Source organism: Aricia agestis, chromosome 3 (genome assembly GCF_905147365.1).
Source record: "Aricia agestis chromosome 3, ilAriAges1.1, whole genome shotgun sequence".
In the NCBI taxonomy this organism is placed as follows: Eukaryota; Metazoa; Arthropoda; class Insecta; order Lepidoptera; family Lycaenidae; genus Aricia; species Aricia agestis.
The window spans coordinates 4924422-5044735 of record NC_056408.1 but is presented as its reverse complement, the minus strand read 5'-3'; the positions used below and the strand labels follow the sequence as shown (position 1 = coordinate 5044735).

The window sequence follows — 120314 nt, the reverse complement described above, 5'->3', positions numbered from 1 at the left end:
CATAGCAATGATAATTTCGATCAACCAACTCAAACTACTTAAAAATTATAAGGCTTCTCTATCCTAAAATAATAATATAAAGCCTGAATAAACTAAAGATAACATGAAGTTAATTTACAACTTTTAGGTACACCCGCAGAAACTAATGTGACGTCCTCGAATTATACATGACGAGCTTTTGCCCGCGGCTTCGCTCGCGTTGAGTATTATTATATACAAACTTTCATCCCCTATACCCCTTGGAGGCAGAATTGATCAAAATCCTTTCTTAACGGATGCCTGCGTCATAATATCTACCTGCATGCCAAATTGAAAATGAGTTTTATGCATGAAATTTAAACAACTTTTAACTTAATATTTTCAACATAAGTTTAAAGTAGGTAGTAGAAAATAATAAAACATAATTATTTTATCAATTTTTTCTCCAAATAACAATATCGTTTCTTCTCTCTTTTAATTTTTATATTTTAATGTTCTTTTAATGTTCTTAGCCGGCTCATCAAAAGTTATTTTATAAAAAAACGCTATTTGCGATACGAAAAAACTATAGTTTTTTTCGTATTATTTTCTGATTCTCAGACCTAACTAACAAGCATAAAAAATGAACCAAAATCCGTCGAGCCGTTTCGGAGCAATGTACGCCGCGACACAATAATTTCATATATTGAAAATATTTTTTAAATAAACTTTATTTATAATTATATTAAAATTCTAACCACACTTTACTTCTCACCTGAAATCACGCTGTCACGTTACATCTTCCCGTCACGTCAGTCAGTCTCGCGTGACGGTGCTACGCGGACGCCTACGCCGTAGCGCCTACGCCGTAGCTCGTAGCCGCGTAGCTTCGTAGCATTCATTTTACGTGTTTTTATGATCTGAATACTAATTGGGTGAGTTATTAATTCTAAGGTGTTCATGATTATTAATTTTAATAAGGATCTATTGTAAGACGGTGAATGAATTGAATTAAGGATGTAATTAGTAGGTAATGAAAACTTTTTGGCTGAAATAAAGTGAAAAATTTAGGAAATACTTTTAGCAAAATAATTTTAACATTCAAGTGAATATTTTAAATAAAGTTTTTATATTTTAACGAATTATGTTAAGACCTACTATAAAAATACAAAATTAAAATATTTTTAAATAAATAAATATTATACACTTTAAGTTAAAAAATTAAATTAATTCATTTCTTGTAACGAGTAATATTTAATAAACATTGTTAAATATTGTTTATAATTTATATTTATTAGTTTCGCTAGAATATAAATTGTTCAAAATTATAATTGGTGATGCAAAATGAAAAAATATTTTTCAAACGTTTACTGAGTTGAAACTAACAAAGTGTTTTATTTTTTTTAAATCCTTTATGAATGTTTTTTTATTACTTTCATTAATCATAAGATTTTTTAAAGATTTGAATGTAATTTATTAGGGAATATATTGTATCTACTTTGAGTTGTTAATAATATTATTTTTAAGTAAAATTTCCTTCGGCCTGTTGAGAGTATTTCGAGGTTACGTCATGAAAGCGAGGTTCTAAATAATAATAATATTTCGTCACGTCGCCGTCACGTTTTTGGACAGAAATTTCACTTCTGACACGTGTATTCTGTACACACTTTTTTATAAATAATCAGTAAGGGGATGAGTGTCTATATAGACTTATAAAAGAAATGGTGATAATACTTTAGGGTGTGTACGTGTTCCTTGTAGAGAGTTCACTGTGAAAGTAGTAGCGCTGAAAGACCAAAACCAAAAGAGGAAACTCGTGACGCTCGGGCCTTGCCCATACAAAAGTGAAAAAAAAATTCGTCTTTCAGAGCTGCTACTTTCACAGTGAACTCTCTACAAGGAACACGTACAGACCCTTAAGTATTATCACTTATTTTTGTTACACACTATATACAGACACCTCTTTTAAAACGCCTATTTTCTGAGGGAATATTATTGCTATTTCAGTGAAACCGTAGGATGGTGATAGACAGCAGAATACTAATCCTTTTAGTGCTTCTAGTGCTATATGACACATGTTTTTCTCATTTTACGTCATTATTAATACTTTAGACCAGTGGTAGTCAACAGGCGGACCACGAAAGGTCGAATCGATTAATACATAGATAAGGTACCTATGCGTATACCTTTATTAATTAAAATAATATTTTAAGGCTACATAGGACAAGTGTGTTTTTTCTGGACCTCGTTAAAATTTGATTTTAGCGCATCCGGACCTCACCGAAAATTAGTTGCCGACCCCTGATTTAGACTATAAAGGACCAATTGGAACGTGCTATTCAGCATCGAAACAGGCAGCCCAACACTGCGAGTGGAAAGTTTGGCAATTCAATGTGTAACTTCATATGTAGTAAATAAAGTTCAATTTTAAATGGCTCAGTGAGTACTGCTTGCGTCACCTTCTAATATGAAATCTACTATATAGATTATAGAGCAGGGGTCATTAATTAGTTTCGCTCGGGGTCCGTTTTAAGAAATGAAATGAACTTCGCGGTCCACATGTTGTATATAAAAAAAATTAAATATAAAAAATTACGGAAATTACAAAGGTATATTTAGATATCAATGAGAAAAGTAACCATTTTTTGTAGCTAATTATCTCTCTGAAGTTTGGAGTGAAATATTGGTGCAAGCTATAGATATTGACATTAAATCCTGGAGATGTTGAAGTCCTAAGATGATCGAAGATCATCTTCGAATAGGCTTGGTCCGCACACAATGGGTCGGCGGTCCGGATGCGGACGGCGGTCCGCCATTTGGTGACCCCTGTTATAGAGTATTTTAAGTTTCACACACATTTGCTAACGCACCCGTATACGTGTCATTTTCTATATCTACACAAAAGCGAAGTAACCCAACGTGCTTGCAAATATTCGGTACCTCAAAAACGCCTATATCCATACTAATATTAAAAATGCGAAAGTATCTCTGTTTGTCTGTCTGTCTCGCTTTACCGCGAACATTACTAAACCGATTGTAATAAAATTTTGTACACACATAGTCTAGAGTCTGAGAATGAGAATAAAGGTTTTAGTAAGCTTTGAAACTTGACACAGATTTTGTTTATTAGATGGATTTAGAGGAAACTTTGCAATTATGTAGGCTACATTTAATCCGGCATTCCCACGGAAACGGGGACCACCGCGCTGTAAACTGTAGTCCATGCGGACGGATTCGCGGGCAACAGCTAGTGAAATATAAAATGCAATTTCCCAGCTCTGGCTATTTCTGTGAAACCGTATGATGGTGGCAGACAACGGGCGGCTAATCCTTTTAGTGCTTCTTGTGCTCATTACGACATAAATGAAATATATTTCTTGTAAGAAATATTTTGTGTGGCCTGGAAAATTATTTAAAACACTTAAGCTAAAACTATTTCCTTATTATTATTTAAGTTTGTACCTAATCGAGAGACCGTGGACAATCATACAAGCATATGCACCTACAGAACAAGCACCGGAAAGTGAAAGCGACGCCTTTTACTGCACCCTGTCAGATATTATAAAACAATACCACAATAACTTTATCATTGTTATGGGTGATTTTAATGCACAGGTAGGCTGCAGATAACCTGGCGAAGAACTGATATTGGACAAATATGGATATGGAAAGAGAAGTACCAATGGACACAGACTAATTGAACTTCTACTACAAAACAACTTAACATTACTCAATACAGTCTTCAAAAAAGATCTCAAAACCAAGTGGACCTGGCTATCACCCGATGGCAAATACAAAAACGAAATCGATTTTGTAATAACTAACAAACCAAAGTTTTTTAATGATACACACATTATTCAAAATTTAAATTTTAGCACAAACCACCGAATGGTACGCTGCCGTTTAAAGAAATACCCAACCAAAAGAAGCAGAGATAAAATTAAAAATAAAATGACAGTGGAACAATACAGAGAAAAATTGATTTGTCTCTAATAAATAACCTAAAAGAAATACTAAACTCAAATAGAAGTGCCATAGAAAAATACGACCTCATGATTAAGCAACTGTCAAGAATGAGGAAAGGGAACATTACTAAAGAAGTGAAATTTAGTGAGAAAACAATGGAGCTCCTAAAGGAAAGAAACACACTAATAAAAGACAAATTAAAACCGCAAGAAAATCGAAATAAAATAGCTGAACTGAGTAAAGTAATTCGAGAAACGATAAGAAGGGAAAGGAAATTAAAAAGAACGAAAAAACTAGAAGAAGAGATCCAAAGAACAGGGGGAACAAGAAAGGCTTTCAAGGAATTAAGAGAATGTGGTAAGGAATGGATACCAAAACTAAAAAGCAACAGATCTAAACAAGTAACAACTCGTAAAAGAATCCAATGTGTTGCCACAGACTACTACCGAACACTTTACTCAAACAACGACACCGAACAAGAAAAGAACGCCTATGAAAACTCTTACATAAGTTGTACAAAAGTCCCACCAATACTCTTGCAGGAAGTACATAAAGCTATAATGTCACAAAAACTAGAAAAAACCCCAGGACCTGATAACATAACAAACGAGCTAATCAGAGGCACCGAAGAAGAAATAACCCCAATCCTAACCAAGCTGTTTAACGAGATTATAACAACAGGTAAAATACCGAAACAATGGAAAGAATCACATATCATACTCCTTCATAAGAAAGGGGATAAAGATGACATAGGTAATTATAGACCAATTAGCATGATATCAAACGTTTATAAAGTCTTCGCAAAGGTAATTTTGGAACGAATAACAAGAGTCCTAGACGAAAACCAGCCGATTGAACAGGCAGGTTTCAGAAAAAAATATAGTACTATAGACCACATCCATACAAGCAAACAAGTTTTTGAAAAGTATAATGAATACCAGAAGACACTGTATATATGCTTTATAGACTATGCCAAAGCATTCGATAGCATAAAACATAAATTTATCTGGTGGAGTCTAAAAGAGCAAGGAGTGGAGGAGGTCTATATAGAACTAATTAAAGCCATCTACAAAGAAAATAAAAGCCGCATCAAACTAGAATCTATTGGAGACCCCTTCCCAATTGATAGAGGCGCAAGACAAGGAGACCCATTATCCCCTAAACTGTTCAACTCTGTGCTAGAACACACATTTAGGCGATTGGACTGGGATAACTATGGGATTCTAATCAATGGTGCTCGCCTTAACCACTTAAGATTTGCCGATGACATTGTTTTATGACATTGGTTTAGGCGATTGGACTGGGATAACTATGGGATTCTAATCAATGGTGCTCGCCTTAACCACTTAAGATTTGCCGATGACATTGTTTTACTAGAAGAAGATCCTAAGATATTAGAACACATGATAAAAGACATAGCAGAAAGAAGCAGAGAAGTAGGTCTAGAAATAAACACAGACAAAACCAAGCTAATGACCAACTCGACAGAAGTCCACATAGAGGCATATGGAACTAAACTTGATTATGTATACTTAGGACAAATTATATCCCCAGAAGACCCTATGTCCAAGGAAATAAACAAAAGAATAGCCTGCGGTTGGAAGAAATACTGGTCGTTGAAAGAAATTATGAAGAACCAAGACCTAGGTATGCACATCAAGAGAAAAACTTTCAACACGTGTATTCTCCCCTGTATGACATACGGGTGTGAGACATGGGCACTTACGAACAAACACAGAGAGCTACTAGCCAAAACTGAAAGAGCAATGGAAAGAAGCATGTTAGGAATCAGGCTTAGCGATAGAATCCAAAGTTCAGAAATAAGAAAAAAGACAAAAGTAACAGACATAATATCACGCATAGATCATTTAAAATGGAGTTGGACCGGGCACATGTTGCGTTGCAAATTATTTAAGTGGAGTAAGCGAGTAACCTTATGGTATCCAAGAGGAGACACCAGAAGACAGGGACGTCCGAAGACAAGATGGAGTGACGATATCCGCTTAACTCTAGGACCATACTGGACCAGAGCAGCAGATGACCGAGCTCATTGGAGAGAGCTGGAGGAGGCCTATGCCAAGAGGCACACCGAAATGCGAGACATAATCTAACTTAAGAAAGTTACTAATCTAACCAAAATGTAAAACATATATTTCGGAATAAAAAGGGCTTATATACCTAATCGAGATAGTTATTTTTAGTTTTTACATTAACACTAACTGACACGGCAAACTTTGTGATGTCATAATATACGTTTCGAGCATGAAAATCGATATAGGTCGATTTTTAGACTTAGTCGAAACGCAACGGCAAAATTTTAGCCATAATATGACTCAGAATATCCAAAGACTAGATCAACTGAACATAAACACAAACAAAGAAATGACCGCAAAACCGTTTTTTTTGTTAGGGGAATGCTTTTACGGGGCCTGGGGAGGAACACCGAGGTATGTGGGACTCCCCGGGGCGGACGGAAGACGCACCCGGGACTACCCACTAAAACTCCAACGGTGTTCCTGCTCCTGAATGTGGGACTACGGGAAACGCGTGATACACGACCGCAGCCCCACCACCTTTGCCTCTTCAGGCTCAACTCGTGGATACACCATTCCACATTACTCCGCGACGACGCACTGGAACACCTAGTGCATTGTGGCCTACCCGCGACTCGATGTCATGGGTGACGGCAGCCCCATACCGACGCTCTGAGCTCCCCTGCTAAGGCAGGATGTCGTGACTATGTCTGGCCCTTGGTCTCCGCCTCGATCTTCTCCGAGGATCGAGCGCCTCCGCCTCTCATCTGCGCTCCGCCTCCTGTTTCGACGAAATTACCGCTTCGGCGAATGTCTCGACCTCCAAGAGTGTTTGCTGTCTAGCATCGCACAAACGATGGCTGGCAGCGTGATGTCGGATCGAATAGTGGCCTGTAGGGCCGCCCTTTGTCTGCTCCAAGCGGGACATACGAGCAACGCGTGCTGCGCCGGTCCCGGTCGTCACTGCAGTGATGGCAAGCAATGTTTTGCTCGCGTCTGGCCATGTCGCACAGGTACTGACCGAAGCAGCCATGCCCGGTCAGCAACTGTGTGAGACGGTACGAAAACGCACCGCTGTCTCTTTCCACCCAATGACCGCAGCACCTGCCGAAATTTTAAAAATATTACACGTGTTTGACATTTAAATATAATTTAAGGGAAATCTTTCCTCATAGTCCCTCAACATTTTAACATAATAAAAAGTCATCCACCCAAATTACCTTTGAAATGAACAATTTATTATTAAACACGAAAATTAATTCACATTAAATTGACTAGCTCGCCTTTCAATTATGAGCCCAAAATGTATGCTCTTGTACCATGTTACACGGCAGTCAGGCATGCATCACGAAAATGTTGCTATGTTGATACATTACTTAGGGTGTGTTGCACCAGAGGCGTGGTTATAGTTACAGTTATGGTCAAAGTTATGGTTATAGTTAAGGCTAATTTAACTGTAACCTTAACTTTGACCACGGAATTTGACAGATGTATGTTGCGTTTATTTTTTTGCTACAGTCAGTATAAAAAAATGGATTATCCGTAAAAATCGTCAGAAAAAATATTTGTTATAACAACACTGTGATTCATTTTAAATATTCAGGCCAAAAATCGATTTAAGTTTGAGCGGTTATGGTTAAGATTTGACATTTTTCACTACTGTAGTTATAGTTAAAGTAAGTTGGTGCAAACCACCCTTAGTGTTATATATATGAGAGTTTATTCAAATGCTTAAGGAAATAACATAAGTTGACATTATACAAGGTGTAACCAAACTAAGTGATAATACTTTAGGGTGTATATAAGTCCTCTGTATTGAGTTCATTGTGAAAGTAGCTGCGCTGAAAGAGCAACTTTTTTTTAAACTTTTGTATAGGAAAATTCCTGACGTACGGGCGCTTGCCCATACACTATATACAGCTATACTCCTTCAGTGCTGCTACTTTCACAGTGAACTTTATATAAAGGACCCATATACTTATTTTCACTTTGTTTTGTTACACCCTATATACTAACACAGGTCTTTATCTAATCCGGGAAAACAATTCGAAAAAAATCTTCAAGATTCGAACGAATTTAAATCAAGACTTTGCAATCGAACGAAAATTAGACCCACGAGAATTGGGACACAGGTTGATATCATGAAGATGGAATGAATGAAATCCTTAGGGCCTATTTCACCACTTCCTAATATAAGATAAGAGACTGATAGGCTATCCACGATTTATCTGACAGATTCTCCATACTCTATCTGTCAAGTTAAAATGTGGATAGTCTCTCCGGCACTTATCAGGAAGTGGTGAAACAGGACCTTAATATATATACTTTTTTAAATAAACTTACAAAGCACTACAGGCCTCAATGATGGCACAATTATTTTTTTTATATTTTTTATCGCAAAAATATTTTATTTTTTATACCATACTGTATTTACAGCGTATCGTTTTATTATGATATTCCAATACGGAATTTCATAAAATCAACTTTTACGGAAAAATATAAACACATGGAATGTAATAATGAATATAAATATTAAATAGTTCACAATATATAATAAATTAGATAGAGTATAATAAACTAACTAAACCTGCGACTGGCGACATAATATAGGAAGAGCTTTGTACGTCGTACCTTTGTAGAGGTAAGCTCTAAAAGCTTTTTAGGAGTCATAGACGAAGGCATATTTAGACTAGCCATAAACTTATATCGTGCTCATCTAAACCGCAGAAATGGTATTGTATTTTCTACGAAATATGGTACGGACTAGTTATAGAGGATGGTTTTATCTCATATATAAAAATAAGACGGGTTTTCCTTCCTGACGCTATAATTACAGAACTCACGAACCGATTTCCACGGTTTTGCATTCGTCTTGGGCTTCGTGAGGTCTACAGCAAAAAAAAAATCAGAAAAAACTTCAGGAAAAAGCAGGAAAACAGGGAAAAACATTTTGCCAAAACAACGTTTGCCGGGACAGCTTGTTGATTATTTAGTATGACGTGGGGTCAATTCAGTCCGCAACGTGACACGTAGATGCATTTCTATTGACAGACTTCAATACACTGACGTCTTGCAAATCTGTCAAATCCATACAAATTTAGAAATGCATGTACGCGTCGCGTCTGAATTGAACTTTAGGCGTTTAAAAATTATAAACTGTTAATATTTGTAATAAAATTCGATTTTTTTTAATCAAATGCATTGTTTCTTATCAGAGACATTAATAAATGCTATTATGTAATCAGTACACTATAATTTCCAACTGCGATGGTGTTGCAGCCAAAAGTAATTTCAAAATTAAATTACGTAGGTACAACTACTTTTTTTGGTTCCGTAGTCAACAAGGAAACCTTATAGTTTCGGTCTATCCATCCATCTGTCTGTCCGTCTATCTGTCTGTCCGTCTATATTCTGTCCGTCTATCTGTCTGTCCGTCTATATTCTGTCCATCCATCGATGGGGATTCTGGTCCATTGGCCGGTTGTAATACAACAAAATATTATATTTTTTATACAAAACTTTATCAAATTTCATTTAGCCCGAAGCGTAACAGACAAATATAATATTCAGTTAGAACCGACTTTGATATCAGATTTCCAATTAAAATTTATTTTAATTATTCCCATAAGTTTCCAATTAGTCTTAAATTTACTTGCATTTGCGGTTTGTGTACCTAAAACATTGCCTAGAACTCAGCCAAAGATGGCTTATATTTTAATTAATGAACTGATTGCCTACAATTTAATTTGGTTCATTTAGTTATTAGCTGCGGAATTTGACCAAAATTGAATAATAACAACCTTTCGGGAGGTCAATTTGAAACTTCTAACTTGAAGTCAATTAACTCTGCACTGTAGTTCGTGACAGTACTTACGGAAGTACAGTCGGGGACAATCAACTTACTTGCTAAGGGTCAGTTCACATTGCAATCGAGGTGACGCATTTTACAATGAAGCATTCAAAACTGAACTTCATTTTTAACTGACTTCCAAAAAGGAGGAGGTTATATTTTACACAAAATATTGGGTTCCGCCCGAGGTGTTGGGCGGCCTATTTTCATTGAATCTCTCATTTAGAAGGGTTCGGCACTAAAACATTTGTATTGTGTGAGCAATAAGCATAGTATCAATTATATCCATACATATCCATACTAATAATATTATAAATGCGAAAGTGTGTCTGTCTTCACGCCCAAACCGCTGAACCGATTTTGCTGAAATTTGGTATGGAGATACTTTGAGTCCCGAGAAAGGACATAGGACACTTTTTTTCCCGAAAAAAAGTACGACTCCCGCGCGACAAACTTAAAAAAAAAATACTATACCGTGTCGAACGTAGATTATTATCTGTTTCTATACCATAAGAAGAGCACTAACTCACTAGAATTATTATATTAGGCACGTAAAACTTTTCTTTGTATTAATCGAATATCGTAGAAAGGGACTGATAGACATATAAAATCTCAGTAATATGGAGTATTTCGCATTGCCCTAAGAAATCTTAAAGCAGATTTCTAACTGTAAAAATACGAGTATTTTCTAAAATTAAAGTTCTTAGTACGTGCTGATGATAACGAAGGATAGCAGCTGTTTTCTTACGGAATTGAAAAATCCAAGAGCGATTGTAAGACCGTGTACTGTTACGTTATCTAGACCAGTGTTTTTCAACCTTTTATATGTCGCGATTTGCTTTGTTATCTTAATTACCTGCACGTAAGTATATTATGTATCTAATATCGTATTGTTAAATTGTATATTAATTATTAATGTTTATTGTTTTTTTACTGAAATAGCTCACTCAACCTCTGGCGACCCTCCTATCGCAATCTACAGGTTGAAAAACACTGATCACAATCGTGAAATCACTAGACGTGCCAACTTACGCCAGTCGATTGTAGAACGCCGTTGGAATCAACTATTCAATTTTAAGTACGTGTTAGTAAGCGTAAGTAACGCCTCCGTGGTCCAGTGGTTTAGAGCGTGGCTCTTGACTCGGAGGTCGTGGGTTAGATTCCCACATTGGAAACATGTTATTTCCAAGTTAAGTAAGGACAATGCAGGCTGGCAGGCTGAGTGTGACAAGTAAGATGATCCATGCATCGGATGGGGATGTAGAAATTCGGTCCTGCGCCTGATCTCTCGCCAGTCGTGTCAGACTTCCGTCCCACTGCGTTATGAGAGTAAAAGGAATAGAGAGTACTCTTGTGTACTGCGCACACACTTTTTTTATGAAATAAGGGGGCAAACGAGCAAAAGGGGCACCTGATGGAAAGCAACTTCCGTCGCCCATGGACACTCGCAGCATCAGAAGAGCTGCAAGTGCGTTGCCGGCCTTTTAAAAAGGTAATAGGGGAGGGTAGGGAAGGGAAGGGAATAGGGGAGGGTAGGGAAGGGAATAGGGTAGGGGATTGGGCCTCCGGTAAACTCACTCACTCGGCGAAACACAGCGCAAGCGCTGTTTCACGCCGGTTTTCTGTAAGAACGTGGTATTTCTCCGGTCAAGCCGGCCCATTCGTGCCGAAGCATGGCTCTCCCACGTATGAACTACTTGATATACACTTGGGCACTATATAACTACTGCTGCATAACTGGCCTGGGTTTCAATGAAACCGGCCACCGTCACCGATAACCGGCATGGGAGTTATTATGAGTGACCGTAAGTACGTGTTAGCGAGTGAAATCACGTGTGTCTTGTGAGTAAAAGCCTGATTACTAAAAAATTACTTGTTAGTATAAGTACGTTTTAGTAAGTGTAAGTACATGTTGAGTGTAAGTACGTGCTAGTAAGCGTGTCAGGCTTATTGGAGCTTTACAGTGCATACTGAAGTTTAAAATTTTGTTGGGAATTATCTAAAGTTTCAGTTGAGAGAATAGTGAATGAAGTGTTGACGATATTTTAAATAATGCTATATTATAATTAATATTTTAAATCCAAAATAGAGACCTAAGAAATGAATCTTAGCTGTCTTCACATTCACCTCGTGTCATGAGAGTAAAGCACCGTGTGTATGGCGCACATACTTGGGCACTATAAAATAATTTTGGTTTGGTTTTTTCTTCCAGACCAGCTTCGGATTGAAATCAAAGTAGTAGCGAATATACTCAATCATGAGTAAACAACAAAATATTGAATCATCTGTATTATTAAACCATTTTCATGGCCATCCATCAACATAAACAGTAGCCCGAGTTTTAATGTCGGCCTTAAACGTAATTAAAATAATTAAATTACAATCCGCAAGATTAGTGGCGAATTTGAACGGGTCAGTTGTTTTTAAGATTAGCGATTTAAGCCTCTAAGCCCGCCGTGGTTAATCTTTGTTTAGTCGCACAGAAATGATTTGATTAATTATCAACAACAGGCAATTTGGACAGGCTGATCCGAAAGTACAAAAAGAATACAGTATATTAGAAAAATAAGAAGACCATAGACATACAGTTTAAACTGCGTACAGTTTAAAAGTGGGTAACTAACAAGAGGAGCATGTTTTTATGCTTTAGGGCCGGGAAAATTATTTGAAATAAAAAAATGTGGATTTTATGTATAGCCTACTAACCAAATGATGTAGTAGGTATAAGTTACAAGGTTTGTTCAAATTATTATAAGAGAAAAATGTGTAATTGACGTTATGTTATAAAATGTTTTGTTACTTACCTACGTCTTGAATTATGAGAAAAATTAGGCAACACGTACGAATTTATTGAACTAACTAGCTGACCCGGCAAGTGTTGTTTCGCCATATAAATTATTTCTAGTATCAATATAAAAAGTAGATAAAAACCTATTCTCAGGTCTAACGAATTTACTTACAATGTTGATGTACTTACTTATCACTAATAAATTGTTTTTGTTACAGATCATGATGTTCTATACCGGATTGAGAATGAAAGTAAGTTAATTTTAAATCTCTTTTTAAATCTGCACCCTGAAAGCACAGCAATATGCACAATAAAATGATATAAAATACTAAAGAGATTTTTTTATCTGTCACTTTGTCTACTCTTCCGTAGAAAGAAATTCTCTCTCAACAGGCTTAGCATAGCAACATTGGAAACGGGAATGAATGAAACTGACAGATTTTGGTGACAAAATGGCGGATTTTCTTTGTCTAACTCATTTTGTCTATTTTTCCGTAGAAAGAACCGCTTCTATGGTGACCATGCTTAGCCTGCAGGTTTTGCTACGCGAAAAAGCAGAACGCAGGGACTATTTGAAATTTAGTTTATACTCTAGAAGACTTGTAAATTTACCGTGTAATATGTAATATCCGTTAAAATACATTTAATTTTAACGAGCTGAGATGCGTTTTCGGTGCAGAGTTATCTGATGGAACCTTAATACTTTGGTCATAAGGATCGTTTTGCAACAAACTCTGAGGTAAAATATCTCGGAGTGTAGTGAAGTCTATCTGTATGTAAAGTAAGTAATTACAAAGCCATTCGGTGCTGTTAGATTGAAAATGTCCCTTTGTTAGAGGAGTTTTATACTGTTACATGAACGTTACGGGTAATAGGGTGTTAAGTGTTGAAATAATGTGTTTTACTTTAGTTTTAATCTCAATGAAACTTGAGTAGCGTAGACATTTGAATCTCTAAAATATAATATTCATTCTTATAGTGAAGAATGAACGTATTTTTTTTTATAATTATATTCTTTTAATAATAAAAACGTTATCTTTAAGAAACTTACCACACCACATATTTTTTTATTTCCATTAAAGACGCGTCTATGGGCTTTTCTGATTTCGCTGAACCTTTTTTTGTCTCATTTTTTATATTAATTTTTTTTCGTTTTTTATATGGACGCTTCACCATCCTCTCATAAGCATTTTCCATGAGCGTGTCAAGCAGTTGTAACAGCTATAATAATATGAGTTAGATTTTAATTATCAGTTTTTTACTCTTCCCCCTAAGATGACACTACCAACCATCAAGTCATTTTAATGTAACCTTAATCATTACCAATTATACGTGGGAGAGCCATGCTTCGGCACGAATGGGCCGGCTCGACCGGATAAATACCACGTTCTCACAGAAAACCGGCGTGAAACAGCGCTTGCGCTGTGTTTCACTGAGTGAGTGAGTTTACCGGAGGCCCAATCCCCTACCCTATTCCCTTTCCTACCCTCCCCTATTCCCTTTCCTTCCCTACCCTCCCCTATTACCCTATTCCCTCTTAAAAGGCCGGCAACGCACATGCAGCTCTTCTGATGCTGCGAGTGTCCATGGGCGACGGAAGTTGCTTTCCATCAGGTGACCCGTATGCTCGTTTGCCCCCTTATTTCATAAAAAAAAAAAAAAAAAAAAAAAAAACCTTAATCATACATAATTTACCAATATTATTAAACTTCACAATTAAGTTGTGAATTTTAATAACAAGGCCGCAACAATTAAATGGTTTCCAAGACTAATATACAAAGGAGTTGGCACGGTTTGGTGGTTCCTCTAACTTCATTAATATGGCTTTTACCCTTGTCATAAGTTAATTTGTAATGATATTGACTAATATTAAGGTACGGAAATTCTTCATTTAAGGTGCCAGGGTTTTCATAAATGTTTGTAATTGATTGTACCGGTGGTTCTTGGTGGAAATGCATATTAAACACTAATAAAACAATATTTGCGTGCACTTTTTCCACTATATTAAGAAATTATTAACGAATTACACGACCGGTTTCGAAATTAAATCACACCTGAAGATGATTAATTTCGAAACCGGTCGTGTAATTTGTTAATAATTTCTTAATATAGTGGAAAAAGTGCACGCAAATATTGTTTTATTAGTGTTCATAAATGTTACCTATGTAACAAGTTAATAATAAAGAGAACAAAATAGGAAAATAGAGTCTTAGATAATATTAACATACTCCAATTATTTTGACATTCTTTACTTGTTTCTTAAAATGCCTTCATTATATTAGCCTATAGTAGATTGTATTTGCAGCTACACCTGAATAGCGAATGTTTAAATTATTGAAATCTTCTAAACGTTTTGAAGATGCATAACTTACAAAATATTTTTTTAGGAAAAAAATATTTAAACAGCAATTTTTAAATTTTTTTTTATGAAATAAGGGGGCGAACGAGCAAACGGGTCACCTGATGGAAAGCAACTTCCGTCGCCCATGGACTATATACACTCGCAGTATCAGAAGAGCTGCAAGTGCGTTGCCGGCCTTTTAAGAGGGATCAGAGTAATAGGGGAGGGTAAGGAAGGGAAGGGAATAGAGGAGGATAGAGAAGGGTAGGGGATTGGGCCTCCGGTAAACTCACTCACTCGGCGAAACACAGCGCGAGCACCGTTACATGCCGGTTTTCTGTGAAAACGTGGTATTTCTCCGGTCGAGCCGGCCCATTCGTGCCGAAGCATGGCTTTCCCACGTGTAATTAAATTATTTTTATGGAATTTGGATAAGAATACCTTCTGCCTTCATACTACATAAATATTAACCTCATTAGTTAAATTACATAATGCACAAGTTACATACTTATAAAATGTCTCGTAGAAACACATTCTGTTTTGAATTTTCAGTGTAATTTGTAGAAGCAAGCAACAAGCCAGTTAACTAATTGCGGTTGCAGAATTTGCTGCGGCGTAGGATTTGCTACAATTACTTTTCTTACAACGCTTCTTACGATTTCAAAGAGCGCATATGAAACATGGTTGGTGATTATTCTAATTCAAGAGTACGTTTTCGTACATATAAATTACGATATTATGCTTTGTATAAGAATATGTCGGTTCCTATCTTAGATCCTACCTTCTGTAATATTACAGAAGTCATAATATTACAGTAGCATATTATACTTAAGTACTAAGTATAGTTATACCACAGAATAGATAATAGTACAAGTAATACACCCTGCATTAAGTACATACTTAGGACTACACTAGAGTCTAGAGCAGGGGTCACCAATTAGTTTCGCTCGGGGTCAGTTTTAAGAAATAAAATGACCTTCGCGGTCCACACAATATTTAAAAAAATATTTATTAAACAAATGTCATTACGGAAATTACAAAGGTGTTTATTTGTATCAATGAGAAAAGTGTCAATTCTTGTTGCTACAAGTTCATCAGTATGTCGAGACTGAAATTAATTTTTAAAGAAGAACATGCTTGGTCCGCACACAATGGGTCGGCGGTCCGGATGCGGACCGCGGTCCGCCATTTGGTGACCCCTGGTCTAGAGCCTCAGTAGTCTAGTGTTCTAGAATCTAGATGGTTAAGAGCTCTCGACTTTTTTGATTTGATTCCTGCTTCGGAGCCCCCAAAAAATCAAGTTACCTTTGCCTTATTTCATTGCAACAGTGGTATTGTAAAGTAATGTTAAAAGTTTGTCAAAATCCGTTGTTATAAAGGCCGAATAATGTTTTTTATTCCCCCACTACTTTTTATTACCACGCCCATCTGAAATGATAAACGGGGTATAATTTTGTCAATGGCGAAGTTTTGTAATAAATAAGGGATGTTTTCACTAAGAAGTTCCTTTGTTGAGGTCAGTCTAGGCACAAAGCCAGGCTTAATGTTAGCTAAAGGACGCCCGACGAATAGTTCACAATAAGTTAGTTCTAAATATATATACAAAGTTTTGTCTGTTTGTGACTTCGGAATTAAGTAGGATCTAAAACAGGACTAGTTGCTTGTAATGGATAATAGGATGGGTTTGTTGGGACAGATTTGTTTAGTTACTTATAATTAAACTTTTTTGGGTTGGTTTCTTTGATAATCTCATCCCACATCCTGACATTTAGCTGAAAGCCCTTATTGTTAACTTCTTTCACGGATGCTTTTAATAATTTTAAGTAAATATAATTTGACAACCTCTGTGGCTCAATTATTGGTTTAGTGTGGGGCAGCTCAAGCCGGGGGTCGCGGGTTCGAACCCCGCTGACGGAACAAAAAGTTTTCAATGTTCCCGGGTCTGGATGTGTATTAAATATGTCGTCTGGTACCTGTAACACAAGTCCTTCTTTCAAGGTACTTAGCACGGGGCCAGATTGACGTGGTGTGAAGAGTACATAGATATTATTATATTAATATAATAATAATAATAATTTAGTGAACTGTAATAAAATATTATATTATTTACTTTTACAAAAATATAGTTAAATGCGAAAATATAATAATTTATTTATCCTATCTTTAGGCTTAGACCGCGAAACGATTCAATTTAAAATTGGTAGTTATAGTTTTTATCTCGGAAAAGTGTACGGTTCTCAAGGGATACCTACTCCATTTTGGTGCAATAGAGATGAAGGTCATCCTGTAAAGTATATTTCATGATTATAGAAGCTTATTCAAAATATTATATTCTTCTATTCATGCCGATTTCTAGGAGAGCTTTCGTTCTTTAGGAGTTCATACTCGTAAGTATTTGCCAAGTGTTTGGCAATAAAAGCAATCTCAATCCCAGGGATTGGCAATTTTAGGAACAATACGCTAACGGATTTAATCAAGGATACAACTAGATATTTCATTCCGAGCGTAAGGTAGGTAAGTTGGGAAGAACTACATACATTGTAAAAGTTGCTAATCCCTACTGATCTTATGTATGTGTGACTTTAACTTCTTCATTTTCAACAGATTAAAATAAAATCAGCCAAGTGCGAGTCGGACTCGCGGACGAAGGGTTCCGTACTGATACGGAACAAAAATAGGCTAAGAATTAAATTTTTATTTTATTTTAATGTTATTGTTAAATATTAAAGTACATCTTATCTTATATATATAGCAATATTATCTTATCTTATCTTATATATATTGTATATATATATATATATATATATATATATATATATATATATATATATATATATATATATATATATATATATATATATATATATATATATATACAAGAATTGCTCGGGTTTCGGGGGCGATAAATCGATCTAGCTAGGAATCATTTTTAGAAAATGTCTTTTTATTCGTGTTTTGTCAATATTGAGCAAAGCTCGGTGAAATAGCTAGTAATAGTATAACAGAAGAATGTGTGAAAAATTTAATTGCCTACCTCTTGCCACTATTAATATACTTAGAGCAAAAAAGGCCGAAAAAATCACATTTGTTGTATGGGAACCCCCCTTAAATATTAATTTTATTTGTTTTCAGAATTTGTTGTCGGCATCAGATATACACAATTTGTGAAAATTTCAGAAGTCTAGCTATAGCGGTTCTTGAGATACAGCCTGGAGACAGACAGGCGGACAGGCAACGAAGTCTTACTAATAGGGTCCCGTTTTTACCCTTTGGGTACGGAACCCTAAAAAGGAGGCTATTAATTCGACCCGTGTATATTAATATGTAATATTTCCCGAACTGCCAAGTTTTCCTACACCTAATATGTTAGTCTATATCAGCGTCGGAACAAATGTGCCAAATTTCAGAAGTGTGTGTATGTATGTGTGGTATGTATTTATATAATCTTTTTTATTGTAGATACTAGGTTTTGTACAACTTAGGGAACACATGTTCAATAGGTTTCATCAAAATCGGTTCAGTAGTTTTTGAGATACGGAATATGGAATTCGGTTGTTTTATTTAAAATATTATTACAACATTACTTTTTGGTCTGAAGAGGTCCTGGAGGAATTTCGAATTCCGCACCCTCCCATTCAATATACGACCGGCTCTTGACCTCTTTAAATTAATATTTACATCCCTAACAATACAATATTTAACAAACATTGTATTTCACCGGCGCCCGTATAATTCGGTAATTTATATGTGAGGCCTAAAAAGCGAAACAATTGGCTGGCCGCCAGCACTGGTGTTGACAACTGAACCACTCTAAACAGCAAACATTATTGTAGCTCATATTTCCACCTAAATAAACTTAGCTGACATTCAATACGGTGAAAACGGTTGCCGATTGTATTTAAAGTGCAAATATTTCGTTTCGAGTGTCTAGCCCAGTTGTGGGTAGTTCTTGTTTTGATTTCAAGAGAATTGATATACTAAGTAGACATCAGGATTAGGCAAACGTAGCATACTTTAGGGCTGGTATAAATAGTCAGTGCTTAAGATGCGACCCGGTCTCAAGAGGCGGTTCGGCTCTGTGATTGGTTGGCTGTCAAAATTTGGACCAATCACTGAACTGAACTGAACCGTGTCTTGAGACCGAGATGCATCTTGAGTACTGACTATTTATACCGGCCTAGGACAGTGTTTTGCAAGCTTTTTGTGTTCAAGGTAAATCTGGGTTCCGTTTTATGGTTCAGTAGTCAGCCAAGTTTTGTTGATTACAGAACCCTATAACAGAACCCTAACGAGCTGATTTTTTGTATATTGATAGATTAGTAGTCATATAATTTAAGAGTAACATTGTCCTACAAATAAAACAGTCCTGGATATTTTAGGACCATCAATTCAAAGTATGAAATCCTTTCTACCTCTGTTAACTACCACTTTCGAGACTTTTCGCAAAAAAATGTTGTTCGTCTTATCAAAATGAAGCTACTCACAAAAAAATTACTTGATAGTAAAAAAAAATATTCGTTCTATGGCTCTCGTACCTAAACTATACCCTACCTTTTCTAGAAAAGTTAAAATTTTTGGAGGTACACCCAGAAATTAATCAGCGTGTACAGGTATGCTCTGTACCCAATTCATATTCCTTTCGTCGATTCTCCTGAGATGTTGCTTTTTTGTTTCTTATAAACTAGGAAATCTAGGAATATATAGGTTACAAAATTACATTTTTCGTGTCACACCAATTACTGGCTCCGGTACACCAATATTCGTATTGAGATGCAGGGTGTCCTACGTAGGACTCCCTGCATCTCAATGGACTGACGATTTGAAGAAGAAGAAGGTGGCGGGCAGTAGATCGGATGGATGAGGACTCCTCGAGATTGTGATGGTTGGCGCTCATTGTAATGGGCCTACTTTCAGAAGTAGTCGGTGATAAGCTGATGATAACGATGAACCGATTTAATGTCCACTGCGTAGGATAATCGTAAAGATACCGTGTCCATCCGCGTATAATATTGGAGAGTAATTTTTGTTACAAAATGGACGAAGAAAAAATTGTCCTTAAAGGTGATCGCACATTTATCAGCACGCACGCGCCGAACGCACCGCATTTTAGAATTAGTTTTTTTTTTATGAAATAAGGGGGCAAACGAGCAAACGGGTCACCTGATGGAAAGCAACTTCCGTCGCCCATGGACACTCGCAGCATCAGAAGAGCTGCAGGTGCGTTGCCGGCCTTTTAAGAGGGAATAGGGTAATAGCAGAGGGTAGAAATGGGAAGGGAATAGGGGAGGGTAGGGAAGGGAATGGGGTAGGGGATTGGGCCTCCGGTAAACTCACTCACTCGGCGAAACACAGCGTAAGCGCTGTTTCACGCCGCTTTTCTGTGAGAACGTGGTATTTCTCCGGTCGAGTCGGCCCATTCGTGCCGCAGCATGGCTCTCCCACGTAAAATATTGTTTGAAATGATGTGAAACCTTGGTCCTCGCACATTCACCCGCACCGTACGCGCGGCATTTCGTGTACTATGCAGTGCACGTTCGACGCGTACGGCGCGTACGGTGCTGCCAAATGTGCGATCAGCTTTACAAAATAAGATACAAAATGTGACGTCTACGTGACGGGAAAGAGCAGTGCCTGTTATGTGACGATGGGGAATGTTATGTTATCGTGTCAACTTCATTTCAAATGATCTGATGCTGCATAAAATTTTAGGGGTTCGTCTCATGGGGTGATTTTGAGGAATGATCGCACTAAATATTTATCGTAATACTTGGTTTATGAATTGGTATCGAAAGATTTTTTAGTTGGTCTTTATAGTTGGGGAGGGGAAGAGGGGATTTCAGGAGTAGCTCGAGCGTGTCAAATTAAGCTTGCATAGGCTTTCGACATTTTGTGTCTAGTTATTATGGTATAGAAATCAGATTTCTCAGGTGGTGGGTAAAAAAAATTTTTTTTTTGAATATTGAAATGTCGTTAGATCTGTCAGATTAAGATATATGATATGTTTAGTATACCCCAAAGAAGCTTCTATAAAAAGCACTGACGATTCAAAGGTTAGGTAACCCTTTTTAAAATGTCCCTACATTTTAAAAATTTAAAATATAAAAAAATAAAGCTTCATATTTTCTTAACTAAGCTTCGCAGATATTTTATTTTCCTCTAAACTAAATGATTTAGTCCTCGTTGTCTAAAATATATTTATAATTTACCTAAATAAGCAATTTTCTGAATATATTTTCTTTTTAAAAACCTAAAATGGCTGCAGTTTCTGAACCCACCGCTAAAATAAAAAAACGCTCTTATTATTTTTTTATCAGCTTTACCTAATGTACAAAACCTACTAGGTCTCCATAACGCTCGAGTAACTACAAAAATAGCACCCTCCCCTCCTCTACTATTATCAAGGGGACCGATATATGCATTATCATGACAACTAAATTTCAAGGCTCTTTTAATTAATAATTGTTGTTAAAGTTGCGGCAAAAGGCACCACGATTATTGTCAATACGAGACAACATACACTTCTGTACACGTTCGTGTTATTTGTCCATCATGGGAATATGTAGGACAGCGTGAAAATATTTTTTTCCAAAGAATTTTAGCTGCAGAAGATAAAACTCTAACATTTATTAAAATTATATTATGGTAGCATTGCCCTGAAAATATTGAAATAACACAGCTATCAAAACGTATTGTTGCAGACATAATAAAAATAAAATCATGTATCCGAATATATCCAAATTGTCTACTTACAAGGCGGCGTTGTAACAAAGCTTATGGCCCTTAAATATTATGTGCATATTAAAGCGACAAAGATGCGTATCTAAATCATACATAGAATAAGTCATATCAATCGAAATAAAAAATTTGTGCGTCCTAAATTCGACTTTACGACGGTACCCCTAGGGTCGAATTTCGTTGAATTATTGATCACGTAGACGTAAAAAGGCTCGACAGTCGACATCCCGTATTACGGTAAGAGGATTACGGTATGGTGTCGGGTTGGTCGAACGACTTGATTCTTGCCTCTTTTATGTTCGATAAATCATATTGACGCGATTGTAAATCTTCAGATTGGAATGTACAATCTTTTGTTCACTGACGCAATGTTGGATGCAAATTTGTCAACAATTTTCCGGGATTGAATAACGGGATGGAGAGAAAAAGAAAGATTTGGATTTGAACGGATCTGTTGATGTAGCAAATTCTTTTTGACAGTGATTTATCTATATATATATATATATATATATATATATATATATATATATATATATATATATATATATATTTTTAAGAGTATATATATATATATATATATATATATATATATATATATATATATATCATTTATCTAATATAGGTATTAAGGTGACGTCGCGTTAAAGTAAAAATCGTTTTGGATATGTTTTAGAACGGCTTGTTTGAAAAAATGGTTTTTGTCGCGTAATTTAAAAAACATAAATATATATCATATTTTAAGCTATGGGAAAACTATAGTGTATGCTTTTTATACAAATTATGGAAGCTTAAATAACTCTCCTATGTTGGCAAAATAAGAATCCCTGTTTTTATAGAGGTTTTATAGAGGTTTATCCATTTTAATTTAACAATCCTTCAGGATATATTAACCATCTTTTAAGCATTTCTTTGTAACTGGATAACTCCCGCAACTCCGTTGCGCCAAAATTCGTTTATCGCGCGAAACCCGTGAATTTTTTTCTGCATAAAAATATCCTGTGTCCTTTCCCGAGACTTTAAGTATCTTTATTCCGAATTTCAGTAAAATATATATACCAAGCGGTTTGGGAATGAAAAGGTTATAGACAGACGACAGTTTCGCATTTGTAAACTAATAGGTATGTATTATCTAATAAATCTTCTTTAATATATAAAACTCAAAGGTGACTGATTGACATGGTGATCTATCAACGCACAGACGGACAAACCACTAGACGGATCGGGCTGAAATTTGGCATGTAGGTAGATATTATGGCGTAGGCTAAGAAACGATTTTTATTAATTCCACCTCCAAGGTGTTAAAATAGGGGATGAAAGTTTGTATTTTTTTTTTAATGAAATAAGGGGGCAAACGAGCAAACGGGTCACCTGATGGAAAGCAACTTCCGTCGCCCACGGACACTCGCAGCATCATAAGAGCTGCAAGTGCGTTGCCGGCCTTTTAAGAGTGAATAGGGTAATAGGGGAGGATAGGGAAGGGAAGGGAAGGGAATAGTTGAGGGTAGGGAAGGGAATAGAGTAGGGGTTAGGGGATTGGGCCTCCAGTTAACTCACTCACTCGGCGAAACACAGCGCAAGCGCTGTTTCACGCCGGTTTTCTGTGAGAACATGGTATTTTTCCGGTCGAGCCGGCCCATTCGTGCCGAAGCATGGCTCTCCCACGTATGTATTTATATTTATATCCCACGTATGTTTTATTGTGTTGTATATAATAATACTTCTTAACGCGAGCGAAGCCGCGGGCAAAAGCTCGTCAAAGATAAAATAGAAAAGTATTGGTTAGTTTGAACGAACCACAGAAAAAAATGCCCTTGAATTTTTCAATAGTTTAACTCATTGGACTAAAGAATTATATGCGGATTAACCACAGGTCGACTTCAATGCCACGGGTTGATACCGCGTGCAATAAACAGGTGCCTTACTCCCGAAACTGATATCGATTTCGATTTTCGATTTCAACGGTTTTTTGACACTTTAGACATCTAAAATATGTCTAAAAAATGTCAAAAAACCGTTGAAATCGAAAATCGGAACCGATATCAGTTTCGGGAGTAAGGCACCTGAGAAAACTTGAATTTTGACAATTTCGAGAGCGAAACTAGAAACAAGAAAAAAATTAATTGCAGTAATATTTGGTTTCTAACTTCAATGATGTTGAAACTACCGATTATTTGACTATAATATAGGTATAATAATAATAGCTCCCACACCGGTTTCGGTGACGGTGGCCGGTTTCATTGAAACCAGGCCAGCTACGCAGGAGTAATTTATAGTGCCCAAGTGTGTGCGCAGTACACAAGAGCACTCTCTATTCCTTTACTCTCATAACCCAGTGGGACGGACGACCGACACGACTGGCGAGAGATCAGGCGCAGGACCGACTTTTTAGATGCCCATCCGACGCATGGATCATCTTACTTGTCAGACAATCAGGTGATCAGCCTGCATTGTCCTAACCAAACTTGGAAATAACATGTTTCCAACGCGGGAATCGAACCCACGACCTCCGAGTCAAGAGCCGCGCTCTATACCACTAGACCACGGAGGCGCTAATATAGGTATTAAGGTGACGTTGCGTTAAAGTAAAAAATCGTTTTGGATATGTTTTAGAACGGCTTGTTTGAAAAAATGGTTTTTGTCGCGTAATTTAAAAACCATAAATATATATCATATTTTAAGCTATGGGAAAACTATAGTGTATGCTTTTTATACAAATTATGGAAGCTTAAATAACTCTCCTATGTTGGCAAAATAAGAATCCCTGTTTTTATAGAGGTCTTTCTGATTAATTATTCTGTGTTGACCAATCGTGTTATGCTATGGGTAATTCAAAAATAAAGACATGATGAATACTGACAATGAACTGTAATTTCTTAGCTTTAATCATTGCTGAGAAAAATCGAAATCGCTGCAGCCAAATTATCAAGGCGTCACCTTAAAGCCTCCGAATCTAAATTCGTATTGAATTCTATTAGAAATATTTCTTAAAAAATCTATACATTTATTTTCTCTTACGTAGGTAGGTCTAGCTGTTTGTAGTTTTTGATTTTCCAACTTCGGTACACCGCACACCTGAGCAGCTGACCTGGTTCGGTCCTGATTTAAAATAAAACCATCTCCGGTCTCGCGAGGAATTCTGTAATAAATAAAAAATACGATCCATTAAGCCGGCACTATCTTAAGCGTAGAATTATTCTGTTACTGGCGTCTTATCTTTCTTTTATTTATACTTTATGAGCTGGCATTTTTTTAAATAACCCATCATCATAAACGTACAATGTACTATTAGAGAAGTTGATTCATAGGCAGATTGCGGACCTACCATAAAGTTGATATACCTAGCGGAATAGAGAAACAAAGGCCTGAGTAAGAGAGATGTCACCATCAGTAACACTGCATGGTAAAAAGAGACGTGTGATACATGACAGCAGCACTCTTTATTTGACGTCCAGTCGGCACGTGCCGCACGTTGACAATTTAATCTCCTAGAAATCATGTTCAACCATGCTTGTGTAAGTGTATAGGTACGAACACATATTTTTCGCACAGATGAAAACCAATTTTGGTTTCATTTGACAGCTCGAGATTGTTGCTCTATTCCGCTAGGTATATTAACTTTAAAAAAAAAAAAAAAAAAAAGGTATATTAACTTTATGGTTTCATCTGTGTGTAAAAATATGTGTACGTATACACTTACACAAGCATGATTGAACATGATTTCTATGAGATTAAATTGTCAACATGCGGTACGTGCCGACTGGACGTCAAAAAAAAAGAGTGCTGCTGTCATGTATCAGACGTCTCTTTTTACCACGCAGTGTTACTGATAGTGACATATCTCTTGCTCAGGCTTTTGTTTCTCTATTCCGCTAGGTATATTAACTTTATGTGTCAAACTCAGCCAAAAGATAATAAGTACCTACTTACCTACCTCCGACCATAATATGACGCAGGTCCGTCAACTGCCAATAAATCAATTTCTTTGATGATACCAGGCGAATTGTACACGTAGTTTTCGTTACCAAAGGTTGCCAATGATTGAGGTTCACGTATCTTGGGTTTCAATAAATATGATGCAAAGACGTCAAAAGGGTATTTTAAACCAATAACACCTGCAAATGTATTTTTTCAAACGTAAATATCATCGAATGAACTTTACACGGCATGTCAAATGAAACGTAAATATATTTTGGGAATGATTGAAATTAAAGGTCTAAAATTAGAGGTTGTATGATAAAAGCTTTAGTATATTTTTTTTCTACCGTGATACGTCTCTCATATAATAAAAATACATTTTGTGTCACGTTTTTCAAATTTTGTTAATTGGAATCTCGGAATTGGCTCCAACGATTTTCATGAAATATAGTATGGGGGTTTCGGGGGCGATAAATCGATCTAGCTAGGAATTATTTTTAGAAAATGTCATTTGATACGTGTTCCATCGAATACCGAGCAAAGCTCGGTTAAATAGCTAGTTTTAAATTAAATGACAAACATTTTTATGATGAGATTTATTTTAAAACCCTGTTTTTAACTACGTACTTCTTTTTCTGGTTAAAAAATTTTTCGCGAATGTGGGGTTTTTCAAATTATTATTCATTATACCTATGTCACTTTGACGTTTTATTTACCCATAGGACCACATCCGATCCCTGCCCCCCGGCTGCCCACTGGTTCCATGTTTGAGTCGAATGTTTAAGAAAATAAGTGTGCATTAGGTTATTGGTTATTTTACGAAAAATCTTTAACTTCTAATTTTCAAAATTTTGCAGGCATGAAATATAATTTTGACAAAATAATATAGTTAAGGAGTTTATGTGAAAATGATTATTTAAATTCTAGAATTCTAGAATTTCGTACCAAAATTCAATTCCTACACTAAAACATCACTAAAGCAACATTCTTCAAGCTCGTTTCAGACTACGCCATAATAATATAATAGCATAATATAATATAGAGCTCATAGCACAAGAATATCGCACACCATACATAACGTAAAGCAAGCCAATAATAATATAATATAGTACAGTACAGTACAGTGTGAACGTGTCCATAACAATCTATGGTGCGCGATATTCTCGTGCTATGAGCTATATACTAAATGCTATTATATTATAGCGTAGTCTGAAACCAGCTGAGTTACATTACGAAAACAATCGCTATACTGGCAAAGTTGCAGCAAATTGTTAAGCTCACGTCGCCACTACCTGCGAAGTTTAAAGAGATAAAAACTGCAGACATACGTCCGACTTACAAACTACTACTTACAAACTGCTACTTACAAACTTACACGAACTCCGTGCTAGTACTTAACAAAGGTATTCGAGGCAACTTCAAGCGGAGCAGACGCGTTAAATGATGTAGAAATTAACGGATAATTTAATTCCTTAGTGTGTTCCAAAAAGTGGAAATTTTCCAATATTATGTTAATTGTTTATAAAATTCGGTAAACAGGAGGTAATATTTCTATTATAAATCTATTCTAATGTGATTTATAACATAAATACCTCCTATACGTTTCGATGACGGTGGCTAGTTTCATTTAAAGCAGGCTAGTTACGCAGGAATACTTTTATCTTACTTTGTTTACTCTCATAACCCAGTAGGACGGACGATCGACAAGACCGGCGAGAGATCAGGCGTCTTTTTACACGCCCATCCGACGCATGGATTAAATTATACGTGGGAGAGCCATGCTTCGGCACGAATGGGCCGGCTCGACCGGAGAAATACCACGTTCTCACAGAACCGGCGTGAAACAGCGCTTGCGCTGTGTTTCGCCGAGTGAGTGAGTTTACCGGAGGCCCAATCCTATTCCCTTTCCTACCCTCCCCTATTCCCTTCCCTTCCCATAGTTACCCTCTCCTATTACCCTGTTCCCTCTTAAAAGGCCGGCAACGCACTTGCAGCTATTCTGATGCTGCGAGTGTCCATGGGCGACGGAAGTTGCTTTACATCAGGTGACCCGTTTGCTCGTTTGCCCCCTTATTTTATAAAAAAAAAATCTTACATAAAAGCCAGCTTAATAATTAGCTCTACCAAAGAATAACAAAAAATGTTATGCATTGGCAGGCAAGTTTAGCGCTGTTACGACTTGTACTTTAATACAGCGCTCTACAATTTGCGAAGTTGAAAAAGATCCAGGGCCTGTAGACAAGTGGCAAAGCGCTAACGCTAACGCTAGTGATAGCGCTACAAAATGTATGCGATTTGACATAAGTCATCGTTTCGCTAGCGAATACTAATGTCAAATCCATACATTTTGTAGCGCTAGCGTTATCGTTAGCGTTAGCGTTTTGCCACTTGTCTACGGGGGCTGGAAACAATGTAATGTGATAGTTTTCCAGGTAAATCGCAATTAGTATGTATATAAAGGGAATAATGCAGTGACCGCCGAACGTGGAGCGAATTCAAATTTTCCAGGAAGTTTTCATTTGGTTCTGGGAAAATGGAAAACTTCTTTTTGATTACGAACTACTAGTTATTGCGAATTCGCGTGAATTTCTTTTTAAGTTCGAAAGTTGGCTTTTCTAAAAGATATTATCACTTAGAAAGTTTTTCTGTATAACTTTGGCTTTAGGTGTACCAGAAGGTTGTGTAATTTTATTATTACTTTGCCAAAAGCTATATGCCTTTTGTCTAATATTAAGAACAGCGATTCTCAAAATGTCATCAGCCAATTAATTCAAACACAAAATATTATTTTTTTAAAGTCCTTATAAATTTCGATAGTAATTAAAAGGGTTCAGCACGTAAAAAGTTTGAATACCGCTGATCTAGACCTTATAAACTTACTTAAATCTCGAAGTGAAAAAGAAATACCGTCACGCATTAGTATAGTTTGAAAATTGGAATTAAGAACGCTTACCTTTGAACTTTAATTCATCGAAACAGTAGTGACGTCATTAATGTTTTGATCACGTTCCGTTCTACGTTTCTGATTAATACAAAATATATAACACAACAAGACAAATTATATATTTTAATGTGGGAGAGCCATGCTTCGGCACGAATGGGCCGGCTCGACTGGAGAAATACCATGTTCTCACAGAAAACCGGCGTGGAACGGCGCTTGCGCTGTGTTTCGCCGAGTGAGTGAGTTTACCGGAGGCCCAATACCCTACCCTATTCCCTTCCCTATTCACTTCCCTTCCATTCCCTCCCCTATACCCTTCCCTTCCCTACCCTCCCATATTACCCTATTCCCTCTTAAAAGGCTGGCAACGCACCTGCAGCTCTTCTGATGCTGCAAGTGTCCATGGGCGACGGAAGTTGCTTTCCATCAGGTGACCCGTTAGCTCGTTTGCCTCCTTATTTCATAAAAAAAAATACGGAACCCTAAAAAATGAGGAATCGACATTCGACATGCACCTTTTTTATATTCTCTTATTTTGTAGTCACAATAACGACAAATATTACACTTGCATTGAAAAATGGTTTACCACACAATTACTCGAGCCGACTGTAGTTTATTGGCATCGTTAGGTCTCGAACACACTCCAGCTTATCGCATTGAAATGTGAGGATACATCTTCAAGTGTTCTCAGATCGAATCACATTCTCACTACAGTTACGTTGGAGTTACAGTTAGGTATTCATTGCAACATCAGTGACATTACTCGTCTAATGACATGGACATAATATTATGGTGTTTCAAAAAATTTTAGTTCTAACTCTAGTGAAAAAAAATTGGATACCTACGTCCTGCGGGGCTAAAATGGCCACATTTAGCAATTCCTCTCAATCAATTCAGCAAAAGAATTGTCAAAAGTGTCAAACTGACGGTATCAAATTAGTACGAATTACTAGACATGAATTGCAAGCAGAGTGACAATTTCGCCATTATATATATATATATCTATGGACGCTTCACACCACATCAGTCTGGCCCCGTGCTAAGTACCTAAAGGACTTGTGTTACAGGTACCAGACAACGGAAATATATTTAATACTTTTATACTATACATATATTTATTATTTTTATTATATGATACACATATTTAATACACATCCAGACCCGGGAACATTGAAAACTTTTTGTTCCGTCGGCGGGATTCGAACCCGCGACCCCCGGCTTGAGCTACCGACGCGCTCACCACTGAGCCACAGAGGTCGTCATTTAATATAATGAATCATATTATGATAAATGATATGATTCATTATATTATTATGATTCTCCAAAGCGACCATTTTAGCCCCGCAGCATGTTTGACAAGGCAAAAATATTTTACATACTAATTATTTAAATGGTAGCTCAGTCCTCACATAGTCAATATTACTGGCGCTTAATGGAGGTATTAAAAGTATCTAAACAGACAGATATTGTAAATTTTTTGCCTGCAACATCAATGTGCAGGATACAAAATTGCCCTGCAGATCTGTCTTTGACTATACAAAGTCGAGTGGCGGGCGAGACAGTGCCCTCCGAGTACTCGAGAGCACTGTGTCGCCACTCTACTCGGCAGGTGTAATGAAGCCTTAACAAGAAGTACGAAAGAAAATTCAGTAACTCCGTAAAATATTCAACACTATAAATACGAAAGTCGGGTGCGGAAGCCGGTTCTGAAATAAACTAAGCTATAAAATAGTTTTTGGTATATTTTACAGGCTCCTAAGAATATTGCTCGATCGGCGATTTCCTCTTTATACCCTTGACGTAACAAGCTTAATGGCCTCTCGCCTAGGGCTGGTAACACTAAATAGGTTTAAAAAACATACCAGCGTTGAAATAGTTTTTTTTTTTTTCACCTTTGTATGCGAAAATTTATGACGCTCGGGCGCTTGCTCATACAAATCACAAAAAAATTGCTCTTTTAGCACTGCTACTTTCGTGAACTCTATACAACATGATTGGTGAGACATGTTCAATATTGGGGAGGTGATATTTGGCTATTATATTACTTACATGAAAAAAATATATATCAATTGGTCACTGAGTAAATTCCCAACGCATGGATACCGCGCGCGGGAAGCAGTGGCGTGCTGTTTCTTTCCGCCACCCGCCGCGCCGGCCGCATAGTATGCCTTCTTGCCTAGCTGCGTAATTTACTTAGTGTCCATGATTCATTTATTTAAATGGAAATTTGGGCAAAAATGAAGTACACAATTTTATTACATAATTATAATGAGAATCGTGTACCGAGTGCTCTCCTTAAGTATTTTTTTTAATGAAATAAAGGCGGCAAACGAGCAAACGGGTCACCTGATGAAAAGCAACTTCCGTCGCCCATGGACACTCGCAGCATCAGAAGAGCTGCAAGTGCGTTACCGGCCTTTTAAGAGGGAACAGGGTAATAGGGGAGGGTAAGGAAGGAAAGGGAAGGGAATAGGGGAGAGTAGAGAAGGGAAGGGAAGGGAATAGGGGAGGGTAGGGGATTGGGCCTCAGGTAAACTCACTCACTCGGCGAAACACAGCGCAAGCGCTGTTTCACGCCGGTTTTCTGTGAGAACGTGGTATTTCTCCGGTCGAGCCAGCCCATTCGTGCCGAAGCATGGCTCTCCCACGTATAAAATATTGAACATGTCTCACCAGTCATGCTGTATAAGAGACACATAAAAAGTAAGAACCCTAAAGTATTATTAATTAGTTTTGTAATACAAGGCATTCAACGAACATCTGCACCTGCTGTTTCGTTTTCACGATGGCACTCCTGCTACCAGTTTTTTTTTCACCGTTAATTACACATTTTTTTCTACAATGGCAACCCTATTGTTCAGTCGTTAGGCGGAATCCCGTCACAGTTGCCGGTAAAAAGATTAGCTTTAAACTGGTGTAAAGTACATAACCCAATTACACATATTGGATTACCACAGAACATGTTATATACGACTTATTACGAGATTATAATGCGAATAAGGTCGGGTCAATCAAACATGTAAGGTTAACCATGTTGCATGTGACTTCGTTTGCGAAGAATAAAAAGGTACTTACATTTTACTGGGACAAAAACTACAACATTTTTTTTATGAAATAAGGGGGCAAACGAGCAATCGGGTCACCTGATGGAAAGCAACTTCCGTCGCCCATGGACACTCGCAGCATCAGAAGACCTGCAGGTGCGTTGCCGGCCTTTTAAGATGGAATAGAGTACTAGGGGAGGGAAGGGATGGGAAGGGAAGGGAATAGGGGAGGGTCGAGCCGGCCCATTCGTGCCGAAGCATGGCATGGCTCCCTCGTATAAAGCATATCCTTTAGTAGACCTTAAATTATTATATACAGGGTGCAATTTAAGCTTCGTGTCAATTTTTTTCCAGGTCTTAGGTATCATTAGGAGAGTCCATTAAACTAACAAAAATTGGCTGTTATTTTTTTATGACATAATATTTTATCCCATTTAAAATCGTTGCAGAACGGTCACTAGCGGCGCGGGGGAATGAGCGGGGGTGACGCGGGGAGAGGCGCGCGTGCGGGGGCAGGCCGCGACGCGTCGTATCCATTAATTGTATATATAACTTTCGATAACTTTACTTTACGATAACTTTCGGAAGCTTTTTCTCAACATTTTAGTACTGAGTGACTAAGAAAAATAATACTTGTATGTTAATTTTTAACAAGGATCAATACTTATATAAAAATTTGGCAGGAAGGTTTAATTGCACCCTGTATTTATCATTATTCATCAAAATCGATTTGGCGGCTTTAGCGTGAATATGGTACAGTACAGCATACACATTTGCATTAACAATACTTTTAAGTATGGACGCGACTCCATACTAGCTAAAAAGATAAAAAAAACTCTATGTAGCCATGGTTCTCAGTCCAATATTTCACAAAAAAGCCTCTCAAAACTCGTTGGAGTGTTTTTAGTGCTAAATCAATATCTAGAACACAATACGTGGGAAAGCCATGCTTCGGCATGAATGGGCCGGCTCGACCGGATAAATACCACGTTCTCACAGAAAACCGGCGTGAAACAGCGCTTGCGCTGTGTTTCGCCGAGTGAGTGAGTTTACCGGAGGCCCAAGCCCCTAACCCCTACCCTATTCCCTTCCCTACCCTCAACTATTCCCTTCCCTTCCCTTCCCTACCCTCCCCTATTACCCTATTCCCTCTTAAAAGGCCGGCAACGCACTTGCAGTTCTTCTGATGCTGCGAGTGTCCATGGGCGACGGAAGTTGCTTTCCATCAGGTGACCCGTTTGCTCGTTTGCCCCCTTATTTCATAAAAAAAAAAAAATGTTCAGTGTTCACTCCTTTTTTTCGCCGAGAAATGCCGTTCTGTATTGATATTTGCGCAGGCGATTGGGGACTTCCTCCGAGGAATATGCCTGTAATAGGACTCGCTGCACCCGAAAGGATGGTAAGTGGGCGCAGCTCTACCTACTAAAACTTACACTGAACGGTTCTTCAACAGCATTTCCATCGAACGTTAACTTCATAATAAGTATTATTAAGTATATTATCGAAGGCAAAAATATTCTATAGGTACGTTTTGATCGGCGATTCTATAAATAATAAGGAAAACGTCTTCGCTAAAGGGTCTGGAACTGGTGGAGGGTCTGAAAAAGGTATGGACGTCTACAGAAAATATGAATTTTAAAAGTAAGAACTGAATTTATGAATAAAAGTTATTTTAATACCAGTTTACGACATTACCATTCAATAAGCTTTAGTGCCATAATATCTCAAACGGTAGATTTAACTTCTCATTTTCTCGCGTTAAAGGGCGTCCACAAATAACGTGAGGTGTTTTTTTTTTACCCCCCCCCCCCCCCCCATTTTTTTTATCTCCCTGGTGAGATTTTGTGAGCTTTTATTCCCCCCTTCCCCACACCCCAATCTCACATGAGATTTTTCAAAATGTGATTATTAAAATTGTTTGAGAGTCAGTAGATATTAACGTCAAAGTATGAATGAAATTATTTTCTTTCGAACGAATTAGTGAATGATCTTCATCGTGTTACGATTACGATTAAATCTTAAGCATACATACAATCTAGATGAAACGGACCAACATAGTAAGTAAGTATATTTTTTTGTAACAGTAAGAAAAAAAATAACGTGATATTTGCCCCTCTTCCCAACGTAAGATTAGATGAGATTTGTCTCGACCACCCCCTTAAACACCTCACGTTATTTGTGGACGCCCCCTTATTCCAAATTCTAGCAATATAAAAGAGATTGAAAACCCAGAAATATCTAGACTGGTCAGGTTATATTAAAACTTTTATTTTTACCACTCAAAGGGTATTAAAAATAATGATTTGGTGCTCGTTATGGTAGTGCGATGTCGGTGATAATGACTTCTAGGAACTCTTCTGTGATTTAGATTTTCGGTCGGTCATCATTATTTCTTTGCACTTTTTAGGGTTCCGTACCCAAAGGGTAAATATGGGACTCTATTACTGAGACTTCGATGTCTGTCCGTCTGTCTGACTGCCTCCAGGCTGTAACTCAAGAACAGAATAGCTAGAGAGTTGAAATTTTCATAGATTATGTATTTTTGTTGCCGCTATAACAAACGATACTAAAAAAAAAAATGATTAAATATTTTCTATATAAAAACATGATTTTGCAATCTCTTTTGCTCGGTATTAATGATAACAAAAAAATCAGCTAGTTAGAGTTCCTTTTTAGGGTTTGTAACCTAACCAGCTGATTTTTGTATATTGGTAGGTTAATAGTTATATAATTTAGGAGTAACATTGTCCTACAAATAGAACAATTCATATTTTAGGACCATCAAATCAAAGTATGAAATCCTTTCTCTGTTAGCTACCACTTTCAAGATTTTTCGCAGAAAAAAAAGTTATTTGTCTTATCAAAATGAAGTTACTCACAAAAAATTAACTTGTTAGTAATAAAAAAATGTTCTAGGGCTAAATGACTACTTATAACGTTTAAATATGATTAAATTTTTTTTTCTTCCTTTTAATTACAGCGGAAAATTTAGGTCCACAAATCGAGGTAATAAATACAATCTGACCTTTATATTCGCTTACTCCTACATTTATCTACCGTTAAATATGATACGTGGGATTAAAATTAAATATTTGTGAGTACGTGATCACAATACTACGAGGGGCGGGCAATTAAAACAAAATATCGAGGTAAATATTGAATTATTTTAATCATTTTCTGTTGTTATCGTTCGGATTATTATAGAGATAAAAAATAATTAATATTTACTATTATTTTTATTGATACTCGTTATGACTTATGTTCTTTGTCTAGTAAATTATATTGTTTCTAGAAATTAGTTATTCATTGTAAAGTCACATAGTACTAGCTATTTATCATTGTAGATGTCTGTCTGTCTATTGCATAACTAAATTGCAATGATATTGTCAATACTGCTACTGTGCTTGTGACTATAGGATATGTGACACACCAAAAAAAAAAGCGATTTGAAACTACTCAGCCCTAGTAGACAAGTGGCAAGCGATTATCGTAAACGCTAACAAAATGTATGCGATTTGACATGAGTCATCGTCCCGCTAGCGAATACTATACATTTTGTGGCGTTGGCGTTGGCGTTTACGATAATCGCTTGCTGCTGGCCATCAGGGCTTTTAAACTTTTAAAACCTATGTTTTTGCTTTGCTTAACCCTCTAAACCCAATTTTCAACATAAAGTACTATTGATACAGTCACCGAATATCTATTGATTAAATTACAAAATGAGTTGAAGTCTTGGCTGAATGTGATCTGAAAAGTTTTTACGATAGAAGCATTTTTTAAAATAGAATAAGGGGGCAAACGAGCAAACGGAACTGATAGAAAGCAAGTACCGTCGCCCATGGACACTTGCAACATTAGAAGAGCTGCAGTTGCGTTGCCGGCCTTTTAAGAGGGAATACGCTTGCATTTTGTATTGGTCCGGAAATTAATTTTTTTCAATTCTATTTCAAGATTATTTATTGGTAAGATAAACAACCGATATGTTTGTTCGCAGACATCAACGGCGCTGGTGCTCCTACACTTATCTCTCCACACGGTTGACGAGGGACTCGCAATAAACCCCAGTAAGTGCCCTAAAGTCTTATGTTTCTTGTGGTTACAGCGATTGTTTTGTTGTATGGAGGTCTGGATAATATACTTAATATACGTCTTGTTCCTTATATTAGGTAAAATTTTGGTAAGCAATACCTTGTTATTATTATTTTTTAATGAAATAAACGAGCAAACGGGTCACCTGATGGAAAGCAACTTCCGTCGCCCATGGACACTCGCAGCATCAGAAGAGCTGCAAGTGCGTTGCCGGCCTTTTAAGAGGGAAAAGGGGAGGGTAGGGAAGGGAATAGTTGAGGGTAGGGAAGGGAATAGGGTAGGGGTTAGGGGATTGGGCCTCCGGTAAACTCACTCACTCGGCGAAACACAGCGCCGATCACACAGTTTCACGCCGGTTTTCTGTGAGAACGTGGTATTTATCCGGTCGAGCCGGCCCATTCGTGCCGAAGCATGGCTCTCCCACGTATAAATATAGTGTGTTATATTGATAGTAGGCTTGATGTATTGGGTGATGATAATATTATACCGTACGTCTTGTTTATTATAGATATACTAAGGTGTCGGTAAACATTGCCAAAATTATTTTAATAACAAAGGTGTGCTAATCTAAAAGCAAAGGTTTTAGGTATATGCCCAATAATTTTAATGCTTTATTGGCCTTGCCTCTAAATTATTCTCTTAAAAATTAACTAGTAGGTATACCTTCTGCTTCTCAAAAATATTTTCATTTGTATCAGATTTTTGTAATTGATTTTTGTTATTTATAATCATTATCTAGGTTGAAAATAATGCATTAACTTTAACTTAGTATAAGTGGTTTATCCTTTAGGCTAAATATTTAGGGCTCCATAACTCATAACTCATAAGTACCTAATAGAGTAAACGTTAAAAATAAAACCTTTCCGTCCTTCTATAAAAAGCCTATCCCGACCATATCTATGAAGTATGAGGCACAAATGCGATTTGACGTTTAGTCCCACGCAATTGGCGTTTGGTCCCAATAGGCCAAGGACGCGGAAGCATTGTGCCCCAAATATTTTCGTTTCTAATAAATTGAATCCCTTCAAATGGATCACAATAATATGTCTGTCGAAGGATTGTCAAGTCAGTAAAGGCAAGTTGTACTTAAGTAAATCGATTTCGGTATGCCTATTTAAATAAGTATTGCCTTGTGGATTATATATTGTGGATTGTGGATATTAGCGTGGAACTAGCTTCACGTAGATGTTTGTTAACCCAGAAACTTTTAATTTTTTAGAACGCAGTCTACGTCCTTTCTCCTGTGTCCTTTCTCGGGACTTCGAATATCTCTTTGGCTAATTTCATATAAACTTATTTAGAGGTAAGACAAAAGACAAATATGCAATGAAGTAGGTCTATATTTCTTATCTATCTGTTGTAATTTGTAACTGTTATAACAAACCACTTATATAATGCTAAGTACTCACATACGGTTTTGTCCACACATTTAGCATAACTTGATAGTTTTACTCCAAATCAAAGGAAATTAGACATATTTCATTCCATCGAACCGGCTCGATACGAGCCTTCGAGCTGTGAGTTTTGTGGTCCACACGGTGGTTTCTGCTAGATTTGTAGTATAACCGTATGTGAGTACTTAGCATAAGGCATAACCAATATTCCTTTCCAATTTCATCTTATTATCGGAATTATTAACGGATACTTCGAAAATAGATTCTCTTGAATCCAGACTAATCCTCTCATATTGTACCTATTCTAGTGCATATAAAAATATACACTGATCCAAGCATAAAGCCGAGATTTTCGACATCGGAGACGACAGAAGATATCCACTTGAGCTAGCGAGTGTACCGCTCGTAAACATTTTATAGACCACTGTCCAGTGAATCTGTACCGTCGCGTACACAATGGTACCATTTGAGCCTTAATACCATAGTCGTAAGGACGGGTACCGTCATAAGGACTGGTGTGTGGACAAGTGTATCATTAAATTACTGAATGGTTTGGACTATAATCTTTTATTGCGTACCTGCTCATGTCTAATCCGCGGGTTTATTATCTTTATACGATGATGGACAGAGATCAAGTCGTATCTTCTATTGTTATTTTATTATTAATTATTTTCCCGCCATTACCTTAGTACAGTACATGCCTTCTTTTGAAAAGATGTTTGTTTTTGTTCATACATACACTAATTTCAACGTTTCTCCGTTTCAACTCCGTTGCCCGGAAAGGACATAGGATACTTTTTGTCCAGGAAAAATGTACCCGCTCCCGCGCGATAAACGAGTTTTGGCGCAACGGGGTTGCGGGCGTCATCTAGTTTATAATATTGTGATTAAAATATAATATTCATGAAGAATTACCAGTACTTCTGATTTCTTAGAAGAATCGTACAAATATGGTGAATATTAGTAAGACTTAGAAAGAATCCCATTTTACTTTGATGACGAAATCCATTAGACATCTAAATTAAGGCTACATTTGCCATTTGAAAAACAGCACTTACTGTAGTGGCAAACTACATGTAATGATACTTTCTGTGCTTTTACGTCTTAACGAGTCTTAAAATCTACTGAAAAGTAGAACATAAAGGAAGATTCAAAGGAATGTTCCATTTTACAATTTTCTGGTACAGTTTTAAAATGCTTGTTTGCCTGCAAACTGTATTTTTTCATACATAAAAATAAATTGTGTCATGTCCTTTACAAGTATTGTAACGAAAATATTTTAACAAAATAAAGAAATACCTTAAAGAAATAAAGGCTATATCATAGACTCTGAGGTGAGGAGATTGAACGGTGTTTACTAGATAAATATAATATGATCTGATCAAAAACGAGCCCATCCCATCATGCGGATGACCCACGAGCCAGACTCACGCGCCACTATATAGACGAGCTTCCCGATATCGACATGGGTGAGCTCTCAGTCAGCTTCATAATAACAAAGCACCGGGAGATGACAGAATAACCACTGCAGAACTACTCAGAGCAGGAGGGGTCCTTTCTTAATGGAGCTTGTCAAGCTTTTTAATTCCTTCATCCACACATTTACAACTCCCGAAGCATGGAGCAGGAGTGTGGTGATTTTATTTTTCAAAAAAGGCGATAACACGCGACTTGAAAACTATCGCCCCATATGACTCCTGAGTCATGTGTATAAGCTGTTCTCGACGGTTATCTCGAATTGTCTTACCCAGAAGTTCGACAACTTCCACCCACCAGAGCAGGCCGGGTTTCGTAAAGGTTACAGCACTGTGGAACAACACTAAGGCAAATTATTGAGCAGACCGAGGAGTATAATCAGCCTCTTTGCGAAGCGTACGTGGACTATTAGAAATCCTTTGATAGCGTTGAGACCTGGGCTGTACTGGAATCCATGCAGAGATGCCTAGTATACTACCGCTATGTTGAGTTATTAATATGTCTATACAAGGTCGCAACAATGACCGTCCAAGTGCAAGAAAAGAGCACACGTCCTATCCAATTATGCCGAGGAGTAAGACAGGGAGATGTTATTTCTCCGAAACTGTTTAATAAGGTGTTGGAGGACGTTTTGAAGAAGCTTGATTGGCACGGACGGGGTCTAAACATTAACTGCCAGCACATCTCACATTTGCGATTTGCGGACGACATAGTCATTATGTCAGAATGTCTGTAAGACCTGGAAGAGATGCTGAATGATTTTTCCGGACGGGTGGGACTCGAGATGAACCTAAACAAAACCAAAGTCGTGTTTAATAAACATATTCTCCCGAAACCTGTCGTCGTTAATGGCGCTAGTCTCGAAGTTGTACAAGAATACGTTTATCTTGACCAAACAATTCAACTAGGGCGGCACAACTTTGAGAAGGAGGCGAATATAAGAATACGCTTGGGTTGGGCTGCATTTCGGAAGCTCCGAAATATCTTTGTCGCCGATCCCACTATCGCTTAAGTCTAGGGTTTTTAATCAACGGAGCTGAAACGTGGACACTCACGGTAGGACTAGTTAACAAGTTTAAGGTTGCGCAGCGTGCTATGGAAAGAGCTCTGTTGGGAGTATCTCTGGTGGACAAAATTCTTAATATAATCGATATTTGCACTCGAACGAGACTGTTTGTCCAGACAAGCACTCTCGTTCGAGCGCAAATATCGACTGAATAGCGACGCACCGTACGCGGCACCGTGACACGGTGCGGCGCCGTACCGTACCACGGTGGCGGCGTCGTGCCGTAACACGGTGCCGGCGCCGCGCCGTGTCTGATGGGGACGCAGCCTTAGAGTGAAGACCACGCTTAGGCAAACGTAGTGTAGGGCGTTCCGCAGAACGGTGGACCGACGATTTGAAGAAAGTGGCAGGCAGCTGGGGGAGGCCCACGTTCAGCAGTGGACGGAAATAGGCTGATGATGATGATGAACTGATATAACGTGACCGCTTTATGTCTGATAGATCCCTTATAATCATGTATCTTTTAAGACAAGGACGACAAAATAAAAAAAAAAAAAGGTTTATACATAATTGGTATAGGTCCCTAAACGGCCACAGGGGACAACAAAACGGGACTGAAAGTTGGTCACAACGAACATTTGTATAGACTAAACTACAATTTTCATTCTCTTCCAGGTTGTACATGCATTCGCTACACGTCCACCTACAATAAGGACAGAGGGACCTTCAGCAGCCCCGACTACCCTCGCCCCTACCCCCGCAATACCTGCCTCCTCTACACCTTCGAGGCCGGGCAGCATCAGATTGTGGAGCTCCAGTTCACAGACTTCGACGTGTATAAGGAGCATTTGGAGTGAGTTGTATGACTTAGTGTAGTTTATAACTGTTTTTAGGGTTCCGTACCCAAAGAGTAAAAACGGGACCCTATTACTAAGACTTCGTTGTTTGTCCGTCTGTCTATCGGTCTCCCAAGAATCTAATTAATTAAAAATATATACTGGGCCCTACGAATAATAAAAACTATGGAAAAGTAACTCCGTCAAAAAACATGTTCTACAATACTTGTCAAAAATGTGTACACATTTTTAATACATTTGCAATTATTTAGGTGGCCTTCAGCGGTTATGTCTACTCTGTCAGCGGTAGTTGACGTTACATGACAGTTCGAAAGGAACCTAAGGGTCAATTCAGACCGCAACGTGACGAGGCGAGGCGCGACGCGACGCGACCTAAATTTGTCTGGATTTGACAGATGTCGTCAGCGTGGGACGTCTTGCGAATCTGTCAAATCCATACTTATTTAGAAATGCATCTACGCGTCACGTTGCGGTCTGAATTGACCCTAAAACGTTAGTAGTATGGGAGTTACGTTTCCTTAGTTTTTATTATTCGTAGACGGGGTACGTATTTTCATAGTATTTTAACATAACTGATTCTGAACTGATTAATTAGGCCTAATTTCATTTTATTGGAAGTAAAACATATTACCTAAAAGACAATGTACCCAGGTCGGAATCAATAAAGCGTATATATTATAACGTTACAGTTTCATAGCAGCGGAGGCGTAAACGAAGACAGGTTATTGTTAGTAATAAACTTCATTTGCCTATAAAGCAGCGCAACGGGCCATAACTTATTTGCGATTTGATGCCGGATTTAAACCTGAAGGATATATTTTAAAGGAAAATCTTGTTAGACTACTAGTAGTAGAGGATAACGACTTTTGAGAAATAATATTGCGTTGAATGAATCGTTGGTTGCACTGTTCCAAAGGTGTGGTTCCGAAATTAAAAGGGTTTATCCTTATCTTTGAAATCATAGTTTACTGTAATATTATAATATCATTTCTTATAAAATTGATAACTTAAGTAAGAATATAACCTCTACATTTCGTAGATTTCGTATTGAAATTGAAAAATTAACGTCTTTTCTTGGATCTTTATCCCATTAAACTTGTAAGAAACATGAAGTCTCTTCATTAAAATAAAAAACGTGTTTTTATTCAACAGTTGATAAATGATAAATTCATTATTGGACAAAAACCCGGCAATTCTTTTTAGGGACGAGGCAATTTTACCGCTGTAAGTAATAACAAAGTTGATTGAAAAACCAAAGCTACGCGGGTCGAATTTTAATAGGCGGTCGCCTATCAAAATGATCTCCAAGATTTATGCTTTTGTGATCTCGAGTACGTTGTACTGAAACACATGCCAGTTACTTGAATGAGTGACTAGCATGTGCTAGTGAATAAACATAATATATCTAAATATTGTCACAGATTACCAAATATATTAATTCAGGGGTCACCAATTAGTTTCGCGAGTGAAATATTGGTGCAAGCCATAGATATAATAATAAATAATGGAGATGTTGAAGTCCTAAGATGATCGAAGATCATCTTCGAACATGCTTGGTCCACACACAATAGGTCGGTTTGGTGACCCCTTTATTAAGTTATCTGTGACGATATCATATTAAGGGCCTGTTTCACCCTTTCTGATAAAGTGCCTAATAGGCTATTCACAACTTTTTTGACAGATTCTCCATACTTGATCTGTCAAGTTAATTGGTGGATAGCCTTATCAGGATGTGGTGAAACAGCCTAAAGCTTTGATGTCGTTGATAAAATATAACATACTGCTACAGTAGAATCTGTTCACCTCTATTACTATTTATTTGGACATTTATCTATGAATTATGATATAAGTTTGATTAAAATAGTGGCAGGTTTGTAATTACCAAATTGTACGAGTTTTTGAGAGCAATTATAGCATAGTAAAATTTCATATAAACATTTTTGTATTTTATAAATAAATAAATAAATAAACGTTTATTCAGTAATCTGGACATTACACAAAGTTCTGTATTATACATTTAAATTTAAAAACACCACACAATACAAGTAGCTTGATAGTAATCAGAAACACAAAAAAAAAAAAAACAACAACAACAATGCAAGAGAAAAAAAAAAAAAAATAACCATAAAACAAAACATAATAATGCATTAAGCAAGGCGCCAGATACGAATTGGTTGGTGGTGTAATGCCCAAACTATTGAAGTGGAATCCACTCAGGTTCATGACTGTGGGCTCCACAGTCCCTGATATTCTGTGGACCCATTTTGTCGGCGTTGGACAGACTACGTCTTGACTCTTGAGGCACACAATAAATAATTATAATATTATGTGTAGTAAATGTATGGTTTGTGTGTAAGATAGTTAATAAATATTATAAATAAAATAGATAGCATTGACTGTAAATAATAATATAAGCATTATAATATATACATAAAAATATAATTTGTGTGTCTAATTAAAGTAGAACAATATATATATATATATATATATATATATATATATATATATATATATATATATATATATATATATATATATATATATATATATATATATATATATATATATATATATATTTTAGCTTAAACATAATAAGTATTAGAAAATTACGAAAGGAAATTGACTAGTCGAGCTACTGGCATGAAAGGACAACATTCCAGTAACAGAGTAACGTTTCAATTATCTGGATTTACATAAATCAGACGATTTTTTATGTTTGGTTTATATTAAAAATGTTATTTATGACGAGTCACAAATATTGAATATTCTGAAAATTACGACTTAAACAATTTTATAAGTTCTTAAACATTTATTTTTATTTATTTATTACTAGATGACCAGTAGTGCTAGCACGGCGAAAAGTAGAAATGCGAAAGTATAGACAAACTGTGGACATAAACTTAAGGTGCCGTTCCGATCTTTACCGCGGCTAATCGCGACCGACAAAAATTCAATTAAAATGCCACTTTATGACAGACTATAGTATATGTCATAAAGTAAGATGTTATTTGAATTTTTAGGACTAGATTCTGTCATAAAGTGGCATTTGAATTGAATTTTTCGGAACAAAAAAAGATCGGAATGGCACCTTAAGTTTATCTCTATAGTATGTGACTATAGTCTGTCATAAAGTGGCATTTTAATTGAATTTTTCGTAACGAAAAAAGTTTGGAACGACACCTTAAGTTTATCTCCACCACATCTCCACAGTTTGTCTATACTTTCGCATTTCCACTGGTTACCGTGCTAGAGCTACTGGTGAACTTCGTATCACTTTCCGGCTGTTATTAAACTACTTATTTACTATAAAATTGATTTTCATTTAAATAGATTATTTCTAAAAAATAAATAAGCTTAGAACTTTTAAATAAACTAGCTGTCCCGGCAAACGTTTCTTTGGTATATAAAGTATTTCACCCGTATTATTTTATTGAAGTGACTAAATAAGCCTATTCAACAATCTCATCATCACCCTAAGGTTGGCTGGTAGAGATTGCCACTAGGCATTAAGCCCGCCTATGTAAATATTTACATGAAGTGTTTAAATAAATAAATGAATAAATAAGTGTGTCACCATGGCAACGTCCATCGCTATCCCGTCGCACAAACAATAGTCGTCGTCAGTCTCGAGTTGTAATAATTTACTATTATTTATTAAACAAATGCACTTATAAATATAATAAGTACCCAGTAGCCGATTCTCAGACCCACTGAATATGCATTAAAAATATGCAATAAAATTTGGTTAAAATCAGTAAAGCCGTTTCGGAGGAGTACGCGGCCTAACATTGTGACACGAGAATTTTATAATATATACGAGTAAGATACTCTACAATATAAGCAATCTTACAACAAAACGTTCTATGTAACAAACCAACAAATCACAACTAACAAAACTTTCGAAGGAATCTCCAACTAATTCTTCGTATTCCGAAATTTGATTACGTTTCTATTTCCACAAAAGAATTGTGGAAACATTAATTTCCCCGTAATTGGCTTAGGAACTGACGTGAATGCCGTTATCGGATGAGATTTTCCCACATTTCTATTCGGTAATTGTATTGCCATCTGAATAAATCATACGTGTTTATTTGTACTTACAAATTGCACGACGAGGGGGCTATTACGTATCGATTTATGTGTTTAAATTGTGTGTGTCTAATTAACTTTAAATTGCTCCCTCACCGGGAGCATTCGCTTGTAACGTAACGTTACAAAGTCGAGCATTACATCAGTGAGGGAAGGGCATTACAATTCGCACCTTGTAATGATACAGTGTAATATCTTGATACAATTTGTAACATCAACTACGAGTAGCTATGGAATGCTCAAAGTCGAATGTTACATTACACGCTAATGCTCTTCAGTCAGGGAAGTAGTAATGGTAATATAATGCTTAATGTCAAATATTTCATGTTACATTACACGTAAATGCTCGTCGGTCAGGGAGGTATTTTTGTAATGTAATGCTAAAAAATGAATCTTTAATGTTACATTACAATTAAATGCTCGCGGTGATGGAGCACCTTGAGATATAAAACATGACAATATCCTTCACAGGATAATAACTATCTGTTGTGCGCGACTTCATGCGCGTCATAATAACAAAAAAAGAAATTGCGCGTTTTTTCTACTATTTTCCACTGATTCTGTGCGTCAATTGGTCGCAGCGTGATGTTATAAAGTTTAAGTTTTCCTCGATGAATGGACTATCCAAAAAAAAAGAATAATAATTCGAAACAGTAGTCCTAGTCAGGGAGCCCTGGAACATTTTTTTCTATTACTATCAAGCTAATTTTTTGTGAGTTGCTTTATTTTGATAATACAAACAACATTTTTATTTGCGAAAAATCTCGAATGTGGTAGCTAACAGAGATAGAAAGGATTTCATACTTTGAATTAATGGTCCTAAAATATAACTATAATATAAATAATAATAATCCATATTTTAGGACCATCAATTCAAAGTATGAAATCCTTTCTATCTCTGTTAGCTACCACTTTCAAGATTTTTCGCAAATAAAAATGTAGTTCGTCTTATCAAAATGAAGCTACGCACAAAAAATTTACTTGATAGTAATAAAAAAAAATTCTAGGGCTCCCGTACTATTCCTGAAATTAGCGCGTTAAGAAAAACAAAAGAACAAGATACTGACGTTTTGAAAAGTGATTTTTTATATTTTTAAAATATCTATACCTATTAATAATTTACTTATGAAAACAGTAAGCGTAAAGTTTTTTTTGCTTGCGTATCTACCTTACATGCCTCGGAATAGTTAGCAATCAAGCTATTAACATTAGCATTAGCTAACTTACATTTTTAAAAGTCCATTGCAAAATACACCAAATTCTTACATATTAAAGTTTAAATGCTATAAAACATTTTATTTACGTAACAACTCCGTCGCGTCGTAGGGATATATTTTACCCGTTTTTACACCCCAACAAACTTGGCTTACGGTATCGTACATCCGAAGTGCGTGATCTTTTTTAAACAATTTGGCGAAGATACGACAGCATAAACTGTTGCTAATGCTATTACGATGTACATGATTAAAAATATATGTGCTTTGAATCATGAATAATACAATGAGCGCTTTGAATCAAAATGCGCTTATCGCAAAATGCGCATATCGCAAAATGCAATACACAATAATATGTAATTTTGCGTTTGTTTGAATATAGCGTATGATGGACTTTATACATGCGTACTGCGTAGGCAAGAACGTGGATGGACTTTATACGTGGGAGAGCCATGCTTCGGCACGAATGGGCCGGCTCGACCGGAGAAATACCACGTTCTCACATAAAACCGGCGTGAAACAGCGCTTGCGCTGTGTTTCGCCGAGTGAGTAAGTTTACCGGAGGCCCAATCCCCTACCCTATTACCTTCCCTACCCTCCCCTATTCCCTTCCCTTCCCATCCCTACCCTCCCCTATTACCCTATTCCCTCTTAAAAGGCCGGCAACGTACCTGCAGCTCTTCTGATGCTGCGAGTGTCCATGGGCGACGGAAGTTGCTTTCCATCAGGTTACCCGTTTGCTCGTTTGCCCCCTTATTTCATAAAAAAAAGAACATTGGATCATCTTTCTTAGCAGACAATTAGGTACCTAATCAGTATACATTTTCAAACTGGAAAACAACATTTTTGTTACTCCAGTCAGGCCTGTCCCACTCGCGAGAATAGGTATCGAACTGTAAGTACCACCCGCGGGTGGCCAATCAGTAGGGACTAGGGACTCACAAGCGAGCGGTGACGCACGCGCAAGATTTTTCGTCGCGTATCTACTGTTTACTGATCATAGAGGAATTTTATTCATGATACTGATTTAACCGCTGTGACAAAATCGTTATAAATCTTATAAAAATGAACAATTAAGAAAGGCCAATGAAATATGTATTTAAATAAGGTATTTAAATACAAAAGTAGATAAAAACTATACAAACATAGCAAATAAACCAATTTCATACAAAGAAACGCACAAACTACACGGAAATAAACACAAGTTACTATGTTTAAATTGTAAAAGTTTCCTGCACTATAATCGAATATATAAAACTACTATAAAATATAGGTTCGGTTACTAAAATTTTATATTACTATAAAAAGGTTTGCTATTCATACCAATAGTAATTAAAAAAGAATATTTTGTTTTCTAAAAGGCGAAAACCTTGATTTCGTCAGAAAAGGTACGAGTTATGCGATAGACAGAGAGCGGACATGTAGGTAAATATAATTGTAGGCACCTAGCACTGCGCGGTCGGAATTTGAACTTAATAGTATCGTAACATGAGTCGTTATTTCTTTAAACGGGTTTCGCAACTGAGACTTCTGTTGGTACTACTTATACAGGGTGTAACAAAAATAAGTGATAATACTTTAGGATGTGTACGTGTTCCTTGTAGAGAGTTCACTGTGAAAGTAGCAGCGCTGAAAGACCAAAAAAATTTTTCACTTTTGTATGGGGAAACTCGTGACGCTCGGGCCCTTGCCCATACAAAAGTGAAATTTTTTTTTCGTCTTTCAGAGCTGCTACTTTCACAGTTAACTCTCTACAAGGAACACGTACACACCCTAAAGTATTATCAATTATTTTTGTTACATTCTGTATATATTTTGTGCTCCAGTGCGGAAATCAAACTAAATATTTTAAGAGCCAAGCTTTAAAAACCACTGGTCGCGGCGGCATCGGTTAGTAATATACAGAATAATCACGTCATAACTACATACTTATATTTATTATACATTAGGCAATAACTAATATGTCTTCAAGCCTACATAATAAGCTATCTCGCTGCCACAGCGAAGCTTAAAGCTGTCATAGTTAAGTAAGGCATCAGAGCCACTTAAACCTGCTAGTTACCAACCAACGTAAACTGACTGGAGTGCGACAATAGTATTGTGAAACCGTTATTAATAAAATGTGTTAATATACACACATGGTATTTGATAAAAAAAAAAATTGAGTTTATATTTCAAGTATGGGGAGTGAGGGGACATATTCACATATTTAATACGGTTCACCGAATATATATTTATACCTACTGTAGTTACAACCGTATAGGTCTGATAGTTTAGGAGTTGCTGTGACATACAGACAGACTGGGCAAACAGACAGAAAGATGTGACGAATCTATAAGGGTTCCGTTTTTTTGCTATTTGACTACGGAACCCGAATAAGATTTTTTTATTTAGTATCTTTCTTGCAAATTGATAGATTGAATAATGAGAAATAAAAATAAAAGAATATCAGAAATTGATTAAGCTCTTAACTTATGAAATAAAAAAAAATATTATACAGTTTACCCGAGTGATTATTTTGCTCTAATGAAATTAGTATTTATCTTTGAATTTTTGTTTATTCGAGATAATGCAAAGATTGTAAGATCACCCGTTAGATCTAACAAAATTATTATTGAAGTATTTTCAGTGACTGATAGTACTGTACTTGAATACATTGTAAATCATATTCTCAGCATTTATCAGGCGTCGAAGATATTTTAAAATCACCATGCTCTTACTGAGATGCGACTGGAAGTTCATCTTTGTGCATCGTTTGTCACTGTCTTCGCACTATTGTACACATAAATTGTTGGGAGATCACACTTCCATTAGCTTGTACTCTCTCATATCGCAAAATACATACCACTTGAGTGAGATGTCAACATTGTTGAAAGATCGAGGAGAGATATTATAGGTATAATATTATAATCTACATAAATAAAAAGGAGTTTCGAATTTCGTAAGGGCCGGTTTCACCACTTCCTGATAAAGTGCCGGATAGCCTATCCGCAACTTTGTTGACAGATTCTCTATACTTTATCTGTGAAGTTAAGTGGTGGATAGCCTATCCGGCACTTATCAGGAAGTGGTGAAACAGGCCCTCAGTCTCGCTAAAATTTGAGAATAGCTGAACCGATTTGGCTAATTTTAGTCTTGAAATATTCGGGCAAATCCAGGAAAGATTTACATTAGCAAGAATGTGATACGAATACATAAGAATAGATAGCGTAATGTTACTTTACATATTGGTTACATACATCCAATAGATGTCAAAGAGTGTATGTCTGGCAGATATAATATTTAAGCGCTGTAACCATAGAAAGTTTCCGTACCGTACAAATCGTACCATTAAACGATTTTGATGAATTTTCATATTATGGAGATACTTCGAATCCCTGGATACTTTCCAGGGATTCGAAGTATCTCCAAGGTTGCAACAAAATGTTGCCCGCAACTTTATTTTTGCAGAAGAAGTTTTGTGGAATAAGTTTTGTGGAATGTTTCACCAGTTCCTGATAAGTGCCGGATAGGCTATCCACCAATTAACTGCACAGATAAAGTATAGAGAATCTGTCAACAAAGTTGCGGATAGGCTATCCGGCACTTTATCAGTGGTGAAACCGGCCCTTACGAAATTCAAAACTCCTTTTTATTTATGTAGATTATAATATTCGCGGAATATTGCTAAAAATAATAACAAACTAAATTTAAACTATGGATTTCCGCAAAGTAACGCCTGATTCCATTAACTTTGGAGAATCTGTCAAAAAAGTTGTGAATAGCTTATTCGGCACTTTATCAGAAAGTGGTGAAACAGGCCCTAAGTATCCTTAATCCCCAAAACTTACAGATACAAAACACTTTTACATTAACTATAATATTAAGAACAAGTAGGAAAGCATAGATAATAGTCGTAGATAATAGTTCACTTTAAGTAAGGATATTATGTATACTTAACAGTAAATAATTCAATCAACTTGTGTTAAGGTAAATTAGCGTGGAGTAGGTAACATTGTATAATATATTTGACATATCCTAAGTAAACCTTATTCAATATGCCAGCTCCTGGGATTACCAACTTTCTCATGAATATTATAACAGGATTACATTCGAATGTTATACTGAGATTACATCGGTTCGAACTGTATACATATTGCCTGTAACTTCGTGCAAATCGATTTATATGTATATCTATCTATCTATATATTAATACGTGAGCCAAAAACTTTGTATCCCTTTTGACGAAAAATGGAGAAACGTAGGTGAATGAAATTTTGCAAAGTTATAGTTAATATGCTGAAGGAGTGCATCGAGCTAATATTATTTTGAAATTATGCTTTTATCATACATTTTTTTTAACAAAATATAAAACATTACACACACTACAACACATACACTAGGAAAAATGACAGATTTTTGAGTGAAAAGCCTATACATACGAAATATACTCTTTTATTTATGGTTGAAGTCTGTTGACAACAAGGTGACAAATTGAAAATGGATTATAGTTTTTTTTTTTATTGAATCTTAGATACTATTAGACAATGCTCTCACGGCCAGTCTGAGATCAGCTGAGTCCCAGAGATAAGAGTTAAAAATTTGATAAAGTCAATATATATTTTTTTTTCAAAATATAGGTAGTAGTCCTAATGTCGTTGAGACTAAGGTCGAATTTCGACCATTGGACGATCTCTAGTAATATATTTTCCAATACGTGCACGGTGCAAAGCTATTGACTTTACTCAGACACATTCACTAATTGCTTAGCTTTAATATTATAAACAGTTTGTCAGAAAATTATGGATGGAATGATCTCGGTAGTCGGTACCGTGGTGTCACAGAAAACTGGCAATATACAAACGTTCTAAGCTTTTTTGGCGGAAGAGAGTAGGCAAGCCTTTTTAAGTGTGTGATGAGGGAGGTGTATTCATCTCCCTCACCTAAGGCAAACCAGTGCACATGGTGAGGGCCAAATATTTATTCACTTTTTTTTCTTAATTTTTTCACGTACCGACTTTGCAAATCCACGCAAACCGAGGGTTTCGAGTTCCTATAGTCTAAACTATCTATTTAGTTCTAAAGTCTAAACTATCTATTTTCATCAAAATCCATGATCATCAAAATCAATCATCATCAGAATACAACTCCATGCACGCTATGAGGGCACTTTTGAGATTGACAGCTCCCGGACCATATAACAATTTTCTGACACGTTTTGTTAATATTCTGACATGACTTGGGCAATATGTTGGATTTTGGTCGGATTATTTACTGTATGTGCTAGTAACGTCTTCTGATCCCACCTTTGCGTAGTATCTCCTATTACTCTTAGTGCTATAAAAATATGATTAATGATTATTGAATACCTGGCTTCTCGCCAGGTATTCAATAATCATTAATCATATTTTATAATCATCAAAGAGTGTTTTAACATTTAAACGTAAAAAACACGCATCTGCTAAATCTTTCACGTATGAAATACATGTGTCTGAAAATTACAGCCGAGATATTACTGGAATTTTCTTGGAAATTTTATTTCTTACCGTCTAAAAGTCCGTAGCATTTGCTGAAGATAACCCAAATTTTTAAAACTATAGGATTATTAGTCTATCTGGACGTGTGTCAATTCTAACTCCGCGTTTTTGGAGTAGACTATAATTGCTGCAAGCAAATAACTGATGATTAAACTTCAATGACGAGTTAGTCAGATATTATAATTTTATTTAAAATCATAATTTAACAGTAAATAATATTCGTCTCTGAATGTGGCAGTTAAAGATTTAATCATGACTAAACATAATATTAAATTATGAGTATAGTTGATATATTAAAATTTAAAATCCATCCATCTTCAAACGTCTCTATTAAAGCATGATAATAATCTGCCCTCTGCGTATCTCTTATTCCCCGTTATAATCTAGTGAAAGAGAAAAATATTATCAACTAGATGATGAATGAATCATCGCGGGAACCGTATATTTTCTCGGGATAAAAAGTATCCTATGTCCTTTTCCGGAACTCAAAGTATCTCCATGCCAAATTTCAGCAAAATCGGTTCAGCGGTTTGGGCGTGAAGAGGTAACAGACAGACAGACAGACACACTTTCGCATTTATAATATTAGTATGGAAGTATGGATTGCTTTCATTATTCTAATTTAGTACGGTTAATGAATCCACAGAACGAGTCACAATGTCTATATTAAATACCAAAACGTGTATGAAAATTTGAGACCATCAATGGCATTGGTTTTAGGTAAAATTTTGTAGCCAACACTTTTTTATTATCACTTCGTTATAGAATCGCCGATAAAAATGTATGGAATTGACATAAGCGTTCGTTAATATGACGTTGACGTTCGACTCGTCTTATGTCAACTCCATGCATTTTGATTAGCGATTCTGTAAAGAAGCGATAAAGAAAGTACTTGACTCACCCCCCCCCCCCCCCCCCCCCCCCCCCCCCTCCTCCTCCCGGTTACATGTGGTATTACTAAGATTTTATTATTTGGAAATCTAAAATAATCACAACGTGCCAAAGGAGACTAGTGGAAACAAACAAATCGTAATACTAAATGACGCCCGCAACTCCGTTGTGCCAAAATTCATTTATCGCGTGGGAACCGTACATTTTACTGGGATTAAAAGTACCCTATGTCCTTTCCCGGGACATAAAGTATACCTCCATATCAAATTTCATGCAAATCGTTTCAGCGGCTTAGACACACATACATACTTTTGCGTTTAAAGTTTGAATTGATATTTTCGTACAAAAAAAAAAAAGATTTTATCTAAACAATTTAAGATTTATCAGATTAAGATGACTTGAGAAGTGAATAAAAATTTCTTTAGATTCGATTATGAAAAGAACGAAATTAAGAGGGTGCTTAATGCAAAAACTGTGTTCGGATTGACCCAGAACTTTATTGATTGATAAGGGAATGCCTGGTAACTTGGTAAGTTAATACGGAGTAACAAATGGGCATCGCTTACCTTCCTACAAATGGTTTTACCACGGGAAAAACAACACAAAAGTCAGGTTGGCCATAAGTGTATTATGTAGCTTCGCGACTTACCCTGTAGATTTTTCTGAATAACGTCTTATTTCTGATGTGAAAATTCAATATACTTTCATACTATTATTATAAATGTGAAAGAGTCTGTCTGCATGTTACCTAACCGAACCGATTACGCTGAAATTTAATATAGGGATACTTTGAGTCTTGGGAAAGGACATAGGATACTTTTTATCCAGAAAAAAAATTACTACTATATTACTAATTATATACTAATTATTACTAAATTTCCCGGGCGAATACATAAATATGTCGCAGTCATCTGGTTTAATCTGCGATTCTATTGAATGACTAGCGCATTCATTGAATGACACCATTCAATTGAATGACTATAAAAGACAACTCGTCATGACGTTTAACGTCTTGACTAAAAGTCATAATATAGTGAAGTCGTTAAATATATTATTTTAAGTAGCCGTTAAGTAGCCGGTAGTAATAGGTAAATCCACGCTGTCAGTTACTTAGTTTTTAACTAATTTATAGCACTTTAAAGTACTGTAAATTGAATGGACAAAATATCAACACAGTGCTATCAGCTGTGCGAGCTGTTTGACGCCATATTTGTTTTAGTGACTACTAGCGCCGCAGTGGAAAAAAATTAAAAACGTTCAATTACCTGACTCATTTCATGTCCGCTATCTTCAAAGAGCTATTTTACAAATCGCTAACTAGTTGGACGTTGAGTGACGATCGTTCAATCGACATTCGACCGAGTCATTCAATTGAATGGTGTCATTCAATGAATACGCTAGTCATTCAATCGAATCGCAGATTGAACCAGATGACTCCGACATATACACAAGATATAATAGACACTAAGCAAAAAAAAAAAACTATTGAAAATAATAGCATCCCGTAGGCAAATAATACATTAAAGAGACGAAATTCAATCTTTTTCGTTGAAACGGGAGACACAAAAGTTGTTCCAAAATTAGAAATTCTCTTAAGTTCATTGAAGATTTATTTCAATTAAATAGAGTTCTGATTCTGACAACTTTAGCCAAGTTAGCAACGAGTAAATTTAACTTTTAAGTGACTAATTTTATAACTAAAAAGGGTATTGATCTTTATAGTTGGCTGTTCAAACATAAAACTAATAATTATAAACTAACTAAAACATCGGTCAAGTGCGAGTTGGACTCGCGCACGAAGTGTACCGTACTGATACAGAGCAAAATAGGCTAAAATTTCTGTTTTCTGTAAATATTTATTTTATTTTAATATTATTATTAAATATTAAACACATATTATAACAAAAGAATGTTTGAAAATTTCAAGTACCTACCTCTTGCCATTATTGATATAGAGCGAAAAAGGCCGAAAAAAATCACGTTTGTTCTCTGGGAGCCCACATATTTTTTTATTTTGTTTTCAGTATTTGTTGTAATAGCGGCAACAGATATACGCAATCTGTGCAGAAGTCTAGCTATAGCGGTTCTTGAGATACAGCCTGGAGACAGACAGATAGACAGACGGACAGACAATGAAGTCTTAGTAACTAAAATATAAAAATTCGTAAAGCTGAAAAAGATTATACCGCCTGCACGGTGCGGTGTAGGGAAAGTTACGTTCCTCCCTTCTTTCTTTCTTATTTCAACTATATATTTGGCCTAAGAAGAAATAAAGGGCATATGTCTGCTTCTACTATTTCATTTCTGTCGGCTCTGGAACGCTATGTGGAAATGCCAGCAATGAAATGTTTTTTAATGATTTATATCTTAAACTAAATATTATAGAAGTCATGTTAAAATAAGTGTTTATTTTTTGTGTGCACAAAGCTTAGTAATAATAATAGCAATCGAGGGAAAATTATCCCTAAGATAATTTCGGGACGTATGTAAATACACGGATAAAATTCATATTCCAGTTGGCTCGAGTTCCGAACACGAATCCGAAAACAATCTTATCTTTTAATAAATCTACCAACATTGTCATACTGTGATAAAGGACACTAATTTTTCTCCCATACAATCTTAATAGTATCCACGACTATAAACAAGTAAACATGCTCAATACTCATACAAGGCGTAACTGAGGAAAAGTTTTCTGAATTACTTTGCTGTTCTGGCTACAATCAATAAGATACCTCGAATTCTTTTTGGGAGTCTTTCCTGAGCCTAAACTAATCGTCCTAATATTACGTAGGCCAAAGTTTGTGAGTGCGTACGTTTGTTACTTCTTCACATCTAAACTGCTGGAGCAATTTATAGATTTGGAGTTAGCTGACATCCTGGACTAACGCATAGGCCACATTTTACTGCAAACCCCAGTAAAATGTAGCCTATGTGTATAGAGTTGAGTTTACAGTTTAGCGGGTAGAGCGTAAAGAGGTGACAGACAGACAAACAGATATATACATGTATGAAAGGATTTTTCCCTATAACTACGTCCACACTGTGCCTTTTTTTATCATCAAGGGCATGCGTTATAGTGCAGTCAACAGCGCACATGCGCTCTGACCGTATCCAAAATTTCAAAAATGACAATATTGGCGTTGCGTTCCTTGACGCATTCAATAATTGAATGCACCAATATGAAAGTTGATGACGAAAATTGAAGATGAAAGTGCACAGTGTGGACAATGGACATAGCTTATAATCAGTTTAGTGCGAACAAAGTTATAGCACAATCCCGTAGCGCCGCTGCAGTGTCATATTGTCTTTATGTTACAGATATTAAAAATTTCACAATTTTATCAAGCTGGCTCCTAATTAAACTTCCGTATTGGACTGTGATATAACCTTTAGATATTTTATTAAAAAATATAATGAAGTCATGTTTTTGTCAACACTGTAACAAAATATGTTAGAACTAAAAGGATTTTATGTTCAAGGGTGGAATACGGATTTGTTTTGATTTTTACTATGTGCCTTAGAGGTCTCACAAGATCGTGGTTATTTACATGTATTATTATTATTTATTGGTTAGTTACATGTATTAAAAGTAACTCATTCAATACTTTGAATGTCGGAAAAGGATACAAGATGAGACAGCGGGGCTAAAATGGTCACATTTACCAATTCCTCTCATTCAATTCAGCAAATGAATTGTCAAAACTGTCAAACTGACAAATGTCAAATAATTACGAATTACTAAATATGAATTGCATTCAGACTTGCATTTTGCGATTTTAAAAGAATGAATCATAACATGATTCATAATATGATTCTTCAAAGCGACCATTTTAGCCTCGCTGGTCAGTTTATACTACGTAAAAGTGTACGGTTACCGTGTGATAAATATTATGTTCAAACGAAGTTACGGCCACCATATTCTAGTATATAAAAATAACATTGTCCTCATATTTTAAATAACTCGGTTTACCTCGGACAGTGTTTGAAGAGCTCTTCCATGTACCTTATTCCCAAGATAAACCATGTTTTAAACATCTCTCGCGGGGCCGTAAGTCAGTACTCACGTCTGACCCGTCACTCTTCCACTTCCCACTTACCTCCCCTTCCTTCTTTCCCCACTTTCCACCATTCCCAGGGATTTGGTAAAGTCACGCTAAGCCACATTATGCAACGTTGGGAATATTTTCCGGTAGTTTGGACTTTATTGAAGGCATTATTAAATCTCAGATTAAATAAAATGCGGTAAAGATTCAAAAATTTGACTGGATTTTAGCTTTGATGTATGTACCATCAAAGAAATTTATTCATAGGCAGTTGACAGACCCACGCCATTTGGTCGGATTATGCCAATTCAATGTTAGGTAATTGTGTTCTGTCGGCTGGATTTGACATAACGCGACTAAATGATATAAGTCCGTGCCCGTCCGCCATCAGCCTCGTCATAATTCACTTTATGAACGAAGGTGTAGTTTTGCTACGTATGTGTGCGTTACACTGTGCAAGGCATTGACGTATGTACACTGTGCAAGGCATAGTTTGACCACATTGAAGACACAGGCTCTACATAATATTATTATAAGTTTGGGAAATGTTTCTAGGAATGTTTACTATTTATTGTTAGGATATTTCTAATAAAATTTTTCTTTCACAGTTAATGTCTGAAGAATTCTAAAGATAATTACTTTGGTACCAGGTACTAAGCTAGGCAAAATTTGTAACATTTTATGCTAATTATTGTTTGAAATCAAATAAAGCAAAATAGTTGATAAATATTTTATCAAACTGAAAGCGCAGATTATAATTTAAATCATTGTAGTAAAAGTATTTTTGCATAATCCTTGGTAAAAACCAAGGATTATGCAAAAATACTTTAAAATGTACAGTCGCTGACAAATCCATTACCATATTTCGACCTTTATTACTATGGGATTAAAGGTGAACGCAGCTGCACACAAGTTTTGGACAGCTAAATTATTTGATAATAGAATATTAATCAATAATTGATAGGCTAACATAATTAAACACCTCCAATCTCCATAATTATGCTCTAGAGTCTAGTGGTTTACTAGCTTAGCTCAGCTCTCCACTCAGTTCTAGGTTTGATTCCGGCGTTGAGACAGCAAAAATATAAAATGTTGTTTCTAAGATTGGTATAGAGCAGTGGTTCTTAGCCGGTGGTCCGCGGACCACTGGTGGTCCCTGAAAGCATTCCAAGTGGTCCGCGAAGCCATCCGAATAATACGAGTATGTGAGAATTCAGAAGCTCGTAAAGACTGTCTGACTGACTGTCCCTCGGGCTCCCTGAGATCATATCAAAGGGTTTTCGTGGTTGGATACCGCTGTTGATCCTGGCGACACAGGAGATACAGTGGTGGGAATGTGTGGTGGGCCAAAGCCCGTTAAAAAAAAGCTCGTAAAGAGTATGCAGTCACAAAAACCACATTAAATTAAAATCTGTAACTTTTAGATTTTTGGCAAATGAAAAAATGACTACTAATTATAAATTTGTGGTTGTTTTCTTTATCAAACATCCCTTAATCCTTAATTTAGGTAAACCCACTGGGTGGTCCCCGGCAAGACAAACATTTGGTATAATGGTCCCCCATGACTAAAAGGTTAAGAACCAAGTTAGAGTATAGAGTATAGACTATAGACAATGCAGGCCAATCAACTGAATGTCTCACAAGAAAGATGATGTATGCGTCGGATGGGCTTGTAAAAAAATCCGTCCCTTACTACCGTAACCCAATAGGGCTAGGAGGGAAAAGCAAGAGAGGGGGAGAATGTCTTTTTATGTAGTGGTGCACACTCAGGCACTATGAAATTTCTCCAGCTGGCCTTCCATGAAAACCGTCACCAAAACTAGTGTGGAAATATACATACCAAAAATTATAAATGCGAAAGTGTGTCCGTCTGTCACCTCTTCACGCCCAAACCGTTGAACCGATTTTCCTGAAATTTAGTATTGAGATACTTTGCGTTCCGGGGAGTATTGTAGGATAGTTTTCATCTCGGAAAAAAATGTACAGTTCCCAGTAAACGAATTTTGGCGTAACGTAGTTGTGGACCTCATCTGGTAGTATTATAATAAATAATTAATCTCATATTTACTCCCACAAATAAGTAATTAGTAAAATCATAATAAGCCTCTGTTAATTAAATAAAACAAATACCATTAAATAATTGGTCTATCTGATTCAGCTAACACTCCGATGAGCGTTGTAATGAGGTTTTTTGTTCGTTGTTAATTAGCGGTGAAAAAGAATGGAACCCATTCTTTGTTCGAAAGTCATTGAATTATTATAAATAATTATTATAAAAATAATGAAGACTCGTGCAAACTTTAATTTATTTGAATACCTACTATAAATGTAATAAACAAAAATAAATCTATATTAATTCTCTTGGTCATGGATTCATGGCATCACCTACGAGTGACTATACCTATTTTGATGAAATCTGGCGCAGATATGTAGACTAGATGATCAATCATGGTGGCATGGTTAATATGTAAAGAGCATTTCAACTAAAAATAACATACATGTATTCTGTTCTCCAAGATTATTATAAAATACCTAAAAATCGACAAAGTGTGAGTTGGACTTGTACACTAAGGGTTCCGTACCATTACAGAGCAAATATAGTAAAAATATGTGCTTTTTGTATGGGAGCCCCCCTTAATTATTTATTTTATTTAAATTTTATAATTAATTATTAAGGTATACTTAGTTATAGCTGAGTATTTTACAAGCGTGTACATTTCAAGCGCCTACCTGTTGTCATCATTGATACCGAGCAAAAAAATCACGTTTCTTGTATGGAGCTCCCATACAAAAATCCGTGATTTTTATAGCGGCAACAGAAATACATAATCTGTAAAAATTTCAACGCTCTAGCTATTACCGTTTATGAGTTACAGCCTGGAGACAGACGGACAGACGGATACACGTACAGACGGACAGACGGACAGCATCGAATTCTCAGTAATACTAGGGTTCCGTTCTTACCCTTTGTGTACGGAACCCTAAAAACGAAGTCCATAATTATTATTGTTTGCATAATTTGTGACCAATGTTCTTGAAATGTTCAGTAACACACCTTTTAAAATACTTTAAACAATTTTCTAAAGTCAATGTTGGTTTTATTATTTAAAGTGACCTAGAAAACCTAGGATACATCTTTGAGCTAGACCGTGTTTGTTTTATAATTGCACGCTGAATATTTTAACCTACAGCTTCATATTTACGCACGAAAAGATTAATGTTGAAATTTATGTAAAATAGTTGTTCGTCCGGAGCGACGGAATATAATAAAGGACCCCAAATGTTCCACATGGGGTTACCCGACATAATAAAATAAAAATACCTAAATTAGTCTGCGAGTTCATACATTATGTGTGCTCTCGTTACCTGATGCTGTACTTCAGTAAGATACTAGCGACCCGCCTCGGTGTCGCACGGGTATAATATAATATATAGCCACTGGAAAAAATGATTTAAATCGATTCAGCAGATTCATTCAAAGCTTCGTGGCTATGCTGCTAATGAATGTGATTGGGATTGGTGGTACAAAGTACAAACTTCTTGGAGTATAGTGCCTCAGCCTGATTCTGCTCTGTTGTAGAGCACAGTCAATAGGATGATGTACCCCCAACACTCTACACCTCTTAATGTGACGCCGCGTAAAAGTAAGAAACCATGTTGGATACGTTTTAGATCGCTTGTTTTCTATGAGAGGCTGGGCGCAATGGAACAGCAAAAAATGGAAAGGGCGTAAGCGACAAAATGGTTTTTGTCGCGTAATTTTAAAACCATAAATATATTTCATATAAGCTATGGACAAATTAAATTGTATGCTTGAACCAATCTATGGACAAATTTTGGAAGCTTAAATCACTCTCCTCTGTTGGCAAAATAGGAATCCCTTTTTTACAGAGGTCTTTTTGATTGAATCTGTGTTATGAAAGTTGACCAATCGTGTTATGCTATGGGTAATTCAAAGACAAATACAATATGATAAATACTGACAATGATCTTTAATTTCTTAGCTTTAGTTATTGCTGAGAAAAATCGATATCGCCAAATTATCAAGGCGTTGCCTTATTAACGTCGTCTTTTCAGATGCACGCGCGGCGACTACCTCAAGGTGTACTCGGAAGACGGCACTCACGGGCCTGGTCCTCCCGGCATCAACGAGTATTCCTCCTGGTCGAGGGTGGTCTGCGGCAACCGCCTGGATGCTCCCCCCGCGCTGTACTCCCATGGACCCCTGCTAGTGCTGGAACTGCATAGCGGGGATAAAGCGAGCAACGCGTCCGGCTTCATTGGGACCTATAAATTTATAGATAGACGTAAGTGTAATGTTTGTGAAAATATGCATGGTAGCCGCAATGGAAGATCTTCCGAGCCGCTCGGTCAGTCCGAGGTGGTGCGTCCGGTCAGGCCGAAACCCACTAGATTTCAACTCATATCTGGTCATTCTTAGGCATTTGTGTATTAACCCACAAAATTTCTTTAGCTGATTTAGCATGATCTAAGGAACATGATTCATAACTCAGCACGTATCTTTTTGTGGAATGATACACTGATAATACTTTGATAGCGCGATGTAGGATTGTGGTGCTAGTTGTATCGCCACAGATTCAATTCACATTATAACGTCACGAGGGAATGATGTGCCTTTATAAATGAGCCATTCAAAACTGGAACTCTATTTAGGTAGCCCAATACCGCAGGCGGCAAGTCTGTCAATTCTATGTGTAACGACTTCTTCAGAATCAGAAGTCAATAAAGGTCAGTTTTGAATGGTTTTTAACATATTTAAGTCCGCTTTACTATAGGTATATTGCTAAACAACATTTTCCGGGTCAGCTATACAAACGTTGCTTTGCCATATATAGTATTTCGCCTATATTATTTTATTGAAGTGACTAAATAAGTATGGCACCATGGCAACCTCCATCGCTGTCCCGTGGCACAAACAATGGTCGCCGTCAGTCTCGAGTTGTAATAATTTACTATTATTTATTCAACAAATGCACTCAACATAAACAATAAATATAAAAAGTACCCAGTAGCCGATTCTCAGACCTACTGAATATGCATAATATAAAATTTGGTAAAAATTAGTAAAGCCGTTTCGGAGGAGTACGGTAACTAACATCGTGACACGAGAATTTTATATTTAAGAAGATATTATAATAGAAGACAAAATTAGAAAGTGTAGTCCACGCAAAGGTTTTTGACAAGAACACGTCGATGATTATATTTTGAACACAATATACTCTTATTAAATATTTCAATTTTACTAGAAGTGAAAGGATTAGGAAAAAATATCTAATTTTTTATTAAACTGGAAAATTGGATTTCAAAAGTTAGGCGCTGCGAATTCACTAGGAATTAATAAATAACATTTTGTGATAAAATTGTCCCCGAAAAACTTTGTCACGATTTTATTAGAATCTCATTAAAAAGACGATTCGTCAAACTAAAGTTACATTTTTCTCAGGGAACATTCATAAGGCCAACCGAGCGGATTTGAGCGAAGATTTTTTTGTATTTCGAAATAAACTGAACAGGGGTTTTTTTATGAAATAAGGGAGCAAACGAGCAACTTCCGTCGTCTATGGACACACGCAACATCAGAAGAGCTGCAGGTGCGTTGCTGGCCTTTTAAGAGGGAATAGGATTACAGGGTAGGGGAGGTAAGGAAGGGAATAGAGAAGGGAAGGGTAGGGAATTGGGCCTCCGGTAAACTCACTCACTCGGCGAAACCCAGCGCAAGCGCTGTTTCACGCCGGTTTTCTGTGAGCCCGTGGTATTTCTCCGGTCGCGCCGGCCCATTCGTGCCTAAGCATGGCTCTACCACGTTAAGCTACCACGGTTTGTTTATGGTACAGATTAATAGCTTTAAAATAGTATGACTACTAAATAAAATATTTTCGGTGTTGCATCCATACTACATAATAAATTATATATATACTAGATGTCCCGCGCAGCTTCGCCCGCGTAAATTAGGAATTTTATAGAAACCGTACATTTTTCAATAAAAAATATTTCCCCCGTTTTTCCCACATTTTCCTGAGTTTCTTCGGTCGTATTAGTCTTAGCGTGATACTGTAATATAGCCTATACTATACTTACTCGATAAATGATCTATCTAACACTGAGATAAGTTTTTAAATCGGACCTGTAGTTCCTGAGATTGACGCGTTCAAGCAAATATACTCTTCAGGTTTATAATATTAGGAAGGTATAGATTTTTTAAATTATCGCTTAACAAACTCGAGTCTCGATCTAAAAGACTATGAAATGGTATAATATGGTAGTGATGATGATGATGATGAATGTAATTTGCATAGTAGCATATGCTTTCTGTTCTTAAAACAACGCCGAAACTCCCAAACTTGTATCTATAAAGAATCAGGAGTTCTCTCAGCACCTTCCAAACCACGGTATACCAGGTATATCTGGGTGCAAAATCTTACTTGTTGGTAGCATATGCTTAGAATACTTCTCACGAAACCGAAGTCACCACATGTTTCCCTATAAGTTTTGAGGAGTTCCCTCAATTACTTATGGATCCTTCATCAGATCACCACTTTTGTGAATATAATACCAAATTGGGATGATACCCTATATACCAAAAGAAAATTTTTGAAAATCGGTTAACAAACGGCGGAGTAATCGTTGAATATAAGAAAACGAACATAACCCCTCCCCCATTTTGAAAGTCTGTTAAAATTGTAGCCTATGTGTTATTCTGATGTATAAGCTATATTATTGTAAAGTTTCATTAAAATCCGTTCAGTAGTTTTTGCGTGAAAGAATAACAAACATCCATACATCCACACATCCAAACATCCAAACAAACTTTCGCCTTTACAATATTAGTAGGATTAGTAGAAAGTAGGACTATATACTATCATATTATAAATGCGAAAGTGTCTGTCTGTCTGTCTATTAGCTCTTCACGCCCAAACCGCTGAACCAATTTTGCTAAAATTTGAAGTAGAGATACTTTGAGTCACGGAAAAATGTACGGTTTCCACGCGATAAACTAATTTTGGCGCAACGGAGTCGCGGGCGTTTCTAGTATAAAATATTTTCAGGGTTGTTTTTAAATTTCTTGGTAAAGTGGTAACTGTTAACATAAAAATTAATATGGAACTACCATGAACACAAGTTTTTCTGGAAACACTCTATTTTTTCCACCAATTTCAATTTTAATAAAAAAATCTTTTTCGTCAACTAGTATTAAAAATAAATTCGGATTTATTTTTTAATACTAGATGACGTGCTCAACTCCGTTGCGTAAAAATTCGGTTATAGCTGAGGAACCGTAAATATTTTTTCAGGGATAAAAAGTACCCTATGTCCTTTCCCATAAAGCAGCCTTTCCCAAAGTGGGCGATAACGCCCCCTTGTGGGCGCTGAAGGTCTGAAGGGGGGCAGTGTGGGAGCCAGAAAAAAATGGGGGCGCTGTGTAGAGGCTTGGCAGGTGTTTATTTCATCAGGATGCATTTTAAATTGAAACAATGGGGGCGCTAAAATATAATTTGTTCTTAAAGTGGGCGGTAGACAAAAAAAAATTTGGGAACCTCTGCCATAAAGTATCTCCATACCCATAGAAAAAGTTCAGCGGTTTGTGCGTGAAGAGGTAACACACAGACATACAGACTCACTTTCACATTTATAATATTAGTATGTATACACTAGGTGGGTACTAGTTACCACGAGTATGTACATTGATTGAAATAATTTGGCTATATTAAGCCTTGTAATTTTAAGTCGAACTCCATTTTCCCCGTGAAATTGTTCAGGCACATAAGTGCACTATAGAGTTCAGGGAATCTAATAGCGGCTAATTTAACAGCTAGTACACGTAAAATTACAGACGCCACTTACCCTACTAGTTTCTGATTAGGGTTGACAAAATCTTTACACGATTTTAAAATGTTACGTTAAACAAGTATTACTAAAAAAAAAAAGCCTATATCACTTGCAGCATCATCTTATCTATTGACACCTCATTTGTAAAAATCGTATCAATAGTTTAGCCGCTACCAGGGCACATAACAATATTATATTATTTATTATTAGGTACATAATATTATTATACACGACATCCAAACAAATTGTTTGGATGTCGTGTATAGGATAAATTTGTTGATCAGTCTCATAGTTGTAAGTATTGTAATACTGTGTTATTGGCCGTCACTCGGGTGATACATAGTTTTTTTTTATTTATGCTAAGTTTAGGGAGATTTTCTTTAACTTTGACAGACATGTTACGGCTACGACCAAAAGTGCAGTTATGTCTAGTTTTAGCCGGATTTTTGTCGGTGAAAACTAGTTCTAAGCGGTTTCATACCGGTTCATACTAGGTCCAAGCAAACTGCAGTGGCTGATACTAGTTTCGTTATACCTGTCATTAAAATATATTTACATCTGTCAAAAAAAAAAACTGAAAGATGAACCTTTTCAAAAAAATAAGTTTCGTTTGTGTTTGCTCATCCCGTTTAATCCCCTCGTTGAAAACTAAAAATAAACTCGGAACTCGAAAAACTGAACCCACGCGTTTCTTTGAAACTGTTCAAAGTTCTTAACTTACTTTTAGCAACTCCCAAACTGGAGGTAACCTACGTGTTGGGTCATTTCACACCGCATAGCCTAGACTCAAAGAAGTATTTTTAAAAGCTTGGCGAGCCTTCAAACTTTAAACTTGTGGTCTGATCGTTCCTAGAACCACTTTTATGCTTCTGCCTTAGCAAAAATAAAATAGACGTAGTGCACTGGTGATCTGGACGTTGTCTATATCCTGGAAAAAACATGGCAATTCTTGTGATCCCGGTTGGATTTCCAGGCGGTTTTCTTGTAATAAATGATTCATTTTTTACATTTAACTTTTACTCTGGCCACTCACACAACACTCTGTTCAGCTTAGAGCTCTTAGTATTTTATCAGGACCACTTTTACACCGTCCACGTTTAAACAACGTCAGCACTCATCCCATCAATATTTCTTACAGGTAATTTCGAAACTGACGGTGTAAGGATAGCGGACACTCGCTGTGACTACACGTTCAGTTCCCACAACAGACCAGCTCATGGACGACTCTACAGCCCAGGGTACCCTTCCAGTTACCCCAGCAATGTGCGGTGCAACTACCACTTCAATGCCAGGTGAGGCTTACTACCATCCATACCAATATTATAAATGCGAAAGTGTGTCTGTCTGTCTGTCCGTCTGTCTGTCTGTCTGTTGGTCTGTCTGTCTGTCTGTCTGTCTGTCTGTCTGTCTGTCTGTCTGTCTGTCTGTCTGTCTCTCTGTTACCTCTTCACGCCCAAACTGCTGAACCAATTTTGCTGAAATTTGGTATGGAGATACTTTGAGTCTCGGGAAAGGACATAGGATACTTTTTGTCCCGGAAAAATGTACGGTTCCCGCGCGATAAACGAGTTATGGCGCAACGGAGTTGCGGGCGTCATCTAGTAGAAAATATTTCCAAAGAGAATTTTATTTTCAAGGGATGAGTCATTGGGGACAATCGGTGCTATTTTTTTACGAATTCAAACAAAGTTGAGGGCAACAAAAAGCTTTTTGATAAAGCTGTATCCATACTAATAGTATAAATGCGAAATCCATACTAATAGTATAAATGCCAAAGTGTGTCTGTCTGTCTGTTACCTCTTTACGCTCAAACCGCTGAACCGATTTTGCTGAAAATTGGAATGGAGACACTTTAAGTCCCGTGAAAGGACATAGGATAGTTTTTTCCCGAAAAAATGTACGGTTCCCCGCGATAAACGAATTTAGGCGCAACGGAGTTGCGGGCCTCATCTAGTTATGAATAAATAAGAACTATTATATTATGTCCTTTCCTAGGACTTAAAATAAATAGAAAGTAAATAATATTAGCGGATAAATTTTCGTTTTATAATAATTTCAATCCGAGTATTACTCGCGTATTCTTCCAGACTTCTCTCTAGGTAATGTTGTGAAGGCTAATAAAAACGCATGAATATTGAATACAGTACGGTACCTATATTATTATCTAACGGTATAGGCTTCTTATCCTCAAAACTCATTCCCAGAGGAAATTAGATTCTCTGTATGTTGTTTTAGTTATTCGTACGGTACAGATAACATCAAATATATGCAAATGGACACTAAAAAATTATGGGTGTATTTACTTAAATAATAATCAGGTATTCAGGTTTGAATTTTGAGAATTGTGAAATATCCATAATGACAAACATAGACCTGTATAAATTACGTTATTTTGGGTATATAATATTATGTAGTTTCTCAGACCTACCAGATAAGCACACATAATTTCATTAAAATAGGTCCAGCAGCTTTGAAGGACTTTAACAGCAACACCATGGTACAATAATTTTATAATATACCTAAAGGTGCTCCCTCTCTGGGAGCATTCGCGTGTAATGTAATATTATAGATTCGACTTTGAGCATTACATAGCAAGTTGACTTCACTTGATTGTACCATTGATGTTACAAGTTGGATAATTACAAGATGCGCATTGTAATACTTGGTTCTCCTCCCTCACTGATGTAATGCTTGACTTTGTAACGTTACATTACAAGCGAATGCTCCCGGTGCATCTTAATATAATTTCGTCGCTGTAATACTTTAAAATGTATAATTTTTATTCTTATTTAAACTAAATTATGTTCATTTAAACTAAATTACAACAAGAAGCTGACCATTAGAGATATTATGCAAAAAGACAACGTTAAAAATATGCAAAAAATTATGAAAATATGTAAACAAAACGTCCAAAGTTCAAAACCGGCAAATTATCAAAGTCATTCGTAGTGCCAAACTTTATTCCCCCAGTATCTTGGCAACATCGTTTATCTTCAATCAATTGCTCATTTTTCTTTTTTTTTTTTCTTCTTCGGATAAATAAAAAACTCATGATTTACGGCCTTCAATCTATTCCGTAGGCAATTCTGTTTGGGCAAAGGAATAATAAGGGTTTAGGAAAATGTGATCTTTTTTAGCCTTTGTGCTCTTTGATTAAATGTTTTATAGAGTCGGCTCTATTTCGATTGTAGAGATCATACGAATAGGGGCTCTTTATTTTAATGTAATTTTTACGCGAGTAAAAAGTTTTGTTTCAGAATGGATCTGTTGCCGGAAAGTATGTGATGAATATTGCCCGCAACTTCGTTGCATTGAAATTAGTATATATCGCATGGCAATTGTAATTTTTTCCAGGATTAGGCTGCGTTTCCACCAGAGATGAGATTGCCAGGCCAGGAATGTGTTTTTGAGAACCAATAGCATCGCCGCGCTTGGATGTTTGTCATCCCCTATTTTATTTTAACCCCTTGGAGGTGGAATTGATCAAAATCCTTTCTTAGCGGATGCCTACGTCATAATATCTACCTGCATGCCAAATCTCAGCCCGATCGGTCCAGTAGTTTGGGCTGTGCGTTGATAGATCACCATGTCTGTCAGTCACCTTTGAGTTTTATATATTTAGATTGCTTTTTGTAAATTCAAAGTTCATAATCAGACTAATTACAATTTACAACACGTGCTAGTCAGCTTGACCTTCAGTACAAAATTCGTTTTAATTTTAATTCTCCCTTCTGACTTCGTGAACTTTTGAAATTAGTATTGTTTCACCGCAAATAACATTATGTAATATTATACAAAATGTTTGTGCGCGAACTCCTCCAACACGGCTCAACCGATTTTAATGTTCTTCATATTATGAAATTCGTTAGGCCCGAGAATAGGTTTTTATCTTCTTTTTATATTGATATTAGAAATAATTTATATGGCAAAACAGTCGTCATTGTTATTACTGGGCCAGCTAGTTAGGGGGCGTCCACAAATTACGTCGTGAGGTGTTTTTTTAGATTTTCTCTCCCTAATTCTCTCCTTAATTTTTGAGCATATTATTAAAAACTAAAATAAATTAACATAATATTATTATACTGTTTTTACTTATCGAATAATTTTAGTTGCTTTTATAATAATATAATAATAGTACGGGAGTCCTAGAACAATTTTTTTTATTACCATCAAGCAAATTTTTTGTGAGCTTCATTTTGATAAGACGAACAACATTTTTATCTGCAAAAAATCTTGAAAGTGGTAGCTAACAGAAATAGAAAGGATTTCATACTTTGACTTTATGGTCCTAAAATATGGATTGTTCTATTGTAGGAAAATGTTACTCTTAAATTATTTAACTACTAACCTCCCTAACCTACTAACTACTAATAAAAAAAATTGTTCTAGGGCTCCCGTACTATAACTAAATAATAATTATGTTCACTGTTGTTACCTTAGAAAAATAATTGCATTGAAACATATAAAATTAATTTGTTCCAGAAAACATGAAACCATAAAATTGCTTTTCGAGGAGTCGTTTCTACAAAAAGGAGATGAGAGGTATGTACATTATGTTACATTCTGCATGAGTCTTGACTCAAGAGTCGTTAGAGGAATTCCGGTTGAGAGTGTTCTCATAATATAATTCTAGTCTTCAATTTCTGAATAGAAGTTACATGCCACCGCATCTAGTGTGAAGCACCATTAGAGCGAGGGAACGTTGCGTTGTATCGTCGCAATGACACTTGGTAAAAAAACAAATTGATAATAATTTAGGGTGTAGGTTGTATGTCCCTTGTAAAGAGTTCACTGTGAAAGTAGCGCTGAAAGACTTATTTGTAAGTATTATATTGGGACATTTTTCATGGAAATATAGAAATCTGCAGTAACTTCTTCAGCGCTGCCACTTTCACAGCGATAAAATACATACTCAGAAGTCTAAAGCATTATCACTTTGTTTTGTTATATCCTGCACATAACGGATCTTTGTTGCGGTTTCGGACTTGTTTTTTGACTGGATGGAATTAGATGAAGCAGGAGTGCGAATGACGTGTTACTCAGTCACCGTCAGTGCCTTATCACACTGGCGATTAGCGAGTGATTTGAAACGCGACGTGCACGCCGCGACAGCGCAGCGTCGCGGCGTGGCGTGGACGCCATTTTGTACACTCGTCTACACAGATTATTATTACATATAGTAGACTCGTCTAGGGAGTGACGCGTGACGTCAGAATTCATTTCTCATGCTGCTGGGTGTACAAAACGCCGAAGGCAAGCTGCGTGCACGCCGCGCAATCGCGGTGTCATCGCGGCGTGTGCGCTGTGCAGTTGCATCGCTTTGAAATCGCTCGCTAATCGCCAGTGTGATAAGGCCCTAAGATTTATGTTAATGTGAATCAACTCAACTTGTCCGTTGTGACGACGCATATATAAGGGTTGATTCAGACCGCAACGCGACGCGTAGATGCCTAATATCTAAATTTGTATGGATTTGACAGATTCGCAAGACGTTTCACGCAATTGAAATCTGTCAAATCCATACAAATTAATTCCGCGCCGCGCCTCACCTCGCCTCGTCGCGTTGCGGTCTGAGTCAACCCTAATAATTAATCCCAAAACCGTCTAAGTGATGTTGCCTACCTCTAACATAAAATTGCATAAAACATTTGTACACAATACTTGAGCAGAATTTTTAAGACTTGTACTGCGACTTATTACCAAAGTCTTAGTTGTAGCTTGTGAAGCAATATTTACCTTATATTTTTTAGAAATACACACTAACAATAAAGTACATAATATACTATGCTCTATCTCGTGTCTACTCTATAATATACCTCTAGTAGAGGCTCTCTACTTAACTAAATGACTTTATCAACTACCCAACGGTTCGGTTAATGTAGGTTGTGGGTGAGGTACGAGTAGTTATTAATTAATAATTATTATATATAGAGCCTCTTGAGACAACACTTCACTTCTGCACTTTCAATATTTCATTATCATCGAGGTCTACCTCCATTTAAGTATCCAATTAATTAACAGATACTCATAATTTACCAAAACAACTTGATTTTTTACTTTGTTTTATACCTAGAAAGATTATCTTAATGGAATATTCATAAACATGTTATATTTATGATAATACTAATTTATACCAACAATTATGTCTGTGTGTACTAATTTGATATGATGTTACCTATAATGTATTCTAGTCGTTCAATCCCTGAATAGTCCATTTTGGTGTAGAATATTATTTTAATCAGACTAAGCCCCAATTTCACCAACGTCTGTTAGTGTTAACAGCTTGTTAAAATATCATGACTTCTCTTTCATTCATAAGAAAAACGAAAGAGGTAACGAGATACTAATTCAAGCGTTAACTTTAACAGTCGGTTGGGCACAGAATAGATAATAGTACAAGTGTCAAATTGGGGTTTATTCTCTATCTTTAACGTTGCTTTGATTACTGTTTATTGTACGATTCAGGACGATTAACATCTCAAGATTTTTGGACCTAATAGGAGTCTAATTTACTAGTAATTATTTATTAATCTGCGTAAGGGTAAATCTTAAAGATAAAACGAATATACTTGACCACTTCCACCCATTTTTACGAACAGTTGTCTACAAAATTTTGTGTTAATAAAATGATAATCTCTCTGTTTTAGTTGTCTCAACCGGGCCGACATTATTAAAGTTTTTGATGGTAAAACTTCCAACGCGCCCGTAATAGCGCTGCTCTGCAACGAAATTTTAGGTAAATATGTAATATTTTCCACCCTACTATGCTTAGAAGTCATTAAGCTAACGAGGGTGAGCCTCAGTTGATGGTAAGTGATCATTTTGTAAGGTAAAGAGTAAGAAATACGCTGTATATATGCTCTGATTTAAAAATGAAAATTAAAAAAGGTTTTTTGATTGGTGCATTAAAAATATTCGTAGAGAGATACTTTGATTGCATCAAAAATATTCGGAAACTGCTATGTAGTAATAGTTTGTACAATTTGGTATAAATATTTGGTACATGGCGGAGGACATTTATCTTTTTTTCAATGACGACAAAAGTTTCGCTTTTGCGCGAATTTACAATGTCTACTATAATTTATTTTCTGTTAATCATAATATTTTTATACTATTCATATGATCGTTCATCACCTGCGTGCTGCGAATCATTCATTTTTATTCATCCAGAATGTTTCCAGGTTACGAAGTCCTGTCCACGGGTCCAGAACTCCTGGTGCAGTTCACAGCCAACTCCAACACCCCGGGACAAGGGTTCAAGGCGAAATACCAGTTCCTCGCAGACAACTATACCACAGGTTTAGTAAGCATATGCTTTGTGTGGTTTTATATGATAAACCAGGCTAAATTGGGCATTTGGTCAAGAAGTCATCGATATTTTTCCCAGCAAAGTTAGAAAGAACAGGTATAGGATTGGACGTTACGCATCGCTATGGTACGGATGTAACATGGCGCGGGCGTTTGCGAGACGTTATGTAAAATCTCATTACATTTTTAATAAAATCGAAATCATCGAATGCAACATGACTAAAGGCCCTGTTCGATATAGGCTCTCAATTATTAGTGACGATTTTTATGGTACCGGAAGTTTTGTAGCTGCTTGGTATACATACATATACATATAAAATATACATCCGTGCCAAATATACATTCGAGTAAGGCTCGGTTTCTAAGATTTCTTAAAATATTAATTTTATCTATTCTCTATCACTTTTATTTGGCTAACGTCAAAATATTAACCAATTAACAAAGTTGTTAAATAGATAAGCTCACATCTAAAAAACTTAGAAACCAGACATAACCAGATATACGTGGGAGAGCCATGCTTCGGCACGAATGGGCCGGCTCGACCGGATAAATACCACGTTCTCACAGAAAACCGGCGTGAAACAGCGCTTGCGCTGTGTTTCGCCGAGTGAGTGAGTTTACCGGAGGCCCAATCCCCTAACCCCTACCCTATTCCCTTCCCTACCCTCAACTATTCCCTTCCCTTCCCTTCCCTACCCTCCCCTATTACCCTATTCCCTCTTAAAAGGCCGGCAACGCACTTGCAGCTCTTCTGATGCTGCGAGTGTCCATGAGCGACGGAAGTTGCTTTCCATCAGGTGGCCCGTTTGCTCTTTTGCCCCCTTATTTCATAAAAAAAAACATAAGCCATTATGGTTAACATTAAGGCGGTCGTGCGACAGGCCTTAAGGCACTCCCCCTACGGAGTTGCCATATTATTAACACATAATTTGAAAGCTACAAAAAGCAGCAATAATCTTCAGCACATGAACATTCCTTTCTCCGTTATTAATTTCCTATTTTTGTTTATTATACTCATGATATCAGCTTCCAGGTAATACCAATTTATTTAAATTCAAGCATACTTACATTTAGTATCTCCCTAGTAATTTACAAATTACGTTTATTTGAAACACACGCCAATGGATCGACTATTTCATTAACTAAATAATATTTGCTGTTTGATTTTTTAGGTCAATTTTAAATTAAGATAAGTAAAAAAATAGCTTTTTGGTGCGATCTCGGCAACGCGTCAAATGTATAGTCAAGGTCGTTTGCTCGGGGGATGGCCTTAACTCTCATTATAAATAGCTTCGGAATTAAGAACATAAAGCTAACGTGCTTATACGACCTACATGCATAATCGTACATACTTGTACGGCAATCTAGAGGTATACAATATCCAAAAGTGTCAGAAACTATAACTGCTACAAGCTAGAAATTTGATACTTTCCTTATATTGTGTAAACATCCGCTCAGAACTAATTTTACGGAACTCTACCTCCAAAGGGGTAAAACGGGGTTTGAAAGCTTTCAAATTGTATTTACGCGGCCGGACCCACACGCAACAGCCTACAGTAGGGCCTCGTTATTCCGGAGAGGGAAAAACAAGACCCTTTGCGAATTATCGAGGTGTCCGTATTATAGTATGCAATATTTAATGTTAATAAACCACAATATGTTTAAACTTTATTTCTTTAATCAATTTTCAAATTATAACATAAAGACAAAATGTACATGTTCATATTAATTACAACCATGTAAATTTCCTACATGGTTGTAATAAAGAAAGTTAAAATAAAACCAAATTTATTCTAATAAATTAATTCTTCTTGAAAAAGTCTGTAATACTTAACTTCTGTTTGTGATTTTCGCACTTAATTACGAAAGCCCGGTCTCTAAATGACGGAGAAACATAACTTCGTCGCTATCAAATTCGTTTTCTTCACCCCTGGATTTTAAAGCAGCGTAAGCTCGGCCGGCCGGATTACAGCGATCACCGAACAAGCGGGAGTCTGGATTACCGAGGCCCTACTGTATTATTTTTTTTTAGTTGAAAAGCTTATTTTTTACTGCCCCTCTAAAGGTAAGAATTAATTTTTGCAAAACAAAAACGGCTATAATTGTCGATTTTTTTATTTTTTTTTATGAAATAAGGGGGCAAACGAGCAAATGGGTCACCTGATGGAAAGCAACTTCCGTCGCCCATGGACATTCGCAGCATCAGAAGAGCTGCATGTGCGTTGCCGGCCTTTTAAGAGGGAAAAGGGTAATACGGGAGGGTAGGAAAGGAAATATGGTAGGGGATTGGGCCTCCGGTAAACTCACTCACTCGGCGAAACACAGCGCATGCGCTGTTTCACGCCGGTTTTCTGTGAGAACGTGGTATTTATCCGGTCGAGCCGGCCCATTCGTGCCGAAGCATGGCTTTCCCGCGTAAAAAATTGCGATTATTATTTCAAACTCTACCTTAATAGACGTAGTTGTGAATTATTTATGTTTGTTTCAGATGGAGAAAATCATAAAAAAACTGAAGTAACCTCTCCCCTGGGACCAGCCGTGAGCGCTGCGAGTAAGTTTTTATAAATATTATTCACAAACGTCGTAACACTCAAACTTCAAACGGCTCGCATTTAAATAAAAGTTAATAGGTTGTTGGGATTGTAAGATAGTTTTGAGAAGAAACTTGGTCTTGGATTTGTTTTGCATGTGCTGAAAAAGATTGGAATCCTTTAATGTTTTTTAGCATACCAACATGGATAACAAAATTTTGGTTACCATTTTCATAGAAAATACAGTACTTTATAGGGCTCCGTACCCAAAGGGCAAAAACGGGACCCTATTACTGAGACTTCAATGTCTGTCCGTCTGTCTCCAGGCTGTAACTCAAGAACCGCTATAGCTAGAGTTCTGAAATTTTCGCAGATTATGTATATCTGTTGCCGCTATAACAACAAATACTAAAAACAAAATTAATATTAAAGGGGGCTCCCATAAAATAAACGTGATTTTTTATTAATAATAATAATAATAATAATAATATCTATGGACGCTTCACACCACGTCAGTCTGGCCCCGTGCTAAGTACCTAAAGGACTTGTGTTACAGGTACCAGGCAACGGAAATATATTTAATATTTTTATACTATACATATATTTAAGATTTTTATTATATCATACACATATTTAATACACATCCAGACCCAGGAACATTGAAAACTTTTTGTTCCGTCGGCGGGATTCGAACCCGCGACCCCCGGCTTGAGCTACCAACGCGCTCACCACTGAGCCACAGAGGTCGTCATGTTCTTATTAAATATTAATATTATTATTATTAATATTTAATAAGAACATTTAAAATAAAAAATAAGGGCCTAATTTTGCTCTATAATGGTACGGAACCCCATTGGCCAATTATTAAAAAATGACATCATATTCAGTAGACAATCTATGTAAGTGTTACTAACTTATATAGTGTGTAACAAAAACTAGTGATAATACTTTAGGGTGTGTACATGTTCCTTGTAGAGAGTTCACTGTGAAAGTAGCAGCTCTGAAAGACGAACATTTTTTTCACTTTTATATGGGCAAGGGCCCGAGCGTCACGAGTTTCCCCATACAAAAGTGAAAAAAATTTTAGGTCTTTCAGCGCTGCTACTTTCACAGTTAACTCTCTACAAGGAACACGTACACACCCTAAAGTATTATCACTTGTTTTTGTTACAAAACTTTGTATGTCGCTTAAGATTTTCATTCTAGTTCCATAAAACTTGGAAAACATAAAACATAAAACATTGAGCTTTTTTTTTTTTTGCGGAATTTTTTTATGGCTCAAAGTCGCTGGTCTAAACATGAGCGGAAAAATATTTATTGTCTCCGTCTTCTACTATTTATATTGGTTGGTATCTTACCAGTGAACTTGTTCCAGCTTCCTCCTGCCACCAGATCATTAGATCAGAGAGCTCTAGGAGCGGCAAGCTGATCTCTCCTCTGTACCCGTCTCCGTACCCGCCCAAGACGCACTGCCAGTACGACCTGCGTGGCAGGGGGCGGGAACGCATCAGGATCGTGTTCGAAGACTTCAGCCTGCAGAGATTCACTGGGAATGTTATGGAGTAAGTTGTATAGTTAGTTAGATAATATTTTAGGTTGTGTATGAGTCCCGTGTATAGAGTTCTCTGTAAAAGTGGCAGCGCTAGAAGAGCATTTTTTTTTTTTGCTTTTGTACCTCTTTGTGGAAATCGTGACGCTGTGGCGCTTGCCCATACAAATAAAAAAAGATCTTTCAGCGCTGCTACTTTCACAGTGAAGTCTTATTCTATTTCTTGTACTATGTTGTTCAAAGATTTTTACTGGGTAGGTTTAGTTATGATAGAAGGTACCAATTATGTAGAAGTATGTACCATCGAGGAAATTTATTCCTAGGCAGTTGACGGATCTACAAGGACAAATACACACCCTAAGGTATTATCACTTAGTTTTGTTACAGCCTGTACATAGTTTCATCTGTGTATTTATAACGCCTTCAGTGTCTAGGGCATGGGTTGCCAAGTAATTTTAGGTGGGGTCCGGATACTGTGCGAAAATTTTAACGAGGTGCAGAAAAAACACACTTAATGTCCTATGTACCTTAAAATATTATTTTAATTAGTAAAGGTAAGTTTACTTATACCTTGTCTATGTATTAATTATTGATAAGTACTTGCTATAAAATACATTACAATATTTCGTGGTCCGAGATTCGTCCATTCGCGGTCCGCAAACGGACCGCGATCGGCCCGTTGCCTATCGCTGGTCTATGGTTTAGACTTCAGAGCCCATATGACCCTAACTTGACTACATACTTTAACCTAGATCTCAAAATCTGTAAGGTCTAGAAAACTGATTTTTTGACACAAGTAACTTCAGTTCATAAAGATTAAATGCTCAAGACGAAAACACGATTACTTAAAAAATGCTCGATAGTTTCTTTTTTACAAAAAACCTTGTTTTAGACACATTTTTGCTTGGATCTTCGAAGTTTGCTGTCTTTTCTTTAATATTTTTTAAAATCTAAAAAGGTATTGATAAAACCTAAATTTGCTCAAAACACTTTTTTCATAATCATTATAGTTCGTCTTTTATTCAAGTAAAACTAACTCGGCGATGATTCCGCGCCGTCCTTTTTCACCTGGCATATGAAAGACGGGCGTGAGTGTGAAGAGAGAAGGACGATGTTTGATTTTTAGAGTCAGGTGAGCTCTTCAGAGCGTGGCTCTTGAATCGGAGCACTTAGGTTCGATTCCCACGTTGGAAATGTGTTATTTCCAAGTTTGGCTAGGAAAATACAGGCTGATCACCTGATTGTCTGACAAGAAGATGATCCATGCGTCGGGTGGGAATCTAAAAATCAGTCCTGCACCTGATCTCTCGCCAGTCGTGTCGGTCTTCCGTCCCACTGGGTTATAATAGTAAAAGGAATAGATAGTGCTCTTGTATATTGCGCACACACTTGGGCACTATACTTCTCCGTAACTGGCCTGGTTTCATTTAAACCGGCCACCGTCACTGAAATCGGCGCGGAAATTATTATTTACTACTATGTGTTCAAATACCGAAAGTAGAAGTTAACAGGTTTCATGAAATTCATTTTGATAAACTTTTACCAATATTGGTAAAAATAATACAAAAGTTCAGTAGGGTTATTATGTAGACAGTGGTAACTATTGATTATTTTTATTAAAGTGAAGCATAATCTTATATCTTTAAACGAGCAATTCTTGTGTATTTATATATATATATATATATATATATATATATATATATATATATATATATATATATATATATATATATATATATATATATATATATATATATATATATATTATAGTGTTGAACGTTGTAGTCAACAAGTCGGCTAAACGACGTATAGCCGTGTGATTGAATGGCGTTGTTCAGTCAAAGGGCTAGCTGTTTGATTGAACGGCTATTTAAACCAGTCGGCAGCGACATATATACGACAGCTGAAATATATCACGTGGGCTCCGTCCTGACCGAGCGTAACACCTCGCACGGTCAGAAGATCTTCCTTTGGCCGCCACGCATTATCCTACATTGGTGAACCTCGAAAGAACACGCCTCCTTCATCAATGTCACTCCATCATCGCCTCATCGGGTACATCGTCCACTAGCCGCAATGTACCGCGGCCTGGGCGACTCCGCATCGGCATCATTGGGCTTTCTCACTACACCGACCGGTCAGCAAGCAGAGCAGCAGAGCACATCTCTCCTGGTCAGCACGTAGCATCGGCCCCGCACGGCAGCTATCCAACTCACTGGATCCCGTGCACCAGCTTACAGTTCCGACTCACTGGGACTCACTGCAACAGTTCCGACTCACTGGAACTCACTGGCACTGGCGACTCAAGCGACAAGACTTCAAGATTCGACCTCCGGTCTTCGGGGGGGAGTGATGTGGACCCACAATTCGCCTAACATTCCTGCATCGCAATATCGAACTTAATAAGCGCGTCGGTATATATACGACAGCTGAAATGTGTCACGTGGGCTCCGGCCTGACCAAGCATAACACCTCGCTCGGTCGGAAGATCTTCCTTTGGAAGCCACGCATTATCCCACAATAATATAGCCAGATGGCGGACTTTGGTCAAGTTATATCAAGCTCATCTACAAATCACAGTTCTCTATGGATCACAGCCATTAACATTGAATTGACATAATCCGAGGAATTTATGTAGGTCCGTCAACTGCCTATGAATAAATTTCTTCGGTGATACCTATACTAAATTCTCCGGTGTTTAATACTTGATCACTTGCCTTTCATATACAAACATAGATACCCTAATTCTAACTAGACCCTAGAGTCACTCTTATAATTCCCAAACACTCAGAAATAGCCAATCGCTATCCTCACGTAATAATCCTCCAGTTTTTGCGAACAATTATCGGCAGCTGTTGGCGGTCGCGGGAGATTTATTGCCCAAACATCTGACTGACCATCAGTCAAGGTTAAACATGGACATGTTGCTGATTGGTTGGCGCGGTCAGCTTACTACATTCTAGTATACAGGGTGTAACAAAATAAAGTGAAAATACTTTAGGGTGTGTATGGGTGTCCTATATAGAGTTCACTGTGAAAGTAGCAGCGCTGAAAGATCAAATTTTTTGGGTATGGGCAAGCGCTTCAGTGTCATGAGTTTTCCCAAAAAAGTAAAAAAGTTACTCTTTCAGCACTGCTACTTTCACAGGGACTCATACGCATCCTAAAGTTTTATTATTTACTTTAGTTTTGTTACACCCTGTATATTAGTACCTACTATTATACCGTAACGTACACAGTGTAAAAGTATTTGAATAACATAGCACAAGAAAGAGATGCGATAACGTAACAATCTAACAAAGAACCTTTTGGTATACATCAGAGGTTTCCAAATACTTTTGTTTCATAAACCTTTTTTCAAAATTCCGGTAGACCCCCTTACTCTCGACGAGAAAATCTGATAATTACTTTTATTGTTCTTCTTTTCCTCCTCCAGTTTAAATGCGACAAGCCGTTAACCTTAATGGCTTGTCGCAACTGAACTAAAGATTTTATATTTTGTGTCCCTTATATACTTAAATCCAAAACTAAAATCTATCATCTTTTGCATTCAAAACAAATAAAACAACAGCAAATGTGCTGAAGCTATATTATGCCACTTTTACTCCGTGTTAACTGAAACTACCCATCATATTTTATAATAATAATTATGATCCCTCTCCTTAGTCCTAAATACAGTATATTTTGTGCGTGGGAATAGCAACAACCATTAAAAGTTTACAGCAATATCTATTAAGGAAATGATCCCTTTGAACAAACAGCAATTTAATACGGAGCTTAAACTTTCGTTATGGCTGTTTAACTCTATTAATATTATCATAAACATTATTTATAGTAAAAATAATATTACTAAAGCACGTCAAATAATTATAACACCTAGAATTTTATGCAGTAATCACCATAAAATACTAAACAATATAGATATTTCAGTTTAGAAAAGTTAAACGTTTTCTGTGTCTCTTGTTTTGGAGAATAAAACTATCACCAAACAAACAAAATTCCATAACAAAACATAGAAATGAAAATTACATTGTATGATATAAAATCGATGACAATAAAATATATCCACAATGATCAGACTAGTCGTAAAATCGTTTTTATGCGTTCTCTTTCTTAGCAATAACAAGTTTTACTTATAATTTTATATGGGATATTGTACCTATAATAGATTATAGAGTCAACGCAATATCAAATTAGTAGTGAAGATAGAAATTGCTCAGTCATGTAATTTTAGGGTTCTGAACTACAAAAGGAATTAGTTGAACCCTTTTATAAAGATAGGTAATGTTTTTACGGAATGCTCCATAGTAACATTGTCTTTGTAAAAGAAGGGTTCAACTTATTCCTTTTGTATCTTTAGGAAATTAGTTGCTATATCACTGTTGATTGTTTTTTATTATGTACCTACCTAGATTAAAAAGTCTACCTTTAGTAAGCCTGGAAGCCTGGGTTAATTCAGACTGCAACGCGATGACTAAATTTGTATGGATTTGACAGATTTGCAAGACGTCTCACGCAATTGAAATCTGTCAATTCAGTACTTTAGAAATACATCTAGGCGTCGCGTTGCGGTCTGAATTGACCCTAAAGGTGGCTTTCGGATCTTTGCCGCGAGCGACCGCGACCGGTGAAAATTCAAATAAAATGCTACTTTATGATATAGAATATAAGGGTCATTTTCTACTGACATTTTGGTGGCGACCCACGCTGCCGCCGGCGGCGGCGTAAAAGCTAGTAGGTAGAGTAAAATGAAACCTATCGCCCATGTCATAAAGTGGCATTTCGTTTGAATTTTCGTCGGTCGCGGTCGCTCGCGGCAAAGATCCGAAAGCCACCTTAAGAAGACATTTTACAAGCTTTCAAAACAGGTCTCATAATAATATCATGGATCTACTTGTAAGATTAATAATCGGCCAAGTGCGAGTTGGACTCGCGCTCGAAGGGTTCCGTACCACTATAGAGCAAAAATTTATACGTGGGAGAGCCATGCTTCGGCACGAATGGGCCGGCTCGACCGGAGAAATACCACGTTCTCACAGAAAACCGGCGTGAAACAGTGCTTGCGCTGTGTTTCGCCGAGTGAGTGAGTTTACCGGAGGCCCAATCCTCTACCCTAGTTCCTTCCCTACCCTCCCCTATTCCCTTCCCTTCCCATCCCTACCCTCCCCTATTACCCTATTCCCTCTTAAAGGCCGGCAACGCACCTGCAGCATTTCTGACGCTGCGAGTGTCCATGGGCGACGGAAGTGGCTTTCCATCAGGTGACCCGTTTGCTCGTTTGCCCCCTTATTTCATAAAAAAAGGAGAAAAATATGAGTGTTTGGGAGCCCTTAATTATTAATTTTATTAAAATTTTATTAGGAATTATTAAAGTACAAATAAAACTGAGTAATTTGTGAACATTTCAGGTGGCTGCCTGTTGTCATCATTAATAACGAGCACAAAACGTTAAGAAAATCACGTTTGTTGTATGGGAATTGGGAGCCCCGCTTAAATATTAAATTTATTTTGGTTTTAGTATAGCGGCAACAGAAATACATAATCTGTAAAAATTTCAACTCTCTAGCTATTACCATTCTTGAGTTAGAGCCTGGAGACATACAGACAGACGGACAGACATCGAAGTCTAAGTAAAAGGGTCCCATTTTACCCTTTGGGTATGGAACCCTAAAAATGAAGTCACTTATTTTTTCTTTTCCTCAGTTGCGAGAGTATGGATTCCCTGGAGATATTTTTGTACGTGGACGGTAGACTCGAGAAGATGGCGTCTTACTGCGGGAACGAGGTGCCCAAGCCGATAATGTCGAACGGACCAAAGCTGTCTATCGAGTTCCGAGGCATCTACTCATCTAGACACAGTAGAGGCTTCAAAATATCATACTACTTCGTCGAGGGTAAGTTTTTGTTAGTGATTCGTGAATCCTCATTATCATTACTATTTATTAATCCTAATTGAAAAGAAAATATAGCCCTGGGTAGCTGATGTACTATCAGAGACAGAGTAGACAGAATGATAGAGTATGTCGACTTAGAACTGATGTTGAAATTTTTAAATTTGACGTATTATGACGAAAATCGTCGCTAGGGTTGTTAACTTGTTACCTACGAATTTAAAACTATGACATATTCGATGGACGTGTTCCTCTTTTGGTCGTATTGTTGTTTGTGTTTTGGCACATGCGATTAAAATTGTCAGAATCCAATTTTGAAAACTTTATTTTAAATATTTAAAAATAAATTATATCAGCCAGCGCGAGGCACATTCCGTTCATAATCCTAGTGAAACCCGACGAATTTGACAGATATTGAAACCTGTCCGTCTCTTTGCAGTCGAACTACTGGTCGTTATGTCTATTGTGTCAGAGAAGTTCCTATGCAAATCGGGGACCTAAGTAGTTTGGTCGCGTTGCGTCAAACCCAGCTGACAGATCACAATTAACATTGAATTGACATATTCGACCAAATAACGTTGGTCTGTCAATTGCATAGGAATCAGCTTCCTCGATGGTACCTGTGTATTATACACAATACAGCATGACTGGTGAGACATGTCAATACACGAGGACGTGATATTTGGCTATTATATTAAGTAGTCGAAAAAAATAAAATAAATAAATAATATCAATTGATCACTGTGTAAATGTAGCTTAAAGATAAATAATTATTTACCCAACGCATAGACACCGAGTGCGGGAGAGGTACAGCGCGCGGCGCGGGGCGACGCCGCCGCGCCGGCCGCGTAGTAATTTACTAAAATATGTCCATGATTAATTTATTTATAGGAAAATTTGGTCAAAAATTAAGTATTTAATTTTATTACATAATTATAATGAGAATCCAGTACCGAGTATTCTCCTTAAGTATTGGTCATGCTTTATTTATGATTTAAAAATTAAATTAGTGAATACAGTATTTATTATTACAGTTATTATTAACATACAGTTATTATTATTATTACAATAGTCATCTCATAAATGTTAATAGTAACTTGAAACTTTCATGCAATGTATCCTTAGTCCTTACTAACATAATATTTGCAATACCGTGCGAAAGTGAAATTGAAAGAAAGAAAAAAAGAAACTTTATTTGATAAAACAATAAAAATATAATATGGACAATAAAAATTATCAAAAACATAATATTACCAAGCATCAAACAAACATAGTTCGCAACGTTGGTTTTAGTAAGCATCATGAGAAACATGAGCAAATTGAGTTTGTTTGTCTGTCTATCTGTATTTCTGTTACATGTTACACCTCATCTGCTCACATGGAAAAACTTTGATAGAATTACCAAAAAATGGGTTTACGCTCGATACATACATTTTTAATACTAACTTCAGATTGTCCAGTTTAAGCAGGACCCTCGTAGCATACTTTTAGTATACTACGTAAGCGGCGCTTAAACTGGTCTTACCATAAAATATGCAAGTAACTAACTTGCAACTTTTTTTTAGATTTCGGCATAGTAACCGGTAAACAGTTACCAGAATTCCCGTGTGCCTTCGTCTACAACAGTACGGTGCGTCGGAAGGGCGCGGTAACCTCCCCCAACTACCCTGGCCTATACCCCAGGGACACCGAGTGTAACTACTTCTTCTACGGCACCGAGACAGAGAGGGTGCATCTACACTTCACACACTTCGATATCGAAGGTGTATTGCCGTGAGTAGCTTGATTTTTTATGCTATATGTAGCTAACCAATGATATTCTATGTTACTAACGTAACTAGATTGGAAGTTTACGGTAGCAACGCGTTGCCACTTCGAAGATGCCTGCAGGCATATCTCACATACATAATGACATAACGAATATATGACTTGACATTGTCTTTTGAACAAAAAAGTGGTTACGCATTTCTGAGAATCTTTTGTAAGACATTGCTACTCTAGTATTTTAGAAACTCATTGTAGCTAACAATATGTAATATATTTATATTTTTTATGTCATTATATTCTTAATTTTACTATTGGCTGTCTGGAAGAAACTGCTTAAAGCAGTGAGACCGCCTTTTTGCACAAATTTGAAGTGTTTATACTTTTTTTGTTGTTCTTTCTTTCGTTTTTTGTCTCTTTTATGTGCTTTTATGTCTTTTCTTTTTTGTATGGGCGAATAAAGAATTTATTATTATTGTTATTATTGTGTGCACTCCAAGCAACATTACAGTTATGAGAATAGGCCCCCAGATTTCATGCAGTAGAGAGATCATCAGATTCTTTCATCAGAAAGAATTGAGGACGAGGCTTTGCTTCGCAAGCAGATTGCATAAAAGTGTTTAATCGGTCCTATATCTCTTCAAACATTAATATGGAGATGATTTAAGTCCCGAAAAGGACATAGAATAATTTTTATCCTATAAAAATGTACGGTTCCCGAATCTAGCGCGATAAACGAATTTCAACACAACCATGTTGCTGCTGCTTTTTCATTTTTTTTTTATGAAATAAGGGGGCAAACGAGCAAACGGGTCACCTGATGGAAAGCAACTTCCGTCGCCCATGGACACTCGCAGCATCAGAAAAGCTGCAGGTGCGTTGCCGGCCTTTTAAGGGGTAATAGGGGAGGGTAGGGAAGGGAATAGGGGAGGGTACGGAAGGGAATAGGGGAGGGTACGGAAGGAAATAGGGGAGGGTAGGGAAAGGAAAAGGGTAGGGGATTGGGCCTCCGGTAAACTCACTCACTCGGCGAAACACAGCGGAAGCGCTGTTTCACGCTGGTTTTCTGTGAGGACGTGATATTTCTCCAGTCGAGCCGGCCCATTGGTGCCGAAGCATGGCTCTCCCACGTCTTGAATATATACTAGTCATATTTACTAGTTCAATTTGTATTTTAATGCTAAAACAATATCGACGATGTCTTTAATGTAACAACCGCATCTAAATAAAACAAAGAAGTCTACGAAATATAAACCAATAAGTAGCTTTATTTTAAATGTTTTCATTCGAGTATAAATACGTAAAGAGATTCTTCGAATTTCCTTTCTTCTGATAATAGAATTCCTACCTTATTTTCTTTAGTTTAGTGTACAGTTTACATTAGCCGCAATTTAGATACTGTGTAGTTGAATTTAAAAGAGCTCCTTAATCTCCTACAAAATGTTCCATTGTTTACTTTTGTTGAATTTAATATTGTTTATTTGCGGTACAGTTTAAACTATTTGTCATAAGTAAATCGGGATTCACTTTGCTTGAAAACTTTATAAGGAATTTAGCTCTGCGGTTTTTGATTTTGCATACACTGCCCTAGTAAGTGTTCATACTTACCAATTGAAGTAGACCGGGTTGAAGCTCCTTCTTTTACGATTTTTTTCAGATTAAGATTTAGCAATTTGAAAGCTTACTTTTTAACCGACTTCCAAAAAGGAGGAGGTTATACGTTCGTCTGTTTATATTTTTTTTTTGTATGTTCAACCATAACTTCGCCGTTCGTGGACTTCAAAAAAGCGACTTCAAAAGAACGAATATTGAGTACAGAAATAGTTGAGGTTTAGGCGAAGTCTGAAGACGGCACTATAATAACGAATAAGAATTATTTGATTCTTTTTAGATTATTTTTAAGAATATTACTTTTGTTTTTACCTTGGAAGTCGGTTTTAATTTTTTGTTAAAAAATAATAATCTATAATGAAATAAAGGTTTATCGCCATAAAATTGGGCCCTCAATATTTCAAAACTAAAATTATCTTAGAAAAAAATTTCCCTGAGCCTGAGTTCAAGCCCAACGCGTATACTTACTGTATAACCACGCAGCTGATCCATGATTTTTTTAATATTTATAATTAAATAAAATTTTCTTTATCGCTTAGTTAAAGAATCAAAATGTATGGAATTGGCAATAGAACTCCATACATTTTGATCGGCGATTCTATAAAGAAGCGATAAGTAAAAGTCTAAAGGGGCTGGCCATTTAGCCGATTTTTTTTCGTTTTCGCTTCGTTATAGAATCGCCGATCAAAATGTATGGAATTGTCATAAGACGAGTCGAACGTCAACGTCATATTAACGAACGCTTATGTCAATTCCATACATTTTCATCTGCGATTCTATAACGAAGCGAAAACGAAAAGATTCTGGCTCGCCCCCCTGATTATAATCCAATCTTCCAGATGCGAGGCCGTCTCTGCCAGCGACTATGTGCAGTTCTCCAGCCACATGGTGGAGACAAACCAGAGGCACTGCGGCCAGCTCAAGGAGCTGAAAGTCACCTCCGAGAACAGCTTCCTGAGGATGACCTTCAGGTCGAACGACAGGCTCGACGCGACAGGCTTCAAGACGAATTATATTTTTCTAAAAGACACCGAGATGCATCGCTTGACCGTTCCTGATAGTAGAAGTGGTGAGATACTATTTTGATTTTTTTAGTATTTTCGAAAAAAAAATTTAAAAAGCCACGAAATTTTCCTGCTATGACCGAGCTGATGATGCTAAGCCATGGCTTAGCCATGGCTTAGCATCTTATTCTTATTCTTAGGATCATTATCGGTCATGTCAACTTTCTAGCTTCTAAAACTAGATCAAAATCTGCTCACCCGTTTTGATTCTACTATGCCACTAACGGCCGTTCCCAATATTTGATCTATCTCTGGTTTTGCCCTACTAGAGATAGGAATAGCTTACATTACGGCCGTTCCCAATATTTGATCTATATCTGGTTTTGCCCTACTAGAGATAGGAATAGCTCACAATTGACATAAAATGTATGTCTCTAATGTCTAATGTGAGCTATTCCTATCTCTAGTAGGGCAAAACCAGAGATAGATCAAATATTGGGAACGGCCGTAATGTGAGCTATTCCTATCTCTAGTAGGGCAAAACCAGAGACAGATTAAATATTGGGAACGGCCGTAAGGAACACACACAGGACTGACAAACGGACAGTCAGACAGAAAAATACATATATTTTATTAAGCACCTGTATTTTCATCGGGGGTTCAAAATAGCGTTTACTAAAGGTTTGATTAACTTAGTTCTAATAAAAATTTTAGGTCAATAGCCAAATCTTTTGTAAAATGTGTTTTACACTCTATTTATTGTACACTGTATTGCATGCCATATTTCTCAAAATATTTAACCCATTAAACTTTAAATATTTTTTTAAATGTACAAATCGCATATATTCATTTCTCCAAATGAAAATCGCGACAAACCACAAAGGGTAAATAAAAGTGTTTAACTGAAATGAATGAATGAATGAATGAATGAATGAATGAATGAATGAATGAATGAATGAATGAATGAATGAATGAATGAAGTGAAACATTTAATAATGCTTATACTGTTACTTTAACCATCCAGAAAGACAATTATGCTGAACTTCGTTTGGGCCTGTCAGGAAAAATTGGGGCGCCGCCAAAAGACATAATTCATTTGCTTTTTTCATCCGACTGTTTTTCTTGTCGGGTCTAACTATTATCAGCTATTCGTTAATTTAAACTTGCACTTTTTGCACTTTAACCCATCAAGCCTTAAGAAGCAGCCGGCTACCGCATAACAATTGAAAATCTATTGTGTTCTGCGATACACGCGAGGTGTTAACGCATTTACTGTAAAGTTGTGTTTAGACGAATATTTGAATACCATTCACTAATATTATAAATTCGAAAGTCTGCCTGTCTTTCTGTCTCTTCACGCTTTGGCCGCTAAATCTATTTTGATGATAATATTATAGTACGGGAGCCCTAGAACAAATTTTTTAATTACTATCAAGCAAATTTTTGTGAGTAGCTTCATTTTACAAGCAAGCAAGCACGTAGCAAACAGAAATAGAAAGGATTTCATACTTTTACATGATGGTCCTAAAATATGGATTGTTTTATTTATGTGTTTTATTTATGTGTGACAATGTTACTCTTAAATTATATAACTATTAACCTATCAATATACAAAAAATCAGCTTGGTAGGGTTCCGTTTTAGGGTTCAGTAGTCAACCAAGTTTTGTTGATTACAGGATCCTATAACGGAACTTTGTTAGTTACCACTTTCGAGATTTTTCGCAAACAAAAATACAACATTTTTATTTGCCGTCTCGCCTTATCAAAAATAAGCTACTTACAAAAAATTAGCTTGACAGTATTAACAAAAAAATGTTCAAGGGCTCCCGCACTATGATGTATGGAGATTGGTGATACTGACAGCATTAAGTCCCGTTTAAGATAACTAACTGCCGCACTTAAAAATGAATATTTATTACCTAACTGTAATTAAATGAAGATTTTGACATAAGCTATCGGATACATCAATTATTATTATCTGTCAAACTCTTCATTAAATTGAAGTTTAATCATCATTAAATGTTTCTGAGTGCGGCCGTTAATGACTTAATTTAATTAACAAAGTAAACTTAATGGAATTTTTGACATTGTGTCTGCACCGGGATTTTAAAATTCATTAACACCCAGGACAATAAAGTCACTTAAATAAAAAAAGTAACAGATTTCGTTTAGAAGTTCGCCGCCCTAAAATCTCGCTTACCCTAATGAAAAAAGGCAGCTACTTATTTCCAAGAAGTGTAATCGTACTTAATCTATTAGAATTCTTTTACAACTTTTAAAAGCATCGCCATACTTATTTAGAGGCCTAATTGGTAAAGAATTCAAACAAAGAATTCGGTCGCCATTTTCTTTTAGATGCTTCTAAATGTTTTTCTTTTTCCAGGTACTAACGTCAACATTTATTTTAACCTGTGGAAAACGGTTTTAGTGCTGATGGTACTTTACACTATCGAAGATTCCTGGTAGTTTCCTAGAGAGAAATAAACTATATTGCTAAACTTTGTTTTATTTCATCAACAAATTTCAAGTTTTATCACAATGAAAACATAGAACATAAAATTGGAATTGTATAATATTTTATTCGTATCGAAAGTTCTATAGCAAATATAAAAATTCAAAAGTAGGAAGTGGACCTAGGTGGTTTGATTGGGTTTTGGCCAGCTCAGTCGACAGATCATGATTAATATTGACTTGACTTAACTCAACAAAATAGCATAGGTCAATCAATTTATCACGTGATATTTTAAGGGCCTGTTTCACCTCTTCATGATAAGTGCAGATAGGCTATCCACCTCTTAACTTGACAGATAGAGTATGGAGAATCTGTCAAAAAGTTGTGAATAGCCTATCCGGCACTTATCAGGAAGGGGTGAAACAGGCCCTAAATATTACTTACTTATCGAAAACAAAAGCTATATTTATTCACGTATTCAGAATCACGACTTTTATGATTCTTTACTTCAGTTCATTTAAGATGCAGCTACCGTAAACGTCTGAATACGATACGCAAATGTGTATGCACCTTAAGCCATTAAGAGTCCGTGTCGTGCACAATTAACATAAACTGGACAGTTCTCGACTGAGACTGCCATTTAAACTTTGAGTCCGACCGGGACAGTTAGGGTTAGTGCCGACGAGCTACTTGCAGCTGGACAGTGACAGTTTTTTTCACACTTTGTTACAAATATGTGTAAACTTTATCAAACTAAAAACGAAAGGTAGAAACTGTTGAAACGCTGCTCGCCTTTACAAATCAAGGCGCAGTTTTGTTAGTGGTAATTAAGTACATTATTAGACACACCAATATTATTTAACCTTCAGCAATAAACTATGAAATTAGTATCAATAGATAAAAAGCAGCAATCCCCTGCGATATTTCATCAACTGAACGTTTTACAAAAATCCATGAAAATGATTGTAGCCCGTCTGCACCGAACCTAAAGAGTGGGGTCCGGGAGTCATTAAGTGAATGGACACTGTTTACAATTAGATTGCTGTCGCCACTGAACTTACATAAAAACCGTTAACTGCACACTTTGTAGAGCGAATTAAACGAGCAACCTTTTTGATGGAGGTTTAATGAACGTCCACGTAACGAAAAGGGTTGAAATAACTTATACTTAATAGGTTAAAATAACTATAATATCACATTTTATTTCACATATCAAAGCAGTACTAAACGTGCCTATTTTTTATTTATTTGTCAAACAAGTTATTTCAGACCATTTTAATATACTTAGCGCAATAGAGAAACGAAGAGCTGAGCAAGCGAGATGTCACTATCAGTAACACTGCGTGGTAAAAAGAGACGTGTGATACATGACAGGCGGAATAGAGAAACAAAAGCCTGAGCAAGAGAGATGTCACTATCAGTAACACTACGTGGTAAAAAGAGACGTATGATACATGACAGCAGCACTCTTTTTTTGACGTCCAGTCGGCACGTGCCGCACGTTCATAGAAATCATGTTCAATCATGCTTATGTATGTATACGTACTCATATTTTTACACACAGATGAAACCAATTTCGATTTCGTTTGACAGCTCGAGATTGTTGCTCTATTCCGCTAGGTATATTAACTTTATGGTAGGAACGTCATTTTCACGCACACGTAATCAGATTTGTACACATAGATGTACTTAATTATATTTTGGTTTCGTTTGACAGCTCGGGATTGTTTCTCTATTCCGCCAAGTATATAATATTATGTTTCAGACATACAGCGAAGGCGTGGTCCGTTGCAGTACGTTGCATTGTCGGAACGTCAATATTCCGTCGTTTTACACAGTATCATGTGTGATAGGTGAGACGTTTCAACGGATTGATGAAGAATAATCGCAGCTTTGTTCGTCCGTTATAAGATTGAAATAATTACAGTCACTACGCAGCCAATGCCAATTCGATAAATAATGTGTGATAGGTGCGATGTTTCAACGGACTGATGTAGAAGAATATATCTTCTTGCTGCTTTGCAATCGCAAGATTGCAGTGAGTACGCAGCCAATGGCATTGCGGTAATCCTACAACTTACAGCAAAAGGGTAATGGGGATTGTCCATTTTTTTTAAATTTTGCTCATTACAAAAACATTTCGAGGAATAAGGTCAGTGATCGTTTTTCTGTATATAAACGAAAAAAATACCCATTAGTTACTTATATTTTTGAACAAATATGTTTAACCTTTGTTTGACCTTCAATGGCGTTAAATTAGCAATAAATTCGACCAACTTACGTTTTGAACTTTTGGTAAGTTTCTCGTATCAGCTTTCACATTATGAGAACTTCCATTTGACGAATCAGCCATTATAAATAAGATTGAAAGGAAATTTAAAACATACTGCAGAGGTCAATTGCGGCCGATGATGACGTCAGAGCAAACTTTTAAAATTTATTGAGAAAAAACTAGCCAACGAATTTCAAAACTATTTAATTTAAATTCTTAAAATACCCTATTTTAACGAAAAAAAATATAAAAGTACATGTGATTTTATTTGGACAATGCCCATTGCGTCGTTGCAACGAAGATGTGGCGTACAACGCGCATTCAATTGCAACGCAGCACAGCTTTGTAGCTTCACTCTTATACCACTCTGTATAATAGCCAGCACGTTTCTATCACTGAAAGAGCATGACTAGGAGACAGCCACAGCCTCAAAATGCAGATGTAAAGATAAGTAAGTAAATTTCAAGCGAAGCTACTAGGTTAGTCTACACATTTTTTTTGTAATTAACTACAAAAATAACTTTGATAAACTTATTTCTCCAATTTTCAATAGAATTTTACATAAACAAGGAAATGTTAACCTGAACATTTTACTGTAGAAAAATACGATCTAAAACTTAATTTCGCTGCCCGCATCATTTGTTTGGAGTTAATTAAAAAAGTAAAGACCAGAATACTGTTTGAGCACAATCGCCGTCTGTTTATGAATTTGTTGCGCTAATCCCCGAGCTTACCTTCTGCGCTTATCTTATAATTTAGTTTGCAGACTTGGATTAAAAATTAAATAGACTCGCTTATAGAATCGTGTTGTTTGTAAATTACTTTCGTTGATAAATTACATTGTATATCGAGCATAGTCGAGAAGGTTTTTTTGTGTTTGACACGGTCTATTGTCTTGTGATTTTAAACTCCTGCCTTTAAAGTTAACGTAAGGTATGAGGCTAGATTTGAAAATTAAAACATTTATTTTGTTTAATTTTACTACGGACTTACGGACGAAAATGCGGACACTTTGCGGTGCTCTGTTTCCCATATTTTTTTGATTCCAAACGATAAATTGATATTAATGAACACGATATATTGAACAAAGAACAAGAATATCACAACCAATAATTATGAACCAATAATTATGGTTTAACAAACTAGTTCCTAAAGTTCAACAATTACTTTTTTTATATTATCTCAAACATGGTCCCTTAAAATTCAGGAATCAGGATTATTTCCCTTATCCGCTATCGTACAAACAGTAAAACTGGATTCATTTAAAGAGATTTAATTTAGTTTGTATTAAAGGTTTATTTGGCTATATAATTCCCCGGTACGAACTAATCGCTCGCTTAAGTTGGAGCACTCTACACGGGTCACTAACTTATTTGGGACACTCGAAATTTGATGAGGGTTAAGCAGATGTTTGAGTGCGGTATGATAGCGTTTTGTAAACATATAATTATTTCGCATACGATCGTATGCTATAGTAGTATTAAAGGATGGTAGACTGGGAAGGTAGTAATTACTATAAGGTCTACCAGAATCTCATGGCAAAAAATGGAAAAAAGAAATTGACGCTACCAATAATGGGGAAATTGGAGCAAAACGTTTGATAGGTACTTTATTTTCCTTATAATGATTCTGTGTGTGATACATGCAAATGTAAAAAAAATCCAATGATTAAGGATATTTTTTGAAAATCTCCCATCCAAATTTGCCATGAGATTCTGGTAGACCTATAGTTAATTATTGGTAAATGTCAGGTGTCTTCACCTGACATTATTGACAGAACCGTTGTTCTGAAAGTAATATATTATCCAATAGGATTACTGCAATGTTTTCACGTTAAAGGCAACGGCATAGAATATAAACAGAAAGTTTTATTCATAAAGTTAATATACCTAGCGGAATAGAGCAACAATCTCGAGCTGTCAAACGAAACCAAAATTGGTTTTCATCTGTGTGAAAAATATGTGTACGTATACACTTACACAAGCATGATTGAACATGAATTCTATGAGATTAAATTGTCAACGTGCGGCGCGTGCCGACTGGACGTCAAAAAAAGAGTGCTGCTGTCATGTATCACACGTCTCTTTTTACCACGCCTTGTTACTGATAGTGACATCTCTCTTGCCTTTGTTTCTCTATTCCGCTAGGTATATTAACTTTATGGTTTCATTCGACATTTGACTACGTTTTTGTCAATAATCTGATATGACGTGTGCTAAATTTCGGATTTTGGTGGAATTATTTACTAGGTAGCGCCGTCTGCTTCGACCTTTCCATAACATTCCCTATTTACAAATACTCATGTTTTACTTAATTCAAAGTAGCAAACTGGCAAAATTTACCCCCTTCTTAAGAACTTATGAAATATTTGGTTGTTTGGTGTAATGGTTAATAAGGTTATGAATACTAACATCACAAGAAAATTGCTAAGACGTAGGCTAGACTTTTAAAAGAGACTAAGGAATACATAAGAAGCTGACGACTGTCACAGAACAATAATAGTTTATTAGTGATGATCCAGAGATCAAACTTCCTCTTCATCTATTTTTCTTTATTTGTGTTCTATTTTTCCATGAGTAATTACCAAATACCTATTACAAAATCTAGTTCAAGTAGATTACGTTCAACAACTGATTGCACCAAAAATATTTACCGTAACGACTTCGTTACGGACTCGGATTACTTAATCCCAAAATAATATTTGAAAACAGAAGGGTAAACGGACAGAAATTTTAATATTTTCCACCGTAAAGTCTACAGAAACAAGCTATTTGCTAGGGAATGATTAATATTGCAGAATTCATATAAAAGTTTTATGACAGCACTTATCTTCACCGGCTGCCGTGGAATTTTATCGCTGTTTATTTTTCATTACCCCATCCCCTGTAAATCTATTACAGCCCTCGTAATTCTTGACAAAAGTGTCCGAAAATCTGCTCTAATATCTAGCTTCCGCTGAAAAATAATGATGAATATAAAAATACGTGACGCACTCGAGGACTGCCGCGGTAAAGCTATTGTATAGCATTTTTTATTTTCTTATGCAGCACATTGCACACGCACATAAACACCTTGCTGAAGTCTGCCAACGCACTGTTGTGTCGATTAGAGTAGTAGTGTTAGGTTTAGTTTCGTTACGGAATTTATTGATTCAGTCGCCGCGCTGAAATCCCGCGATCTAGCTATGTAATAGCCAAAAAAATTTTTTTAGGAGTAGTAGAAGTATTATTGGAGTGTTCTAATGCTCCGACTGTAAGATCGATTTTAATGAAGGCTATACAATATTGAACACGGAAGATGGCCAGACTAGTCTTCGCGGCCGTACCTTGACTCAACCAGTAGTCCAGCGACACATCAGCGGAGTTGACGTCTTCCTTCGCCTCATTCTCCTCACCCTGATGCAGCGGCGAGTTGTGGCCCACCACGGCGTCCCAGGAACCGTACAATATATCGTACGTCATCACGTTTATGAAATCCGAGGACATTAAATGTTTTTAAATTAAGAAGTTTGATTTCTATGTCGGTATATCTACGTTCAAAACAACCAAACGTACAAACAGTTGCTTATTTCCACCTTATAAGTAGACGACGAGTAAACAGACATCTAAGAACGTTTTCTTTCTTTGATTAATGTAAGTCTACAAATCAAGCATAAGCTGGTTTACATTATCCCAATCCACCATTAACTGGAATACTCTGAATTGCATTCCAATGCCCGATTAATGTATTCCAGTAGTAATTCAGTACTGGATTGGTTCACTGGATGGGAAAAAACCGGTCATATAAAAGTGACACAGAATTAAATTGTTCAATAGTTTCATGATATTGCTGCGTCGCACTTTATCTCTTCCCGTTTTGTTGTTTTTTCCTTAAGGCCTTTTCACATGAAAATGTAAAAAGGCCTTAAGGAAAAAACAATCTGTCTGTCTCCCAAAAAGGTGACTTTTACTCTATAAACCGATAATTAAGCATCGTACATTTCAATAACCGGTTATTGGGCATTGCAATAACTGGTTATTGAAATGTACGATGCTTAATTATCGGTTTGTAGAGTAAAAGTCACCAAAGGCCGTAACAATTACTGAAAGTAAAACATCAAAAGAACTCGGCTGCTTTTTAATGGAACAAAGAGTTCTCTGAGACGAAATCAAGTTTGGGATGAAAACAATTACAATTTTCGTAATGACTGTGTAAATAAATCTGTAGCCGAAATGGCCTTAGGAAAATTTAATTGCTAAATAAAATACAGAAATGACTTTCCTATTAAATTAGGCTTTATTTACGCATGAGTCATGCGGCCAAACTATGCTACCTCGCGTTATCATTCCTATGTGATTGTTTGACTGGTAATAGGATAATTTTCACACGCGAATAAAAAAGTTGCCTATCTTTGCTGTTCGTAGATTGAATTTTTATTCGGTGTCGAGTGTAATTGTTATTTTCTTAAAATTAAATTATCGATACTTGGCTGGCGACATTTTTAAGGAAGAAAATTCTGTGTCATTTAGCTATGGACGCTAAAGTATTTGGGTACTATGAACTATTCCACAAAAAATACGTAATATTGAGTTATATTCTTTAGATCATTGAGAACAATTAGTTGGTAGACACACAAATGTTTAACAGCGACCATAATTATATAAATGCAATCTAGATAATAATTGAGGAGCTGGCGAACAAAACCCGTTAAGTCCACCAGAGTGCGAAAGTATTTTCTTTTCGAATCATCTTTTCTTGACCCATCTGCGTCAATCCCTGTTAATATGTTCAATCAAAACCGGTTCAAAAGGCTTTAAAAAGTCCATTTCCAAACAAAACCGGATTAGTTCAGTATTAGTAGTAGTAGTTGAGTTTTTAGCCACTGTGTAAAATTTGTTTTCGCGGACTAATCCGGTTCTGTTCGCAATTCGCCAGCTCCTCAATTATGATATTTACACACTAAACAACTCCTTCTGCCAAATTAGAAATATACTGCCCCAATTACATGAATATAATATAATTAGTGCGCCTTACATAACATATTCGTAATTGGGCCCGTTAAGAACGTCGTAACAATGGTTTTGTTTAGCCCATGGTTATTCTTAGAACAAAGGCTAAGTCTAATTACTTCCAAGGTGACCGAAACACAAGATGTTCGTATGAAATATGTGTACACTTGCCCGCAAATTCGTGAGCTCTACATTCTACGTGATATTAGCTCTACAAATAATAAATACACATAATATTTCAACGATATAATCTGTACTTTATAAAATGGATATACGATTTCTTATAATAACAATTATAATCACTCGTGCGTAGCTGGCCTACACGAATGATTTGTCCCTGTGTGTGCACAGTACACAAGAGCACCATCTGTTCCTTTAAGGTACAAGTGGTACAAGTTGTAAGTCCGCTACATGAAGCGGGAGCAGAGGACGTGACGTCGCGACACTACTGGTTTGTATGTATTTCTATGAATAAAGATACAAGTTAGAAGCCGGCTACATGAAGCGGCAGCAGACGACGTGTCGTCGCGAAACTACTGGTTTCTATGTATTTCTATGAAATACCCTCCGCCTAGCGACACGAAGCTAGCGACACTAATTATTCATAGAAATACACTACTGGTTTCCATCTGGTTTCTAACTAGTAGTGTTGCGACGACACGTCGTTTGTCGCATGTCGCTCGGTTCCAACTTGTACCCCTAGTGGGACCTACGGTGGGATCATAGAGAATCCATACATAGGTATAATAGTAGAAAGAGTGATGACATATTTTCCGGTTTAGCAAAGCCCAAACTTAGCTACCCTTAACAATATTATATTGCCGCTGTCCCCCGAATAACAAAAGGACCCTCATCCAAACTTTCGCTTTTTAATGATTTATGATCGCAAATCCGGAATTGTTATGTTAGTTCGTAATATCAGGAGATCAAAATATGCTAAATAATTATTTCGGTTTAATTTCAAGTCACAAAGTAAATGAGATTGAAACAATTCATGTTTAAATTACAAATTACAATTGAAGACGTACGTGGCTGGAGTAGATAACTAAAATTTGAAAAAAATTTCGTCTTTGCAATAACCGAGGCTTTAGGATGGGAAAATAATTTGAAATATAATAATAATAATTGAAATTAAATGTGGATTTTACGTATAGTCCGATATATTAATATGTATGAACGCTTCACATCACGTCAGTCTGGCCCCGTGCTCAGTACCTGAGGGACATTGTATTAGGGTAAGTACAATAAGTTACAAAGTTTGTTCGCGCCAAACTTTAGCGCGACGAATGTGGCAGTTGGCAACACTGCGCATGAGTCTGCGCTGTCAGCTGTCATACGTTTTGACATAGAAGTGACACAGTCCATTACCGGCGCGCGATCGTTACATACGAAAAATATCGGCTAGCCGTTCCCGTGATTCGCGATAAATCCTCAGCTCAGTGAAATAGAAGGTGACAGTGTCGTGTGACTACGAGCATCAGCACATCAGCCCTATCAGCCCAATCAGCCCATCTGCCCAGCTGTCTCAGCCACCAGGTAACCCCAGTTTCCTTTCTGCCCATCGTTGTAGTGTAGGGGTCCTCGCCCCTACATTTTCTGGTCCTTTCGAGCCGTCCAGTGACCTTTCTGGTCATTTCGAGCCTTTCAGCACACTCCCTGGTCCATAGCGAGCCCACAGACTAAGCGAGCCTAGGAATATTTTTTTTCACCCACCCGCTTTAATGCCCCGCCCGGCGAAAATTAAAACTACAGTTCATTCTGCTCATATTTCTGCCTAATCTTATTAGAATCCCATTTTATTATAATATTCTATCGAATTAAGTAACCTCCGCCCATTTTTTACCCCCTTACGGCAATATTTTTGCAAAGTTTGCCAAATACGATTTTGTTCGTCCGCCATATTAAGTAATAATTTGCATAGGTAATTTAATCCCCTATCATCTTATTGTGTAATTGTAATCGCATTATTTTCAGCCCATATATTGCGTCTATATTGCATTTAAATTAAATTCCCGAATATATTTCAGCCCAAATACCAATATAAAAATATCTTCAACATAATTCCGTCGGGTTGTAGGAACAAAGAAACTTTCATACATCACATAGTTTGTGCCTATTACATTAAGTGTTATTATTGTTCGGCTCATTGAAATATTTACAGTTGTTTTTGTTAACTTAGCACTTAGGTACTTCGACTTAATTACTCGCCTTATCGCGATCGATCTTTCGCCGCGCGCGCATACCTCAGCACCTCTGCTCCGATAAGAAACATCTGTTAATTGTTTTTAATAACTATTACAATAACAAGCGTCTTAGGTATCGCATTTAAACGTTTTATGTCTCCGCTCATTACATAATATTGCTGTTACCGAGTTATACTTGCGTTAGAATTCAGATAGATACTAACTCGGCACATTACTACTACACTTTACCATTTTTCAACATAGTTTATTAACTACTTATATACCTTTTTTTTATCAGCTCGTTAAGGTTCCTTTACACTAGCATGCCTACTAAATCGCAAGCTGCTGTTTTCAGAGAGGCCGTCAAAGCTTTCAGTCGGCTCAAAGAAATTGCGACAGCACTTTCTAGTGGCGACTCTAAGGAGTCTTCTCAAACATTAAGAAAGGAATTTAATGCGCGATTCAAGGAAGTTTCCTATCAAAAAACAAGACTCGAGAAAATTTATCATGAGATTCTAGACGACCCAAACTTATCCCAAGATAACGAAAAACTATATACGTCCAATTACGACAGTGCGATTTCGGACTATTATTTTATTTTAACAGCGGCCGAAAACACACAAAGTACTTCGGAGTCTCCTCAGCTCACTTCTTCCGTTTTGCCTAAAATTGAGCTTCCGAAGTTTAATTCGTTGGTTGAAGAATGGCCTTCTTTTATTACGATTTTCCGTAGTCTGATGGACGACATGGCAACGTTGTCGGACGCGGTAAAATTACATTACCTGCTCTCATGCCTGTCGGGGGAGGCATTATCCATGGTTTCTCATCTAAAAATCACTAACGAGAATTATAGTGTTGCGCTCGACATACTAACACGTCGATATGAAAACCGTCGCGTGCTGATCGACAGGTTTGTCGATATTATACTCGGTCTGCCCAATATTCATATACGCTCGAGTATCCGAGCTACTTTTCTCACTCCGCTCATCTCAGCTCAAAGCGCATTAAAAAATTTAAATTTACCTATGGACAGCAACTATGTTTTTGTCTCGATTGTAGTCCGTAAACTACAGGGGGAGCTCCGCACATTATTCGAGAGGAGATACGGCGCCTCTGATGTCCTGCCCACTTTAGATAATTTAATCTCTTTTTTAGAAGAGCACGCGCGCTGCATCGAGACAGAATGTCCGACGCCAGCGCGCACTGAGTCTCAAGGTCAAGCGGGACCTTCCCGTCAACAACCCCCCTCCCCCCGTTCTCCGCGCAGTCTCCGCTTTAGACCCATAAGCCCCGCGTATCAGCGCTCGCCTTCAGCACATACCATGCGTACCCCGCATGTCAGCCCAGCTCCATCTCATTCTCGTCAACACTATGCACCCCCCTCTCCCCCCCGACAAGTTCAGCACGTATACTCAGCTCAAGCCAGTTTCAAATCTAAGTTTTACTGCCCATATTGTAGGTCCACAGAGCACAAATTAATAGCTTGTCCCAAGTATAACCATCAGCCCATTCAAGGACGTTGGGACTTTATCGAGTCAAAAGGTAGATGTCGTAAATGTTTAGGTCCGCACTACGAAAATGAATGTAGGTCAACTGGCGCCTGCAAGGATTGTGGTAGTCCAAATCATCACACTTCTCTTCATCGTCATGATGCACCACGCTCGCCAACATCATCAGCTCATTTACTTCCTGCTCACCTGCGCGCGCAGCCCCGTCGTCGTGATAATAATAATAATGCTCATACCTACACATCTAATACTAACCATACGATCGTTCATCATCAACCATCTACATCTCATCAGTCGCATTCATCTTCGCCTCATAATAATAATAATAACAAACAATGACTACCTACCATCACGGAGCATTCAGAGTTAGAAAATCAGCCCAATAATTTAAATAATAATTTTTCTCATCATAAATCCGCTCATAACTCAGCTCATAATTCAGCTCATAATGATTCCGCTCAAGTTAATACTACTCAGCATAATAATAACTCATTACAAACTCCCATATTATTACCTACAGTTGTTTTGAAAATTTCAGATAAATATGGTAACTATCATAAAGCACGCGCATTACTTGATTGTGGTAGTATGATAACTTTAATTACTCAACGCTTAGTAAAAACACTTAATTTACAACCGAAACATTGCTCATTAAAAATTACAGGCGTTGGAGATCAGCACATACAAAATTCTAAAGGTCATGTTTCGATTACTTTTCGGCCCACACGTAGTGACACGCCTTCTATAACAACTTCCGCTCATATTTTGAAGGATGTCACAGATTACCTACCTATGCAAAAAATTCCCGATGTAGTACATGACTCGGAAAGTCAGCTTATTCCTTTAGCGGATCACAATTATCATACTCCTGCGCCCATCGATCTCATTTTAGGCTCAGATGTTTTAGGCCATGTGTTAGATGGTACTAAGGTGACTTTGGGCCCGGGGAAGCCCATAGCCTTCGGCACGATTTTTGATTTTGCCCTCATAGGTCCCATTGAACAATTATATGATAACTCAGTAGTTCAAGTTAACTCCGCTCATATCGCTCATTCGACTCATTCCGCCCAATCCGCTCATTCTGCTCATTCTCATTCTCATCAAGATATAAATAAAAGTCTAGAACGATTCTGGGAGTCAGAAGAACCCCAGCCGCGTCCAACTCACTCAAACCCATTACATGAACAATGTGAAGACTTATTCCGCTCAACTACTACTCGTAACCGATCGGGACGTTATATCGTAACTCTTCCATTTTTATCGAATGCTCCGCAATTAGGTAGTACAAATGCTATTGCTCTCCGTAGATTTCTCAACTTAGAAAAGCGATTACAATCCGACCATTCATTCCGCTCAAAATACATAGAATTTATGAACGAATACATATACTTAGGCCACATGACACCTTGTCATCCTTCTACTTTTACCCATAAACCTCATTATTATATTCCTCATCATGGTATATTTAAATCAGGTACTGATAAACTCCGCACAGTATTCGATGGCAGTTGTAAGTCATCCAATGGTGTCAGCCTTAATGATTGCCTACATACAGGCCCCGCCCTTCAGCGTGATATTGTCGATATAATTATGACGTTTAGAACACATCGTGTAGTTTTTACCACAGATATAAAAATGATGTTTAGAAATATTATTATCAATCCAGATCAACGTTATTATCAGCTCATACTCTGGAGATCGTCTCCTGATCGACCTTTACTCACATATGCGCTCAACACTGTTACATACGGATTACGTTCAAGTCCTTATCATGCTATCCGCACATTATTACAACTAGCTGATGATGAAGGTCATCGCTATCCCCAAGCTGCTCATGTATTACGTAACTCCATATTCGTAGATGATATTCTCTGTGGTCATGACTCCATAGAAGAAGCTTCAGCCCTTCAAACTCAGCTCATTAATTTATTATCGCTTGGTGGTTTCCAGCTCAGTAAATGGAAATCTAACACTCCTCAACTCTTACAACGTTTCACAGATGATCAATGCGAAATGCCTAAGGACTTTGACATCAGCTCAGACTCTCCATCTGTTAAGGTCTTAGGTATTAGATGGATTCCGCAGTCTGATGAATTTACATATCACATTTCACTACCGCCAATTCCTCACATATCAAAGCGATCCATACTCAGCACTGTAGCTTCTCTTTATGATCCAAACGGTTGGATCACTCCTGTCATATTCCGCGCAAAGTTACTTATACAAAAATTGTGGTTGCTCAAATTGGATTGGGACGACCCCACTCCAGATAACATTACACAAGACTGGCAGCGCATTTCTCATGATCTTCCGCACATCTCAAACATACATTTTCCCAGACACGTAGCTCCGCACAAATTAACTTCTACATACTCACTTCACGGTTTCGCAGACGCCTCAGAAAATGGTTTTGCTGCAGTCGTATATTTACACGAATTAAATCACGATGGATCAGCTAACGTTCAGCTCATAATAGCTAAATCTAAGGTAGCCCCTATTAAAAATAAACTCACAATTCCTAAATTAGAATTATCCGCGGCTACACTTTTATCTCAACTCATGTCTCGTGTCTCTCAACATCTCTCCGCTCATCTCACAATATCTCAACACGTCTGTTGGTCCGACAGCACCATTGTACTTGCGTGGATTAAAACTCCTACTCATCGTTTACAAACATTTGAAGCTAACAGAGTAACCAAAATTACTAATAACTCTCTCTCACTCATCTGGCGTCATGTACCTACAAATTTAAACTCTGCTGATTGTGCCAGCAGAGGAATCTCAGCACATTCTCTTCTTTCGCATAGTTTATGGTGGTCTCCTCCTTGGCTCAAACTGCCAGAGGATACCTGGCCCAAGATGCCTTCAGCTCACACTCGACAGGAATTACCTGGACTCAAACCTAAACAAGTTCCATGTCATTTCACAATCCCCGGTATAGATAGTGATCTTCTTACACGATTCAGCTCATTAGATAAACTTATCGGCGTCACAGCGTACATGCGACGATTTATTTCTAACTGTAAATTACCTACACACTCGCGAGAACTAGGTCCGCTAACTGTAAATGAACGTAGACAAGCTCTGCTCTTCTGGATCCGCTCTGTTCAACAGAACTCCTTCGCAGAAGATATTCACCGCCTGCAAATTAACAAACTCTGCACAGTTAGGTTACAACGATTATCACCTTTTATGCAGGACGGTCTCCTTCGAGTAGGTGGTAGACTCACTCGCTCGGAACTCACATACGATGCACAGCATCCATTCATTCTGCCTAGTTCTAGTCCGCTCACAGACCTTATCATCGATCACTATCATCGTATTCATTGTCACCCTGGCACCGATACATTACACGCTATATTACGTCAACAATTCTGGATATTATCAGCACGCCGCATCATTCGACATAAAACGTATAAATGTATAAGATGTTTCCGTTGCCGCGCTCAGCCCGAAATGCCTGTCATGGCTGACCTTCCAGCTGACAGAGTTATACCTCAGCCCGTATTTAGTCACGTGTCAACAGACTTCGCCGGTCCATTTTTCCTTAAATCAAGTCAACTACGGAATGCTAAGTTAATCAAAGGTTATTTTTGTATATTCGTTTGTCTCACTACAAAAGCGATTCACTTGGAACCAGTATCCGCACTTTCTACAGATGCATTTATTGCCACGTTACAAAGATTTTGCTCACGTCGCGGTGTTCCCGTTTTAATACGTTCCGATTGCGGCACAAACTATGTAGGTGCTAGGAATCAGCTCCTAGAAGTTCAACAATTTCTCAATGACAATAATGACGCCATTTCCCATAAACTCTCAGCTCAAAATATAACTTGGTTACTTAATCCGCCCAAGGCCCCGTGGATGGGAGGCATCCACGAGATTAATGTTAAATCTACCAAGCAACTTCTCTACCGTGTAATCGGTGAACAACGCCTCACATTTGAGGAATTCTCAACTCTGCTCGCTAGAATTGAGGCCGTATTAAATTCTCGGCCTATCAGCCCACTATCGTCCGATCCTACGGACTATCAGCCCCTCACAGCCGGCCATTTCCTCATAGGCCGTCCGCTCACAGCTCTTCCCGAGCACACAATAGATGACAGAGTCATCTCCCCCCTTAAGCGCTTTCAGCTCATTCAATCTCTCTCTCAGCGTTTTTGGGCTCTCTGGACCAAGTCCTACCTCCATACCCTTCAAATCCGCTCCAAATGGCTTTCCTCTTCCTCTCCACCCAAAATTGGGGAACTGGTTCTGCTCAAAGAAGACAATCTGCCTCCGCTCCAATGGAAGATGGGAAGAATCACACGCCTACTACCTGGGAAGGATGGAGTCATCAGAGTTGTGGACTTGGCCACTTCACAAGGCCAGCTGCGGAGACCTGTCGGCAAGATTGCCCGGCTCCCACTGGATTCAGCTCAAGATGGGGATCAGCTCACGCCCATTGCCGGGCCCCCCCAGGATGTTCGCGCCAAACTTTAGCGCGACGAATGTGGCAGTTGGCAACACTGCGCATGAGTCTGCGCTGTCAGCTGTCATACGTTTTGACATAGAAGTGACACAGTCCATTACCGGCGCGCGATCGTTACATACGAAAAATATCGGCTAGCCGTTCCCGTGATTCGCGATAAATCCTCAGCTCAGTGAAATAGAAGGTGACAGTGTCGTGTGACTACGAGCATCAGCACATCAGCCCTATCAGCCCAATCAGCCCATCTGCCCAGCTGTCTCAGCCACCAGGTAACCCCAGTTTCCTTTCTGCCCATCGTTGTAGTGTAGGGGTCCTCGCCCCTACAAAGTTTGTTCAAATTATAAGGGCAAAAATGAGTAATTGCTCATATTGCATCCACTTCCGTCTTCAATAATTATTGTTAAACTTAAGAAAGCCAGGCCTTTTTTTTTTTTTGGGTCGAGAAATGCCATTATGCATCCCCGGCAGTGCTGGGGGGACAACCGGGGTATGTGGGACTCGCTGCGACCGATGTGGCCGCAGCTCTACCCACTAAAACTCGACCGTGTTCCTTTCTGCGCCGCTACTGACAGATCCGCGGGAAATGTAGGGCCACCGCAGTTCTATCAGCGGGCGTCTGCCTGGTCGCTGGCAGACACGTCTACGTGGGGGCGTTTAGTTGCCTCCCAGGCCGAACAGAGACCCTACTAGGGCTTGTCTAGGCCATTCCTCTGCGTTTACGTCGTGATGCACTGGAACACATAGCGCATCGCGACCCGCTCGGGGGCTCTGTGCAATGAACATCGGCGACCCCACACCGATGGCCCGAGCTCCCAGGCAATAGCGGAATGTTTCGGTCGTCATGGTTTACCTACCATGGTGGCCCTACATTGCCTTGGCCGGCTGCGTCTTCGGGGGTCAAGCGCCTCCCTCTCGCGTATGCGCTCGGCCTCCTCTTTGGCGGCCATTACTTGCTCAGCAAAGTCTTCGACCGCCCTCCATCCTTGATTGCTGCCCAGCATCGAGCGAATCAATGCTGGGAGCGAGGTGTCATATCCGATGGCGGCCGTGAGGGCCGCACGTTGTTCATTCCAAGAGGGACAGACCGACACAGTGTGCTCGGTCGTGTCCCTGTCTTCGTCACAATGGTGGTATCTTGGGGTCTCTTCCCTTCCGACGATCTCACACAGGTACCGACCGAAGCACCCGTGCTCGGTCAGGACCTGTGTGAGGCGAAATGAGAGAGTGTCTTCCTTGCGATCAAGCCACTGTTTGAGAAATGGGCGGATGGCCAGAACTAAGTCCACGCTGACTTGCGGCTCTTCTAACCGCTCTTTCCACAAGTCAATTGCCATTTCTCTCGCATCACTCCTCCACCAACGTACGGCGTCCGGTAGGGGGTTGCTGCCCCCCGCGCGAACCGCAGCGCAACGCCAGTATACATCAGCGAGGGCACGCGCATCCAAATCCCAGGGGATGGCCCCCGCGAGCAGGCAAGCCGCATCTTTAGAGATTGTGCGGTAGCCGCGGACTGCCCGGAAGGCCATCACCCTTTGTAGTCTCCCTAGTGCGAGACTGTTGACCTTGCGCAATATGTCTGCCCAGATCAGCGCCCCGTACATTGCCATTGAGCGCACTACTCCCAAATATAGTCGCCTGCAACTCAGGCTTGGGCCCCCGAGATTTGGGAGCAGCGAGGCCAGGGCACCTGCCGATTTGGACACCTTCGTTTGGAGCCATTTGAAATGCTCCCTAAAAGTCCATTTTCCGTCCAGGACGAGACCCAGGTAAGTCATAGATGGAGAGACTTTAATCTGGGTCCGTCCAACCACTATCTCCAGTCCGGGTGGTGGTGGGTTCCGGGGCCTGTGGAAGCATATAGCCTCGGTCTTTTCCAGGGCCACTGTCAGTCCTAGTCTGCAGATCTGACGGACGATCTGAGCAACTCCAGCCGTCGCGCGGACCACTGCCTCACGATATGTCTTGCCGCGACTGACGGCAAGAGGGTCATCCGCATAACAAATTTTCTCGACGCCTGGTATGTTGGCGCCAGAGAGCACTTCGTCGTATCCTAAGTTCCACAGGGGTGGCCCAATAGCTGACCCCTGTGGAACGCCGCAGTCCACCTCTTCTTCCTCCCATCCATCCTGGGTTGGAAACTGCACGGAGCGATCTGACAAGTAATTGCCGACGATCTTGCGCATATACCTCGCAACGCCGTGTCTCCTTAGTCCTTCCTTGATGGTTTCCCAGGGCAGGGAGTTGAAGGCGTTGGAGATATCCAGTGATACTGCCAACACTACCCCACCCCGGGAAACCTCTTCCTCGACAATGTCTCGCAACCGTGCGACCGCCCCTATCGTGGATCGACCCGAGCGAAAACCATACTGGTATTCGCTCAGATTGGGCCTGACGTTCTCTAGGTGTTTGGAGAGACGCGCCGCCAGGATCCTTTCCAGCACCTTACGAATCTCGTCAAGAAGCACGATAGGTCTGTACGCCGACGGTTGGTCTTCAGGCTTCCCGGCTTTCCGCAGGAGCACCAGTTTACCCGTTTTCGTCCGTTTTCCTCCTTCGTCCCTGGACCAAACAGTTCGTCATGAGGGAGAGCACCTGAGGCTCCAGCTCCTTTATCGCGAGAACCCAGACGCGTCCTGGGATGCCATCAAGGCCGGGCGCCGTGTTCTTACGGGCCATCTTTTGGACCGCCGCCGCATGCTCCGCCGAGGTTACGGGCGGTATCTCCTCTTCGCCTTTAGAGGCCTCCTCTCGATGGGTCATTGTTGGGGGCGGGCTTCAGTCGGCCCCGGATGGAAATAGGGTCGCAATGACCCGGTTGCGGAGATCCGGTTGGAGACTCTGAGTGAGCGGTGGGGCAGATGGGCGCAGTTTTTGGCGCACCCATTTATAGGGCTTGCCCCAGGGATCCTCCTCCAGTGTCCGCAGCCACTCATTCCACGAGTCCGTCTTCGCCTGTTGTATGCCATCACGGAGGGCGACGCAGGCTGCACGGTACTCGTCATATAGGCCGTCCTCTTCGTGCTGTAGTCTACTCCTCCGTCTACGGTAGCGCTTGTAGCGACGCTTAGCTGCTGTGCACTCCCGCTGCAAATGTTGCAGTTCAGGGCGCCACCAGTATGTTTGGCGTCGCGGCTTGTAGGGACCCACTCGTGGCATTGAGGCGTCACAGATGTTGTGTAATGCCTCATTAAGCCAGTCCGCGCATTCGTCGACGTCGTCCGAGGGGAGCGGTGCCCATGACGCGACAGCAGCAGCCTCTTCCAGGAGGTCGCGGTCCAGCCGTCTCGAGGCCCATTTCGGGTCGCCATTGGATGGAAGTGGGCGGTCCAACTCCAACGCTCGTGCAAAAGCATCGAAGCGGATGTACCTGTGATCCGACAAGGTTTCCGTTTCCTCGTCTACCCGCCAGTTGGTAATGTGACGGGCAAAATTCGAGCTAACAAGGGTCAAGTCAATGATTGACTCGCCCTGTCGGCGAATGCAAGTGCTGACAGCGCCTCGATTTGCTACCACCAGCCCCACGGATGCCATCCAGCTTTCAACAGCGCGGCCTCTATTGGGGGAGAAGTAGACCCCCACCGCAGTGAGGGCCCCCCGACTTGCGACAACGAAGCCTCTACCCCTCGTCGTTTTCCCCGGGGTAGGGGGCCGATTGTGGGACCGAAGACCAGAGCAACCGTCGAGTCTATGTCGCCGATCCAGTCGCTTCTGGGAAGGATGCGGTACGGTTCTGATATGAAGGCGAGGTCAATCGACCACTGCGCCATACTCTGAACCATAATGTCCTGCGCCCGGGCGCAGTGGTTCAGATTACCCTGCAGATAATGTGCGGTTGCCGTTATGAAGCTTCCATAGGGGCCGCTCCGGTCCCAGTACCTACCGTAGGTGTAATGACGGGTTGATGGGACTGCTTTTTAAAGCTCCTCCTCTTTTTAGATGCTGGCTTGCCGCATATTTTGCTGCCGACGCTGTGGTCGGCCGGCTTCCCGTGTGCTTCACATAGCCCACAGTGCGGTGCATTTACGCACTGCGCAGCCGAGTGATCCGGTTGACCACAGCGGAAGCAGAGTTGGCTGCGATCGGTTTCTTTCGAGCAAGTAGCCCGTGTGTGCCCGGTCTCGTGGCACTTGTAGCAGCGCATGGGGCGTGCAGACAGGAGCACCACCCGCACTACCGTCCATCCCACGCAGATCTTCGTAGTCGGCTCCGAGACCTTTATTGCGACTTCGACTGGGCATTTCACCCAAGCCAAGCCGCCCAAAAGGACTGAACAGGCCTCCCTTATCTACTCGGTCGCTTTGTTAAGGGCAACAACGTAGGTCCCTTTTAAATTCTTCGATTTTTGGGCCACATTAGTAATGGCCCCCAAATTCTCTGTTATCACAGCGCCCATTTTGGCCGCTGTAACATCTCCATCCTCCATTATCGCAAAGTCCGAGTTTTCTGCAGAGGATACCGACAACCGGTGTGACCGTAGGTACGGTACTCTCTATGTTGTTGCCAAAGCCTCCACCTCTGGGGTTCTCAGCTGCTCATCGACAAGATCCCCTTTATCCTTGACCAAGCCCGAGTATATGCCTATGGTGGGGGGTCTGCCTCTGCCGCGCTTGGAAAAAGGCTTTCGGGGCGGTTCCCTTTCCTTTTCTGGGCTGTCCTCTCCACCTCGTCTCTTTCGCATGTACCTCTTCTTCTCCTTGTCACTCTCACATTCGTGACTTCGAGAGGCGGCGGTCTCATTGCCGCTCTCATCCGTTACAGGTCCAGGTTTATCTCGGAAAAATCTTGAGCGGGTTGAACGGGACGCCACAGGCGTTTCAGCTCGTGGCGTCACATCACACTCACTCGCCGTCATCAGATCCATATTATCGTTAAGCTTCTCATTATCCGTATTAGTAGTGCGTAAGTCGTCGTTTTTCTTCATCAAAGCATGTTTGGGGCCCCCAGTATACACGGCCCTATCTCCCGCCGAAGCAGGAGTATGGGATTCCCCGGCGTTGCCGAAACCCACCCTGGGAGGATTATCAGCATGCTTACCGTCCATGTTCGATCATTATAGGGCTGATTCTGGCCCGATCACAGGGTGATTCTGCCCGTATTCTAACTGCGTGGCCACCTGCCAGCCATGCACCCCATCGCCGAATACAAACTTAGGGTTAGGGACCCACGGGTCCATCCGACCGCACCACACTCACTGATATTTACACTCAAGCACACAATACTGTAAAGAAGAGATAACTAAAAATGAAAGACAGGGAAAGAGAAGATAGATGAAAGACCGGCGTTTGGCCGTCTGGATACCTCACTCCGTGTAAAAGGCGAAGAGGCGCAACCAGACGTTGCCCAGGGACACTAACGAGGAGGAACCGGTAACCAAGAAAGCCAGGCCTACCAGATTCTTGAGGTAAACACTTATTTAGTGGCGTTGTCCACTTTTTTGAGATGGGTAAAAAAGAAACTTGCTTCAGAACATGTGACCTGATGGAAAATGCGTAAGACAGAGGGGTAGTAGACACCGTAGAAGTGGAAATAATATCCCTTCCCTTCCTATCGCGCAGTATAAATATGCACATATTTATGCCTGCTGCTTTTTTGTTTTCACTTATGAAGGAGCAACCCAATGTTTTTGTCTAAGAATACCTTACTGCTTTTAGTGGTACAATCAACTAATAATAATAATATCTATAATAATATATATGTACGCTTCACACCACGTCAGTCTGGCCCTGTGGTAAGTACCTGAAGGACTTGTGTTACGGGTACCAGGCAACGGAAATATATCTAATACTTTTATAGTATACATATATTTAAGATTTTTATTATAATATGATACACATATTTAATACACAGCTATGACCCAGGAATTTTTAAAAACTTTATGTTCCGTCGGCGGGATTCGAACCCGCGACCTCCGGCTTGAGCTACCAACAGCCTACCAACTGAGTCACAGAGGTCGTCAAAAAACTATAAGTTACACGAAACGCAATCAATATGATTCCCAGATGAAGCTAATAAACACTGAAGTTTCACGACCTAGTACTATAACCTAGCTCCCAAGACCTCAATAATTCAGCGCAAGTTTGATGCACTGTCGCAAGTGGTAACTGAACTAGAAGCTAACATTAGTTATGTAGGTATCTAGATCAGCCTCGATTTATCCGTTAACGACAACTTTAGTACTGACAATGCATACTAATATTTTAAAATATAAATATATAAGGTATACTCGGGGAATCGAGACAGTAGCGGTCAAAAAATTTGTCACTTTCTATATAAACCGCGATTGACAATGAAGTGCCAGATGTTCTTAGTCTAAAGGCGATATCGTATTTTGCATACTCGATGTGAAATGAATATGAAGCATATTCATTTCAAAAAGTTGGAGATTATCATTCTAAGAATTACCAAGAGGTTTTCCAATGAATCTCTAATAATGTGTCTTAATAAGAGGTCAATTTTATTCCCAAATATTTTAAATACAGTGTGAGCAGTTTTAATTTAGGGTCTGGAGTAAAAAAGTCAATGACCGCTACCGCCTCGTGTAGTGAGTACAGTATAATATTATATAAAACTAGAACGAAATTAGTTTATCGCGCAAAGACGTACGTTTTGGCGAAAAACTTTCATATTATAATATTACAATTATGTTCCCTTCCAGCTCTCAAACTTTGTAGTCTGTCTGTGTAACTTTATAGTATATCTACGCCTACAAGAATATTTTAAATTTTGTTGAAGTTATATACAATATGCACTCCACGATTAACCCGCAACCGAATATTTGGATGATATTTGGTACTGGAATATTCTGAATTCTGTGCATATTTGTGGCAGATGGGACAGTTGTCGCAAAAGTTTCGGACAATATTGCCGGAATGGTCAGTTTTGTATTCCATAGTTTTATACACGTCAAACAAACTAACACCATACTAATATAGTAACTCTAAAGTATTTGAAACAAACAATATTGTTTCAAATAGTGCGTTCAAAAAAGCTAAAACGGATATGTACATATTTGTACCAATTAAGAAAAATCTACAACCGTGTCAAAAAATTGAAAAAATATACCAAAATATGTCCTGAAGCGTTTTCACGTACAAATACAATGTTTGTATGCCCGTTGTCTGAAAACTATTATACCTACTCGTATCTACTTTTATGTAAAAATTGTGGCACACTGAAGTATAAAAAGTTAAAAGTTATAAGTCGTAAGATTAGGACATGTAAGGGTTTATTATTTTTAAATTGTTGTATTACAATATTAAATTATTTATAGTATGAAATGTAATCAAATGGAAATTCATGTATTTAGAATAAGTGCCTAAGAATTTGCATGCTATGTTATTAGTGAAAAGTGTGATCACGGAAAGACTATCATAATTACTGTAACATCAAAATGTACTTTTGAAGCAAATAAAGAAATATGAATAATATATGCATATGAATAAAAAGTTAAATACAGGCAAATTACAGTATAAGGAACTAAGTAGAATGTCTTGTACTTGTACCGCGAGAGACAATTAAAAGGCTTATTAACGGCTCTTTGCGTCGTATTTTCCATGGAATTTGACAAAAGGGTTTGTTAAGAGCCTTAATGGAGTGGGTGATATCTTGTGTTTGTCAACCGTAATGATGTCGTTCGAATCAGTTCAGTACCCTGATTCTGGTATTGTCTGTTGCCCGTCTAAGCTAAAACGGTATAGGAATTATGCTACATGTTTCTTTGAAGTGCGAGGGGTGGTTCAAATGTTCGCGGAATGGCCCCCCCATTCCGCGAACATTTGAACCCCCCCTCGTTCTGAAATAAATAAAATAACCAAACTATTTTTCTATTTTAATCTAATAATAATACGTTTATTGATATCCCAAAAACATACATCTTGTTTACAGGCAATGAATATTGTACAAAAATTGGGATTTAAAATCTAGTTCTTCTTTTTAATTCTCGATATTGCCTTTTCTAAATCATTAAAAAAGATATGTTTTTTTAATGATTTATGAGCCGGCCCATTCGCGCCGAAGCATGGCTCTCCCAGTTTGAAAAGTAACCATAATGATTGAGGTCTAGACCTGGACTGTATGTTGGGTGTCCAAGAGAAACGAACCCACGCTTGTAGAGCATCCATTGCAACTTTGCTCATGTGGACCGGAGCGAGCGAGCGGCGTGGGTGTGGTCTGGCACTGAGACCTTTTTTTTCATATCAAGATGGTCATATAGTAAAGTTATAATAGTTCTAAACGAGGGTGTTAAATTTTTTTATACCGTGATTGCTTAGGGTCAATTTATAATAGCGCAGAGTCGAAGCGGAGCGAAGCGAATTCCCAAAAACTGAACACAGAAAAAACCTTAGCTCGAGAGCGTAACATATACATATTTTCTTCTGCGAGGCCTTTCAGCGTTGGTCGGGCGAAGTCACGCGAATTCCCGTGGATGCACGCGCCTTTTTAAATTCTCAGAAGTAAAAAAGTGCGTTAACGCTTTGGAGTTAAGGTTGAATTTGTAATGTTCAGTTTTAATAATTCGCTTCGATGCGCTTCAACTCTGCACTAGTATAAATTGACCCTTGCTTTTCCGCAGACTTTTGGGCCTCCCCTCGTACCCTTATGAGAATACAGTTTTACAGCTGGTAACGGATAAAGAGATTTGTTGAGAATATTTGGCTCGGCACAGACAAGTAACCTTATCGCGACACCTATTTGAATATGAAGACTATCGTGAAGCCGGTAGAGCCAGAAAAGTGTGACAATACTCTTATCCATATCCAAACTAATATTAAAAAGTGCAAAAGTGTGTTTGTCTCTCTGTTTGTCTGTCTGTCCGCTTGTCCGTCTGTCCGTCTATATTTTGTTACCTCTTCACGCTCAAACCGCTGAACCGATTTTGCTGTTTGGTATATAGATACTTTTAGTACCGTACCGGAAAAACATAAACGTTTACCGAATTTTGATGCATCGGAGTTGCAGGCGTCATGTACTTGTCATACTGGTTTTTACAGAGTGAAGAGTGAGTCACAGCCCACAACCCTAAATATCGACACGGTACAGAGTGTTTTCATGAAGAATGGTATCTTAAAACAAACGTATTTACCTAAGTTAATACCAACAAACAATACTTAAGTGCCTCATTAAAATGTGTTCGTTTTCAACGTGTCTCAGGGGGTATGCCCCCCTATTTATTAAGTAAATAAAGTAGGTATACGACAAAGATCACCAATCCGTCTTATTTATATTTTTACGTGATAGCTATCGAAGACCTCGGTTCAGACTTTAAAGTTAATATACCTAGCGCCTAGCGGAATAGAGCAACAATATCGAGCTGTCAAACGAAATCGAAATTGGTTTCATCTGTGTGTAAAAATATGAGTACGTATACATACATAAGCATGATTGAACATGATTTCTATGAACGTGCGGCACGTGCCGACTGGACGTCAAAAAAAGAGTGCTGCTGTCATGTATCACACGTCTCTTTTTACCACGCAGTGTTACTGATAGTGTCATCTTTCTTGCTCAGGCCTTTGTTTCTCTATTCCGCTATTAACTTTATGGTTCAGACACGAAGTTTTTTTAACTAAATCTACGCGCGTGTTTAAAGTTTTGAAACACGGAGTCAAAATAATGTATTGATGTCTAGTTAGAATAATTACGCGCTGAAATTTGGTATGGAGATACTTTGAGTCCCGGGAAAGGACATAGAACACTTTTTATTCCAGAGATACGTCATGATAAACTAATTTTGGCGGAGTTGCGGGCTTCCTACAACATATTTGTCTGCTATCTGAAATATGTTTTATCTTCTTCAGCCTGTGAGCACGCATTATTTATACCCCGAAGGATGCAGTATACCAATATTGAACAGTCTTCATACTGCGGCAAATCCCGTGGGGTGTGTGCAATACGCCGGCTTTACAAGCTGGATCATAAACAAGTCTTGCGGGGAATAGGTAACAAAATATCTTTGATTTACACAGCCGAATAACGTTTGTACAACAGCTTCCGAAAACACCTTCATAACGTTTCCTGTCAGCCTCCATGGTTAAGTGGTTAGCTTTTGATTAGAACGCCCTGAGTTCGATTTCCGCGATGGAAAAAGTGTTATTTCCAAGTTTACTTGCTTAACATTTGAGGCTGTTCACATTAGCTGATAAGCATTAGCTAGATTAGAAAAAAAACTTAAACTTGGATTACCGCATGGTAACTATAAATAAACTCATGCTGAGCAAAGGCTCAGGAAAACGTGTTGGCTAAGGAGCCATCAGCCAACACGTTCTTGTGAACGATCAAAACGTATGGAATTGACATAAAATATATGACAATAGGACCTTGGTTCAGACATGCAGTCGTAAGCCTATTTAAGTTCATTATCGAATGCTTATGTCAATTCTATACATTTTTCATCGGCGACTCTATACAGAAGTGATAAAGAAATCCTGTTGGCTATGGAGTCTTTCGCAAGACATAGCTGCTATCGATAATCGAGCGGCGGCATGGGCCGCTAGACCGATGTCGGTAGAAAAGGAAACCTATGGTCTAATTCATAAAGTGGCATTTTATTTTAATTTTGTCAGTCCTGGTCGAGTCGCTGAGTTGATCAGAGCTCGACGGTACCTTTAGCACAGATTATTAAATAGTTACTACGTTAACTTTAGCAGTTAACTCACGTTCTCTCATATCAACAATAATATTTTCCTTATAATGTTTGACTATTTTCCGAAACTTTAATTTTCAAAAGTACAGTATTGCATTTTATAACATCCAATTCTATGACTTCGGTATTGTAGCAATTCCTAAAGTTAGATTACTTGATACTTGCAATTCTGTGTTTGTACCAATGCAAGATTTTACGCTAAAGTCCGGTCGCAAAACAAAAGTAAGTGATAAAATTTTAGGATGTGTATGAGCCTTACAGAGTGAGTCCTCAATGTGAAAGTAGTAGTGCTGAAAGAGTACCTTTTTAAACTTTTGTATGAGAAATATTATGACGCAGAGGCACTTGCCCACACAAATCGCAAAAAAACGCTCTTTCAGCGCTGAGTGAACTCTATATACTCTATATAGGGGATCCATACACACCTTAAAGTATTATCACTTAGTTTTGTTTAACCAGGTAAGTATATTTATTATGTTCAATAATATTTTCTTTCTTTTTCCTGAATACTAAAAATATTATAGTATTTTTAACAACCCTTTGTTAGGCTCGTTGTATCTCAAGGTCGCGTCACCAGGATCGCGTCATGACACGAAAATTTAGTATTTTTAATGATGAATGATGTTGAGATTTTGCTAAGTTACTCTGTTACGTCAAAGGGAGGGTTATATTTTTCGAGAGTTTGCATGGCAAGCTCTGCAGCTTGAATGGTTTATTCAAGCATAGGCCAAACCTACGTGAAAGCCACTGCGAAGCGTCCGCCGTCTGCAACGCGGGACGTCTGCGTCGGTAGTGGTAGAGCGGGAATAATCTAAGGTTTCACACGGTAGTCGCGCAGGTGTGCACACCAGTCTCTCTTTGCAGACGCACCCGTCCTGTTACTGACGCGCAGGTTTGGCCGAAGCCTTAAAATTGAGAGTATGTCTTTGTTTTAGGGTTGATTCAGACCGCAACGCGACGCGTAAATGCATTTCCAAATTTATATGGATTTGACAGATTCGCAAGGCGTCTCACGTAATTGAAATCTTTCAAATTCATCAAATTTATGCCGCATATCAAAATGCAGCCCGATTTTCTTTTCATACTAATGTTATAAATGCGAAAGTGTGTCTATCTGTTATCTCTTCAGGCCCAAGTCGCTGAACCGATTTTGCTGAAACTTATAATGGGTAAGTATACTTTGAATCTCGGGAAAGAACATAAGATACTTTTTATCACGGTGCCCGTCCGATAAACGAATTTTGGAGCAACGAATTGGCGGGCGTCAACTAGTTTGTTAAAATTACTCAATTTTCATCGCTTTATACTCAATAATATGCTGTAGGAAGCTAGAAAACTGAACAGCGTTTGGGTAACTAAATAATTTAGTGCACGGCCAGCGCGTATTCCCGTATGTGCGGTACTTACAGAATATTGTATTATGCTGCGACAAATTATATTTGGTCATGAAAAATAGCGTATGAGGTTGTGTTTTTGAACATATTTCGAGTTAGTGTCGCGACACATGTGAAGAACGTTAGGCGACAGACGTTCGGCTCAATACGCTAGCAATGTATTTGTGTCTAAACCATAAAGTTAATATACCTAGCGGAATAGAGAAACAAAGGCCTGATCAACCGAGATGTCACTATCAGTAACACTGCGTGGTAAAAAGAGACGTGTGATACATGACAGCAGCACTCTTTTTTTGACGTCCAGTCGGCACGTGCCGCACGTTGACAATTTAATCTCATAGAATTCATGTTCAATCATGCTTGTGTAAGTGTATACGTACACATATTTTTCACACAGATGAAAACCAATTTTGGTTTCGTTTGACAGCTCGAGATTGTAGCTCTATTCCGTTAGGTATATTAACTTTATGGTCTAAACACACTATGCCGAAGTTCCGCGGCGGAAATTCCGCATGATTACGTCAGCAATGTCAAACGCATACAATATAACGCGACGGAATTTCAGCATGGTGTGTCATCGGTAATTTAAAATACATTGCAGGCGGAATCAAGCCGAACTTTTGCCACGGAAATTCGGCATAGTGTGTTTAGACACTTTCAAGTTCTCTATGACACATCAGCGTAAATTACGCCGCGTAACCTTCCGTCGGCGGAACTTTCGGCGCCATACGTTCAGCAGATGTGTCCTTACGCTTATTGTTATGAATATTAATCGATACTTAAGCCTTTTGGAACTACTTAACGCCTCAATTTTAGTAATATTACCAAATATGTAATAAAGTTACAATAATGTTGCTGTTTTTTATGATACTTTACAGGCATAACAATAACTATTTATTATTAATTTAACAAAGGAGGTTTGAAGTCGAATACAAAATCCAGAATATTGTTCATGTAAAGTCCCAACGTGAAGTACTTTGGACTTGTTGGGACAGTTCTCAGAAAAATACATAGATTATTTAAAGAGGTCTTCATATTTTGTTGTCCTTGTCAATTTTATTTAATTTTCATCTAAATAAAGTAAAAAACATCATAAAAACAACCTTTCAACTTGATAAATCCCAGTAAGAGAAAGCAGAGAAATAAAACCTAGCAAGATCGTTTTTTTTTATGAAACCTAAATACTTACTCAATTTCTCATATTATTTACTGAGACATATTTTGATACTCCATAGTCCATACTAATATTATAAATGTGAAAGTGTGGTTGCCTGTAAGTTGTAACCTCTTCACGCCCAAACCGCTGAACCGATTATTCTGAAATTTGGTATGGAGATACTTTGAGTCCCGGGAAAGGTCATCATAGGATACTTTTTATCACCGATAGCACGGTTCTTACGCAATAAACGGATTTAGGCGCAAAGGAGTTGCGGGCGTCATCTAGTTACTAAATAAAAGAAGATTTTGTAAGTAACTAAATGACTGCTTAAAATATATAATAACTGACTGACTGAACTAACTGACTGACTGCTTAATATTTATATACGTGGGAGAGCCATGCTTCGCCCGAATGGACCGGCTCGACCGGAGAAATACCACGTTCTCACAGAAAACCGGCGTGAAACAGCGCTTGCGCTGTGTTTCGCCGAGTGAGTGAGTTTACCGGAGGCCCAATCCCCTATCCTATTCCCTTCCCTTCCCTACCCTCCCCTATTACGATATTCCCTCTTAAAAGGCCGGCAACGCACCTGCAGCTCCTCTGATGCTGCGAGTGTCCATGATGGGCGACGGAAGTTGCTTTCCATCAGGTGACCCGTTTGCTCGTTTGCCCCCTTATTTCATAAAAAAAAAATTACTGACACCTAAAAATACAATCTTTCAACAAATATGATTTAAAGCCACAATATTACCTAAAGAGCGTTGTCTTATGAGATTTTTATGTTATCTAGCATGTTTAAGGTAGAATTATGATAATTTTTAGAAAAGGCTCCACAGTTTCATGCTAAAGATACGCACAACAACCTTCGAAAGGAAAGGTACTGTCTAAGCATTAGGTGTCGATCATCTGTAGGCCCCTTAAGAGAATGTGAAACTCGAGGGAAGAAAAGAGTTGTACTTACTTGTTTGGCTCATTCTCTCAAATCCTAAAATTGCCTGATAGGAATTAATTTACAATACTTTACTCATGTAAAGAAGTAAATAATGAAATATTAAGCATTTAGTATTTTAAATTGTCAAGCAAGCAACAATTTGAAGAGAAGAGATAAATTGCTAAAGGATACTCAATTGTAAACAAGTCTGAGAGATCTAGTCAAAATCACTCCACTTTTACAGAGACTATTAAACACAAGAGAAATCAAGATAAATACGAAAACACTACTCTTTTGCGTCGGGAGTAATTTTGTTCCGAGAGGCGCATCCTTACATCCTAAATCATTAATCGCTATATATCACAGGTGGCGACATGTTGCACTGACAGAGGAGTGTGTTGGCGGTTCAACATTCGCTAATTAACGGCATAATATATTATAATCCCGGCCGACACGGCTACCCACCACATCACTTATCATCCGGCGATCAGTTTGCTCGTTTGTTCCTTTTCAAAAAAGTATTCATGTTAAGCGTGCGCCAAGACCAATACCTTTTCACAAAATCGTAATAATCGATTTGGATAATTTTAGTTTTAAAATTTCCATGTGTAGCAGCTACAAAACAAAGACTAATATTACGCAAAGGTCAGAGTAGAGCGGTACTAGCACATACGGTAAATAATCCGAACAAAATCCGACATACACATTACACATATCATAATATCAGAATATGGACAGACGTTGTCAAACGTCGAACAAAACCTTTAGTTTACTGGTTCTGCCTCTAGTGCAAAAACGATGCAGTAATAATATCCTACTATAAAGTCGATGGAATATGACGCAAATCCGTTGCGCCACAATTTGTTTATCGCGTAGGAGCCGTACATTTTTCCGGGATACAAATCATATCCTATTTCCTTTCCAGAGACTCAAAGTATCTTCATATCTTTCGGCAAAATCGGTTTGGGCGTAAAGAGTTAATAGACTGACAGACAGACACACTTTCGCATTTATAATATTAGTACTATCAGAGAAGTTGATTTCTATGCAAATCGGGGACCTAAGTAGTTTGGTCGCGTTACGTCAAACCCAGCTGACAGATCACAATTAACATTGAATTGACATATTCGACCAAATAACGTTGGTCTGTTAATTGCATAGGAATCAACTTTCTCGATGGTACATATCCAATATTATTCTATGGTTATTACTCTTCAGCTTCATTAAGTAGGGATAGCCTTGGCGTGAATACCGGCTAGTTCATTTAGATCAATGGTCCCCAACCTTTTTTCATATGGGCCACAAACATGTTTTGGTCTTGATATCGCGGACCGCAATAAAAAAAAATTCGGGTAAAAATGAACGTTCTAGGCTTTCGGTATATAGTTAACGGTTTAAAGTGAAAAAAAATATGCGGTTTTCACAACGACTTTACAATATTAATTTGCGGTAGGCGTGAATTTTAAACATCACACGGGCCACAGATAAAGCCCCAGCGGGCCGCGGGTTGGGGATAGCTAATTTAGATAATATTTTATTCAAGGTGCGAACAATGACGTCTAAGGAATTAATAATATCTACGACATTTTTGTGCCATGTTCTGCAACAGAAAAAAAGCTTAAACTTTAAATTATAACAGTTTTCTATGATATACATGAAAATTTATACTAATCAGTTACATTTCATGTAAAATGTTACCTCGATGACCACGAAAGGTTTTCCTGTGAAAAAGACATCAGATCTAATGTAGAGCCAAGCTTCTGAATCAACGCGGCCTAACTCTATCGACCCTAACTACAACAAATTCTACATATCAGTAAGTATCTATGGCTTGGCTGATTCGTTACTCAAACTTCAGATCAGAAACTAAATATTCGCCTCACCTCCACGACGGTAGCGAAACAGCGAAGCCATACTTTCTGATACATATATCAGAAAGTATGTATTTTTTTTTTAATGAAATAAGGGGGCAAACGAGCAAACGGGTCACCTGATGGAAAGCAACTTCCGTCGCCCATGGACACTCGCAGCATCAGAAGAGCTGCAAGTGCGTTGCCGGCCTTTTAAGAGGGAATAGGGTAATAGGGTAGGGAAGGGAAGGGAAGGGAATAGTTGAGGGTAGGGAAAGGAATAGGGTAGGGGTTAGGGGATTGGGCCTCCGGTAAACTCACTCACTCGGCGAAACACAGCGCAAGCGCTGTTTCACGCCGGTTTTCTGTGAGAGCGTGGTAATTAATCACGTTCTCACAGAACGTGATTAAATACCACGTTTTAACGTTATACGTACGTACGTATACCACGTTTTACCACGGTCGAGCCGGCCCATTCGTGCCGAAGCATGGCTCTCCCACGTATAAAATATATGTATGGCTACTCCATCAATCTATCTTAGCTAATCCATACTCCAACAAATTCTATTATCTAAATATAGATATCTAAATATAGAATTTGTTGGAGTTAGGGTCGATAGAGTTAGGCCGCGTAGATTCAGGTACCATTTTACACGAAATGTTTTTGGTGGGATCTGAATTTCTTGGGACTTTGTTTCCAGAAAAAAGTTATGAATTTTATTTAAACAACAAATTAATCTAAATTATCTCTTTGTTGCCAGCAAAATGATTTGTAATTAAATTGAAACGTGTTGTATTAAGATTTCCA

The 120314-nt window shown here is 37.9% G+C and overlaps 1 protein-coding gene across 1 annotated transcript; it reads left to right on the top strand.

The window, feature by feature from the left end:
- Positions 1 to 754: 754 nt before the first annotated feature.
- Positions 755 to 88153, top strand: LOC121740579 (suppressor of lurcher protein 1-like). The gene is made up of 15 exons (XM_042133315.1): positions 755 to 893; positions 12814 to 12846; positions 35566 to 35635; positions 40212 to 40389; positions 60227 to 60456; positions 65136 to 65289; positions 68480 to 68539; positions 70645 to 70733; positions 71179 to 71295; positions 73794 to 73856; positions 75212 to 75398; positions 81089 to 81279; positions 82842 to 83049; positions 85491 to 85720; positions 88040 to 88153. Exons 2-15 carry the CDS (start codon positions 12817 to 12819, stop codon positions 88120 to 88122), a joined length of 1890 nt encoding a protein of 629 aa, XP_041989249.1. The 5' UTR covers positions 755 to 893; positions 12814 to 12816; the 3' UTR covers positions 88123 to 88153.
- Positions 88154 to 120314: the final 32161 nt, after the last annotated feature.

Excerpts from the sequence above, each read along its gene's own strand:
- LOC121740579 (XM_042133315.1), top strand. The coding sequence starts at position 12,817 with ATGATGTTCTATACCGGATTGAGAATGAAA. Across the intron at positions 68,540-70,644 it reads CTACAAAAAGGAGATGAGAG|TTGTCTCAACCGGGCCGACA; the intron begins GTATGTACATTA and ends TCTCTGTTTTAG. Across the intron at positions 83,050-85,490 it reads GATATCGAAGGTGTATTGCC|ATGCGAGGCCGTCTCTGCCA; the intron begins GTGAGTAGCTTG and ends CCAATCTTCCAG.